Consider the following 134,339-nt stretch of genomic DNA (forward strand, 5'->3'; position numbering starts at 1 on the left):
TTCTAAACAACAAGCTTTACAACCAACATTCACTGTGTCTACTCGAGTAGCATTGGTGAGTTACCCTGTGACACCAACAGTTTATAATCTCCCTATAATTCGCTAAGTAAGTTTAAATTACGGCTGTAGATAAAGAGCCTAGTAATATATTTTATTTTGGATTAGTATTCGGCCTTATTAATATAGGGAGGGAAAATCTATACTACTTCCTTCTTTCTATACTAGATTAATTATAGCCTTAGCTTACGGAGTCTAACTAGCTAAAGGATTCTGTAAATCCTAGACCGTATCTTAGCGCAGCTAATTAGTGTTTAGAGAATAAATATCTAATAAATAAGTATAATTACTCCGAGCTAACTCTTATTTTAAACCTATATTTTTTAAAAACGGGCGTTTCTAAAAGGGCGCGACTAAAGGATCTAATTTATAGACCTCTTTTACGGGATAAGCAAGATATTTATATTAAAGATTATGTAACTTACTATTCCTATAAGGTATATAATGTTCTACCGCCAGTAAGTCTAAGATAGGGCATTTAAAGGTGGCTTAGTTACTCTTAAGATACTATATAAGCCTAATCCAATCTTAAGAATTTAGAGAGGTTACTTTTTACTTACTAAGGCTTGCAGTACACAGTAAGACTAACCCCCAACCGTAGTAATAAAGGATATCGCCAAGGAACGTTTAATAGATATTTAACTTATAAGTTATCTATTTTGTCTTTAGAATCCCAGCAGCCGTAATAGTAAGTTTAGCCGCTCTACTATCCAGCTATCCTAAGATCCTAAGATTCGCGACACTCTTTTAGAGTTTCTTACTGCACTTAATAACGCTAAGCAACTAGGGCTTCGCCACGATCTAGCGCTTATCTAGCTTGGCTTTAAGCAAAATAACTATTTCTTAGCTCTACTTAAGAAGAGTCTTAAGCTCTAAGTTAGTTACTCTATTATAGCTATCTTGGTAAAAAAAGGAATCCTTTTCTTTCGCCTGCAGCACGATATAAGGCAACTCCATATCTTAAGATTAGCGAAAAGGTAAAGTTGGCGCGCTAAAATGGATAGATCAAGAGGCGGCTAGATATTATAGCAGTTAAATAATAAGTTAATAGAAAGTTTATAACAGTTATAGGGCAGTTAGTGGGTATTTAAGGAGTAGTTAATAGCAGTTAGGGGGAAGTTAGGGGGAAGTTAGGAGGCAACTAGGGGGTAACTAGGGGTAAGATTACTAAACTTGGTTAGCCAATTACCTTAAGTTCGTTTTGCGGGTTATAATATCTTAACCCACTAATATACCGCACTTCCGTCCCCTAATCGGGACTTATTCCGACGCAAGCTATACTAATATTTATATAGTTAATATAAGATTAATTCTTTATTAGTCCGAAGCCTCCGCTAAACGGATATCGCCCCTTAGAGAAATAGTAGGCACACTATTATAGATCTACGATGTCTACCTAGCTCGTAGGAATTATTTGCGCAAACCTTCGCGATACCCCCTATAGCTATACAAATTATAGGCTCATTCTATAACAAGAGCTAGTATATACCCTATAGCTTAACTTAGTTAAACTCTCTAACATGTCGGAACGCTATTAAAGATATATGGTTTAGTGCTATTTAAGGTTAATTAGGGCAAGTAAGCGGTATAGTAAATATTCGCGGCATAGTAGTAACTTAGGTCCTATTAACGGGTATAAAAAAAGGCGGATTCTCTAAAGAAACGATACTATCTACACTTAGCTCCTTACTCTAACCTTATACTTTAGATTAGTATTATGTTATTAAAGCTTTATAGAGTAATAATACTAGTCGCATTTAAGCCCGTTACGCTAGCGCCTTTACTGCCTTATAATAGCATAAACACCCCCCTTAGTAGCCTAAGCCAAACGCATCTGCATTATAGGCAGTCAGCGCAGTATCTTATAGTTAAAATGCTTATAGCCGTGTTAAAGATAGTCTAAGCGGCCTAACCTCCTCTACTTCCTCTATCTTTTTTACCTCCCCCTATAAGTTTAGGGGTTAAAGAGATACCCAAAGTAAGAGGTTCTAAGGTTAAAGTTAAGGTGTTAAATGAGATATATGCTCGCGAAATCCCTAAAATATACTTAGAAATACGCTAATATAGCGTCTACTACAGCTAGGATAAATAAAACTGCTAGTATAAGACTATAGAGACTTTACCGGATACGTTAAGTAAGCGTAATATATATAATTAGTATATTTATGTCCTTTAGAAGAAATTTAGTCTATCTCTTAGGTGCCTTTAAATATATTAACTTAGATACTAACTTTAAGCCAGAAAAGGATAAGAAAGACTATAGTACGTACCTAGGCATAAATTTAGGAGAAGTAAGAGACGCCTTATAGGTGGTGCTAAGCGGTATACAAGCCATCTCCCTTTAGGAAGACAAGCCTATAGTAAGTAAACCTTTTTATAGATATAGCTTATTCTAATTTAACTTCTAGATCCTTATAAACCTTATATTTAATTTCCTACCCCAGTTAAAAATATACTAGGAGAGTCTTTCTCCCGACTTAATTAGCGCTAGGCACCTTTAGGGGTTACTAAGATTCCTTAAAGACCATTTCGCGCCTATAACTAATAGCCTCCTACCACTTCTAGACCATGGCAAAATTAATTTTAATCTCCTTTGGGCCTTATTTAAACCAAATATATATATCCTTACGATTTATAAAGGCTTAGATTAACCAAGATACCTTATATATAATTTAGGCAACTTTAAAACCTTACTTTTTAGCGAAAAGAGCTTCGAACTTGACTGTTACTATTTTGGCTATAATAGGAAGGCGTTTAGCGAGGTAAAAACTACCCTCTCTATTCTGGAATTCCGTTTAACTATAAAAATTACGTCTCTTAAGGTATTTCCGCTAAAGCGTTATAAGAGACAAGCCGAGATAAAGTAGGATCTTATTAGCAATGGCTGGAAGTTTATATCTTTAAGAGGCATTAACCACTATAAATATAAAGGGATCGCGTTTTTCTGGACCAAAGATAGCCCGTTAAGATTTTATATAAGCGGCCGTATTATAGTGGACGCGATAGTATTTTATTATTAGAATCCTAACTATAGTAAGCAGCTAATCGCTATAGATATGTACGGAATAAGCGTAATTAATTAAGGGACTAATCGGTAAGGCGATGTAAAGAATTAGGGTTTAGTTCCTAAGGAGATAGGAGATAATAAGTACCTAATCTATCTACTAACAGCTCTAGCCTTTAGTTTAGCAGACAAAAAATAGGGTTAGGCTTTTTACTTTTTTTCTAGAGCTAGCGAATTATATATACTAATATAAGCACTAATAGGTGAATTTGCTGTCGCCAATATTAAGGACATTAAATGGAATGCCTTGGCATTTAAGTCACTCGCAATTAAGGAGGATAAGAAAATAGTGCTTTAAGGACTTATAAAGAGCTACTAGTCTAGGTTTAGGAAATTAAAGTTTAATAATATAATTAAAGGGAAGGGGAAAGGCCTAGTTTTCTTACTATAGTAAGTTTTCTAGTAAGGTATTAGCTGTTTTAAAGGCTGACTATTTTAGTGGCCTACCTGGGGTGGGAAAGACATTAATAGCTAAAGCACTTGCCAAATCTTAGAGGAGACCCCTCTATATAGTTTGTTCCCCTTTATAAGTGTATTTATATACTAGTCTAACTATAAGAAGGCTTATATGGGAGACCTTAATATAGATCTAGCCTATTTAGAACAAAACCTAGCTCTAATAGTTAAAAACGTTCACTGCTAGAGCGCTATCCTTCTTTTAGATAAGGCCGATGTCTTTCTTATAGAAAGAACTTTAAATAATATCCGACGTAATAGCCTAGTATTCGTCTTCTTGCGACAGATAAAGTATTTCTAAGGTATTATATTTCTTACAATAAATAGAATTACTGTATTTAATATAGCTATATAGAGTAGAATATATCTTATACTTAGATATAACGAGCTAAAGAGGCCGGTAAGAGAGTAGGTGTGGAAGACCTTCTTAAAGTAAGCTAATACTACTACTAATATCTCTAAAAAGGATATAGAGCGGCTTTTAGACCATTAATTAAACGGAAGATAGGCAAGGTAATATTTAAGAGAGAGTTTTAAGGCTAGTACTAATATACTATATTAGATTAAGAATACTATATAGATTAGTTATAGCTTGGCTAAAAATAAGGGGGAGAAACTTATATATAAGCATTTAGGTAAGGCTTTTATCAGGAAATTTTTTTTCGGGCTCGTTGTTGCAGTTTACGGCAATTTGCGGCAAACTGTACGGTCGCGGCAGTCGTATATAGTCTTATACGGTTTACGCATTTTACGGCAAACTACACAGAGCCTACGTATTTTGTAGCAACTTACAGCAAACTGCACAGAGCCTACGCATTTTATAGTAACTCGCAGCAAACGCGCAGAGCCTATATATTTTACACGTTTTGTATATTTTATATATTTTACACATTTTATACATTTTATACATTTTATATTTTGCATATTTTATATTTCTATATAACTATATAAAATATAAAGCTATTTATTAAGCAATTAAGATAAGGGGAATACCCTTTACAAAGGCTCTAAATTATTAATTAGTGGTATTCCTAACGATCTGCTAGCTATATACCGATTTCCTAACTAGGCCTAGTGCCTACCTACCTACCTGCCTACCTACCTATCTGTCTATCTGTCTGTCTATACCTACCTATACCTACCTACCTATGCCTACTATCTATGCCTACTATCTATACCTACCTGTCTATGCCTACTGTCTATACCTACCTGTCTATACCTACCTATCTATACTACCTATCTATGCCTACCTGTCTATACCTACCGTCTATGCCTACCGTCTATACCTCCTATCTATGCTACTGTCTATACCTACCTATCTGTAATTTAGGGGAAAGGTCGGCCCGATTAAAGGCTCCGCCTAATTTAATTAATTGATTAATCGTATTAATTCGAATCGTTCTCTACGGCCGTTCGCTAGCTATATATTCGAACGGTAGTCATCTAGCTCTGGCGACGGTTAACGGTCGTCTAGTTCTGGCGACGGTCCTCAGCTAGCTGCCGTTCTGGTGCCTCCCTAGGTAGGGAGGATATAAGGAAAAAAAGGTAAAAAATAAGGTGGCTACCTAGGTATATAGATAAGGGGTACACTTGGCAGAGACACGTGTAGAGGCTATCGGGAATATAGCGGGGACCCAATGCAGAGCTTCGTGTAGAGCCTCCGTATGTCGCGCAAAGCCTCGTGCAGAGCCTCTGTACGTAGAGCTTCGTGTAGAGCTTCGTGCAGAGCTTCGTGTAGAGCCTCCGTATNTAGAGCTTCGCGCAAAGCCTCGTGCAGAGCCTCTGTACGTAGAGCTTCGTGTAGAGCCTTGTATAGAGCTTCGTGCAGAGCTTCGTGTAGAGCCTTATGCAGAGCCTTGTGCAAAGCTTCGTGTAGAGCTTCGTGTAGAGCCTCACGCAAAGCTTCGTGCAGAGCTTTATGTAGAGCTTCGTGTAGAGCTTCGTGCAGAGCTTCGTGTAGAGCTTCGTGCAGAGCCTCGTGTAGAGCTTCGTGCAGAGCCTCGTACAGAGCCTCTGTACGCAGAGCTTCGTATAGAGCCTCGTGTAGAGCCTCGTGCAAAGCTTTGTGCAGAGCTTCGTGTGAAGCTTCGTGCAGAGCTTCGTGCAGAGCTTCGTGTAGAGCTTCGTGTAGAGCTTCGTGTAGAGCTTCGTGTAGAGCTTCGTGCAGAGCTCGTGTAGAGCTTCGTGCAGAGCCTCGTACAGAGGCTCTATATACGCAGAGCTTCGTATAGAGCCTCCGTGCAGAGCTTCCGTGCAGAGCTTCGTGTAGAGCCTCATGCAGAGCCTTGTGCAAAGCTTCGTGTAGAGCTTCGTGTAGAGCCCGCGCAAAGCTTCGTGCAGAGCTTTGTGTAGAGCTTCGTGTAGAGCTTCGTGTAGAGCTTTATGCAAAGCTTCGTGCAGAGCCTTCGTGTAGAGCTTCGTGCAGAGCCTCGTGTAGAGCTTCTGTAGAGCTTTTAATCAGAGCTTCATGTAGAGCTTCGTGTAGAGCTTCGTGTAGAGCTTCGTGTAGAGCCTCGTGTAGAGCTTCGTGCAAAGCTTCGTGTAGAGCTTCGTGCAAAGCTTCGTGTAGAGCTTCGTGCAGAGCCTCGTGTAGAGCTTCGTGCAAAGCTTCGTGTAGAGCTTCGTGCAGAGCCTCGTGTAGAGCTTCGTGCAGAGCCTCGTACAGAGCCTCTATACGCAGAGCTTCGTATAGAGCTTCGTGCAGAGCTTCGTGCAGAGCTTCGTGTAGAGCTTTGTGCAGAGCCTCGTGCAAAGCTTCGTGCAGAGCTTCGTACAGAGCTTCGTGTAGAGCTTTGTGCAGAGCCTCATACAGAGCTTCGTGCAGAGCTTCGTGTAGAGCTTTGTGTAGAGCTTCGTGCAGAGCTTTATGTAGAGCTTCATATAGAGCTTTATAGTATTTTTATTGCGTTTTTATTGCAGCCGAAAATTAGGGTCTACTTAAGTCGCAATTTGTGGCGATTTATATAGGTAGCCTATGTATTTGTAGCAAATCGCCGCAAGTTGCCGCAAATCGCTAAAATCGCGACTTACTATGGTGGGCCATACGCACCAAACCGCCAACGCCCGAAATCCGAAATTTTCAAAACGTCAAATTCTTAGTCTTGATCTTGCAAAAGCTCCACCCAAAGCTTCTATACAAAGCTCTACTTAAAGCTTTATACGGAGCTCTAAAGCTCTTTTAATATACAGTATTAATATACTAGGAAGTCTCTGAGAACGCTCGCACGAACGCCTGCACGAACGCCCGTACGAACGCCTCTACGAACGCCTTTGCGGTTGTCTCTACGAACACCTTAATAAACAGACGCCTGCACAAAGCTCTATAAAAGGGGGGTGGGGTTAAGGGAGGCTCTGCCTACGGAGGCTCTACACGACGCTCTGCATCAAAGACTTTGCGTATGGAGGCTCTGCATATGGAGGCTCTGCGTACGAAGGCTCTGCGTACAAAGGCTCTGTATATAGAGGCTCTGCATAACGCTCTGTATTAAAGACTCTGTGTACGAAAAGACTCTGCGTACAAAGGCTTTGCGTATGGAGGCTCTACGTACGGAGGCTCTGCACGACGCTCTGCACGACGCTCTGCACAACGCTCTACACGATGCTCTGCATCGAAGACTCTGCATCGAAGACTCTGCATCAAAGACTCTGCGTACGAAGGCTCTGCGTATGGATGCTCTACGTACGGAAGCTCTGTACGACGCTCTGCACGATACTCTGCATCGAAGACTCTGTATCAAAGACTCTGCGTGCGAAGGCTCTGCGTATGGAGGCTCTACCTACGGAGACTCTGCACGACGCTCTGTACGACACTCTACATATAAAGACTCTGCATACAGAAGCTCCGCGTACGTAGCTTCGTGCAGAGCCTCTATATGCAGAGCCTCCGTATGCCGAGCCTCCGTACGCAGAGTCTCTATACGCAGAGCCTTTGTATGCAGAGCCTTTGTGTGCAGAGCCTCTATACGCAGAGCCTCCATACGCAGAGCCTCTATACGCAGAGCCTCCATACGCAGAGCCTCTATACGCAGAGCCTCATACATAGAGTCTCTAAACGCAGAGCCTCCGTACGCAGAGCCTTTAATACAGAGCGTTATGCAAAGCGTTGTGCAGAGTGCCGTATAGAGCTTCCGTACGTAGAACCTCTATATATAGAGCCTTTATACTTAGAGTCTTTAATGCAGAGTCTTTAACGTAGAGCGTCGTGCGGAGCGTCGTGCAGAGCATTATACAGAGCCTCCGTATATAGAGCCTCCATACGTAAAGTCTTCGTCCGTAGAATCTTTTTGTATATAAAGTCTTTAATATAAAGCGTTATATAGAGCCTATATATAGAGCCTCTATATATAAAGCCTCCGTATATAAAGTCTCCATATATAAAGTCCCTTATATAGAGCTCCGCGTAGAGCCTTATATAGAGCCTTATACAAAGCACCTATACGTAAAGCCTTTATATATAGAGCCTCCGTATAAAGCTTTACGCGAAACTCTATAAATATAGAGTTATATAGTTTAATGCACAATAACCTTTTTATCTATAATTATATTTTAATAATAATATATTTTAAAAGTATATAGATTAAATGCGTAGTTAAAAGGTTATTAAGATATAAAAGTTAGCTATAGTATAGTCGCTTTAGAAAAGGACAATTAAATATTAGAAATTATAATTAATAATAGCAATTTACTAAATCTTTACCTATTTAAACTATTTTTCTATACTTATATATAGTACTACTTATTCTCTATACTCTATTACTATTATCTATTTTTTTTATTTTTTTAGTTAGCGCTATAATATATAAGAGGGGAGCTAAAGTACTTAAAAATACTATTAAAAACACTTTTAAAGCGCCCAAAGAAGTAGATATACTACTTGTATAAACATAGTTTACAATTATTGAATAACTTAAAGGTTTTTAAATATTTATTCTAAATATAACTATATATACTAATACTATAAAGATATTTATTAATATTCTAGTTGTCCTATTTAAAGTCTTTAAATACTATTATAGGACTTAGTTAATTAAGGTATAAGCGCCGTAAAGAACATATGCAAGCCTATATAATTAGTAGTCTATTAACTTAGATATTAAGCTAAGGAGCAGAAGGTAGAAAAGGACACGTCTATATATATATACTAAGGCTTAAGCAAGCCCCCTAACTAGATCCGTTACGGTGCCGTAATAAATACTAAAAGTTTATTATCTAAAATATATATTAAGCTAATTAATATTACAGCCTTTATTTATTTTAGCTTAATTAATTAACTACTATTATTATATTATAAAGTTTAAAGAATCTTAAAATACCTAAAGAAGTAAATAATATAGATAAATAGTATAAAGTAGAGGGAATAATAGAGGTATGGTTAAAATATTTAGAAAAGACTTAGAGGGTTAATCTTATAATTAAATATAGGGCTACTACTAAAATATAAAAAGAGATTACTAAATAGCGTAACTATATACACCATTTAAAAGCTATTACTACCTTTAATAATACTATAAGAATAAAAAGTATAATATTATATACTCTCTTAAATTTAAATTAAAGTACTACCTAATATAACCCTACTATTTAGCGCGTTAATTGGAAGTAATAGAATAGAAAAAAGCTACACTTAATATATTAGGTCTATCTTTACTATTAAAGGTTAAGTATAGTAAATACCTATAGAATAAGGAGGATAAATATATAAATATATCTCTAGGTAGCTGTAAGTACTATTAAAGTAACTCTTATAGTATAAATTAATCAATAAGCTCTCCTTTCTAATAATAATAGTAATAAGAGACTTATATTATAGTTGTATAATTATTAACTAATTACATCTAATAGTAAAAACTATTAGTATTAGTAGCATAGTAGCTTTTAATAAACTAGATATAGTAGTAAAACTAGTAATAGAACTAGTAAATATTATAATAAGTATATAATACTATATAAGTAGTAGTGGCTTTTTTTATATTACTAATTATTACCACTAGTTATTTTATAGTAGATCCTATACTAAATATAAAATCTTCTTTAATGCCTTCTTTATAGGGTACTCTATTAAATTTTATTCTATTCTCTAAAGCGCCTATTAATCTCTACTATTTAATTTTAAATATATTTTCTACTAGCCTACTACCTAGTAGCCCTACCAATAGTATTATTAAATAATTAAATAGTAAGCTTAGCGTCTCTATTATCTAGCTTTTACCTATATCTCTACTAAAGTAGGATTAATTTTAGTGAATAAGTATTATACCTTTAAGATATTTAAGTATATATTGGCCTATTAATTATATAGTAGATAACTTAAAGGACTTTAGAACAAATTAATAACGTTATAGTACTATAGTAAAGACCTTATTTAATATATTAATTAATAGGCACTTTATATAATCTTATTCTTCCCTTTATCTAAATATATTATATATACTACTACTTAATTCCTACTTATAAGAAATACTATTTTTACCACTTTATTAAATCTTTGGACTTTTTAGGTTTAAGTAAGTAGTATTATTAGTACGGAAGGTGTACCCAACTATATTGCAGGATGCAGCTACGACGCCCCCGTAGGATTACGTCAGTAGGCGCGAAGATAGGAGTTACGACCCCTGGAAACGGCAGCTTATGCCCGCGCCGGCGGAAACAATAAAGAAAGGCGTAAAACTAGAGGCTATAGAAGGCTCCCAAGCCGTACGAAAGCGTACCAACTCTAGGAGGAAACTCTTATACAGACTGCTGGGGGGCAGACTGGTACTCGGGTAATACCGTTATAAGATATCCAAAAGAACTGGTAAAACTCCCCATAATTGGTGGTAGCAGCCAACTGCTTATAGATTGGGACCAAAGCACTAGAAAACTAGAGTAGAGGCCTAAATAAGTAGGCATGTTAAACTCTACTATATTACTAGTTAATATATAACTACCTGTCCAAATAAGGCCCTAAAAACCTGTGGGCCACTTATAGCACCTTGGCTTACAAATATAGCCAGAGCATGCTTTACTATAGGCTACCACCCGCGACTTGGAAGATCTATAACGACGGTTATCTTACAAAAAGAAGGCAAAGCAGATTACTTAATCCCAGGAAGCTACCGCCCTATTACCTTAGAAAACACCCTTAGTAAGATCTTAGAAAGGGTAATAGCGGAACACATAGCAGATATAGTAGAGTAACACGCCCTACTACCACAAAGCTAAATAGGGGCAAGAAAGAACCGCTTAACACTATTAGCACTTACGCTACTCGCTACCACCATTAAATCTGCATAGGCGATGCAAAAGGACTTCGTAGTATTAATGCTTAGCCTAGATATTAGTGGTACCTACAATAATATACCCCACAAGCGTCTCCTGTATATCCTTAGGGCAAAGGGCTTTCTAGAATAGATTATATAATTTGTCTAAGGGTTTATAGGCCAGAAAGAAACATTACTAGTCTTTAGCGGATACTAGAGCCCCCCTATTACAGTTGCAACAGGAATACTACAAAGATTACCCCTCTCGCCTATACTCTTCCTTTTCTTTATAAGCAACCTACTTAACTCCTTTAAAAAAGGGGCGACCTAGGGGATAGGCTTTATTAACGACACAAACCTAATTATATACGGGCTAATAGCCGCAGAGAATTGCAGAACACTAGAGAAAGCCTATAACACTTATATAGAATGGGTAAGATATTATAGAGTCTAATTCTTACCAAAGAAATACCAGCTAATCTATTTTATAAGAAAACGTAACTAATCTATAGATCTCTAGCATATAATTCGCATCTAAGGCTTTAGGGGTTAACTAGTTTAGGGCCTAAGGGTACTAGGAGTATAGGTAGACAGTAAGCTCTGGTAGAGCGTATATGCGGCATAAGCGGCCTATAAAGGCCAAGTATAGTTTATCGCTTTATCTAGGATTATTAATTCTATATAGGGTCTATACTTCTAGAGGTCACGCCTACTATATATAGCAGTCGTCTAGCTAACCATAATATATAGATCCAGTATTTGGGCTATTAGAGAAACTAAAAAGGGCCCCCCAAAATTACTCCTTAAACCACTTTAAAAGGTCTAAATAGCCTGCCTTTAGAGTATTACAGGCAGGTACAAGCGAACGGCTACAGTACTGCTTAAGAAGGAATCCAATATTCCCCCCCTATAGTTATATATTAAAGCCGCTGCAATATAAAGGACGTAAAATAAATATAACTTTAATATTATAAAGTATATTAAGACACGCCTAAGTAAACTATAGAGGGACCCTAGGGTGCCCTATAGGAGAATAAACTAACAACCCTAAAGTAGGGAAGAGATATTAGAGAAATAGGTAAAGAAAGTAAAAGAAGAATAGTGTCGCTTTAGGGCCCAGGCCTATATAGAGGAGGAAGGGAAACGCGTAAGAGGTTAGTAAAGATAATAGTAAGATAGAGAAAGGAGCTAAAGTAGAATATATAAGAACGCTAGGAAACCATCTACCGCAATGCAATACTAATTAGACTAACGCTAGAGAGGTAAATAGGAGTCGAAGGTATAAAGGCTAACTTAGGTAAGACAAACCTAAGCTATAGCATAGTTAACGCCATAGGGGGTAAATACCTAAGGGCTCCAAGAAGGCCTAATAAAGGTAGAAAATATAATAGCAATACTCTTAAGAACAGGAATAATAGAACTAAAAGATTGGCTTTACTAGGTGGGTGTCCTAGTAGGTAGCCTAAGATGCGAATATAGCTGGCTAAGACAGACACTAAAACATATAATACTGCTATGCCCCTTACACACTAATTAAGAAATAATGCTCTTAGTAGCTAGCATAGAGAACTATAATATACTGCTCTTAATATAAAAAGGCCTTAAGGTGGTTACCTAGTGGCTTATTAGTTAAAATATGCTAAATTAGTTCTAGGTTATAAGGGAAATAGTAATAGAAGGCAAGGGGGCAAGCAGCAGGTGCCCCCTAGTAACTCTATAGTAGTAGAGTAAAAGTTTATAATACTAGCGCGTCTGTAGGCTTATTACAGCAGCAGTAGTTCCTAAGGAGGTTAAATAGTAAGGTAGTAGAGCACTATAGGCGACTCGTAGGCGCTAAGTAGGCGAGTCCTAAAAGGCGGGGAAATAGATTACGGGGTTTTCTTATTTTTCTTAAATAGAGTTTTCTCCCTATATATAAATAAGGAGTAGTTCGCGTAGGCCTAATAGGGATCTAAATCAGACGTTAAGCAATAAATTATTATTATTAGTACGTCTATCCTTTAATATATACCTTATTATAATAGATTAATAGATTATCTATTACTAAAACTAAATAAGGCTATATAGAAGTAAAAACCTTATTATTTATCTATTAATAGCGCCCTAGTATATTAACTAACTAAATATATTACCTTATTAGGTATATGTTAGTAATAAGCTCTATCTTTTAAAACCTTTTAATTTTAATATTTCTTTAATAGGCTTCTTAATAGGTACCTACCTATACTTCCTACCTATTATCTTCTTATTATAAGCCAATTTATTAATAAAAATAAACTAATTGTGCCTATAGCTATAGATTTAAATATTTTAGTTATCTTTTAGACCTAGGCTATATTATTATATTATTATCCCTATAACCTTTCTACTTTATCTCCTTTACTTTAATCTAGCAAATAGTATACTTTATACTACTACTATATAATAATTATTATACAAAACCAAAGTATCTCTTTATAATAGGTGTTTAGGTTATATAAGAGGTATTTAAAAAGGCTTTAATCAAGATATATATTAATATTAATATTATTAATAGTACTACCTAAATATTAGATATTTAGAGCTTTATTTATAAGCGGCCTACTATTTACCTTAATTAGTATATTATCCTAGATATTTTTTTTTAAATATACCCTTTAGTATTATAAAGTAGGCTAAATAATACTAGTCTTAACTTCTATATAGAAGTTATTTTTACTAAAATTAATTAAAACTTATATAATTAGCTTCTATTTAAGTAATTATATAGGTTTACCTATAGCATTAGATATAAAATAATAATAAAATAATGAATAGTATTATATATAAGTATAAAAAATTAGTTTAAATAGGTAAGGATTTAGTAAGTTTTTATTATTAATAATAGATTTTAGAATTTAAGCACTTAGTAGTTTATATAGTAGGCTATATATACTAAACTACTAACTACCTAAAATCTAAAAGCTTTAAACTTTAAATTCTTAGTCTTAATCTTATAAATGCTCTACCTAAAGCTTTATATAGTACTTTAAAGCCTTTTTAATATATTATATTAGTGTATTAGGGGGTCTCTAAGAAGGCTTATATAAATATTTCTATAACGTCTTTATAAACGCCTTTATTATTACCTCTATAAATATATCTATAATTGTCTTAATAAACACCTCTATAAATATTTTAATAAATAGACGCCTATACAACGCTCTTTACTAAAGACTCTCTATATAAAGGCTTTATATAACACTCTATATAATACTCTATAACACTTTATATTAAAGACTCTCTATATAAAGGCTTTACGTATAAAGGCTCTGCGTACGGAGGCTCTATATACGGAGGCTCTATATATAAAGGTTCTGTATATAGATGTTCTGCGTATAACGGCTCTGCGTATAGAGGCTTTACGTAGGGGGGCTCTACACAACGCTCTACACGACGCTCTACACAACGCTCTATAGCGAAGACTCTATATACGGAGGCTCTATGTACGTAGCTTCGTGCAGAGCCTCTATAAGCAGAGCCCCGTACGCAAAGCCTCCGTATATAGAGCCTTCGTACGCAGAGCCTCTATACGCAGAGCCTCTGTACGCAGAGTCTTCGATACAGAGCGTTGTGTAGAGCGTTGTATAGAGCCTCCATATGTAGAGCCTTTATACGCAGAGCCTCCGTATGCAGAGCGTTGTGTAGAGTGTCGTGTAGAGCCTTCGTACGCAGAGCCTCCGTACGCAGTCTTTAATGTAGAGCGTTGTGCAGAGCGTCGTNTAGAACCTCCGTACGTAGAGCTCTATACGTAGAGCCTCTATACGCAGAGTATCCGTATATAGAGCCTCTGTACGTGAAGTCCCTAATGCAGAGCCCCGCGCAGAGCCTCGTGTAGAGCACCCATACGCAGAGCCTTTGTATATAGAGCCTCCGTATAAAGCTCTGCACGAAGCTCTACGATGTATAAAGTCAAAAGGCCCCAAATCAAAGCATTAAATCAAGAGAAACTTCAAATCAAAGCTTCAAGTCGTGGTTCAAATCGTGGTTCAAATGGGGCGATATTTTGATGAGGCGAATTTTGACGTTGGCGGTTTGGTGCGTATGGCCCACCATACTTACGCAGGTTTTGCAGACCCCGATTTTCGCTTGCGACAACGTGCCCAAAAAAAATTTCCTGATGCTTATATTAAACCAAGATTTTAAGAGTGACTTTAAAGGCACTAGACTAGTTAAGAATTTAAACTTATATATATAGATTCGCTTATATATATAGAGCATTAAATATATCTTATAGATCTTATAGCTGGTGACATTATTACTTATTACTTTCTTAAAATTACTTTCTTACTCTTATAGTAATAAGACCTATATAGTAGGCAGTAGCGCGGGCGAATTACTTATAAATCCAGGAATAGGAGAATAAAAGCTATAGGGCATTAGTTCCTATAGGGGAGTAAAAGATATAAGCGTTAGTTCCTGTAAGAAATTAAAAGCTATAAGGCGACGGAGAAAGTAGGTATTAACCCCCGTAGAGAACCGCAAGCTATAGGAGATTAGTTTCCGTAGGGGGAGTAAAAGAAATCGCTATTAGTTCTTATAGGGGAGTAAAAGCTGTATGGGAGTAGGAGCTATAGGGTATAGTTCTTATAGGGCAGTAGAAGATATAGTTACTGTATATAGGAATGGAATTTATAGGGGATTTATTCTATAGGGGAGTAGAAGATATAGCTAATAGTATTTATAGATCTAGGAATAGAGAACGGAAGCCGTAGGGTATTAGTTCCTATACGGGAGAGGAAAACATAGCTATTGGCCCCTATAGGGGAGCAAAAGCCGTACAGGAATATAAGCCGTAGGGGATTGGTTTCTATAGGGCGGTAAAATACGTAGGTATTGGCACCTATAGGGGATTCGTTAGCGCAGGGGATTTGTTACTATAGGGGATTTATTACCGCAGGGGAGTAGATCCCATAGGGGAGTAGATCCCGTAGGGGATTTATTACCGTAGGGGAGTAGATCCTGTAGGGGAGTAGATCTTATAGGGGATTTATTAGAGTAGGGGATCGGATCCTATAGGGGATTATTAGGAGTAAGGGATTGGTTTCTATAGGGCGGTAAAATATATAGGCATTAGCTCCCGTAGGGGATTTGTTTAAGTAGGGGACTTATTTAAGTAGGGGATTAGCTAGAGTAAGGGATTAATTCTCTAACGGCCTCTATTTAGATAGTATAAGGCGGCTTCTAATAGGCTAGAGAGTAGGTTGCGTATTTTATAGAAATTTAAAGCCTATATAGGATAGTAGGGTATAGGGGCCTGGTAGAAGATTAGGTTATCCGCTTTTTTAGGTTTATTTAGCCTAGGCAACTTGCCCTACGCTATTTTATATACGTTTTAACTAAGGCTACTACCTAGCCTTAGCCGCCCGAATCTCCGTAAAACTTCACTTATATAGTAGAAGAGTAATAAAATATTATTCTATTTACTTTACTAGCACCTTTAAATTCTTCCTTGCTTCCTAAAGTACCTCCTTTATTTAAGAAGGAAGTTTTTTATTATTTCCCTTTTACCTCCTACTACCTAGAAATACTACCTTCCGCAATCTATTAACCTAAGGGATTAGTGGCTAATAGTATAGCGAAAAGTTATTACCTATACCCTTAAGAAAATCCCCTTCGTTATCTACTTCTTTTTTCTTTATCTTAGCTAGCTCTTCCATATCTATAGAATTCCACTTATTAAACCTATTAATAACATTGCCTTTTCTATTAGGTCTATTATAGTAAATATATATCCAGAATAGCACCTAAAAGAACGACTTAAAATTATACTAAGCTAAATATATCTCGCCTAGGAGCACTTTAATCGCTATAAATGCTTTTATACCGGTCTTACCCCGCGCTCCTAAAGGCCCTTCTTACTACTCCTTAATCGCAAGATTAAAATTAATTAAGAATGCTAGCTAAGAAGGATTGTTATCTTTTTTATTTATTATAAGGTTACCTATTAAAATGTTATATTAGATAATGCCGGCCCGCGTATATAAAGACTTATATCCTTTAATGCCACCCTTTAGTATAGTAAGCATTGCAGCCTAAGAGCTTGCCTTATAAAGAGGCTTTTTATAGTCCCTAGTAATAATACGTTAATATACTTAATTTAGGGTTATAAGGCGCCTTCCGCCTTTAGGCGGAGAGCCTAAATATATACGCTTGCTGAGCGGTAATAGGGCGTTAGTATAGCTAGACGACCTCTTTCTGCTAGAACTTTGGCCTTACCTTATACTAATTTTCGCTCTAGCTAGTTTTAGAGGCATTATTAAGTCTTCTAGTTTATAGTTTGTCGCTCTTGTAATATCTAGCCCCTTACGGATGTTATTATAAATGTTATCTTCTTTACCGCCTATATAAACTGTCTCGTAGTAATAGTACCTAGCTACGTTAACCACTTCTTTCTCTATTACCTTACGTAGTAGTTTACCTTCTTTCTCGCGCTATAGGTACTACTACAAGTCTTTAATAACGAGGGGTATCTTAAAGGTGTCCCCCTTACGGTATACTTTCTAGCAAGTAGTCGCTTAACTAGCGATATAGCGTGCCCACTTTATAAGTTTGTTAAGAATAAAATACTTAATTTAATTATTGCGCACGACCTTAATATATCGCTTGCCGTCCGATATTAGAATAGTAGGGTTAAACTTAAGCTGCTCCTTATTTATTTAGAGAAATCCTAATATTGTTAAGGTAAATTATAGTCCGTCTTTATTAATATTAAATAGTAATAATATAATGCCTCCTACCTAGTTATACTCCTATAGCCGTATAATAGATCTATAGAGGGTAAAGCCTAGAATAAAGTAATAAGTGTCCTAAGCGGCGAAGACTTCTCTTATATATTTTCCTAAATTAAACTATGCCTGCGAAGCTATATTGGTATTTAGATTACTCTTTAGCTTTTCTAGCACAAGTATATACAACTAATAGTATTAAAAGCTTTCGCTAGCTATTGGATTATCTATAAAACTAATATCTAGCTTTTGCTTTACTATAGACCCTTATAAAGGCTACTTGGTATATATAATAAGCGTTTATTATATCTTTAGGGCGGACCTATACTCCTCTATAAAGCCTAAAAATAATTTAATTAGGTTATTAAACCACTTTAGGATATTAACCTGCTCTGCGCTTTTAGGCCAGTCACGCCAGCCGCCCTCGGCGTATAGTGGATTGTCCCCTTCCTTATATTTCTTAAAAACGGCGGCGCTTGCCTCTTTAAGACCTTTTACTTCCCTAAAGAATGCTTTATATAAGCTAGGAATCCCTACGTAAAAAGAGCCTAGCTCCTCCTTTAGAACATAATCTACGTATTTTCTATATTTGGACGAGTTAGTAAAGCTGCTTATATTACGCAGATATAGGGTTTATTAAATATAGAGTGGTAGCGGTTAGGGGGGAGGCGTGGACTCTATTATAGTGGTAATAGTATTACTCTAAACGTCCTCATCCGATTCGCGATTAATAACTATTTTTAAGAGAGGGGTAAACCGTTTAATATTAAAGTTGTTAGAATTAACTAAAGGGAGGAGTTAAAGAAGGTCACTATAAAGAGTGCCGCGGCTAGCGCTAGACGGGAGAAGTTAAGCAGTAAAAAGGTTCTGTAATACTAGAATAAGGTTAACTATAAGATTTTTAAGCCCTATATATGTTAGAGAGAACCTATAACGGATAAATTAATAATTACCTTTATAGCCTATCTAGCGTAACAAGTCTAGAGAGCTAGGGATATCTAGATTCTAATAAGTTAAGTTAAATAAATTGCGAAAGCTATTTAGTCCTTCCCTAATAGGATTTGTTTTAATTATCTCTAATCTAAAGAGATTCACTATTGCGAGCGAACGCGCTAAGAGCTATATTAGGAGGGCTAGCGTAGTAGGCGGGTAGGCAGGCGAGGGGGGATTAAAGAGACTAGTATATAAGGATAGTATAATGGCAAAGAAGTAAATAAGTATAGGGAGGTTAAATATATGTTAGGCGCGTCTTAAAATAAGGGAATAGTAAAAGAGGAAAGTATAAGGGAGAAAGTAAGGTATGAGCGGAATACTAGAAGGATTTAAAGGTTAGGCATGGAAAAGTTAAGCTAATCTAACGTGGCTTAGACTAAGGCTTTACGGGGCTTAGTTAAATACTAAGCTATAATAACCTAAAGTGCAGGAATATCGTTTATAGTCCTAGTTATATAGGTTAAAAATGTAGTGCGTATATAGGGTTCTGGTATTATTAGAAAGTTACAGGTAGTATTTATTAGTAATTATAGTTATTAGCTTTTAATTTATTCTGTAACGCGTAAGGCTTAAATAGAGTAAGGCTCTAATATAGCGATACTAAAAGGCGCTAGGTAAGGTATAGCTGGCGACAGTAGGTTAATTATTAGGTTGGTTATATAAGCACCTATAATTAATTATATGGCTAGTCCTAAAATAAGCTAAACCTAATATACTAAATATAGATATAGCCAACCCTATTTTATAGCGCTTAATTAACCTATTTCCCGTAACTGGGATCTAGTTCTTAGAACTAGATCCTTTTTTAGGATTGCGCCCTTTTTATAGCAGTTAATTGGTCTACTTTATAAACCTAAATTAGAATCTTAGTTTTAGAATTAGATTCCGTTCCTAGAATTATAACTTAAGCTATAACTAAAAATAGCTCCTTTCTTTTAAGACCGTTAAACCGCTTAGCTTAACGCTATACCCTTTTAGCCATGTTTGGTATATTTGGCTTAAAATTGGGATAGGATAGAGTTTTTAAAATTAGATCTAGTTCTTAGAACAAGATCCTATTTTTAGAGTTATAACTTAGGCCAATATTAAGAGAGATATCCTATATTTATTCTTAACATTCCCACCTTATTAATATAAAATTTAGAGTTAACCCGCACCCTAGTTACCTATAAAAACGCTAAAGACTTTAATACCTTAACTTTAATTCTTTATGGAGGACTAAGCAAGTTATAGGGTGGCTAACTTATCGCTGCTAAGTATATAAAGGTAAAGGACTTTACTATAAGCGAGTTCTTAACTTTAATTTAATATACATATAAATAATAATAAGATACTCTTAATATGGAAGCAACTAGATAGAAAAATAATACCGAGCTAAAGAAATCCTAATTAGCGCCTTAATTCTTAACGCTAGAAAATAAGAACGTAATTACGAAAATCTTTTCTTATAAGAAATTTCTTATTTCTTTAGCTTCTTAGAGGCTCCATCTATGGTATAATTTACCTTTTTTTTTATATGTCCCTCTCCTTAATAGATTTAAATAATTATCTAGCGCCTCTTTTAGTTGGTCTCTTTGCTTATATAGTTTACCCTTCTAAGCTATCTCTATTATAACATCTTTAAGCAGTTTATATATTCTAGCATAACGACAAAGGTAATACGGGTTCTTAGTATAGTATAATATAAGTTTCTTATACGGTATACCTATAGGTAAAACCTAGGTAAGATACTAGTATATTACTGCGATAGAACTATATATAGATATAACTGATCTATATCTAGGGTTTTGGGGACGCTTTAAGTCCTCTATTATATAGCAAGTTAGCAACTACAATAAGAGATACTTTAGTTGTCCGTCTAAAATTATAGCATTAGAAATTGTTAATACTATAGTTAGGGGAGATATATCTCTAAGGAAGTTTATATAATTAGCTAAACTATTCTCTACTTAACTATTAGTATTGCTAAAAAATATATAGGTGTTTTATAAATATACCTAGAGGTACTAGCAAACCTTTAATATAGCCCTCTTTTAGTTAAGGTAAGTCTGTTTTAGCCTCGCCATAGCTCTCTATTAGCTTAGGTAAGACTATTTTAGTTTTACTGCGGCCTTTTAGGCTCTTAAGGTAATTAGTATATATTTCCGTATCCTCTTATATATTACCCTCCGTATTATTATTAATTTTATAAAAGTTAACCTTATTAGGTGTTTAAGTAGGCGTATAAGGCATCTGTTTCTATATAGGGTCGGAAAGCTACAATTATTTCTTCTCCCTACTGGCAGATGCTATGTCTTTATTATTAATGCAATTTTAGGATAATTTAAGGTTTCTAGCAAGTTAATAAATAGGTATATTATCTTTAAGGCGATAGCATATTATAATGTTTTTATAAGTACTAATTAAGGACCTATAGGTTATATTAGCAACGTATCTAAGCTTAGTTAAGATAATATATATAATATTTAGTATTCTTATAGGGATGTTAAGGGATATATAGTTAAGAGGTTAAATTTAAAGGTAAGTTAAATTAATGGTATATAAAAACTAGGAGTATAATATTTATATTCTATTTCTCTCTTAGGGCGGAGTTAGGATAGAAGGCAGAAGGAAAAGGCGGAGTATACTAGCCGCCCTTTTCTACTTTATATGGTGTCTGTGGTACAATATTTAGTAACTATAATTACTCTTAGCTTACGTATTATCTGCGCCCGAGACTATAGGTACCTAGAGTGATCTATAAGTAAGGCATTATTAGGGGTAGCTATTAGCTAAGCTACTACTAAACTTAAATAGCTGACGATCCCTAACGGACGCTATATGCCTTAGTAGGGTTTAGAAGCGTTTATATAAAGTTATAAACTAGAATTAGAAGTTAATAATAACCCCTAATAACGCCTCTCTTAATAGGAATAGCATTATATAATCTACTTCCGATGCCTATCCTTCTCGGGGCAAGATACTACCTAAGTAGTAAACTTATCCTAGCCAGTTAATCTTATATATTAACCCCCTATCTATAGCAAAGGAGCTATTAGTGCCTTTAGGGTAGTTTAATTACTATTCTAGCTAAGCCCTTTATAAGCGCTCCGCCTTATACAGGTAGTAACTAACTCCTATTAATCTACCTTGCGTTAGGGGAGATCTTTTACTTAAAGTGCTAAGTAGCTAGTACTTAGAGGTCTATAAATATATTCTATATCCTAATAATATTAACTACAATTTCTCCTTAAGTGGTATCTATAACCCTAAGTACCTATAAGCGCAGCGTCCTTAAATTGTTAGCTAGTAAGTAGGCGTTTATAGATAGAGAAACTAACTTTAGGGATAACGGCAACATAGAGGCGTTAGCTAGTTAGGAAAATAACTTTAGTAATAAGGATTAAGAATAGGACGCAGAGATATTATATAACGGAGAAAATGGTTTTAGTACTAAAGATTAAGAAATAGGGGTAGATAGTAGTAAAGAGATATTAAGCGATAAGGCTATATAGGCAACAGTTAAATACAGTAGCCTTGGCTTTATAGTCTTAAATCTATAAGTATAGGATATAAATATAGGGAAGATTTCTAATAAAAGCTGGTAAAAGGGTTAAAACTTTAGCTACTTTTTATTTAGCCTATCGCGAAATAAAATAATATTTTACTATTCTTACTAGAGTCTTTACCCGCTTAACTTATAGCGAGCTATAAAGTATTCGCGATAATCTATACTTTTACTTAAATGAATTTATTTACTACCTTAAAAGCAATAATAGAAGAAAATTTTATGCTAATAACCTAGGATTTTTTGAATTTCTTATAGACCTAGGACGTATACCACCTTAGTAACTATTAGTCGTGTTTAAGACTACGGTACTTATAAATTTATATCTTAAGGATATAAACATATTTTTTTATAGTGTTTTCTTTTTATTTAAATTATTTCTCTACTTATAGTATATAGCGGTTGTTTATTTATTCCAGTATAGTAGGGAGGGGTAGTTAGGTTACGTAAGAGGGCTTAGACTTATAGCTACGCTTATAAGGCTGTTTATATAGGAACTTCTTTAAGTATATATAAGGGGTCTTTATATAGGAACTTCTTTAATATTTCTAAATCTGGGACTTATATATTTCTTTTTTTTATAGTTCTAGTATTTTCCTAATATTTACTTCCTATTTATATACTAGGCGTTAATAGAGGGCGCTAGGTTAGATTACCCTACTTATATAATCACTTTACTTATACAATCACTCTACTTACACGATCGCCTAGCTTGCACGATTACCTAGTTCGCACGATTACCTAGCTCGCACGATTACTCTGCTTGCATGATCACTCTACTTACACGATCGCCTAGCTCGCACGATCACCTAGCTCGCAGGATTGCCCAGCTCCCACAAGCACCATGCTCGCACGGTCACCTAGCTCGCACGATTACCTAGCTCGTGGGATCGCCTAGCTCCCACGAGCATCTAGCTCGCACGATCACCCAGTTCGCACGATCGCCTAGCTCGCACGATCACCTAGCTCACAGGATTGCCCAGCTCCCACGAGCACCATGCTCGCACAATCACCTAGCTTGTAGGATCGGCCAGCTCCCACGAGCATCCAGCTCGCACGATTGCCTAGCTCGCAGGATTAAAGCCACAAAAGTTATTAAACCTATTAATACCCTATTTACACGCTAGGCATTAATTAGAGGGCGCTAGGTTAGACTACTATACTTATATAATTACCTACCTTATAGGATCCCTAAGCTCCTATAAGCCCCTAGCTCCTATAACCTCCTAGCTTATAGAACTAAAGCTATAGCCGCTAAATCCGTTAAGATCCTAGCTGTATATTTAGAGGGCACTACGCCTAATTACCTAGCTCGCTCTTTTTATAAAATTCCTTAATTAATTAATAGTGCCTTAAAGGAAATCGTTATAGAGGAAGTAAGGAATAATAGTTAAAGTAGTAGAATATGGACATAGGAGCATTCGTAAGCGCGCATTAAATTTATCCTCCGACAGCTAGTACTATTTAATTTTAATTTAATAAACTGCGCTAAATATATAGTGCTCTTTAACTCTAAGACTAAAGATAAACTATAACTAGATCCTTATTACTACTACCCCTCTTATTTACGGCTCCCGGTATTAGTATTATAGCTACCTTCCCTAATAAAACTTATATTCGCACCTAGAATAATAGGGGTGCGTATATTTATAAACTTTAATAGGTCCTTTAACAGGTCCGTGTCTAGCTTAACATTAACACTCTCTTACTATTAGCAGTGCTATATAAATATAAGTAGGTATACTTATATAGTACTAAGTTTTTATATCTAATATATCTAACTCTTTATACGATATACCTATAACGCACTAAGTTATTATATCCAACTCTATATTTAGCTCTTTTTCCGTTTCCACCGGACAGTCCGTATAGGCTTTATATTTATATACATATATTATTCTACATTTTAGCGGACCATCTCTATAGTAATACTAGCAGCAATTATAATAAGCTTAATAATTAAAAAGGCTAGACTTATATAATACTAGACTAGATAGCTAGATATAGAAAACTAAGAGTAGCTAGCCTCTATAACTTCCGTTATAGGAAATCTATATAGCCTATATTAGCACCACTAAAATAGCAATAATAATCGAGGCTTATATAGGTTTACACTATGCGCATATTAAATGCCTATAATTAGGGCACCTTTTCCTAAGTCTAACTCCGTTATAACAGTGCTGTACCTTTTATTAGACCATTTAATATTATTATAGAAGGATATATACGCAAGTCCAACGTTTCTATAGTGGCTGAAATTGTTATTATAGAGCCTATAGAATTACTTAATAACAAAACTTATAATGCGTGGTTTATAACTCTTAGGTTTAATAAGCGTGTTTTCTTCCTAGTTAGATCTGGTACTAAGATTAAGCTTTTTAAGTTGTTCTAATAGTTGCGTATAATTTTCTATACTAGATATTCTTTGCTAGGATTAAGAACAGAAAGGCTAAAAGTTTAGAACTTATAGGTGGATATACGGGGCAGCCTAAAAGGCAGAAGTCTCGGCATATTATATAAACTTTCATATTCGGCGGGCCGTATATTATTTATAGCTACCGACGCAGAAATCTACAAGGCGTATTATGCTCGCTATAAGGCGTACTAGCTATCTGTAAGGCGTATATACTATCTATAAGGCGTATATACTAGCTTCTAACCCCCTCCGTTTCGTCCATATCATCTATTACTATTTATATTTTATAGTATAATCCACGTTAGTTAAGCAACTTAGTATAACTTCCCCTTTCTTTTATCTCTCCGTTTTCTAAGAAAATAATTTCATTAGCACCCTTAACTATACTAAGATAATAAGCAATAGTTAAAATTATTTAACCTTTCCCCCGACTTTTAAGTGATTCGCGAATTAATTTCTCTGTTATATTATCTATAGCAGACGTAGCTTTATTAAGAAGCAAAATCTTTAAATTTTTAAGAAAGGCCCTCGCGATAGCAATGTATTAATGCTCGCTACCTAAGAGTCTAATACCTCCTTCCCTAACTACTATGTTATATCCAGTATTATAATATATAATCCGTTTATATATAAAAGCGGCTTTATAGCTTTCTATAATTTTAGCATTATTAGCGTAGAGCCCATATAATATAATTTCCCTAATTAACTTGTTTAGTACTTTAAGATTTTAGGGTATAACTGCTATATTTTCTCGTAGACTTCTTAGTATAACATTACTAATATTTTAGCTATTAATTTTAATGCTTCCTTTACTAGGGTTAATAAACCGCTTTAGGAGATTAAGAAGTATAGATTTACTACTCCTAGTTAATCTAATAAGCGTAATAGTCTTTCCGCCCTTAACTATAAAACTAATCTTCTTTACCGTTGGCTCCTTGTCGGCGTAAGAAAATAAGATATTATTAAATTTAACGCGACCGGCGGTAACCTTAAGGTATATTACTCCTTCTTTATTAACAATAGATGGCTTAGTTTAAAGAAGTTTGGAAAAGCGTTCTTCTGCACTAAAGCAACCTATTAGTATATTATACGTTTATATAAGATAGCCTATAAACGTAAATATGTTTAGCTAGAAACCAATTAAAATTAATAAGCTGCCTATACTTACGATATCCTATATAAGGCGAAGAAGTAAAACTAATACTAAGATTGCTAGGCTAATTGCTTTTAATCCCTCTCCTAATAGACTAGTAAAAAGTTATAGACACTTTATCCATAATCCTAGTTTATTACTATCTACTAATATAAAGGAATATCCGCGCCACTTCTAATCTTAATAATTAGCTGTTTTTACCAGATTCTAGTATATAACTATATTGTACTTAATCTAGCTTTCCTTACACCTATTCGTACTATAGTCTTAATATATTTAAAAAAGCTTAGGATTCTTAATAAGCTTAGTCTAGATATAAATAACGATTATATTAATTATAATAAGTCCTATATATGCATTAATAAAGTGCAAGAAATAAACTATAAAGGTAATAATGTCGATTACGGAAGGTATTAAATTAAGGATTAGACTGTCCGTAAGATAGATATACTATTCTCCTAAGACTATAACCTCTAAGACTTCCCTAGAGCTATTATTACTATAGAAGTCCATTAAGAGTATTATAACGTGTCTTAAGGCGTGCTCTTTTAGGTTACGTATTAAACATTCTATAATGTACCCCTTTATATATAAGTTAAACCGGTTTAGAATAAAGGTAAGTAGCGTTATTACCTATAAGACAAATTCTTAAATAGGAATGGAAGCTTTAGCGGTTAGTTAATGCTACTTAGAAAGGATAAGAATACAGATTAGGTCTATCTATAGTAGCATTTACAAGTATACCCGTTTATATTAATAGTAATATCGCTAGTAGCCTAGCTAAGACTTGCAGGATACTTACTAGGCAAAGCAATGACCATATTTTTAAGTCCTTTGGCCGCAGGTATGGTATAACTACTAAGAGATCCTCCATACAATCCCGCTAGCTTTTAATGTCACTAGCTTAAGGCTACTTAAGTAGCAGTTTTACTTCGCTTACTAGGTAAGGTGTTTTATATAGGATAGAGAGCCTAACTAATAGAAATATCCTTAGAATTGGTATTATAAGGCGCATAACTTAGTAGACGTTAATTAATTAGCTAATAGCGAGGATGATAAAATGGGCGACTTTAAGGGTATAGGTAATTAGGCAAGAGCTAAAATAAAAATACCTTAGGTAAATTAATTTAAGTTAAAAAAGGATCTAAACAGTACTCTATATAAGTATTAAACTTTTTATAAAGACCTAAACATCTAGTTAGTATAGAACAACAATTTTATATAGGGACGTTATATATATACGTGTAGAGTAATTTGCTAGTATACGGCCTAGAGAATACCTTCTGTACCCTGGCCATTATTAGATAAGCTTATAGTTGTAGAATTTAGACACTTATATAGCTGGCTACAATTCCTACCACTATCTACAATACCTAAGTTAGCCGCTTCCTATATACAACTAGTAACGACTGCAATCTTATAGATTGCATAGTATAATAAAGGAAAGAAACAACCAAAAGGACGGAATAAATGTAGTTAATAGTCTTAAATAGCTGCATAATTTGTGGTTTTATGGAATAAGATACATTCACTATTATAATTTTTTAAGCAAAATAGCCTGCCAGACCTTTTGCACCCAGTCTCCCCTAAATAGTTAAAGAACTAAAAATAAGATAAAATTATTACTAAAACCTGATATTGGATCGGGGCCTAAATACTAAATAAGAACGTATATAGAGCGAAATTATCCAACGGATAGGGACTAGGATAGTGGCAACTCTTAGTTAGTATCTAGTAGAGCGTGGGTGTATATAGTAGATTTTATATACGTTAGGGGAGTTAGAATAAGGTGGATAGAGGAGGGCTATATGGCAAACTAGTATCGGGTGGTATTAATTTAACGCTTTGGGACAGAATCCCCCTTCCACTAAATACCCGCTTTATGTTGGTTCTTTACCTACCTTATATATCCTTACCCCGGCCATTTATTACTTATTCCCGCTCTTTATAGGATCCTAAGGTAGCTTATACGGTGTTTTAGGTTTAATACTTAATTAGTTTATAGGATCCTAAGGCTTATCTAGCGTCTTAGATTAACTATTTAATTAGCTTACCTCTTATTGTACTAAAACTTAAATAAGTATTTATATTAACCATTTATAACTAAAACTAACCGGATAGAATTATGCCCTAGGATTGTGCCCTAGGGAAATTGCTCTTAATAGCCTGTAATATACGCTACCGAAAAACCTTAGTATGTATTGGGGATATCTTCGCTTCCCGTAGCTCGTCCGCTATGCGGTTTTAAACCTCCCCCTAGATAAGTGGAGGAACCCATAACTAAGAGTTATAGGTTTTAATAAGATCCTTAGCTTTGTTATATAATAAGAGCTGCCTAGTGTTAACTAAGACTTACAGTGCGCACAATATATAGCTTACTAGGAAGTATCTCCATTCTTTCTCTGTATATCCTGCAGCGGTATATATATCTAGGCTAGACCTATAAGATATAGTGGCGTTAAAACGGAAGATTAGGACGATGTAATGTGACTTAAGTAGGGTTATAAGACGAAGACCTAACTGTTCTGACTAATTATATCGCTCTAATTAATCTAATTATTTTAACTATCCTAACTATTCTAACTATTCTAACCGTTCTAACTGGCATAACCTACTTACCGTCCCCGGACGCCACCAATAAAGCCTTAAGTTAGTGTGAAAATCCTGCCCCTAGTAACTTTTGCCTTAATACGCCTTCCTATATCCCCGATGCTTATAGATAAGGGATAACCAAGCTGCAGAGGTTAAGATGCCGATTATGGCCCTATAACAATATAAGCGTTAAATTCAGCTTAATTAATTGGCTAGTTCTTATCGATAACCGTTAAACGCGAATTAACGGGTTAAGGGATAAGTGCGGTTTTAATATAAAATGCTCTTAACTAATCGCCATAAACGCTATAAACGCTATAATAGATACCACCCTAGCCTAAGTACTAGCGTAAAGAAGCGGATACTTAAACGGCTTTAGATATTAGAGTTTCCATCTTTAATCCTGTTACTTTCCTGCAATTTATAATTCTAAAAACCTATATATTCCGATAAAGATATTACCGTAAACGTTATAACGCATACCTACTACCTTATATTAGAGGATTTCTTTAAAGGTTAGATAATTTACTTACTAAGAAGTAATAATCCGTCTAAGACAAGATAAGGAGAATTAAACTTACTATAGCTGGAAAAAAGCTAATAGTTGCACTAAGTATAATTATCCGCGATGCTTTATTTAACTAGATTTGTTTTACTATAACCTAAGAAGATATATTACAGTCTAGACGCGTACGCCACTTCTACTCTATAATGAGTTAGGCTGCAGTAAATAGAACTTATACTAAGACGCTTCCTAAAGTTGTTAAGACGCGTACTAAAAGTCGGCTTAATGTTAAGAATAATAGCACTATACTAGAAGGCTAGAGTAGGGAAGGGAATAAAATAGCAATAATAAGCACCTAGCGTGCTAGGTGGGGGCTTTAGCGGTATTACTTATAGGAGTTCTATAAACTTATAACCTAGTTCCCTATTAGTAGATTCCTTTAATATAGTGGCTTTATAAACCTAAATAATTAATATAAGTAATAATAGAGACTCTAGCAACTAAGTTATTGGCTATAATAAGTCTTGGGGTAGGTAGACTTTTTAGAGCTTCTTATACTGCTAAATAAGAAGCCTAATAGCGAGTTTAGGAAAAATAAAAAGGAGGAGCACCTAAAGTAAAAGATGCTCCTAGAAGTAGCTTAGCTAGTAGTACTAATAAAGTATAATATAGAATAGTATAAAGTAATAAAAGAACTATATATAGAAATACGTAGCGTAGGCAAACTAATAATTGTGTATTTTTATAACCAAAACAACTAAGAGCGGTAAAGAGAAAAGGCAACTATATCCTCGCCCTGGTTAACCTACCGCCCTTATATCTATGCTAGCAATACTAGAACTTATAGGGAAGTGGCCTTAAATATCCTATCGCGACTTATGGAAGAACTAATGCAATATTAGAAATGCTTTTCTAGGGGGTTATATACTATCTCTTAAGGTAAACGAAGTTAGTATAAAACTGTAGATATATTAGGGCAGGTAGAATAGGCTGACTTTAGGGGGCTAGGGGAGGCGTTTTGCGCGGTAACTACTAAATCCTAGATGTAGCGTACCGCGACTACTAAATTATAGACGCCTCCGCACCGTAACTACTAAATTATAGACGCCTTCGCACCGTAACTACTAAATTATAGAATATGCTAAAAATTAGAGCCGCCACTTATAGCCGACGTGGCAATTACCGCCTCTTTTAGCTAAGCATATTTAAATCTAAATCTATAGCTTTAATATAGTTATTATCCCTTAATTAAAGATCGAATAAGCCAGTAATTATAAATAAGGATTAAAATCTATAAGCAAATATTAAAGTAATACTAAGTTATAACTAAATCCGGCGCCTAGGATAAAACTCTATAACGTTTAAAAAACACTAATTAATACCAGTTAGAGATATGGTTAAATAGCTACTATTAAATGGGAAAGGTTATATAAAAATAAGCCGCCGCCTTACTTCTAAGCAGTTAAATTGGTATATAACGAGTCCTGCTTAACCTTTAATCCTTCTTATAAGTTGGGCGTAAGGCTTAGAGGCTAAGTTCTATTAATGGTTGCCTTATATATATAAGAGCTATCCACCTCTTTAGGTGCATTATTAGGCTAACTTACGTTTTAAGTATATATATATGGAGTAGACGCAATAATAGATTTAGTGCTTTTTAGTTATTAAGCCTCCGTTATACTAATACCCTAAATTAACTAGATATACTATAGAACTAAAATAAGGTCAGTAATATATATATAGCTAGATAATTACGGAATACTAAGCTAATTACTAGAAAATGCGATTCTAAATAGTAATAAATAACTCCGCTGTAAGTGTTTTCTAGTAGTTAGATATAATGCGCTAGGTAGTTATATACCTAGTATATAGTAATAAGAACTAAGAGTATATTACTAAATGTGTGGCATATAGGGAGTGCCTTATTATTAGATAAATAAAAGCTTTATTAGGGTATAGGTTATTTCTTAATTAAATTTTGCTCTCGTTTACGTGTTTAGTTTTCTAGTTTTTTTAATATTAGTAAGGTAACTGGCCCTAAATTTAAATCGCGTTATATAAAGGTTAAGATTTTTTCTAAGTTAAAGATATAAGTTCTTTTGCCCTTAAAGTCCATAAACACTAAGAGGAGTAGTCGCTAGACCTATCCGATAAGAACTCTGCCTATTTTGTCTTATAGCTTCTATAAGATTAAGGTATTATAGTCCTTAAAGGCGCAACTAATACCATTCTAAAGTGGCCGTAAATTAACGATAATAAGGTTATGCCAGTTTTCTTTTCTTTAAGGAAAAAAAGCTCTGCTTACTAATACCTTTAAAGTTTATAAATGCCCTTATTAGTTCTACTAGGGATAGTAGTTTCTAAGTCTTATACGTTAAAGAATACGATTTCCCTTAATATGCCCCACTCTTAATTAGACGATCACTGGATTAGAAGCAGCTAGCTAATAATAACAATATTATTACTATCGGTTGCTATTACCTTAGAGGAGATATTAATTAGAGATAGATTATATAGTATAACCTAGCCCTTTAAAAGGAAGAGACTAATAATATATCTATTATTAAAGCATGCAAAGGGGATATGTAAGTAATCGCGCCTACTAATTAAGCCAGCTCTTATTAAAATCAGTATTATTTAGAATGGGTAGCTAAGATAATTAAGTCTAACTCCTACTGTTAGAGAAGGGAAAGTAATAGTAGTTTATTATATGTGGAATGGAAATAAGCCTACTTAATAAGTAGCAAGACGTAACTTATTTACGTTATTTAAGATATATTTTATCTAATCTCTTTATTAAGAGTCCTAAAGCTATAACTATTAACCCTAGCCCGCTCTAAATATAAGATTATTAAAGGGAACGTTAGCGGCATAAGGTTCCATCCTAAATTTAAAAATCCCCTTACTATAACCCCCTAGTTTACCTACCGGAAACTCTATATATAGAGCTATATATCCAAAATCCCCTTTAGCACTATTTCCACTAAACCTAACTATAGCGGCACTCGGTAACCCTAACCTAAAGTCCCTTCTAGCTTTAGGTTTAATAGAAAAATTAGTCTATAGATCTATAGTAAATCCAAAACCCTCTTTAGTAGCGCTCGGTGCTATAGAGAACTTAAATACCCTTCTACCCCCTTATACTTTAGGTTTAATCGCACATAGCGCAGTACTTAGTGCTATAGTGAATTTAAAGTTTCCTTCCGTAAAAGACGTTGGGATGGGCATTTAAGTGCTGTCTTCGGCTTTTAAAGTTAAGGGGCCTATTTTAGCGCTTGGAGGAATAGATTCTCCTTAGCTACCGCTATTAAAGCTAGGTTTTGGCGAGTCTGTATAAGGTATATAAACGGTAAAGTCTTCCATTTATTTTATTTAATTACTAGCCTCCGCTAATTACGAGTCTATATCTTATAAGCATTTCTAAAATAATATAATCTTATGACGTACTCTTCTTAATATACGTTATAAATGGTATAAATATTTAAGTCCGCGATAAAGCTTCCATACCATAAGCTTTCCGCTTATATTAAAGAAGACTAGCAGAAGAGTTAAATTAGTGGCCGTACGGCAGGTATATATCCTGGTTAAGATAACGCTTTAGAATCTTATACCTAAACCCCTTTACAGTTTTAATATACTTATAATATAAATCTAGACGCTAGTAAATTCTATTATAATCTTTAATAGGATAATCCTACCCTCCTTTTAATTTTAAGGGTCGAAAATGTCTAGCTCCTATATAATGCTTAAGGGCGAGAATATAACTGGTAACGGCCTCGGTAAAGGCGGCTTCGTCCACTTATATTATAGGCGATAGCCTAAATATCTCCTCTAAAACACTAACTCGCGTAGCGAGATCTTTATATAATATAAATAAACGGTATTATAGGTCGGCATCTTTTCTCTTTAATGGATATCGACGTTTAGTATATCGGGGGTAAGGTAGAGGTGTTTTAACAGATGCATTTATTATATATATTAGTTTCTTTATAAATATTAGTATATATACCGTCTATAGCGTACAAAGAACTACTTACTATTATCTCTATTTAAAAGCTATCGGATATATTTAATAGGTAGGCGGTTAGTAGAACGTTATAAGTGTATATACTAAGGTTTACCCAGCCTACGTCTAAGGTCTCACCGTCTAGGGGCTAAGGCTTAGTGCGTTAAGTTATAGGCGGAATTTAGCAGCGCTGACCGCCTAATTCTGGCTATAACTAAGCCTTAAGCCGGATATACACAATAACTATTACTTATCGCTAGGTTTGGAACACATTAAATACTTTATTAAAGATAGTTTGGTTTCTCTACCCTAAATACTTATTTACAATGCATTTACGAAAAAGAGAGTTATATACGCCCTTTGCTAGCAATACGCAGCCCCCTTTACGTTTATTAAATTATTTCCTTCTTTGCCTTCTTATGTATATTTAAGTAAGCCTCTTAGTCTATTATTCACACGCTTGCAGAGAAGAGGATTAATTAATCTAATTAGTGGGTACGGGCTTAAAGGCATTAATTAAGAATGGGTATATTCGCAAGGCCATTTACAGGGGATTGCCCTGCCTTAACTAAACGTAATACCCATAGACCCGTGCGTAAGCATATTGCTACAGTATCTATTTATAAAGCCCAAAATATATAACTAAAGAAAAAGGTATAGGTGGGAGGGAAAGCAAGCAAGTAAGGCTTAATTTTATAAATGTTAATAATATTAGTGTTACTAAGATGTAGGGGTGCTGCTATAGTACTCGCTTAGCCACATAGATATATCTATCTATTATTTATACGCTTGCGGAGAAGAGGATTAATTAATCTAATTAGTAGGTACGGGCTTAAAGGCATTAATTAAGAATGGGTATATTCACAAGGCCATTTATAGGGGATTGCCCTGCCTTAACTAAATATAATACCTATAGACCTAGAAGCGCAACGCCTATACCATATAAGGTAGAGTAGGGGGGAAAAAAAATAAAAAATAAAAAAGAGGGGGAAAGGAGAGATTTAAGTTAATGTATTAGAGTGCTAAAATAGGCACTTCTGCACGCCGTTATACCTAAATACCTTTGCCTATTATATCTAGGGCAAGTAACAATAAGAACGGTATTGGCGTTCTATATTAGAAGTTTACACTTAGCCAGAATAGGTCTTTTAGGGATAATAAATAGTAAAGCTAGAACGCTTATAAGGACCACCGGCTCAGTTACTATATTTAGCTGTCCATAAAACCGTTGTCTTAAGTATATTAAGCAGCACCTTTCTAAAACAAGTGTCCGTTATAGAGCTTAGAGTAGAGGCTAAGAGCGGCGATTTTATACTTTAGCTTATTCCTAACCGCGTAGCTTATAAAGGCCAATCTCTTAAAGCAAAAAAAGGGGCGTTTCTAAGTTAGGGGTTATTTTTAAATAGGTGTTTTATAGCTTAAACTGCGTATTTAGGTTGCCCTAAAGCGGCAATTATAATTAAGACTCCTTAGTAATTAACATTTATTTTACTACGCTTTAGACGTAATATTATATAGTCCTCTACTAGCGTTATATCGTTTCTAGTATATTTTATAGTAGAGAAGGCATAGCTATCTTTCTAAGCCTTAGTATAGGTAATCTCGCCTAGATAAAGGAATCCCGTAAAGACCGTAGTAACGGCGGCGTTAAAGTTAAGATCCTTAATAGATTAAGCATTTGGGGTAACCAATTAGGTAAAGATATCTTTAATAATTAGCAATCTTTTAGCTGTAGTAAAGGGATTTATAGATATTGCACTATTTAGGATTCTCTTAATAATAGAATTATTAAAGACGAAGGTGTTATAATTAGCGTTAATATAGTGGGATCGAATTGCGAAGATATAGGCTCTAACTATAGTAGGCTTAATATAGCTTATTTCTGGACTAGCATTACTAAAGATCTGTTAGGTAATCCATTCTCCTAAGTAGTAGAGGGGCGCTAGGTACTTCACCACTCTGTAAAAGTCGTAGTAGCCCTCCCAACTCTTAATTATGGGATGGTATAAATCTCTTATTCTATTAGAGAGGCCGTGCTATAATAGTTAGCCGAAGTATTTTAAGGGGGCTTTTACCTTAATCCAGAAATTAGGTAGAAGGTCTTTAAGAGGAACTAGGTCTCCTATTTTAGCGTTAGATTAAATATAATAAAGAAGCGTATAGTAATGGTAAATTAGAAGTATCCTAATACAGGTATAATAATAATACCCTATCGCAATTAAAACAAGATAGAGCATTAGCTAGCCTATTTTCTATAGAGGAAACCTACTCCGTATAGAGCGTAATATTATAGGCTGCGGCTAGTTAAAGGATCTTATAGAGCGGGTAATTACCTAATCCTTTACCACTATATTCTAAAATCCTAAAAGTACTACTATATTATCTATATAGATATAGACTAAGCTATACTCCTACTATATTGCCTAGAGCTAAAATAAGGTTATAATTGCTTAGACCTTCCGCTTATTAATTAGGGTAAGGTAGTATTCTGCATTAGAGTAGCAGCTTAAAAAATTATCTTAGGGTAGAGATACTAAATAGGGCGGCCATATTATCCCTTAAGAATCCTTAAGGAAGAAGAAGGCCCTATAACTAAGAATCCCGGATACATCTAAAAAGAGATAAAATTATTTTTAATCCGTATTATTAAAGAAGAGGATACTATTTAAAAGGGTAAGAGCATCCCTCTACTATAATAAGTCTTAGCGAAGTTTAGCTGTTAGCCGTTGGTAAGGATAACTACTTACCTTTATAAAAGTAGAGATAAACTCCTAGATAGAGCGGTTATATAAATGCCTAAGCCTAATTACCTAGGCGCTCTAAGCGAGTCTATTAGCTAGTTTTTAACTCTAAACCAGCGTTAGGGATCTACCACTTAACGCTTTATTAATCTCCTTAATTATAGTAGCCTATTTTAAAAAAGAAAGACATAGCTTAGACTTTAGAGTATCTATAATATAACCTAGGACTCTAGCTATAGTACCTTTAATATTCTTTAATTTATTTTATAGGATGCCTAATTTATTACTTAATTAGTTATATATATTAAGCAATTAAGGGAGGATAGAAGCGTTAGAGAGTATAAAAATAAAGTTATCTAGATAGTACTCTAAGGCGGCGTTTGGGATATATTAAATAAGTATTTAATAAAATCCCTCTATAAAAAGATTAAATAAAAAGGGTACAGTTTAAAGGCCAAATAAGAGGTAACGTTTAAAATACACTATACCCTTCTAGGAGAACCCTATAAGGAGTTAAGCTTTAATAAAAAGTAAAATATTCCGAAAGGCGTCCTTAATATCCCTCTTAATAATTATATAACTACGGCCTATATATATAACGTATTAAAGAACCTAATTAACTATTAAATATTATAGTGTGGCGAATGCTATAGGGATTAAGTTATTAACAGATCGGCTAGATAGTAAGGATAAGTTATAAATACGGCGCTATCCCCTATCCGCTTTAGGTACTAAACTTAGCGGTAAGAATATAATAGGAGACGTTACTATTGCAATCCTACCTATATCTAGATTAGCGCTAATCTTCTTTAAGATTAGGACTATATTTACGGCTATTAAGGCTTAATTCTTCTAAAAGAGGAGCTTAATTTTTAGGTCTACCCCAATCTAGTATTAAAACTTTAAGATACTAATAATATTGCATTAGAGGTTGCTAGGGTATAGGGATAGATAACACCCCTACGCTTAAATAATTAAGGGGGAAAAAGAGTCCTGTAGAGGAGAGGAGGGCAGAAAGACTAGAAATAATAGTATAGTATTTAGCCTACCCGTACTATAAGGGTAGAGTATAGTTTTAGCAAAGTATAGGTATAGCTTAATAAAATTCTCTTCCTCCTCTTCCTTTTTCTTATTAACACTTTCCTTTAGTAATTACTACTTATAATTCCTTACAGTATATAGGCTACTGCACTTACTATAGGTATATAGGAACTTGTAATTCTTACCTAGGTTATACTTCCCTCTATTAAAGCTATAATAGGTCCTTAAGATATTAGTACTTATTTATGCGCGTTTTAAGATAGATGCGGATTTATAAGTATTAGGATTATAATAGATATTTAGGAAGTTACTAGAGATCTTCTAGTTAGCTAGCTCTAACTAGTTCTTTTAAATAACTATAGAGTGGTGCTCTAAGGCTATAGTTATTAAGGAAGCAATTTGGTAGGTAGTAGATAGCCAGATAACTTAATTATAGAAGGTAAGTATTTAGGGAATAAGATCTACTAAAAGATTCTTATATATAATGATTAAAATTATTATATAGTTAAGGAAGCCCTCTACCTATACTTTAACGGATAGGTAGTCCTTTATTATCCCTTCTTTTGGTCTTATAAAAAGGACGCTATTAACGATAAGGATATTATTCTAAGGCTTAGACCAGAGCTAGTATATCCAAAGGTAAGAGAGGTTATTAGGCAAGAAAGTACCCCAAAATACCTTAAGTATCTCTTTATTTAGGACGCTAGGGAGAAAGATATTTAGGATATTAGCTATAGATGGGAGCAATTTACCCGGTTTATTAATTGGGGTTAAAAATAATACTGCTATAGCTAATCTCACTATTACCGTAGCAAGGCTTAATATATGGAGTTTAGTCGCCTAATCTTCCTATTTATTTTAGATACGTAGTATTTTAGTATAGTCCTCCTATTTTTAAAGGAGTCTTATTTTCCGGTTGGTTGCCTAGTCCTTAACCTCCTTTACCTAAGCTCTTTTAATCCTTAGGTCCTCCTCGTGTAGTTATTAAAGCCGTTCTTTAGCTTTTTTAGCGGCTAAAGTCTTGCATTAAGCCGCGGAGAGAGGCGCCATTATAGAGGATAGAAACTGTAACGCCGGCGTATCGCCTAAAGGTATAGGGGAAGGTAAGGGAGACTAGTAGGTAACCTTTAAGGAGTTTAGCTCGTCAAGTGTGTCGTTATTAGTTAAGTTTTTAAGGTTTTTATAGATAATTCGCAAAGGTTTAGACGAGCGTATAGGTTATTAAGTCATTAACAGCAACAATTAATTATTAGAAATTAAGTAAATAAGGTATTAGCTCTTAAATAAGACTAATATGGAAAGCAAGCAAGCAAGGCTCAATTTTGTGAATGTTGATAATGTTAATGTTGCTAAGATGCAGGGGTGCTGCTGCAGTGCTCGCTTAGCCACATAGACATATCCATTTAATGTGTCTTTACAGTTGCCTAGAAGAAATTCTTATATAAGCTTTTTAGGCCTCTATATAGAGACCAGCTAAGGCGCACCGTAGTTTTTATTAAGCCTATATTTACTATAATAGAAAATTAGTTATATATTAATAGCTTAGGTATTTACTCTTATATTATAATAACGTTTATCGGATATCTTTTCTACGTCTCCTAGTATTTTATATACTAAGCTCTTATAGTATAGCGGAGATAAGTATACTTATAGTAAACCTATATATAATTATACATTGCTAGTAGTAAACAGAAGGGAATAGATATTAAAGGATATTAAATAACAGCAATTAAATTAAGCTTTTATTCTTAAATAAAAAGGATTACTAATTAAAGAGCGTATATCGCTTTAAGTATTAGAAAAGCAGGGTACCTAAGATCCCCATTGCCACTAAAGAGTGTTAGGAATTAATAAAGTATTTATATAAGAGCTCGTATCACGCAATATTATATAGGGCCCTCTAGACAAACACTAGATAAGTAATAAGTATATTCCCTCCACTATCTTAAGCTACTGGGATTTATTACTAATACTGTTAAATCTAGTATATATATTATAATTGGATTAGATCTTAATGTAGAGCTCCTTATACTAGTGCTTACGGTATAGAGCGTCTATAATTTAATAGTCCTAGTGCAAAAGTATCTATAATTTAGTGGTTGCGGTGTAAAGGCGTCTAGAATTTAATAGGTACTGTAAGCTACTAAACCATTTAGGGTTCTGCTATAATTTAGATAAGAGCTAATTAAGAAGCTAATACTACTTTCTTTTATCCCGGACATAATCTAAGCTAAATCGCGGGAGATCCTCAAGCTTAGATAACCTAAGCCTCATTCTGCGACTCCCTATATTCTATAAGCCTTAAATATAATCATTTAATAGGCTTAGTAGGAGCCAATTAGATTCATCCCTAAAGCTTATCACCTATTTAAGAAGATAAGCCGTCTTTAGGAGCATGTATACTCTAAATAATAGCAATAAGCACGGCGCATGTTCCCTATAAGTATCATAGGTAATTAATATACCCCTTTTTCCTCACTCGCTCCTTCTACCTACGCAACGTTTCCTAGATATAGGACTCTCTAAAACTTCTAAAGGTTTAGCTTAGCAGTCCGCTCCCTAACAGTCTATCTTTTTAACTTTTTATATTCTACTCTTCTACTATCTTCTATATATAATATTAGTGTTAGCGCCACGTTAATATATAGAAACTTTATATCCCGCCTCCTCTTAGTGGTCTACATCTTTAATTTTATATATTTCTACATTTTAAGTATATAACCCATGCTCCCTCCCCCGGGGATATTAGAAGGAAAACACTTATACACTACTGCCGTTTCTCTCTCTTCCGCAAGAATCTTTAATATAGCCCCTTCTAATATCCGGCTGCTATATTACTATGCTAGAGACGGCCGAGGTAAATATCTATTTAGTTAATTAATATAATCCAATGCTGAGTTTTACCTACAGAAATTATGGGAACGTAAGCGTATAAACTAAGCCTATTTTCGCCAACGCTAGAGAAAATTAATTAAAGACCTTAAAAGAAAAGTTAAGCGCCTATTAAAAGAGAATAAGAAGCTTTAAAGCTTGCTAAAAAAGAAAGGAGCCTTTAAAGACGAGATAAAGAAATATAGTTTATAAAATTCTTAAAATCCAGATTAATAACTTTTGGTGCTGCTAGACAAGGGCCTAAAGTAGTTACTAAAACCAATGCAGAATGCGGTACATTCTACGGATGTATAGTATTTTACGGACGGCGGGTTTACTAACTCTTCCACTAAATCTTCTCTTTCTTAGCAGTGTCCTTTAACTCCTAAAGAAACTTCTATTAACGGCTCTTAACCTAACGCGGAGCCTGTTGCTTTAAACGTAAGGTAATATACTAGCCGGAAATAAACTGCCTGCCTTACTTACTAGAGATCTAAAGCACGTTATAACGGAGCTTATCTATATAGTACGTATAAAGAGAGGAATAAGGATTATAAGTACGAAGGTTAAGACTTTAGAAATAGCAATAAAGAAGAAGAAGTTAATAAGGAAAGCATTTTAATTAAATATTTAGGGGGACTTAACGAATTATCCTCTGCGGAGGAGCCGGGTAACTACAGCCAGGCTACGCCAGATATTATATTCCCAATATATTTATACCCGCACGCTATATAGGCCAATCCCTTTACTAACCCCTTTACTATTCCTTTAGTTCCATTAGCTTATCCTAGTAAGTATATACCTACCTTAATAGGGAATAAGATGTACTTAATTACCTTAGCGGAAGAGTTCCCTTAAATAGAGATAGAGAGAGGCAAATTATTTCTAGAAAGATATTTAGGAGATTAGTAAAGTAGTCCAACCCTACCTAAGGCTAAGGATGTATATATATTGACTAGAATTGGATTTGTCTTAGTTACCTACTACCTTATTCTAGTTACCTGCCCCTTTTATTCTACCTGTTTTAGTTACTACCCCCCTAGGTTTCTATACCTTCCTTATATATATATATAGAGGCCCTAGAGCCACATTTAATAGAGAGAGTCCTTATCCTTCTTTTCTAACCTAAGATTTCAGGCCGATAATATAACTATTACGCTTAGACTAAGTTAAAAAATTTAACACTATAACTAATATAAGAGCGTAATTATAAGATATGTTAGTTTTAAATCTGTCTGAGAACTTTTATACTTACTAACAGGATTAGATAAAACGAAGGGTAAGGGTTAAAAATCAGTGGCCTATATAAACTGAAACATCGCCGTATAGGTGCGGCCATGTAAGGGATGAGTACTATAGCAATACGGAGCATAGTTAGGCTCCTTTAGGTTTTATGCCTCCACTATAGATATATAACGATACTGCGTTACGTACCTCTTCCGTTGCTTCTTAGTATTGTTCTTTAGTGCCCTTAGCTGATTTTAGTACGTATAAGCCCTCTATAATATACGTAAAATGTTAAATAAATATCTAACGTACTAGGAGAGTTCCCTCCACTAATAATAGAGGAAGGTAAATCATTTCCTAAAAGACATTTTGTTAATGCTAATAATAGTAAAGTTGTGTAATTCTAAGGTATTTTAAATATGCTAAAGCATTATATAATTACTCTTTATACTAAATCCTATTAATTTAGGAAATATATTTTTATCTACCAAGCTTTATATAGTAGTGTGTTCGCGAGGTTAGTTTTATTAATCTGCTTACTTAGTTAGTAAGTTATTAGTAGGAAATATACTATCTCTAAGACTTATAAAGTAATTAACTAAGAATTAAGTTAGTGCCCCTTATCTAAAAAGTATACTTCGACTAGCTAATAATAAGAAGGTCGGCCGAGAAACCGCTCTTAGAGGCGTAGGAATAGTGTAATTAGTAGGCTAGTACGCAGGAACATAATACTATTTAACTTTACTTAATATAGCTTAGAGAAGTGCAGAGCCTTAACCTAAGCTATAGGAACACGTCCTCTAACTAAACCTTTATTATATAACCTAACTGCTTTTAGGCGCTGCGGCTATATACCCAGCCACTTACCCTTCCTAGAACTTTAGAAGTCATACCAGTCCTTAGTTAAGCGACTGACGTTTAAAGCTCTAACTAACTAGCTAAATCTGTCGCAGATTAGACGAAGCTAATAACGACTTCTTAATATATATATAGAGGCTCTAGAGCCACGTTTAATAAAGTAGAGTTCTTATTCTTAATTGTCCTATTTAACACCAAATCACTCCCTTAAACATTACTTGAGGTGTAGTTAAAACTAGAGAAACATGCCATCTAAGAGTGTTCCGTTTAGCTTAGCGTAGCTTATAAACAGTAAGAAATATAGCGACTTAAAACTTATATACTAGGGGCTAAAGTTTAAAGTCTATAAAGCGATTATATGCACCTAATCTCCTATACTTATAGCTGCCTGTAATAGAGGCTTTTAGGTAAAAGCTAACTAAATATTTAGTGGAATTGACCCTAACTAACTAACTAATGGGTAGGAGGCGGCAACTAATATTATAAATATTAACGAGTTCGATTCCGGCACCGTTAAGAGGATAATCCAATTTATATATAAGAGGGACTATAAGAATGGCAAGGAGGAGCAAGGATCTAATATTGACGACGCTAATGCCTTATCGCTATCTAAACTAGATAATAGCGGTGGCGATAATAAAGACATAATAATACGGCCGACGACGGCCTATATCACACTTCGTCACGTCTATATTAATGCAATTACCGATTACTACAATATACTATAGCTAAAAGAGCTTGTAAATATAAAAATTTAATATATTTTAGGAACTAGCTAGTCTATAAATGGGTTTCCTAATATTATTAAGGATGTCTTTAGCCTAATAGGCAACTTAGCATTATATAATATAATTACCTTAATAGCGGCTAAGTATATTGAAGAGCTTGTTAAACTTAGGGACTTTATAGAGCTAGACGTTATAAGCGATTACCGCATCTAAGGACATAGAGGAAATTTTTATACTAAAACTTTAAGCTATCTAATCTTAGCTACAACAAACAGAATCACTGCTTTAATCCGCTAAGGCGAGGTATATTGCGGCTAAGCTTAAAAGCAAAAACATTAATAACTGTCTTAATACCCTCTATATAACCAGGACCTGTTATAATATTAGTTATAAAGCTAAGTTTACATATTATATTAAGGATAGTAGTTATCTATCTAACCCTAATTACCCTTATATACTTCGTTATAAAAGGTGCGAGCGTTATATATAAGTAAAGATATATAGCTTAGGAGATCGGCTTAGGTAGGAAGTTATTATATTATTTAGATTAATCTAAGAAATTCGAATATATATCTCGTTTATAGTCGATCCATTAGATATTATATAACAACTATATTATCTATCTCCTATTAGCCTCCCCTTACCTTATCCCTTACCCCTTACCCTACCCTTTATCTCATCCTTTACCTTACCCTCACCTTTACCCTTACCTATTACCCCTTGCCCCCCTAGACGAATTACAAAATCCTAGTCATTATATCTATTCTACTAAATACTAGAATAGGATTAGATGATAATAGACTAAAATAAAATAAAAAGTGGTAAAGAATAATAAGATAAGCGAGAAATAACTAGGAAAAGGTCCTATATATAAGAAACGCATAGTTCTAAATTTACCAGTTATATACCTTTCTATTAGTACTAGAGGGTCAGCATAGGATTCTCGTATAAGTAAGGCGACTTACCTAGCGGTGCCTTTTAATTGGATGCTATATACTATACATAAGGGCTACATAATTTTTAAAATGCTTAAGTCCTTTAATCTATTCTAAATAATAAGGATGCTTATAGCGGAACCTCTACCTAAACACTCCTTCTATAACGTAATTATTGAGATACTTCTATAGTGTATCCTTCTTCGCAAATAGGCGGGTCTGCCTTAGCGTTAAGAGTTAGTTATTACCAATACAGATAAGGTAAATAAGATTAGTAAACGTTATAGGATGCGGCAGCTGTATTATCTTAACACCCTCTTCCTTAATTGGGACCGCGCTCTACATCTTATCTAGGTTTTCTTAGAAAGGCGAGTCTAAGCTAATATATTCTTTCTGCTGCTTTGCCTATTAATAGGTACTAGTATTAGTGTTACTTGCACCTCTTTTTACGCCTACTATACTTTAGTCTACTTTAGACCTAAGTCGAAGTCTAATAGCCTTGCTTAGGATCTTATTCTACTAGCTCTTTTATTAATTATAATACTTAATAAGATTACGGATAAACTTTATACGGAGTTTTATAGCATGCCCTTCTTTAAGCTTATTTAGCGGCTGAGATAGCAGTTTAGCAATGGTAGTATATTTATGAAATTTATACTATATAGCTAAACGGGTGGGAATGTCCGTCCTAACGCTACCACTAAGCTATCTTTTAATATCGTAATCGTTAATAGCGTCGTAAAAATCGAGAATAACCTAGTTCTCTTTTTATTTGCGTAGGACGTTTATAACACTATAAAGTTTACGTCTAGCTTTATTATAACGGTTATATAGTTTCGTTCCCTTCGCGGCGTTAATAGGGTGATATCCTTAGCTCCTAATCTTTTGCTTATATTGCTCTCATTTCTTATAAAGCTATAAAATATTAGGGTGTTAATTAAGTTCTAACTAGAATTTAAGCTTTTACTTATTAGTTAGACCTATAGGGGCCCGCTTATCCCTTAAAATCCCTATCCATGCGGTATATTAGATAAGGTTATCCTATAATAGAGTCCCAAAGTAAATTAACTAGAAATTATACTTAATTAAATTAAGTAAATAAAACTGTTAGTAGGTATTACTGTAATAACCTATTATCTAATTTCGCTCTTCTAGAGTAAGGGTAGCTAGAAAGGTTAGTTAATAAATACACTTATATTAAATTAGATACTTACTATTTAATTTCCTTCTAGATAGTTATTATAGCTAGTAAAGTTTAAGCGATTGTTTAAACCTAGCTACTCGGCCTAACTATATATAGTAATCGCGGTATTTCTGGTAAGGGAATACTTTAGTATCTAACACTCCCCTATAACTAGCCATTATCTTAATATCTTAAAAGATAGGTCGTTCCTCTATCTACTTCTTAAACTTCACTTTAAAACTCTCTTTATTTACTAGGATTTTAAGTTTAAAAATCTCTTTTAGTGAAGTATAATAGTATTAAAATATATTATCCGTGATGGTAAGGCTTATAAAATAGGATAGAATATAAAAAGCTGGGATGCTTTTAAGACGGAAAATGAACCTCTTACTATAGGTCTATTAGCGCCATTCGCGCCATCTTTAATCGGCGTTGCTATATACCGTCTACCTATACCTCTAGAATTCTTAATATACATAAGACTTATAAGGGCGATAGTTATAGTTTAATTAAAGTTTTTTATATTATGAACTTTTAGGATTATAATATGTTTATACAAAAGCGCTTTATTAGAGCCTCTTATGCTTAAACTTTTAATAAGAGCTTAGGGTCTTATTGCCGTGGCACTAAAGAGGAGGAGGATTGCTCCTATTTATATTTAAAAACGACTATAGCGAGGCTTCGCGTCCATTATCTAATAGGCATTAATAATTATATATAAGTCTTGCATATATATTATATGCTTTTCTTTCTTTAATATATCTAGCTTATATATTGGCGTTAAGTAGGTTAGAATCCACTATAATAAATTAGCCAAGTTTTTTTTTTTTAAAGGTTAAAGATCGCCCTATATCTTATATATTAAGTTCTACGCCATTATTTATACTATAGCCTGTTATATCTATAAATTTATATAGAATTCGTCTCTAGTACGCCTTAATTACGCTTTCCTTTTTAATTTAAGAATTCTTTACGCGCTATTTAAGGTATATTTTAAACGTGTTGGCTACACACTAATAAAGGGCCTTAGTTAGGTTAGACTTAATTTTTAGGTAAAACCTAAATACAAATTATTAGTATTATAAGGTAAATCTTAGTCTAAATATAAACGAACTTTTCCTAATTCCGGAACTTATACTTAATAAGAGAAGTAGACTAGGGCTTCCGTTTTAACTTTGCTCTTCCTTAACCCTTATAATACGCAATCCTCTACTGCAAATATTCCCCCTTAGACTTAGCGTCTTCCCTAGCTCTAGAGTTAGAGCTTAAATCTAAGTCTAAAGCTGGCTTAGAATAAGATAGCTTACCTAGTTTAAGGTCTAAGCTAAAGGCTAAATTTATATTTTGCTATTTCTTACTTTAAGAGGGCATGGTAGTTAAACGCGTAGTATTTTAGTACTTTAGCAGCTGCCAGTTGCCTACACGCAGAAGCTAGCTTAAGAGTAACTGCTATTAATAGGAACGCTAAAAAAGGCTTTACGGGAGATAGGCGTTCTTAAGAGCGGGATAAGGCCAAAAAACCCTATAAGTAGAAACCTAGAAATTAAGTATTAGAAGTAAATGATATAATAGCAAAGGAAAATATATATATAGCTACTGTAGGAAAAGGGTTAAAGGAGCGTAGTGCAAAAGGGAGGTTTCGTCGGGTAAGGGTAGTGCTTTTAGCGGAGGATAAGGACGAAGGTAAAAACTAGATTAGGTAGGCGGCGGATGTCCATGGCTTCTTAAATAGCCATTAAGGGACGTTTGGGGAGCTTCGAGAGGTATATTGTAGGGCTACACGCACACTTCTAGGTTTGGTAGGTAAGGGAGACCCTGCCGCCCTTGGCACGCTTAGTACGTTGCAAAAGCGGCAATAGATATGGGTCTAAGCGAGGAGAAACAGCCTCCTAAAACGGGGGGTAGGAACCTCCAAATCCGGCTGCGTCTTCCCCAATAATAAGATTCTAGTAGTTATAAAAGGCCTAAAAGTACCAATTAAAGCCTTTTACATTTATTAATAAAATAAGCTACAATACTAAGTAGGAATATTCTATTTATAGATATCTAGATATTATAGATAAGATTAATTTTACTAAGTATAGTAAGAAGGAGGTCTTTATTATTAATACATTGCTATTTAAATATAGTTTTAATCTAATTGCTTAGTAATATAGGCACCTTTATAATATAATCCTAGGTCTAAAGACGGTTAAATATTAGTAGAGCGCGTGTAAAAGGACTTATAGCTTAACGGAAGGTAATATCTTATAGAATTATTTAATTAATATAGACCTAAATACAGCTAGCTGTCTAAAACAGCTAGCGTTTATAACTACTATAACTTTTAGGGTTAATAATAAGGTTATACTTTAATTTTATATAGCTATTAATATAATTATTACTACTAATTATAAGTAAAGCGCGTAGCCTTTAAGCTAGAGCCTCTTTTACCTAAAAGACCGTATTAAAAAAAGGATTACTTTATACTTTTATATTAGTAATATAGGAGCTTTACCTAATAGTAACCGCTTATTAATAACTTAGTATTTATATTTACTAGTAAGCTTAACTAGATCTTAGCTAAAGGTCTAAATATCCTTAACTTCTAATAAAAGCTTTAACTTACTACCAAATCTTACCGCCAAGACAGCGAGCTGCCAGCTGGCTGCAGTTTTATAGCTGACTGACTGTTATAACTCTATAAGCTCGCTGACTGCTTACGTTATCAGCCTCTTGGCAGCGAAGCTAACAGCGTAGCTGACTCTTGGACACACTGTACAGACCTTATATTAGTAGTAGTATAACTACTAAAAAAAGATATAAATAGGTTAGTTAAAATAGTATAAAAGGTATTAGAACTAATTAAGCTATAAAATAAGGGGTAGCTAAGTTATATAACTAGTTAGGTTATAAGTTTAGAATATAGAAATAATTTCTAAACGGCAGACAAAGATCAGGCCCAATATTTGCTGAGTCTTGCAATAGCGTCTGAATTAGAGCAGAATTACGTCAGTGGTAATTTGCAATGGCCATTACTTTCTTATCGAACAGATTATGTTCAGACTAATTTCATCTTCCCAGGAAATTTCATAGTAGTAGGGTTGACTTTCGCTTGACAGGCTAATAGAAGCGCTGTTGACATGTTATGCTCGGGGTTTACACTAATAATCAACATGGGCTTTATTCCTGGGAATGATCAGGAATCATTAAAGTTACCTACACTTGGTGCATAACTAGGATTGCATATCAATAATGGGGGTGATCATCATGATCACCGCGAATCAAAGCTCACCTCAAGTAGCTGTGACTAACTGCACGCCTTTGCTCGCTATCATATCTTAAGAGTCTTAGATCGTGAAATGGTTAGTAACGTTGTGTTTAACGATAGTCCATTGAATCCTCCAGAGCGTGTACTGCCGAAGCCATTCGGAGTTCGATGCGCAACGATATATCTGAACCACACTGCACGGCAGCAGTTTCATATTTCAGCTTGTCAGACTAAGCTGGCACTTACTATACATATAATGAATGAACTCAATCATCCCAATACAACCCTTTGCACATACTTGAATGCTAGCTTTCCCCGTTAGTACCAAATATGCATCGAACACCTTACTCGACAAAATCATGGCAAACTCTTTGCTAGCGCCCAGAAGCTCTCCATCTTAGCTCTGGTCAGCGCCTCCTTAGCCTCCGTATCATTTTCGCAAACCCTGGATCCCCATTTCCGGAATGCTCGTCCTCTCTCTTCACCCTCCCATATAAGCGTGCACTTATTGAATGACATATCCTTCAACTGCCCGTCCTCATCCACAGACTGTAGCCATGCTGCTTCAGCTTCCTTGTTCCCCTCGCGTACACTGTTCGGCATCGCGTTCTCGGTCCACTTGATACGGTTTAACACCAGCTTTTTGTAATTTTTGATGCTGTGTTCGCCACCCTCTACGATAACCAAGTTCATCTTCGGGTGCAGTATGGTGATACCGGTAAGCACATTCTGCTTCGCGTTGACATCAACCTGATAGCGGTGTTTCCCGTATGCGAGACTGTCGATCTTGAAAACGCACATATGAATGCCCTTAGCTGCGTCGGCCCGCTGCTGAGTGGCAAGCTTCTCGTGCCGTTGTTCTTTCGTGAGCATACGCTCATTGTTGGCCTGTTCGTGCGCCGCAGCACGTTCAGCAATCTGGCGATTGACCAGAGCTTCGACAGCCGTAGGATCTTTCACCGCCTGTTCACCCAATACACGCATCAGATTGCTCTTCTTCACCTTAGGAGGCGGCGGCGGTTCAAGTCCCAGACGAATCTTAGCTTGAACCTCCTTGTGATCAGCAGCTCTTCGCTGGCGGCGGAGCTTCGCCATCTCAGTCTTCGTCAAGTACATCGGTTTTGGAGTTGGGACGAGTTTCTCTTGAGGTGGCTGAATCAGAACCGGATGCTGAATGTACATAGTTACTATCGAATCTTCAGTATCGATTTTGACCTTGTCAGGAGACGACAAAACGCTGTAGTCTTTCCCATCAATCAGCATTTCATCCCACCATTCTACATCTGGAGGTTGTTCTACGATAAACGCTTTCTCGTTGTCTTCGTCAAGGTTGGCCTTCCGGGCCTTCTCCGCGAGCTCCCTTTTCATCCGCTCTAGCGCTGCAACCTTGCGTAGCGCAGCTGCTTGTGCGATGTATTTGCCTTTCTCATTCATCACGAGTTTGCGAGAGATTCTGTTGCGACCGGTAGCGGTCTGTCCACCTAGACTGGCATCGAAATAGGGGTTCTTCTTGATTTCTTCAATATTAGGTCCGGAGAGATCTAACTCTTTCTTTTCCCTCCCTCCTCTATGCACCGGAGACTCCGTTCGTCTATTCGCCATGGTCGTTGCAAACTTCGGCGCCATAGCTTGTTTGCCCTTTGATCGCGCATCTTGCCCTACATCTCCCATCAAAGCCGGGTGTAGTCCTATGCCTAAACCACCTCGAGCCCGTGATAATCCATCATCCAGCTCCGGCGGCTGATACGTGGGCGCCGGCGCAGGCGCTCGCTGCTGTGATGGTACACCTGCCTTGGCAGTCGCGGCTGCTACTCTCGCCTTCATCGCTTCGATTCTTGCGCGCGCCGCTTCAGCTGGAGACTGGGTCGGAGCCTGGCTTGGAGCCATCAGTCGGGCCTTAGCTGCTTCCGCTCGCGCGCGAGCCTCCGCGATGACCTTTGCCATGTCGGGCTTGTTCGTTGCTGAGCCATTCGTAGCTGCAGCGGGCGAGGCGTTGTTGGATCTTGGGCGCTTGCTGCCATTCTGGAAGCCATTGTCATCATCGGGGTAGGGCCGTTTCTCAACCATCATGTCAAAGAGCTAAGGCGTCCTGGGGGAAACAAGACGCGGTCGTTGCGCAAGTGGTGCTGGAAATTAGTGACAGCAACGATGAAGGCTGTCACGCTAAGAACCTTAGCAGGCGGTGAGTGTTGGCAGTACGTTTCATCATCAAAATTTCCCGTCCCGCCATCGAAAAGTGCTGCTCACAAACAAATCCCAGGAAAAGAGCTCCTTTGAGCTTTGCCGGGCCCAGTTACATAGACTAATGGAACTGCGCTGGCCATTATGAATATCTCACAACCCATATCCTCCGCCATCTCAGGCGTCGAGTTTGGCTTTCTCTCCTCCGACGAGATCAAAGCTCTCTCTGTGAAGCGAATAACGAACCCGACGACTTTTGATTCCTTACTTCATCCGGTTCCTGGTGGTCTACATGACTCTGCTTTAGGAGCATTTCTCGACAATCCGTAAGTACGGCAATTTTGTCTATTATTGCAACACCTTTTATTTTGTGGTAAATAACATCTAACGTGGAGCTTTTGCAACTAGATGTTCGACATGCAACCTGGGGAAATTCGGGTGCCCCGGCCACTGTGGCCATATAGAGTTACCTGCGCCCGTCTACCATCTCACTTTCATGGACCAATGCCTCCGTCTGCTCCGAGCCAAATGCTGCTACTGCCATCGCCTGAAGATGGCTCGCGTTGAGGTCAACCGCTTTTCCTGCAAGCTCCGTTTGATTCGATATGGCCTTCTCCAAGAGGCTGAAGACATCGACAACTTGGATTTATATAAGGCAAAGGATAAGACAGCATCAGGTGCAGGAGATGACTCAGAAACATCTGAAGAGGAGGATGGTGACCATGTCGTTGCACAAAGGAGCACATATGTTAAGAAAATGATCAAGCAAGCTGGAGTAAAGAGAAAGGCCGAAAACTCCATGGAAAAGACGGAAGCTATCGGTGAAGCCCGCCGAGCCGTTATCAAAGAATTTCTTCTCGAGATCACAAAGGGCAGGAAGTGTCACAGTTGCCAAGGGTGAGCTCATGTTCGAAAGTGAAATATCTCATGCTAAAAATTCCTAGTTTGAACCCAGGCTTCCGAAAAGATCGGTACGTAAAAATATTTCGGAAATCTCTTAACACAAAAGACAGAGCTGCGATGGTTCAGGCCGGTAGAAAAATGGAAAATCCCATCGATATCCTGGAAAAGAGGCGCAAGCTAGCTGAGAAAAGGCATGGTATCCATTCGGACGAAGGTGTTGCTGATCTTGCGTCTTCAAATGAGGATGAAGACATAGAAATGCTTGACGCAGAGGATGCGGCAGATGGGACCCTCATTGCTACAGATGTGGCCACAGCATCAACCGCAAATGCCGGAAAATCTACCAAAGACCAGGATTCGCAAGAATATATGACTCCGGGAGAAGTTCTTGCATCTTTAGCACTCCTCTTTGAACAAGAAGAAGAGATACTGCGCCTAGTATATAGTCCTCACTCACGCGCAAAAAGGCGCGCGCCAATTAGTGCTGATATGTTTTTCATCAAGAGCGTCGTTGTCCCTCCAAACAGATACCGAAATGAAGACAAAACTGGTGATTCCATATCGGAGTCACCGAAAAATTCCTTGTACAAAAATGTCCTCACAGCGTGCGATCTTATGCGCCAGATATACAACGAAATCAATGGCCAACAAAACGAAGCAGGGTATCGTCAACGCGACTTCCACGACTTACAAAGTGCCTGGGTGAACCTCCAGGGGGCTGTTAACTCTGTTATTGATAGAGACAGCAATCCTATTCAAGGCAATGCAGGGAAATCGAACGCGGATGGGATCAAGCAAAACCTTGAGAAAAAAGAAGGACTTTTCCGAAAAAATATGATGGGGAAACGAGTTAATTTCGCGGCTCGCAGTGTCATCTCACCAGATCCCAATATCGAGACGAACGAGATTGGTGTACCTCCAGTCTTCGCAATCAAATTGACTTATCCAGAGCCTGTTACTAACCACAACTTTTATGATTTGAAAGAGGCTGTGCTCAATGGACCGGACAAGTGGCCCGGCGCTGTTGCAATTGAAAACGAAAATGGTCAAGTAATCAATCTTAAAAGGAAAAATTTCGAGGAACGACAGGCACTTGCCAATCAACTACTTGCTCCTTCAAACACAAATGTCAATGGCGCCCGGAACAAAAAGGTGCACCGGCATCTCAATAACGGTGATATAGTGATCATGAACCGGCAACCCACTTTACATAAACCTTCTATGATGGCACATCGTGCAAGGGTGTTACCGGGGGAGAAAACGATTCGAATGCACTACGCTAACTGCAACACATATAATGCGGATTTTGATGGAGACGAAATGAATATGCATTTCCCGCAAAATGAAATTGCAAGAGCTGAAGCTGCGACAATTGCAGATACTGATCACCAATATCTTTCGGCAACTGCTGGAAAGCCCCTCCGAGGATTGATCCAGGATCACATTTCCATGGGAGTATGGATCACAAATCGGGATACCTTCTTCAATCGTGAGGACTATCAGCAACTTCTTTATGCTTCTCTTCGACCAGAAGATAGTCATACGACATCTGGAACACTACTCACAGTAACCCCCGCAATCCTCAAACCACGAGCTATGTGGACTGGAAAGCAAGTAATTACCACTATACTAAAGAACATTCAACCCCCAACTCACCCAGGTCTTACACTAACCTCGAAATCTCAAACAAATGCAAAATTATGGGGACCAAAGTCGGAGGAGCAGACTGTGGTTTTCCAAGAAGGCGACCTTCTCTGCGGCATTCTAGATAAGAGTCAGATTGGACCTAGTGCTGGAGGGTTTGTCAATGCAATTTATGAGACATATGGTCATACTGTGGCTGGCAGGCTACTCAGTGTTCTCGGTCGACTCCTTACTAAATTATTGCACATGCGTGCCTTCTCATGTGGTGTAGAGGACCTGGTACTAACTGCTGATGGAGATCACACTCGGCGAGAAATGCTGAAGGGTGCAGACACAATTGGACTGAAGGTTGCCGCCAAGTACGTTTCATTGGACGAAGAGAGTACAGATCCGAATGATTCAGAATTGCGGAGAAGGCTGGAACAAGTGCTGAGAGATGATTCAAAGCAGTCAGGTCTTGATGTATTAACCAACGGCCAAACCAAGGATTTGTCATCTACTATCACGGAAGCTTGCTTACCTACAGGTCTTATCAAGCCATTTCCAAAAAATCAAATGCAGGCCATGACAGGCTCCGGTGCAAAAGGCAGTCAGGTCAACGCAAATCTCATTTCCTGCAATCTTGGGCAACAAGTCCTGGAAGGTCGACGTGTGCCGGTCATGGCCAGTGGGAAGACATTACCATGCTTCAAGCCCTTCGAACCCAGCGTGCGAGCTGGCGGTTACATCACGGACCGCTTTTTGACCGGTATAAGACCCCAGGAATACTACTTCCACGCTATGGCCGGACGAGAGGGTCTTATTGATACCGCTGTCAAAACTTCACGCTCTGGCTACCTCCAAAGGTGTCTTATCAAAGGGATGGAGGGTCTTAAAGTTGAATATGATACATCTGTTCGTGATGCCGATGGTAGCATGATCCAATTCTTATATGGAGAGGATGGCTTGGACACGACGAAGCAGAAGTGTCTCAACGACTTTAAATTTTTGGCGGAGAATTTCTTCTCTTTGTTCCAATCTTTGAACATGAGTGAGGACTTCGCAAAGATTCAAAGTCCTGAAGCTGCAGAATGGACAAAGGCGGCCTTCAAGAAAACCAGGAAAACTGGAGACGTTGCGGCAATGGATCCAGCACTTTCAGTTTACTCGCCAAGCCGATTCAGTGGCAGCACTTCCGAAAAATTTTATGCTGCTAGAAAAGAAGTTCGTTCAACTCTGTTAGTGCTTATGGTGCCTTGCTAATATAGCTTTCTTATAGTACTGCGACGTGAATCCCGACAAGCTCCTCAAGAAGAAGAAAAAGGACCCTGAAGGTGTTGTCGTTCGGAAAAACTTTGAAGCAGCACTTGATGTCAAGTACCTGAAGTCTATCATTGAGGCAGGTGAAGCCGTCGGGGTGGTTGCTGGCCAATCCGTCGGAGAGCCCTCCACTCAGATGACACTCAACACCTTCCACTTGGCAGGACACTCGGCAAAGAACGTCACGCTCGGTATCCCTCGTCTTCGTGAAATCGTCATGACTGCTAGTGCCAATATCTCCACGCCAACAATGACTCTACATCTCCATCCCGAGATATCGAAAGAAGACGGCGAAACTTTCGCGAAGAGTATTAGCCGATTACCTCTGTCTGCTGTCGTTGATAAGGCTACTGTCGTTGAAAAAATTGGTAAGGGTACAGCATACGACCAGGCGAAAGTCTACAAAATTCGCTTGGACTTCTATCCATCCGAAGAGTATTGCAAGGAATACGCCATCAAAGTGGAAGATATCACAATGTCCCTTGAAAAGAAATTCATCCCTCGTCTCCAAAAGATAATTCGAACAGAATTAAAGAAGAAAGGTCAAGAAAAATCATTGAAGATAGCCGCAAAGTCTGACGCCTTGCCTACCATCGGAGCATCCGCAGGGGTTGTGGAGCAAGAGGCATCACACCCAGAGGCGGAGAGAGAGGGCGGTGATAATGGTGAAGATAGTGACGGCGGCGAAAATGATGGCGATGCTACAAACGCGAAGCAACGGGGCAACCGAGAAGACAGTGTTGAGTTCGACGCCCCAGATGATGACGAAGAAGCCATTGCTACCCAAGGCCGCAGAGACGCGTCTCCAGACACTGAGGTGGAGGATGAAGCTTATGGCGGCAGCCCGCGTGAAGGGAACACTCCTACCGCCTCTGACGCTGAGTCTGAATCAGACAGCGAGTCCGAAACTGAAACCCAAGTTGTCGCCGAAGATCCAGCTGCGCGGGAAGACCGAATCAAGACTTTTTATCCTGATGTTAGCAAGTTTAAATTCGACAATAAAGCCGGAGAGTGGTGCGAAATTACCTTCGAGTATGACGCTTCAACAGCCAAACTCCTCATGCTACATCTCGTGGAAGAAGCTTGCCACTTCGCTACTATCCAGGTCATTCCCGGCATTTCTAGCTGTGTTGTGTCCACCCGTGATCTTGTGACGAACAAGGACACTGGCATACCAATCGTCATGACTGAAGGTGCAAATCTGGTGGCCATGCGTGACTACCAACACATCATAGACCCCCACCGTATCTCCACTAATGACATCGCGGCTATGCTACATCTCTACGGCGTCGAAGCATGTCGTGCTTCTATTATCCGCGAAATGCATGCCGTGTTTAGCGGTCACGGTATCTCGGTCGACCATCGGCATCTCAATCTCATTGCGGATACTATGACAAGAGGTGGTGGATACACGCCTTTCAACCGTATGGGACTGAAGAGCAACGTGAGTCCGTTTATGAAGATGAGTTTTGAAACTACGGTTGGTTTCTTGCGCGATGCGGTGTTAGAGGAGGATTGGGATGACTTGACGAATCCCAGCGCGCGGATTGTGGTGGGGAAAATGAGCAAGGTTGGAACAGGGGCGTTTGACGTTTTGATGCCTGTTGCTTAAGTGTACCTGTTAGAGGCTTCCCCAACGGAGGTTGGCGCACACGGTTGCTGGTACGGACTGGGGTTTTCCCCGGAAGATTTTGCTGCATTTCACTATTGGTAGTAAGTTCTTACATATATAGGATGACCTAGCGTAGAAAATTTAGCGATGGCGTACAATGTAGCGCGTTCCAAGTACAGTCAAACCCCCTTATTACAAAATAGGGTATATAACGATATTTCCTATATTACGATCTACACCCTTGATCTATCCTTTTTCGGTATAACATTACAATATTGATATCGCTGAAGTGTTTCACCAAAATCGTTATAAGCAGATTTTAATTCGTTAGATTTAACGCTTACTCACCATATATTCAGCCATTAGTACCCATCATATATCGATTTAAATATATTAAAATAACCCTTAGATCTTACTCTCTATATTTAATTCTACATTATTTATTATAGCAAGACATTAAAATCCTAATCGATAACGCCGTTACAGATTTTCTAGCTTTAAACGCTAAAAAATACGCGCTTACTACCCTAAATTACCCCACTTATTATAAAACTAGCTTGCCTGATAGGCTACCAACTTACATACAAATACGGAATACAACGATATCCTTAGTTTTACGATACGGTCGGCCAAATAACTCGTATCGTTATAAGGGGCTTTGACTGTAACTCCATCACCTCACACCTTTCTCTTAACATGCATGTAACAGTTTTGGTTTTTAATTAAAAAAAAAACATAACGAACTATTCCCCCTTATATTTGCGCATATCTTCTCACACATTCGTGATACTCGATTTCGTAAAGCCATCCAAGAATTCGTAAAATAACCACACAGCCTTCCAGGCGCACTCCTGCTTTTTACACCCAGCTGTACACAACGCTTCTAACAGCGGCCAGAACCAAGTTACATAACCGAAGAGCATTCCATAATACACGCGAAAGACTTACAATTCGCAAGCTACGCTAAAGCCTTCCCCTCTCCAAACCAATAGGAGCTAATATAAACCAACGAATCACGTCAATCTGTTCACCGGAGACTAACCGAACTCTACCGACGCCTATACAGTAGCCGGACTAGTCCGGCTATTTTCGATCCAGTCTGGTCGGGGAATCGGTCCTCCATTATTCTGATTGGCAAGTGCTATGCCTGTATTCTTAGCTGCATTTAGCTGTTTTTTAACTAAATAAACGATGAGCCAAATGATGAATAAAAGGGCAGCAAAGCCGACAATGACAGGTGCTGCTATCCAGGCTTTGCTCTTTGCATGGGGTGAGACTGTCGCTGTAGGACTGGCACCAGACGCCGTGACGCTTGAGACGGTTAGTGTCGCTGTTGTTGTGACTAGGACAGTCACCTGTGATATGGTGGAGGATGGAGTTGGTGGTGAGTTTAGAGAAGAGGCGGAGACAGACTGCGCGGTGATTCCGTTAGGTGATTCCGTTTTGATTTGGGAGTACACATACTAGCTGGAGCTCTGTAATTGTCTGTGTAGCGTTCCAGTTTCCACCAGTCCAAGATGGCCAGCACTGGAAATTGCTAATGGGAGAAGAATCACCCGGGGTATGGTACACCGTGCCAGTTATACATGAGGTTTGATAGCCAGTGCCGTTACTGAGTAGGACATCCCAGTTAGTATCATAACGTGCTTCACGGAACAAAGGGTGCAGTAGCAATATAGCATACCATGTTATTTGATACTGATCATTCATCATTATAGAGCCACTGAGACATGCTGTTGGCATGAAACAGTCGACATTACTTGCGATGCAGCATCTGCCGTAAGTCCCGTAGACGAGGAATATCGAGCTCGAGGGACAGTGAAAAGGTGAGTCTATGATTAACGGTCCAATTAGATCAAGACATTTGTGTATAATCCATATATAACTTACAAGTGCCAAAGGTAGATGTATATCCAATAATTGCCGGGTCAAGACTACGTTTTATAAGACTTGGTGCTTGCGTGATTGTTGCCGTCGGGCTTGCGGTTGCGGCAAGTACTGTACAAGATGCTGTGATAAGCAACACGATCTTCTTCAAAGTAAAATAATCCATGTCCGAAATAACAAATAGTCACACAGTAGGATCCCTTGGTGAAGTTATTGGAAATTTCGGTGAAGTCGCAACGAGTACCTGACTAAAAATAAAATGAAGAGTTGAAAGACGCTTAACGACTTGAAAGCTAACAGGCCGAAGATTTGTCTAAACGGATGCCTAGCTTAGGCTCTCAGATGAGAGGATACTATTAGATTCGGCTCCTTCGGAAGACCTGGTTTGATTCTTTGTATTATATGGTAACAGGAAGACGAAGTTTTGGTGTTCGGAGTCAAAAAAAGGTTCACGACGGGTTGGATGAGAATAAAACGAAACATCTCTAAGACCTCCAAGCCTGAGGTGGCTTTTGCTGTCCTGCAAGAGCATTCTGACAGTGTGCTTCGCTATCTTTCGAATCCGAATAAGCCTGTGGACGTTAAAGGAGGGCCGTCTGGTTCCCAGGCTGCAACAACCAAAGAGGAATAAAATAGCGATCTCAATCAGCCGCGCCTCCTGTGGCACATAGAGGAGATGCTCTTTGGCTACTGGGGTGGGGTGGCGTTTGTGAACACTGCATCTCTATGCTAGGCACTGCTTGTGGTTGAGGGTGTGGACCAAAAGCTGGGGGCTTTGAGGCTTTAACCGCTCAGAAAGTTAAGCGCTGCGCCACCCAATGAACCTCCTGGTTATGGGCCCAGATCGCGCCCTGAGGGGCCTCATAGGCTTCTCCGAAGTATTGGACGTATAAGGCCAATCAAATTAATACTTACACTCCTTTCTCCTAAGCAAAACACTTTTGGGGGAGTAGAAATTTCTTCTCTATCTTCACTTTCAAAGTACTTCAAACTCTCGTCCAAAATCCTTATGAAATGACAAGAACAAAACGATCAGTCACTTGCGTTTACACATCTATCAGCGGCGCACAGGAGTATGACGTGGAATCAATCCTGGAGAACTGGTGACGTTGTTTGCCTAATAACTGGGCTCGTGCATTTATTTGTGGCGGTTACATTGCCTCTATCTCTTCGACCCTCTGCCACCTCTGCTGCTTTTCCCTTTACCCTTAGTTGCACTACTTCCACCACCGCCACCACCACCGCCCCCACCCGCCATCATGACCCTTACTTTCCCTACTGGCACAATACCATAGATCTCTGCTTCCTTCCAACCCCTAACTAATTCGATCTCCCTTGGCCATATCCTCTCGCTATCCTCACTTTTCTTGTCGACGGCTCTAGGATCCTTCCCTGCAGCATCCCATCGGCTCAGAATCTCCTTAACCGCCTTGCCTTTCTTTGTAATACCAGGCTGCAACTTAACTTTATACTTATATGTAGCCAACGCAGACCAAGGCGCGCAGACAGGGACAGCAGCCAAGAGCTCATCGCCTGGCAATGGACGACCGGTGAAAGAGTCGAGTCCCACGAGCTCTAGCCTCGCGGCCTCTTCGTCAACGACGTCCTCAGCGTCGGCAGCTTCGCCTCCGAGTGCTGCCCGTCGCGCTTCCTCCGTTGCTTGCCCTAGTGCCTGGGCCCGGAGGTGCTGCTCCCGCCTACGCTGTTTCTGGGCCATCGCTTCCTTTTCCTTGGATTTCTTTGCCTGTGCCTGCGCTTCTGGAGCTTCGTGACCGGCCTTCGAGCCAAGAAGACGGAGTGCTAAGGCGCGGTCTTCGTCGTCTTGATCGGCATATTTCGTTGCAAGCTTCTTGGCTTTGTTTCGTTTACCCCGTGGGAGGGGACCTTTGTTTGCTCTACTTGGAGGGTTTGAGGATGACGGCGCGGGCGTTTCACGTGTGCTAGCGGTAAGAGATGCGGTATCATCAACCTCTGAGGGCGTTTCTTCGTCGTCCGTTGCCGGCCCACGGGTCGAAGGAGGGCCGGAGGCAATTGGCGTAAGACTGGGCGTCTGGCCTTTACGGAGAAGACGGCGTTCTCGAGCAGAGAGGTGGCGGGGGCCGGATTTGCTCTGTGTTTGCGCGGAGGAAGCTACCGATGGAGCCTCTTGTTCTTCCTCATCGCTGGATAATTCTGCCTTGCTTATCCCGGGCTCGGTATGTTGAGGTCCACCAGTTGTTGTGTCAGCTACGTCCTCAACTTCATCTTCAGAATCCGGGTCTTGTTCGTTTTGCGCCGATTGAATCCCGCCTGTTGATTGCAATGGGTTGCTGTGGTCTCCTGGTTCTGATTCTGTGTCACTGTTGTCTGAAGCAGACTCCAGTTTCGCGTCAGGGAAGTCTTCATCGCTATCGCTCTCTGATGCCTCTTCTGGTGCTTGCTCTTTTTGATCATCCTTAGCCTGCTGTAGCGTCGTACTTTCTGCTGTACTATTCCCAGAAGCTGCTTGATCTACTAACCTATATTTTACATGTCTTGCCTTGCTTTCTTCACTAATTTGAAACATAACAGCAAAGCCTAGAATTAGTTGCGCTGGCGGTAGGAAGTTCTTCTTTCCCCGTATCATAAACCCCCCAGTGGTCAAATATTCACCAGTTGGTGCTGTCTTGGACACTTGGTCGGAGTTCACCCACCAAGCAGACATGACAGCTTTTGATTCCCATGCTTCCGAGGTCGCAACTGGAAGGTTGCCAGCTTGGGAAAGAGTTGAGGGAGGAATTGGGGCATCTGGAGTAGAAGGATTATTCTTGATAATGACGGATGCCGCTCCATGCAAATCAGCATGGACATAAACGTCTCCTTTCTTGAGATACCTGCTGTATAGTATCTCATTTTGTTGAGCATCTTTACCACTAATGTGTGTCAGCTTTTGGCAAATGCATTCATTTGGAATACTAGAGATACATACCCAAGGACTAGATACCCGTCTGACGAGATGAAGTAAATGAATTTCTCGAACCAAAATTGCTTCCGCACTGGCCGAAGTACATCTTTCTCCTGCTTCAGTCCTTTCTTGAGGTCCGCAGTAACCTTTTTCTCGGTGCTCTTGAGCGCTTTTGACGATGCTAGCACTGTTTTCTCTTCCTTCACAGCAGCGCTTTTCTTCTGATCATAATATTGGCTAGCATTGGCCCACGGAGACAGACCTAGGTCAATATCAATAGCTAACCGGTTGTCAACAGGTTTTGGAGGTGCCTTTTTCTTTTTCTGAGGTCGATCTTCCTCGTTATCTGAGTCCCCGCTAACTGAGCTCGTCTCATATCCTTCATCTTCTGCTTCGAGATTCGGCTCGTCAAGCAAAAGTGTGATAGTATTTTCGTAAAGCTTCAACGGTAGCGTGATCATTTGAGCGACGGGATTGCGTTGGCCTTGCTCCCTCTCTATCAGCCTTGCAATTTCAACCCAATCCATGCCTTGTCCGATGAGGCCGTTGATTGCAATGGTCGCTTCTTGGGCTCGATCAATGTTTGCCTGGATGGCTTCTGCTTTCCTAATATTCAGCTCTTGCACTTGTTGGAGTCCACCTATTCGCTTAGCATGCTCTTGACGTGCTTGTTCTAGCTTCTTCTTTGCATTCATTTCGCGCTCATGCAATCGTGACTCTAGCTTCTGCCCCTCGATTGACGAGAAAAACTCGTCAACCGTCTTATTAAATCCGTCAAACTCCAGGAATGTGTATTCAGAATCCTCGAACTGGCGGGGTCGGAACGGATGGAAGTCATCATAAAGTAAACCAGGCGCCTTTTCAGAACCAAGAGCCTCCGAAGACTCCTCCTTGGACTGGTTAGCGGCCGGGTTTGGCTTCGCCAGAATATAGCCTGTAGTAGTATCTCCACTCGTGATGTCTTCCGCCACTTTCTTCGCTTCTTCTAACGCAGCCAGCAGCTTGTCTAGGAGGGACTCGTCTTCCAGCACCTGTTCCGGTTTTATGCGAGCATCAAAATTAGCGATATTTAGAGCATGATCAATAAGAAGAGGTGGAAATTCCGTTATCGAAACGGCTAATGCCTTCCTAAGAAGGTCCTTAGATTGTTTCTTGGCCTTCTTCTCAGCCAACTCTGCATCCTGTTGCTTTTGTATTGCTTTCCGGAGCCCTTCCTGAACCCTTTCCTTAGTCACAGGCGGAGTTCCTCCATAATTCTGCCGTAAGGACAGGTTATATTGTAGACCGATGCGAAGCTTCTCATGCTCAGCCCCCTCGTCGACATTCCGCAGCAGTGCTAGTATATTCAAATCCCCGTCAGTAAGAACGATATTGCCACCCGCATAAAACTCTAAGTAGAGTCTATACAGCCCATCCGAGAATTGAAATTCTATTATCCGGTCTGTGCCAACTTGGGATATTGATGTGACTCTTCTGGTCTTAAGGAATTTCCGCAGGCGTGCTACGAAGGGTGAGGGAGCTGCCGCTGTGGAACGCGCATAGCTTGTGAGATGGCATCGGAATCCAGAGTCGATGATCAACTGCTCTCGATGGTCGGGTTTATGAAACTTGAAAAGAAATATGCGCTGAAATAACCATCAGTATCCGAGCTTTGCCATTGGGGGCCGGAAGCCTTACTGAGGACAGATCATAAATATTTGTAACTCGGAGTGGACAAAGACTCTTAGACAGCTCATGAGTAATAACCTAGGGCAGATCAGCATTACATACTTCACAGGACGGGAGAGGATGTTCTCCACCTTGACGTCTAGGGAGGAAAATCTTTGCNTCATGACTTCGTGCTCAGGGTATTGTCGCAAGGCTAACCAAGAGAATGACGATCTCAAGTTTGAAGTTTGCCAAAGCCGAAATGTGGCGGGAGGGGCGTAGGGCTAAATAACGTACAGGCAAAACTCCTTAATACGATACCAGGTATATAACGATACCTTTGGTATTACGATCTACACGCCCTAATCAAGACTTTTTTGGTGTAATTAACGATTATCTGATTTTCGACGATATCGTTAAACTCTACCACCAATATCGGTATAACTAATTGCGTATATCTGGCCCGTAAGGAGGATAATCTATACCCTTTAGGATTTAAGATCCACTTTTTATTAAGTTTTTACTGCTTATTCACCCTACACGTGACTCTTGATATATTGGTATTATGATACATTTGGCGCCAAAACCCATACCGTACAAGGAGTTTTGCCTGTAGCCATAAGCATAGCACGTGGACAATATCCCATTGATGTTCAGTGCCCCCTTCTGGCACCTGGGTCCAGCAAAGCCTGAGAGCTGATTAATTCCAATAGTGCTTTTTGACGATCCTTGCGGACCATGCAAAGTCGCGGCTTCCGTCTGTTGAATAACAGACTCTTCCAATAAAATGAAATCATCCAGTTTTTGGACGGCGTGCAAAGTCGTTTTTGGTATTGTCCGGGTCACCTCGAAGATTTTTCCTGTTGCCTGGGTGGTAGGCAGCAGGCGGCGCAGTGCGTTGCCTCTTTGGGTTAAGAAGGGAGCCTTTAGGCCTGGTTCTTAGGGCCTAGTTCTTAGGGCAACCCTTGGTTAAGCTGAAATTGGTAAACTCTATCCCGGCGCGCCCCGTTTGGGTTTATCTTTGTCAATCCAACCACTTTCACCTCCAACAAAGCTTTTCTCATCTCCCCTCCCCCATCTTGAAATCCTGACCCTAATATCATCTACTGCTTGGCTATTGCGCCTTCTCTTTCCACTCGTTTGCCCTCTGCCACCACTCCTGCCGCTGCTGGTGCTTGCTCCTACTTCACTTGTTACGCCTACGTCCCGCCGTCCTATCAGCCGCCATGGACAGCTCAGTACGTAATCCCACAATCGAGGAGATGAAAGAGTGGGATGAGGACGAGCTGCTCAAGTGGATCCAACAAAAGCGATCGAAACTGCTTGAAGGTGATCAACTTGAGAAATTCAAAGCGGCACACATATCAGGGGAGGCTTTCTTAATGCAAGCTGGTGACGAGGAATTCTTTAGAAAAAAATGCAATCTAGCCTTTGGGGTGAGCTGGACGCTCACGAAGATATCGGCGGAGATTGTCGGGATAGAGACCGCCGGTATAAAGAGTAAGTTACTGTCTTTTATACCATATATACCACGTAGATAGTATGCTAACAACGCTATAGGAAATAGACAATATCGCGAAGATGCGGGGATGTCCGATCCCGCCTCTAAAAAGCCGCGTTGGGAGAGCGAAACCGATACTGAACTGCAGATGCTCGCCGCAAGTGCTCGTCAGCAAAGGGAACGTATCCGGTTGGAAATTGAAAAGCTCGATCAGTTACCCGTTTCGTGTCCCAAAGACGTCGTTTCGTGTCCCAATTCTGTCCTCCAACTTTCTAATCCCACCTTCGACACCAAATTGCCCTTCCCTTTCGTTGGTTACGCAGTGCCGGAGAGATTCCAAGTTAATAGCGAAGATTACGAAAGTTATTGGTATTATACGGGGCGGGAGAACTTTGTGGAACTTAGAGAGGAGTTCGAGCGTATCCGTCACAGTTGTCAACGTTCTGCTCTCACTATCTATGGAACTAGGGGCTATGGAAAGTCTCATCTTTTAGCTGCCCTTGTCTGTTGTTTAGCAGCTAGGGAGGAAAAAATTGTATACATCCCTGATTGTCGGGAATTTATGAAACAGCCAGTCCCGTATATAAGAGCGGCAGCTTTATTTGCCTGGGCGGACGATGAGAGCAAGCAACAGAGGATTATGGCGCTGGATACCCAGGAAAAGATTGATCGGTTCTTTCAAGGCCAAAGCGATGTTGTTTTTGTTATCGATCAACTCAACGCTCTAGAGGAGGAGGAGGGGGACGACAAACCTACCATCAACAAGAAGGCAGAATTGCGTTACTGGTTGCAAGGCATAGAGGTGACGGGAAAAGCAATCCATGCCTCATCGGCAAATAACTACTCGATTCTCAACAAGCCGCTAAAGCAGTCTAGTAACGAAATAATGTATGTCTATGGAGGCTTAACTGAGGTAGGTCTTAGGAGCAATAATTCGTTTATAAAAAGTGGACGCTTCTAACTATAATTTAGAAGGAAATGGAGCATTGGTGGGCGCAGAGGCAAGAGGTTCAACTAGGAGACTACACGAAGGATGAAGTCGAAGACTTCACCGGCCGCATCCCATGGTTCTTGGAGAAATGTGTCGTGAACGGCACGATCGACCTGGCCGCTAAGTTCTTTACTGAAATTTACGAACAGGCCTGGGCGTTCGAGCAGGAAATTCAAACACGATATTATAAAGAACCAGGAGAATTGCAGAGGTATGCTATATTCGTACTACCTAAGTAACTTCGCTAACGTCTTTAGACACTACCAATATATGAGGGCTTGTCTTTTTGGCCGGTTTATTTGGGTATCATCGAAGTTTATACCAAATCTCGTCGACCACCGGTATTTTTACGACGACAAATATGACTCTGAACGTGGGGAGTTTGAGGCGCACTATACATGTGGCATATGCCGCAATGCCGTAGCTTCGATGGTACTTGAGAATAAAGCGCGTTTCGACAAAGGGATCTGGCAGTCGCTGCCCGAGTACACTACCAACCCATGTGTTACTGGATTTGTGATGGAGCAAGCTATCTTGGCGTGGATTTTACTACAAGGTCTAAATATTACGCCGAAACTTAATCATCCAATGGGTGTAACTCTTTTCCAGGATGACGTTCCATCTTTCGACACCACTAAGAATGATCCCGTTCTTTATATACCCAAAGTGTTCAATTTTCGAAATATCGATGGGATAATAGTCTATACCGGACCTAGACCGAGAGGAAGAAGCGCAAAGAACGCAAAGCAGAAATTGTTTATGTTCCCTTTACAGATCACGCTAGCGCCAGATAAACACTCGAAATCTCGGGAAAAATTCTTCAGCGAGTGGAAAACATGGACTGAAGGTCTTCAAAACTTTGATGTGGTACCAGAGTTCGTATGGATAACCCCAAATGCAGCTACAACCACGACGTATGAAAAAAAAGGTCAATGCCCTGCTCATGCTGAGCGTAACGTCCCAATCGAGCATATCAGCAAGGAGATCTGGAATTGGTACGACGAAGGGAAACGAGACAAGCGGATCGCATCCGAGTAAGAAAGCTGATATGGTTACTCGCCTTCTAAAAGACGACAAGAATAAGGAAGCTAGATGAACAAAGCGATACCGAGGAGGCAATATAATCTTGTTATATATCCTAATTACTGAGTAGAGTGAACACTCTCAGGAATAACATTACCAATTGCATCCCCGTAATAAGCCTAACCTTAGCCATAATCTTAGGGGCGCAAGTGCCTCCAAAAGCAGCAGCAGAATCCGCTAAAAACGGGGGTAGATGTCCCAAAACACCTTTCTCAAATCCATAATCTATAACGTAGGGGTTTTAGTAATATCCCAAACCTACGCCCTTACTTGCCCTCCAGATACCCTACCACCTCACCTGCCCTCTCCAGCCTCGCCCTCGTCTCCGGCAATCCGCCTTTCAGTGCGCTCAACCCCTCTGCTCCCCTCTCCCACGTTCTCTGCACCTCGTCCCACCGCCTCAGCTCACCTAAATCTAAGACGCTCTCAGGCGCCTGCAGTGCCTTCGCTTCTCGCGTTCTATGCTCCTGCTCCCACTGTTCGGATTCCTGGAGAAAGGCGGCCCGGTACGCCTGAGCGGCAAGTGCGGGCGCGGTACGTCGCAAGTCGGCGACTCTCTCAACGAGGGAGTTTTTCTGCGCAGTCAGGGCTTCGAGGCGGTCTTTGAGACGAGAGTCAAAGGGCTCGAATTCTGTACCAAAAAATAAATAAAAAAACTCGTGTCAATAGCGGCCATTAGCGTTTCGCAGGCGGTGGGGGGCCGTCGCGAGAGAATTGGGGTTTATGGGACGGTAGGTGTTGATGGCTTACCTTCTCCAACCTCGTGCCTCTCCACCTCCTCCGTGTCCATGCCATTGATGCTGATGTTTTGCTTTGCGGCCGCGAATGTGTTCCGGATGTACTATCGGCGCATCAGCTCCCCTTGTCTGATGCTCTCTCAACCCAGCCATTGTACTTGCTCAACCAGTTCCTCAACCTTCTTCCTCAGCTCATCCTCACCAGCTGGTGCTGCGGTTGGCGGGAGGTGCAGGTCGATTTTCTGGCGCGCAGCTCGTTTAACATTGCCCTCTAGAAAGGTGAAATCAGCCGGGGATTGGAGTTCGACGCGGCGGTGGTGAACAGATTCCATGCTTCGTAAAACGGGCGGGAAGGATAGGAGTAGAATTAAAAAGAAGCAAGGCAGGTTCTGTGATGTTAGCGAGCCTAGAAGCGCGGCGAAGGAGATTGTTTTGGTGTTTTGGTGTTTTGGTGCGATCGGAGCTAGCAATGACAGGGATACCGCTTTAGGGAGGGCGAACCGAGCGGGGAGGTGGGGTGCAGTTGCAGGGCTCACAAGGCTCGAGGGGCCGGTGTCGGCGTCTAGTTTTGAAGAGTTGATAGTCTGAAGCATTGAACAGCAAATTTTTCGAGACATATTTATATCAAAATTGCTATTGCCAAAACCACTGCTGAACGGAGCCATCACCCTTGTGATATACGCTCAACCGCTATCTAATATTGAAATGCCGCAGAAATAATACCTAAAAGATGAACGCTATTGTATCAAACACTGCCAGTCCAACCGTCGCCATCCTTTCATAAACGCCCACCTAGCCCCCCTAAAAATTCACAGAAACTCAGCCGGGGAAAGAGCTCGATATGCCCTAGACAAACTCCGTCAAGCCTGCCACACTTTATCTAATCCAATCCCAGCCCTAGAATGCGCCAATGCACCAATATGCCAGCTATGCAGTCGTTCACTGAGGGAACATGGAGGCTATCTCCTCGTCGGTAAGGATGATATCTTCGACAGGGTCTTGTTTACGCTCCAAGTCGCCAGAGTCATGGTCGGTGTAGGAAGGGAGGAAGATATCTGCTCGAAGTAACCATTAGTATGCTTCTAAACGACCATAAAGTGGCACTGGCAGAGCGTCAGGGTGTCACTGTAGTGCCAATCATATTAATAGATGAATGGGACCTTATGATACGTACCCTGGTTCCAGTCGAAGCCTTGGGATGCCTTGACGCACGTTATCTGCAATTATCCGATGTCAACACTCCACTGCTTCCGTTGAGATTGGCAATGCGTGCACATACCAGCCTAGGCGAATCGGAGTTGCCGACATTAATAACAATATGTTCGGTCTTCGAAATGGAAGAACCTGGGCTCCATTAGCTGTGTTCTTTCTTTCTGTTCATCCGCATGCAAATCGATGATTAGCCGCCACAGGCCCGCCATCCACCCCTCCAGCCACGATACCACTTAAAGCAACTTTGAGGCAAAGAAGCATAAGCCCTATTGTTTCTTTCAAAGCCTCTTGAGGGTCTCGTGCGTGGACGGCAGTCGCAAGGCGAAGCTCAGGAGCCGGAAAGTGAACTGAAATAGACAGTGACCTACTCAACAGCGAAGGCCGTCTATCATGGTAATAGCGAGCGGACGGTGTGAGGACAGATGAGGAAGCTTGGGGAGTCCGAGAAGTGTCCACAAAGCTTCCGTAAGAGGACGAGGACGAGCTCGCGGAGCTAGCAACATGACTATCGCTGAGCATCTTCTTCTTCCGCTGGGGAATAGCAATGGAGGAAGACATGATGAGCTCAAGGTCGCTCAGGAGCTGTATGAGATGGTGGAGTAAAGAGTGGTTATGCGAAACAAAAGAGAAGGCGTGGTGTCGTGGTGTGGGCTCAAGAGACTTGCCCGATGACTATAACTACGCTTCACTGCGTGATTCGACTCGAGCCTTGGAGCGGTGACATATTGGCACGTGACCTGCTATTTTCAGAGTCACAATATTACCAAGTAGTCTTTATACTTGGGAACTCTTGGGCAGCAGAATTTTGCGTCAACGAACGGAGAGCCCTTGAGCTCGATTATACTGATTATCGTACATGGATATCGTCCAGACAAAGAACACCCTCCCAAGCCCGCCTAGCCTCCAATTAGACACCATCGGTCCAGCCGAAAGGCCCCAGCTGCAAATCCCATCAGTAAAGGAGCAAAAAAAAAGGCAGACTAAAGAAAAATAAAGAAAGGCAAAAATTCCCCCTCGGCGGTGGGGGATGTATTACAAGGATCGATGGGAATGGAACAAAAAACTCCAGGCAAATAGACAAACTCGATCAGCAAACCCATTCAAACAAAGGTGCGTCACCGGTATCTGCACTAATTTGGTTCTCTAGTCCTTTCCGTACTCTCTCCATCACACAACTATCCCGCCACACTCCTCTCCAGGGTATCCCAAAAATTCCAAAACGTCAAGAACCCCGAGCAACACCAGAACCCCCCGTTTGTACCGAAAACATACTTTCCGACGAAAATGCATCATACGCCAGATAAGACATCACACATGGAGACAAAAAAAAGAGAATTAGCCAGTTAGTGGAGTGGTTATTTAATAATCACCAGCCCTTCTTTCTCGCAAATCTCTTATTGAGCAGTACTAACACTTTTGTCACATTGAACTGGACGTATTCCAGGTCAAGATCTTCTTGATTGTCTTTCTGCATTTCAAGAAGATCGTCCAGCTTAAGATCAAGCTCGAGTAGGCCTCGGTTTCTCCCTATAAATTGTCAGATTGTGTTTATTCTCCTCAAAGTGAGCGTTATGAATGGCCTACCCTTGTAGTGCAGCGATATCACGAAAGTGCCTGGTAAAGGACTGGTAAAGTTGAAATATATGTTCGCTCGTCGATTTTCCGGGACATTGCTCTTCTGAATTACGCCCTCCTTCTCCAGCTGTTGATGCGTGAATTTATACGGTCCAAGGACCTGCTGCTTCTGTTGTTTTCTCGTCTTGCCTTCTGATTGGCCCCGAACGTTGTGTAGGTATGACTTGTACGTTTCGAGCTGGCCAACAAGGTACGCATTATGGTCACGGATTGTTCGGAAAACCTCCTCGAGCTTCCTGGTCTCCTCGACCACCTTATCTTTCATTGAGCCTAGATGCACCAGCTCTTGCTCTACCTCATCCCGCAGCAAGGCAAACCCGTCTTCTTTATCGATCACCCCAAGTTCCTGCAACTGGCTCAGAAGCTCCATGCTTCTAATTCCCTTCTTCACCATAACAGAGTCGTTCTTCGTAGTTGCAGCCGCTTCTGCTACCCTGTCAAGTCTGAGTGGCCTCCGAGTGACTGATGTATTGGGAGGTAACGAGCGCAGAATCATTACAAAGGTGGACTTTGCCTCCATAAAGAAAATCTCTTCCTGGGTAATATCCAAAGCTGCTGTAAGGTCGTCTAAAGGCGTTTCCCATTTGCTGAATAAAGGTAGATTGATCGCTCTGTTTTCCTTCCGTGGCAGTTGGGCGGGTGCTGGCCCCAGTTCCTGCAACAGGACGCTCAGGTGGGAGCTTTCATCCTTTGCCTGCCCATAGTCAAATCGAAAGTCGGTATCGACTTCTTTTCGCACACTTACCAGCTCAGTAGCATGTCTATCCAAGAGCGCATGCGTAGCATACACCTCGTTGAGTGTAATGGAGAGTTCCAGGTCTCTCTTCGAAAGCGCAACGTAATTGTCCATCTCTAGGCTTTCATAGAAATCCTGTACTTCGCACAGATCCAACATGAACTTGTTGATGCGTTCCTTGTTCTGATGAATGAAAGGCTGTAGCTTGACCATGTAAGGCTCCTTTGCGTACGATGGCTTATTTGCCAGGTTTTGCAGCATCTTGGCAATATAAGTTAAAGTGCGCTTGGGATTCTCCGCCGGGGTTGCATCGATAAGCATGTAGGATCTCGGTGTTACTATGGCAGGGTTGATGAACCTTAGGAAGAAGAAGCCTCCGATGAGAGTACAGATGGTCTGATCCTGCGCATCAGGATATTTCCGTTTCGAAAGACTTCGGATTTGCTTGCAGATCCACCGAATACCATAAGGCGTCTCCTCTAAACCTTCAATGATTGTTGTCAGAAAAGAATTGGCAATTTCCATCAACATGGTAAGCCGTGGTGCGATAATCTGCTGAACCGTTTCATTCTCCGCGGCCTGCTCTGCCGTAACACCTTTGGGAAGGGTTGGTGGCAGACTTCCTTGACTCTCTTCAATTTCAGCAACTATCTTCTCGTAGACTTTAAGGGGATTAATTTCGAGATCCAGATCCTTGAGCTCAATTAGTGAGTTGATCCGCTCAGCTAAGACAACCTTAAGGTAACTCTGTCCCGGTCCTCGCCGGGTATATGTGGTCATCATTCGAGATACTGGAGTGTTCGCGCGCAGCAGGGAGGAATAATCAGGGGTGTTGTCGAACTGATAGGTGAGAACGGACTGTTTCCTATATTAGCATTTGCTATTATAATATGCTCATACCGGGACTTACTTGAAACATGGTCAACAACAGGTGTTCTTCTCGGCTCTCATACTGGTTTCCATAGATTGTGAACATGACGGTTTGGAGGAGCGAATCGATCTCCGCCATTGTAACTAGGCGGCATAGGTGGGCAATGTGCCTCGGCTCAGACTGGAGAAGGAATAGCAAGTTTCCGTATTTTTGTGTCTTCTCGTCATTTGGAAAGAAACCTTCTTGTAGCTCAGCGGCTTCGTCCAAATGGTTCGCGACTTCATTTTGCTGCGGGGGGTTGTTAGCCTTAGCCAGTACAACACATAAGCTGGGAAAGGTACCTCCTCTAGAGCCATGCGATTCTGGATCAACAAGGCTATCCTCGAATCTAGATATCTCACATCCTTCTCAAGCACGAAGTTTTTCTTGGATTGCGAGGAAATTTTCGCCTTCAGTTCCCTCAGTATCTTTTGAGCTATACAACCATTAGTATCCACAAGGAATTATACGTTTCTGTCCGCATATATACCCTTTGCCAAATCATCCTCAATTTCCAAATCTTTCTCCTTCGCAGACATGGATAAATAAAGGGCGGTGACCGAGTATCGCTTCGATTGTCGCACAGAACGTGACCCATCGTGGGAGGACATTGTGTTTTGCCGTGAAACGGGTATGAAGGATGACGAGGACGAGGTCGAAGCTCGCGACGGAGCGTGGAGCATGGAGACAGCCATGAGCTAATAGTTCGGTTATCCAGTCGCACAATGCGTGATGGTTGGGGACTTGGAGTTCCGTTGCGGGATGCAATTCCTCGAGGAATCTTGGAGGTGGTGGTGGTGATATTAGTGAGTACAAAAAGTCTAAGGAGTAGAAGCGGTTGTGCAACGGTAACGAATATGCGCCCACGCACTCGGAGGCTTTGTTGTCAATCGGAATTTCTTTGAGCGCTTTTGTGTGCGCAGAGCTTGGTGCCCAAGCTGCTGTCACCTCAGCTTGATTGAGCTAAGATGTCCCGTCTAGCGAGGTGTCAGAGTATTAGACCAGGTGCGGCAGATTGCGCAATATGGTGGGCTCGATTGATGCGATCAATAGGAATGCCAGCACGCGCGAAGCCTTGTCGAATATGAAGTGAGACGTTCTGTTGGGTCCGGCTCTAGACGATGAGTGGTTGTGCGGCAGTGCGCGCAGACGAGATTACTGCGAAAATGGGAGCGGGCGACACGACGACATTCCAGAAAGCTGATCGAAGGATAGTTGGGTGGACGGAATATGGGATCGGAGGTGGGAGGGCGCAGCAAACGGGAGACAGGGAGCGGAGGGGAGCGTAGTATGTATGGAGCTGATGCTGCAGGCCTGCGGGTGTTGGGGGGGTGGGTGCGGTGGATGATGGTGGGTGGTGGTGGAGGGCAGTGGTGATTGTCGGGATAGGAGAGGAGCAAACGTTTCAGGTTGGCTCAGAAGTCAGGCTTGGAGAAGGAGAAGGTCGGATCGGGATGACGAGTGCAGCAGGCAGCGAGGAACGAGGAATGAGGAAATGAGGAACGTGGAGGGCAATGAAAGTGGAATGAGCCCGAATGAATAATGAATTCGATGAGCTTGAGCTGGAGCAGAGAAGCATGGCGAGCGTCTATGCAGCAGAGAGGCACAACCAAGAGAGGCACACCAAGAGAGGCATCAGCGGAGAGCGGGAGTTCGCGTGGCCAAGAAAGGGAAAGTTCAGGGCGAGAGACAAACTCTGAAACTGTTTATTTTCTGGGGCAAGCAGACGCCCTGGACTCCTCGGCAGCCAAGCACAGCGCGGCCAGGGGAGCGAGCCCATCAGCGGCGGGTAGGCGGGGGGCACTAGGCCATCTGATCACCCAAGCTCCCCCAAATTCCATCAGGACGGGCTCATGCACCACAGTATGCAAGTAGGGATTTCGACAGATAGCAGCACCAAGCGGAGGCACGGACAAGGACCGGCCCCCCCCAATGATAGCGCCCCTCTCTTCGTGTAACCATCTCGTCTGTAGGGCATTAAGTTGCTTCTACCACCACCTGCATGCTCCCGGACCTCTTCATGTCTCGGCCATTTAAACATGCAAAGGCAGAGTCTGCGCGTACTGGCACTACTGCATCTCTGGTCTGCGCAGAACGCTGCGCCAAGTAGAAAGACAGCCCTCAGCCGTGATTCGTTTAACCGCTGCCGCTCCGGACGAGCTGATGAAGTTCTTCGCCACCAACTTGTACAGCTCTCCTGGTGAGGTCTTTGCCTACTTACGGCTATATTGTAACCCTCCTCATCCCCCGCTGAACAGCTCGGAGGCCTTCACGAGTGTATGAATAGGAAGCGGGGAAATCTAGCTCCCCATCGTTAAACTACCCAGGCGTCACCCAAGATAGGACAGGAACAGGATAGGACCAAGGTCATGTCAGACTGGCCATTACTCAGACAACAATGCAGATACGAGTAGGCAATGTTACCGCGATCCCAGTACAGTCTAGTCAGGCAGATTATTGACTGCTTTATGAGTACCACAACTAAGTACCATCACTATCATCACTATCATTACTATCATCATATCATCACATCATCAGTGCCATTACCAGTCTCAAGCCTCAGCCAAAGCCAAAAGCTAAAAGCCAGAGCCAGACCCAAAGCCAAAAACAGCCATGCAGCCACCTATGCGTGCCTGTTCGCTAAGCTGCAACCCGAGCCCGTAACGTCACACACCGAACCGTCTGGCCGCTGATCCCAAGAAAACTACCCAGGCCAATCCACCATCCTTAAAAACACCACTCTGTTTAACGAAAATAAATAGTGCCTGTATCATTAAGCTTCAGACGAATACCGGCGAGCATTCAGGCAACTATCAACGGTCTTTTTTTTTTGGCGTTCCTCACCCCGTAAACCCCACATCAACCCCAGTCGCGTCCATGCTTGACATCTTATTCCCCGCCGAGCCCGCGAGTCATTGAACAACGCCTGCGAGAATTGCCATAATAGCAAAATACCTATGCGTCGAGTTAGTCTTATTCTTCTATCCGTCACTGTACGCCATATTTCGTCATAATGAATAAACGAAATTGCTGGCATGTTGCCGACTGCGCTAACGTTCTCGAGTTTTCAGCAAAGGCAACCTCCAGCACTACCCAGCACGCTGAAAATCTCTAAAACCCAGTTGACCATATTGTTGAGCTCTGGGAAACCTGGATCACTCGTACGTGTATCAATTATCCTCACTGCTGAAAGTAGCTCCTCGGTCGAGTTTCGCAAACGTAAAATGAATACTCACATAGAGGCACAAGTAACCCATTCTTTGACTGTCATTAGGGATACAAGCTCGGTAGATGCAACCACTGCCACTTCTGCGGATCCAATAAGAATAATGATAAACAGTCTTCCCAAGAGCCCAGGAATAATAGCGAAGGCTAGGAGAGGCAGTACGAGGATCAGAGGCAGCCCAAGCGCGGCGGACTGGACCGATCCAACGCCACTAGCATTACTAGCTGGTTTGGTGCAAGCGACAGAAAACAGGTCGTTTTTGTGGTCCAAGAATCGTGATTCAAACTTTTCCACCGGGGCGTGTTTCTCCATCCAGGTACGATATACTTGAAGATCCTCGTTATTGGCTGGATCCAGATTCTTTATCATGGTGCTGTAGGAGGACAATGCCTGATCTAGGATGGAAAAAAGGTCAATATTACATGTATCACGGTACTATAAGAAAGCTCTGTGCTCACTGTACTGGCCTAATTTCAAGTATATCCTGCCCAACAGGTTCGTTCTTCGCCAATGTAACTCCCCCCCATGACGGCTCTCTATACGGCGGGAGGCCGGTTGCGAATGCCCCTCCTTGCCTACCGGAGACATTTGCGCAATGCATTCGTCCAAGTACCGCAGCTCTTCTTCAAGCTCGGATATTTCATCTTGAAGATGTAAAAGAATTCGGTGGTTGAGCTGCTCGAACTTCCGATACATAGGGATTAAATTATCCTCTCCAGTTACATTTCCCGTCGGAAGTTCGGAAAGTTTATTCGCTAAGAGCTCATATCCTATGACAGTGGTCTTGGAGAGATCGGGCCCGGCGGGGCGTGCTAAATAGTGTGGTGGTTGCACTTGAGGATACTGAAAGGGCGGTGGGGGGGCCAAAGTATTGGGGGGACCGGGAATGCTTCCAGCTGTCACTGCGTAAATATTGTCAGCAGTGGTGTGTAGTGGTATGTGGGGGACTTGTGGAGGCGAGTAGAAGTCGCCTGGTGGAGGCGCTGGCGCAGTAGGACGCCACCCAGGAACTGGGGGTGTTTGAGGATAGAGATTGGCTGAAGCGCCATATTGGGAATGCGGGTCGAGAAATGGAATTGCTGGCTGTGGTGTAGGAGATGGGCCACCAAAGAAGTGAAAGTCACGCTGAGGTTGCGGACTCTGAAGGACATGCTCACGTAATTCCTTCTCCTGGTCCCTAAGTCGTTGATAATGGCGGTCGTGCTCTACATCTTTCTTACGGTGGGATGTTGAATCAGAAGGTAATACAGGAGGTGCAGCCTTCTCCGATGAATAGTTACGGGACGCGTCCTGGTCTTCATCTTCACCGTCGTCATCGTCTTCACTATCTCCCCCCTCTCCGTCATCTTTCTCTTCTTCCGCTTCTTCTTCTTCCTCTTCCTCTCCTTCCTCTTTCTCTTCCTCCTCTTCCTCTTCCTCTTCCTCTTCCTCTTCTGAATCGTGCACGGATGGCTGATTCCCCGAATGAGTATGTCCGTTAGGTTTGGGGCTACTTCCCCGAGCAGAGATACCCAAGTCATAGTTAAGCCTCTCATGAGGCTCTGAAGGTTTATCAAGTGACCTGCTTGTCGGAGGCGGTGTTGTCATCGGCGATTCCATAATAGGCTCATCATCATGTGAAGATGATGTTTCATCCCGCTCTGCACCACTAGATAATGACGTTGATGATGACGAGGAGCCTGGCCGACCATCGCTCCCGCTATGAGATTGAGCAGGAGTCAAGCCCTCATGCATATATTGGAAAACACCAGAGGTATCTGGTGGAGCATCCATGACGTTACTCTTTGCGGAAGTGCGCTTCATCTCAATGCGCCGACGTCCTTTCGCCTGCTTTTTCTTCGCCATGATGGACCTCTCATACGACTTTTGAGTCACCGTAGAATTGCTGCCACTAGACGTGTTGGATGAATTTGTGAAACCGGACTGGACTGAGAGCAAAGAAGGGTTAGAGAAATTCGCGAGGCTTACTGCTCGCTGTTGTGATGAGCTGTGCCTCTGACGGGCTGTGCGGCGAGGAACTACGCTGGCATCTTCGGCAACACGATTACGGTAAGGAGGTGTCTGAATCTCCCTCAAGCTAGCTGGGGAGCTCTCCCGACACCGCTGCTGGTTGTGCTCCTTCCCTTCCAATATCTTGCCTAGCTTGGGAAGGAACCCGGCAGTATCCTTTTCGACTGTATCCAATTCTAATGCAGCTGTGGGTGGTGACGTAGATGTACGCGGTGAAGTGATTCCAGAGGATTTGTTTAAGGTGTTTCGTCCCGAACGTCTCCGACTCTCTCCTCTCTCTACGTCGGCTGATGTGGGGGAGGCTGATTGCGCCCAGGCATCCGGACGAGACTTAGTCCTTGACGAGTATCTCCGAGCAGTAGGATTAGTTAAAACAGAAGCAAAGCTACCTGTGAGGCTATCGGACGGGCTTTGCGAGGCCTCTCTAGGCGAAGATTGACGTGGAATGTGGCCGAGGGGGCCTTCAAAAGGTCTACGATCGGTCTTAGATGGCCAGCGTACGAGGGTTAGCAACGGTCTGCATGTAGGACAAGGAGGGTGTGCATGGACAACCCTTTTGCATACCATAGTAAGGATAAGGCTGACAGATACCACGCTTTGCTGTCAATGAATGTGATATTAGCGTCGCTAGCCAGCATAGAGAGCATTACAATTAGCCGTGAGGGGTGTAAAAGGTTCCAGGGATGGATGTGGAGGCGGGGAGGCAAACTACGATTGCTTGCATGTCTGGAAGGAGCGTGAACGGCTGCGGCATGCGGCTTGTGTTACAGCCAAAAGGGCTCAAAAGGAGGCAGCTAACGGAAGGGAATCCCTGGAAGGCAGAATACGTGTTCGCGCATAAACCGGCGACAATGATACGGCATGCAAATCAGACATGGCAGCTTCAGATTTGAAGGACAAAAGGGACGGACATCTGGCCATACGAGACTGGAAGAATGGAAAAAGGCAAAGACGTGGAACGTCTGATCCTGGAGTCTGGTGCAGCTTGTCAGGCGAATCAACATTGCAATGTGCAGTGCTCAGCGACGACCTACCACACCACCCTGGCCTAGTGGACAACACACGACATCCAAACAGGCGGGAAAGACGAAGGTTAAGTCGTCATATTTATTTTATTTATCTTTTTAGCTCTAACGCTGCATCACTGCAGGACTATACATGTATTTTGGTAGCACCCTGCAGCTATCTCTTGTTGGTGGGACTGCTTGCGAGACTACTGCAATTACTCAACCCTTCACAAGATCCTTCCGGACAAGTGCAAATATCCCAGGAATCGTCTTTCGGAAAGGAACATCCGAAGTCACTCTTACAATTACTATATCAATGCTCCCAACAAGGACACATGACCGTTGTGGAGAAGCTACTGCCTGTTTCAAAAACTACGTGGAACGCGTACGACTCAAGGTTTCATGCTCATTGCAAGTGTCAATCTCGCTGTCAACCCAAGGCATATCCATCACGTGCAGGAGTCAAATTCCAGGGCCGGATATAGCGTAAAGCTGTTTCGTTTCAGCTGACCTCAACCTAAACCCGAGAGATGTCTCGCCCAAATGCCCAGTTGATGAACCTGCATGCCTTCATCAGTACGCGAGGAGTCTGTTGCGAATCCGCCGAGCGTCTCCTACATCTTTTAGGAGCAGTGCATGTTCCTTAACCCCAGGTGTCTGAAAGGTTTGGCTGTAGCAGTCGACGGTAATGACCAGTTTGTCGAAGGTTAAGTCGAACAACCGCCCCACCCTTGGAAGAAAGTAGCATTCGCCCACCTACTCCGAATGGGCTCGAGAGCTGTTCGGAATTCAAGAGTGCCAACCGAGGTAGAAGCTAAGAGAGGTGTGAAAACTAAATATGAGCGAGGCGATACGACAGCTTGGTACCTTTTTGCATGATCTAAGTATGATGACATATTCTCTATCTATCCCAATCCCTTAACATGTTTGGGCACCAAGGAGAAGGCCCGTGCGCGAACACCAGAACGAGAACAGCGCGTATATCTAGGCGTAAGCGTCCTGCAAGGACTCATTTTAGGTGCAGTGTCTACAAAATACCGTTCTGCAGGAAGGACGACTACAAGAGACCTCATATTGGACGGCTCAACACCAAAGAATAGGTCTATATATCAATTTGCTATGAAACCAAAAGCTTTGTTTTCCTGAGCACAGGCACTGAATTTTATTGATCTGATTGGTAGGCTCTTATCGATAACACGGGTGGTGTTAGGGGATAGAGCTAGTTTAGTTTCAACCCCATCCTACCCGACAGCCTGGACTTACCCGCGGTATTTCTACATCTAGCTGGGGATGTGCATAGGGGCCCTAGGTTGGGGCCCCAGGACAAGACACCTAGTTCTATTTCAGTTCAAATTCGTCCCGCTGATCCTCTGGGGTGGAAACCATGCTGCAAGCAGGAGGATCGCAGGCGTATACGCACACATTAGGGCATTCCAATGGGAGCAAGGGCAGGATATCATCAATTTCACGGTATTCTCAAGTCAAATGGAAGCATGGTACGAGCGGCAGACAGGGCAAGATAGGCAATCAGGATACTCCCTTACAGGAGTCTCCGAGCAGTGACCTAGCGGTATTTTTCCTCCCGTTGACGTAGTATAGGTGTACCTAGAGGGGTGCATGCTGTACTACCTCTCACGTCTCCCTTGGAGGTTTTTTGTACCTAACTTATCGGTATTCGTCTGCATGGACCAAGAATTGGGACCGCATTAGACATTAATCAAGAACAAAATAGTTTAGTTTCAATACTGCAGTTGGGAAGAAAATCCATTACCATCTCTACCATGGTTAAGTTGCTGGATTGTAATGCTGCGTCTTTGAGAGCTGAAGCAAAGACCTCGAAGTCACCCGGTATGGACACCGAGTCAAAACATCGACAAGTTCTTTCGACAATTGGCTTAATTGAGCCCTATTTCTATGGTGCAGCATCTCACTTCCCCTTCCCTTATGTCTATATCGTATATGTTTGGAAGGTATGGTACAATAAATAGGACTCAGTGATCGTCACCGGTACGGAGGACATTGGGTTCGTCAACATGACGTGCGAAACTTCGTCGGAAAAGATAATCAATCAGACGCCACGAGCCATCCTAAAGAAGCAATATTACCCCAGGCGGGATGAAATTCCACAAGTTCATCACATGTGCAAGTAAGAGCTTGGCGCAGCTGACTGAAACCGCCACGCAGACAAGTTAGTAATGGAGATTGAATTTGACATGGCGAACTTCGCCGCCAATGTAAGCCTAATCATTCTGGATATTTATCTAGCTAGCTCTGTATTTTGTTTTCATGTGCCCGTAGAGTGCCCATTGTTGGCTGTAATCCATTGTCCCTTCATGCCGGTGCTGTACTACAATGTACGTGTTATCCAGTTGTTATATATGATTCTAATTTACCTTCGCCACTATTCAAATGCCAAATGCCGGAGAGGCTCGGATCACAGCAGAGTATCGCCCAACGCACAGCGCACGATAGAGCACCCAGCCCGAACTGTGTCGCTTGCGCCCTGAACATCGAGACTTGGGTTGACCTCGACCAAGTCCAAGGCTATTAGAGAGCCCGTTTCGGCAACACACTCCGCGATGAAGTCTCCTTCCCGGAGAGTTAAACCGCCTCGAACTGGTGTGCCGGTGCTCGGAGCCCACATTGGATCTAAGGCGTCCACGTCGAAGGAGAGATGGATCGGAGTATCACTACCTATCCACCCTAGCGCCATATCCATAACCCTACCGATGCCATGTCTTTGAATGCATCAGGTTAGCAAATTGGGCCAAACATGTGCTGCAAGCTGCTCCTTACCGGTCAATATCATGCATCGAAAACGCCTTGATACCATGTTCCCTCAATATCTTCTTCTCCCCGCGATCAATATCTCGGAGTCCAATGTAAACTAGTTTTTTCGTGCTAATTCGTTGATCTTCCTGTATCCAGCCAAAGGTCTCTTCGTTCTTCTCCGTTGCTAGACCCGTCAAAAAGGCTACAGGCATACCGTGAATGTTTCCACTTTCAGATGTCTCTGGCGTGTTGATATCCGCATGTGCATCCACCCATATGACCGCCAGCTCCCGTCCCAATCTTTCCTTGATCGCCCTAGCGGTTCCAGAAATAGTGCCAATCGCAATAGAGTGGTCACCTCCTAATGTCAAGACAAACTTACCCTTTGAGGCGTGTTCATACACTTGTTCGCTAACTGCTCTGGTAACGGCGCTGACGGACTTTGGGCGTCTCATGTTGCGATACTCAGGGTCTTCTTCGGGCATGATATCTGCGTAGGAGTGAACTTGGCCATCGTAGGTAACCTTGAATTCGAGGTCTTCTTCCAGCTGTTGGATGAGACCGGACTCGATAAGAGCCATGGGCGCCGCGTCTACGCCAGCTTTTGTCTACGTCGACCGTTAACTCTGACGCTGGTTGGTAGAGAAATGAAATATCTCACCTGGCCACCAGAGAACCCAACTGCCACAACGCTCAAATCATGGCGGTTTGGTAGAAACTTCGGTTGGAGCGTTGGAGCAGATGTCATGGTTTGAGACTGCATTGTCACATGTATCAGAGCGGTTGATGGGCTAAATTGAGGTCTTCTTTCAACGAACCTACGGGAGAGGAGTCTGTTTGAGTGGGTTTAGCAGAGTTTTGTGGTGTCTTGAGCGATGCGGACCTGTGGGATGATAGAGGGGTGAAGGCGTTTGGGCAGCAGCTTATCAACTAGCTTTGAGAGCGTTATAGTATTGGCGAAGACGGGTATTTGTAGTATCGCACAGCTGACTGCGTATCTGCCATCTTTACGTAAACTGGGTCAATTGATGTATCTCTGCTCCGTGTCGTCTTGCTTTTAGAGGAATTCAAGGGAGCCGAGAGAAGGTGAGGTTCTTCTAATGGCAGTAATAGTCGGTCTCCGCTGTTTTATCAGGTTTGCTAGGCCCCCCGACTCGCCGAGTTTCGGAGCCTTGCTCGCTTGCCATCGGCCTTTGACCTAACCCCACCTACCACGCTCATCCCAGTGGCGTGGGTGCGCGCGTGGGGCACAGAACAGTCAACCTTCAACCCGATACAATGCTCGCACCTGCCATCCGCTTTACTGCAGCCAAGAGCCCCAAGCAACCACGGGGTTTCATTCGGCTTCTCTGTTATGTCCAGCCAGGAGTCGCTACCGAGCGGGAAGGCGTCATAGCTGTTGCACCTGAAATAATTAGTGTCCGTGTGGCTGCCCAGGCCAGAGACGGCGAGGCCAACAAGGCAGTTCGGGAGCTGATTGCAAAGGTTAGTTTGTGTACTATTGCATGCATGTGCAAACTCCAATTTAACTTATCGAAGGTGCTAGGTGTGCCTAGAAGTGATGTGGAGATCGCAAAAGGGGCTGCGTCAAGAACGAAGACGGTTTTAGTGCGTAATATCATTTTCAAAGGCAGTCCAGAGGATGAAGCGGAAAGGATTAAGATTATTCTAAAAAACACCATGGCTACTTGAAAGAAATTATCACCCGCTCAGTTCTATTACAACTCCCTGGCCGGGCCCATCTTTTTTTTAAAAATATAACAAAGCTTCCAGTTGAAGCCCTCGTGTTTTCGCAAAGCATCTAAATATATTCCCAAGCGCCAACGCCAGTTGTGTTCCAGGTCAACATATCGAATCCCAGGCAATCCGGCGATAGGGCAACACCTTCAAGCTGCCCAAAAATTTGACAGCTCTCACATGCTACCGGACATGCGACCAATCCATATCCCCAGCTGAGGAAACCAAAGCTAGGGCCTTCAGAATGCGTCCACCCTGTTACAATAGAGCCCGTCGGGATATTTGCTGAGTGAGCCTAGGTGAAGCTCATAGATCCGTCGGGAGCTATATAGACTGGCATTGATCGTCCACATTAACTCCAGGTTTTAGAAATTGGCTATATCATCTACTCACCCAGCTGCCATCTAGGAACTTCAACATCTAAGGGCAATGTGTCATCTCCCCCCATAAAGACGGTTGGCGTTCCAGTCGGACAATCCGTGAACTCAGCCTCCGGACAGTACGAATCTGTTGCTTTACCGGCAACCCAGAATTTTTGACTCGCAGCATCGATGGATTAGAGGTGAATAGGAGATGCTGAGCGAGCGGCAATTGCACCAAAAGGATTGGCACTTTGAGCAAACGCTGCAGGAAGGAGAGCAATGAGAGCCGAAATAGCGATTGAAGTCTTCATGATTGATTTAATAGGAGCGAGTGAATCCTAAATTTTGAAATGAATAGTTTAATGGGAAAAGTATAATGAATATAGTAAATGGTTTGAACGACAGGCCTTTGAGGCTGGCTTCAAGTCTTGTATGTATTTTGGTCTCACCACCAACAGCAAAAGTCAAAGTAGCATAAAGCCTTTTAGAAGCTTTGGAAGGCTCCAGGAAGCAATCGGAGGAGCAAAAGCACAGGCTTCACCTCAGATATCGCCCATTCGATGCTTGTACTGGAGATTTTGTGGGTTGTCTCTCGTATTCTCCCTTCCACCGTGCAGACGGCTGGGCCGGCAGAGCGCGGTTGCATCTAGAACAACCAACATGCCTTATTTGCAGATTACAGATTACGAAGCCGTGGGAACAGACGGGGGATCTGTAAGACGCTGAGCGGCAGGTCATGGGATGCAAAGAAACTTCAAGGTGGGCAAGATGCCAGCGTCGATGCTCTGGGGCGCATTGTATTCTACGCGGTCGACTAATCCTGAGTGCTTTTTCGTATCATGGCGCAGGAGTTGCCGATGTGAGACAGGTCCGAACTAATCCGGACATAATTGGACCAATTCAGGCTCGAAGAAAGCAAGAAAGAAGCTTTTCGGAGGCGATAGAGTTGCCCGTCTGACGAGTGCTATGCCGGTTGTGGCACCAAGGACCTTAGCACAAAGGGATTATTAGCGGCTCGGCGGATTTGTAGGGAGAAAGTGAACATTCTCATACATACTATGCCAAGGCGCTACTAATCCGCATATATGCCTCCTGTAGCATCATAGCAAGCTCCCTAAGCAGAAGTTGTTAAACAAAGGTGGAGACATGCCTCAATAGGGGAACATATATTGCCATCACCAAATCTCAATACCGATACTGAGTCAAGTGATGCCAGCACCCATTTCCCGTGTTGAGTTTGCTTCGTGACTTTGTAGTGGCGCGAGCTTGTCTCGAGAGCAATTACTCCCTCTCAGCGTATCAGTGATCTTTCGAGAACTCAACATGACAGCTAAAATGCTGACCAACAGCACAAACTCACTACAACTCGTGAATTGCTAAACGCACGACCCTACATTCTACGCAGCCGCGACGTTCCACACGTGTAGCCACAGGAATTTCAATAATCCATAGATGACCCAACCAACCAATAGTCCCGGCGGACTGTAACCAAGCATCATTATGGATTGGGATAGAATAGGCGTCTCATAATTATCCAAAATCTTTACAACATCGCATCGAAGACCAGAACTAGCTGACCTCAGCAACCTATCTTGGTTAACGTGCTCAGCACCTTCGCCAGAGCAATTTCCAATGTGCTCCCCCTCACCGAAACCAAAATTTCCGTGTAATGCCGGACCTGCCGACAGGGCGTTTGCCTCTTTGTTCAATTCTGGCAATATGCGTCTTGATTACATCCATACACACAGCTTCCCACTCGCCGTTCCACCTACCACCCAGTCTTGCGTTGGATGGAACTTCGCTACGGCTGGAACGGCCGTGATGCCTTCGCCTCCTAATTGCGCAAGTTGCTGACCTTTACTTGTATAAATATCGACAAAGCGATTCATATTGCCAATGCAAAATCGCTGGACACCATCCTGTGGGTGTAACTGCCACTGAGCGCGCAAGCTATTCATGAAACCGTCAGCACAGCCCATCGCATGACGTTTGCATATGATGTGGTGGCATGTTTTGACTGATATAAGGAGTCAAAAGAAGCCTAGTAAGTGATTTGCTGGAGATATTCCATGTACACTTGTTAAAAATCCTGCGGGGCACTACAGGAGCTAAGAAATACCATACTCACATGGTAACCCATCTCCCTGTCTGATTGTTATGCGGTATAATGGTTGCAGGTTTCATCTGAGCGTCACTCAGCGATGTCCCAATCTCCCATTCGGCAGAGCTGCTGAAATCGTGTATTTTTATAGTGTCATCGTAAGATGCAGTAGCGACTTGACCAGCTGAGTTCCATGCTGCATGGGAGACAGAGAGCTTGCTTTCATGTTCGCCAACCAATGCTGGTAATCGCAATTCACTCTTGCCGTTAATCTTTCGAAGGTCCCATATCTTGAGCGTTCGGTCCAGAGATGCCGTCGCCACCAGATGGGACTGTAGAGGATGTAATGTGAAACCTCCAATTTTCTTTTCTGACAACTGGAACAACTCCAGTCCGGCTGCCTTCTTTGCTGGTATACGCATGTCGTGTATACCGAATTTTCCGTCCAGGGTAGAGAAATATATCATGTTTGGGTCATTCCGGGCAACTTCAACTCCAGATAATGGCTGATCTTCGTTCTTATTTGCCGGTGCATAAATTTCCACGGCAACCCCTTTCACTAAGTCCATTTTACGAATTGATGAATCATACGAAGCCGAAAACAGGGCATTAGAATCGAAAGCGCTAAATTGGAATGTGCATATTGTCCGAGTGTGAAGCTTGAATGTGGATATCGCAGGCCCTTGTTTTTCAGTATCTTCCCCATCGTCATCTTCTTTCACGTCCGGAGCGCTTTGAGAGCAGTCGCATATCCCTAGGTTACCCATTTTATCACCAGCAAATACCAGCGGTTTGTCTGCTGTCGGATGGAACCCAAGGGAATACTAAAGATTTTTTAGTGCCAATCCATAACAAATGCTTTATCTTAGGCCTCAGTCTGTAACTTACTATGCGTTCTGGAGTTATTTTGATTTCATTAGGTTCATAATCTTCCCACAGTTGAAGTCCACTCATTTTCTCCCGCAACGCCTTCAAGCCCTTGTCGCTTGTCTCCTTTACATCTTCAACCGTGAACGTCCGTTCGTACGGCTTGGTTGGCGCAACGTTGGTTAAAAAGTTCCCGCTCTGGTTCCACGCTTGGCCCGCAACCACGATATCATTAAGATTCAGGTCATCACTAACACGTTGTCTCTTCGCTCTTTCCGCATCTTTGAATGCCTCATGTTCCTCTTCTGCCCTCCGCTTAGCAACTTCGCTATCCGCGACAATACCCCTCAGACGAGAAGATGTTCGGCGTGGAACCGTCTCTTCTTGTTTGACTCTTTTTGGGGGGAGTTTCTTTGCTTTCGTCTTCCCAGACACTGAGGACTTTGAGGGAGCTAGGCCGGCTGAAGCAGCTTCCAATTCTAAGGTCCGGAGAAGAGCTTGTGTTTTAGCGATATTTTCCTGCCTCTTCTGCTCATACTCGCTGAGCTCGACTTTTGGGCGGCGTGCCATCGTGATGCAAATTGTTATGAAGTTCGTGGATGATTTTGATTAAATATATATCAAGGCGCTCGGGTGGTTTGAGCACGCTCCCACAATTGACGATAGGTCGAGAAATTTCGCGAAGTGATCGAGATAGACAGACGCGTGAAAGGACTTTGAGGTTTGCGACGCGCTTCGCAGTCACGTGAGTTTTAGTTGCTAATTTGAGATGCCGGCCTTGGAGGTCCGTAAAATGCACTGCAATTTTAGCGCACACCAGAGGATGAATGGCGGTCTGTGCATAGTCATGTGATTTCTTTTCAAATCTATATATTCACTACTTCTTCTAAAATCTCCGCTATAAATCATTTAGAACTATATCAATACGCCAATCCTCAAGTTTGCTAAAATCCATATTGGACCGTGAATATGCTAATCATACTCACGCCCTTCGAGACGGCATTGCATTTTCGGTGGAGCCATTCTAGCATCTTTTCGTTGTTTCTCAGCATTTTGTCTTATTTCCTAACTCAACAAGAAAACGGATCGGGGTATATTGTGAAAATGAATCAAAGGCAAAAACCCCTTATTTATATATGCCGGTCGACGCTCCTGAATCATCCTCGCATCCAGTCTAGTTCGATGACAATGCAAATAATACCATCAGCCCGTTTTTTGTTAATAGCCAGTTCTATCAACTCCCAATAATCATCTATGAACACTACAGTTGAATAAAGAGTCATGCAATGTTCAGTCCAACTTTGGTGCTTTGCCATGCTGCAACGCAGCTAAGCTTTCACTAGTCCTTGCCCTTTTGAGACTTCTAGTCCTCGAGACTACGCCACTCCCGCCTGCAGTGCTTGGCCCCTTCTGACCCTCCACGTCATCACCTACAGAAACTGAATCCGGGCTATTGAAGCCACTGCCACCACCTGCTGTAGCCGCAGAACTTCCCGCGGGAATTTCTTCCGTGAGGCGACCCGCCATTTTCGAATCGTGCCCGCGCTCACTGGCACGAATAGTCACAGGGTCGAGGGTGCGAGCAGTAGCAAGTAGGTCCGAACTACTATCGGATTGATCCTCGTCCTTTTCGAAATCAACTGACCCACCGGAGGCGACAGGAGAGTAAGCATTCGCGCCTGTGCCAATAGGGGAGATGTTAAGAAGCTGCAGTGCGGTAGCAGGTGCTAGGTTAGATGAACTAGAAAACCTCGATGGGGAAGACGATACGTCCGATTCAAGATCCGAGTCAGCGTCTCCAGATGAAGAGTCGAAGGGGAGAAATGATGCAGGAGGTAATGTAGAATTGGGAAGATCTTTGTGAGAGATTGAAATAATCTCTTGAGAAATGACAGGAGATGATGCACTTCCGGCGTGCTCAGATGATGTCTGATTTTGTCGATTGTTGAGGATGTCAAGGATCTTACGTGAGTACAGTTTTGGCTTCGTCACTGTTCGACGGATGGCAACAACACCTGGCTGCTCATTTAGGCGCGTCTGTCGGAGTCTCACATTGATTGCAAAATTATCCTGAGGTTGGACTCCTCCGATTCCCGAAGCTTCAAGTTCAATGGCTTCGGGGCTCTCTTCTAGGCTCTTGTCTTCTCGCGGGAGCTCAAGTGGAAAGCCAAGTTCTGTGTTGCTAGACCCTGGATACTCATCAATCTCCATCTGATCTTGAAAAGTCGAGGGGTCGTCCAGCGGACCTTTCTGTTCCTCAGACTCTAAAATTTTATTTATTTCTGAAACTGTGCCTGATTTCACTCCAACAGGACGAGAAGTGAAGCTATTATACGATGCATGAGTCTTAGCGGAAAATCCTCGGCGGTCACCGCTTAGATCAGTACAAAATCTGGCTTTGTTATAGAATATGATCGGCCCACCATCACGCCGCTGATGTGAAGACGAACTCTTCATAGCGGGACTGCCTAGTCTTGAAGAGTCTCCAGCCAGGTGCGCTGGCACCGAGGAAGGCGTCGATATTTGATCTATCGTATAGAAGTCTTCGTCCTCATCTGAATCAACCTTATGAAAGAAAAGAGGAGTATATGCAAGTTTGTTCTTATCCTTCTCTTTCTGCAGTCGAGCAATCCGTCGGGCCTGTCGTACAGGATCTGATTCGCCGCTAGTGCTGTGGCTCATTTTGGCCCGTTTGTTGTTAGATTTTCCGAATTCCACATTTTCGTCAGGTGAGGCGCTGCTGGGTTGTTCGGATGAGCCGTCGCCGCTTGTGCGGGTAACGTCGTAGCCACCTTTCCAGCGGATCTTACGGCCGTCATGAGATAATTCAAATTTCGAACTGTATTCTGTAACGGCGTTTTTGACAAAATCAGGAGTTACATTTATGGTGTGCAGTTGTGCCATGTTAATGAGAAGATTAAGATAAATCCAGCCATGACCATCTTCTGGTGCCTGTCCAGAAATCATATCTGGAGGTGTAAACCCCAAATGGCGAATATACTCCATATTTTCCGAGGGAACTTGAGCTCTGTACGGGTCCAAATCCAAAGGTCTGGTAGGGCGTTGATCTGGTGAGCCGGAACTAGTAAGGTCCTGCCCGCTAATTGCAATTGGAGGTCGAATCCGTTGCAAAAACTCTGGTGGATCCCGGTCCTCCACAGCGATATCCTCATCGTTAGCCTGAAGAGGCATGATACGTGCTTCACGTACTCCTTCTTGCGTGGTACGCTGGCCGCTGGCTTTTTTCGCTTGTCTGTCAGCCCTTGCAGCTAACTGAGCAACCTCCTGCTGTTGCAAGGGTTGTGGGTGGCCGCCGGTAGTGGGCCGTTTCCCAGCAAATATCTGCTCTAGCCGACGCACAACCAATTTCTTCTTAGATTTCTCTGTCATAGCCACAGCATGCTTTGGTAGGAGGCCTGAAGGAATATCGTGTAGGTATGATTGCACGTTTTCTCGCCGTCTATTAAATGCAGACTTGGAAAGCTTTCGATAATTGCTATCATGCCCTAACGGAGCCGATGTCGAGTTTTGGCCAGACGCTGAGAGGGACGCGTAGCCGGACTCTGCAAACCGAGTGGATGTGTGAGAGGAGGTTGTTTTCCGTTCTAGCGGCGGCGCATATCCAGCTGGAGGGGACTCGCTCGACGGGCTCTCATCCAGCCCGACGGCAAATTTCCGAAGAGTTTCCTCTAATTCCTTCTTCTTATGATCCGGCAACCCGTGGAACCTAACTTCAAAAAGCTTTTCTTCCTGTAGATGAGCGTCATAGAGTTTTTCATATTTCCTCAATTTTTGCTTCAATTTCTTATTCACAATGGTTAGATCGTCAATGACACTCTTGAAGTCCTCAGTACTACTTTCCTCCGTACCAAGGTGCATTAGTCCAGGTCTGTAGGCTATGGCTGCCGACTGCGGCTGTAAACGTGTCATCCACTGCTCTGGTGCTTCCGGAGGAGTTTCCGATGATGAATTTCGAAGGAAGAAGGGTGGGTCGTCTGTAGACATGAGCAATTGCTTCTAAACTCGGCATGATACCACTCACTATCAACAAAAGAGGTATTGCTCTGCATAACATTATTGTTTGAGTTCTCAAACCACTTTCCAGCATCACTGCTCTCTCCTGAGCTCTGCCTATGATTCGGGGGCTTTGGGGAAGCGCCTGAAGGCGGATTAGCCTGATCGCTGCCAGGAATTGTACATGGTGTTTGAGAAGGTGCTCTTTGGTAATAATTGCTTATGTTTGAGTGGCTATTTGGAGGCGTATGCCGCAATGATACCGACTTGTGTGCTGGCGGTCGTTGCGGATGAGAAGCGGCACCTTGTCCCAGGCCAGGTGCCATACTTCGGCTTTCTCCTACTCTTGGGGGTTGTAATTCTTGCAACTTCATGGCTGGGGACTAGCCCGGCCTTGCCATGGGCATTGTATTGTTTCGATCTGAGGCTGACGCACCGATCGGAAAGTAAAGTTGGACTGAATGTGCTGTGGAGGCGCAATCGGCGCAATCGTCGAGCGTGGGCTTGTGGATGCAAAGATCGAGCAGTCACGAGAGGTTATTTGAGATATCAGCGACTCGAGGCAAGCATCGTAGAACGCTCACACACGTAGGCAGGAGTTGGAGAAGCAGATGTGGTCGATGAAGATGCGGCTGGACACAATCTGGCGGTGACAGGAGCGTCTCCACTGTGGACGGTAGGTGTGGAGTGCACAGTGGTAAGGAGCGTGCGCGAGAAAGGCCAGCGCTGGCGGGTTATGAGGGGGAGGTTGGGATTTGCCATGGTTTGGAGGGCTATTTTGCAGCATCTGCGTTCGCGGTGCAAATTCACGATCGCGAAGCCGCCAAGCAAAGTTCTGGAGATCGAACGTCAGCGGAGCGGCATGGTTCCGGGCGCTAAACCACACATGGCTGGCCGAATGTGGGACCTGGTGGCCCAGGCCCGGCTTCGCTGCAGCCGGTCTGCCCTGCGCCTCTCCTGGTCGAGGCTCATCGTCGATTTGACAGGGCGGAACGAGCCCTTCCTAAATCAATCACTGATCCCATTACGGCTTCGCGATCGCGAGAGGCAGCATGCCACACCTCGCGTAGTCAGATACGGGCCGCCTGACGGAAACAACTCCACGAAGGGTTTTATCAATCTATGCACCACGGTCCCTGCAAAACATCAATTCTACACATCTAGCCTGGGCCCAGACTCGGCTCTCCAGTTCCCAACCCGGCCATTTCTGCTGAGCACGGCGCGAATCGCAACAACACGGGGGTGATCCTGCTGGCGCTACTTGGCGATCCAATCCATCGTCGCTCGCGAAAGAATTGGCCAATCGCTCACCTTGCTAGGAAAGCCGGAGATAGTTCCTCGCACTCTTTCTTAGTACTCACTTTGTGACTTGGAGCTCGAGGTCACATGTAAACAGCGGAGTAGGCTCCTTCCTTTATCACGGCCTCTCATACGAACGAAACAGGCCTTGGAAACGGGCTCGACTTCTTTACTCTGGCGTCGCAAAGCTGCAAGGCCACCAGCCTCGCTCCCCGGTTAAACTGACGCATCGAAATTTGGGCACGAATCTACGTGTGAGAGACAGGGGACCCTGATCTTGGAGAATATTCTGGAATTCAATCGCGATGACTTGCATGGCCGACTCTTAACCTCGCCAAGCCTACTCCATACGGACGCCAGGGACTTGCACGCAGAGACAAGACCTTGGCCTTTGCTTGGTGATGTAGTTTCCACCTCCCAGGGTTCGAAGTGCAGTTTGGAAAAGGCTAAAATGTATAACCAAATGCGGGTATAGCATGTCGCCTTGGGGTCATCAAAGCAAAAGAGGAATACCTACCTTCCTACAGGTACCGAGAATGCTAGAATATGAATAACTAAAAGTGGATGGAAGTTTCACATGTAGCTTGTTTTGGTTGCAATATACGAACCTGATGAATGTAGCTTATTATGCAAAGTTTGCAATGGGACATTCATTCAACTAAATCTTCAAGTACAACTAAGATGTTCTACATAATACTCATCCCGTCCCTAGTGCAGTTCGCTCACACTGCCAGAATTATATCCTCACCCCTTTGCTCCTCAGAACGTTCACAAAGGAATGCCCCGTATAGTCCGCCCATTCCCCCAACCCCGCCAAGAAAGACCCAATGTTCAAGCTATCCTCTAGCCTTGCATCCAAAAACTTCTCTGTATCAGCGAAGCCTAAAGATCGGTCCTGTGTCATAAAGATTTCTGTTGCTGAGTATATTGCCGACAGACTGGCACGTTTCGTGTACCAACTTGTATCAACGCTGGTGTCACCGGCTAGGAACCAGATCTCATCCACAAGACGTGCGAGCTCTGCAACAGAGGTGAAGGTATAGCTTGGCTGGGCCATTATCGCTAGCGCCTGTTTAATTTGAAATGGTTAGTGAATGCAAATATTGTATACGCGGTGAGAGATGGATATCATTGAACAAAAGCGAATGGACTTGCCTCCTGCCATCGATGTATGATCAACCCATTCGCTCTTAAGCGTGTCAGCGCCAGTGTCCTCACCTTCGCGCCAACCCCAAGCGTTTTCCCAGGCCCCAGCTCTCCATCTGCAGGAAATTGTACAGTATCTTTCAATGCTAGTCGCTGCGTGACCAGGTGGTAGTTTACAAGGTCAAACACTCCATGCGGAAATAAATTTGTTGAGACATCTAAATAGCCAGCGTCACGGGCACCAAGCTTAAGTGCTGTTGAAGTAAAACCGTATTGCGGGACGTGCGTGATCGCGGAAGAGAGAATGGCAGACTCAGAGGCGGAGAACGGCGCGGGCTGGCTATACTCATAAGAGTGATAAAAGCATGTCTGGCGGGAGAGTGGGCGGGAGAGAGCTCCCCGCAGCTTAGGTATCGCGGCGTGCTTGAGACTCATTGTGGAGTTCATGGTGTTTTGTACGTCGAAGCAAGATTGTCAGTTGCGGCTAAGTGATTCAACCCGAATTGGAACCTCCAAGACGTCACAAATCTAGCGCGTATATCTGCATGTCGATAATATTCAGGAAAGAAAGCGAACGGGCAATTACGAAATTTCATCACAAAATCATATGCAGCAAATTTTATGTGCAGGAGGTATTACGAGGGCCTTTTCGAGCCCGTCATACAAGCGTAGTATGCATATTATCTTAGACATTTACACAGCTCCTATACAGTGGGTGGAACTCTTGGCTCCGTATAGTGGTTTGCAGGTTGTATTTCGCGTGCGTTGGCTTTGCGGATGGCCTCAGCTTGCATTCGATCCTTGATAATGTCGCGCCAGCGTTCCAGCTTCCTCCAGCCGTCAGTGAACCTATCCATCTCCCAAACCGCTGCGACAGTTGCGCCGAATCGTCCCATGCACGCTTTACGTGCCTCATCATGAATAGATTCAAGTAGTTCAAGAGTGTTTCCATCGAAATCTACACCACTATTATCCATATCTTGTAGAAGTTCTTCAATGCACTCGAAGTCTGCATACGTGAGCCACGCAAGGGATATCAGCTCATTGTAGAGCACAGTGCTTGCTCCAAGTACGTAAGACCCACGCCCAAGGTCTTTAACGGCTGGAAGAATGGTAAGAGAAAGCGATGAGGATGGAAATTCCTGACGTAGTTGGCGCACCGCAATAACCAAGAAAGAGGGATAGTTTGGCCCAATGATAGCGAGGCGAGAAGCGTGATCAATTTCCTCGCATATATTTTCGATAGTGGGCTTCAGTATTGGAGTTGCGGTATTCGCCGCTGCGCCATCTAAGTCCAGCTCACGAATGATGGAAAACACTTCTGTTTCAAGAACATTCCAAAGCTCTACGTCCGTTTTTGCAGCGCGTAGCAGACCTTCAACTCGGTTGTATTGTTGTTTTTGCAATGCTTCCAAAGAGTCGTTGTTTCCTGCGACATCTCTAATTGTCTTTTGATCATGATTGGATTTCCGGCTGGTTAATACTTCAGCTACTGATCGAATCGAAGGTATCTTCAAGCTCGGGCTAGCCCAATCGCTACTCGCTCGGTGTTTTATAAGGACATCTTCTAAAACGGAGTCTAAGGAAGACTCCTCGGCAGCGTCTAGAGGCAATGGCTGCCGCTCGGGTTGAGAAACAAGATTGCCGAAGAGTCGCTGAAAAGCCTTGCGCTCACTGTCTGTGATCGTGGACTTTCGCTGTCGGTGATATGTAGCTCGGTCATTTGGCATTTGAGATAGGGAATTCGAGTTTTCAAATGTTGAGGTTTCGCCATCAAGCAAAGGGACATCGTCCAGTCGGAGTAGGTCATTATAATTCGATCTGGAAGTGTCCTGCCCAGATTCCATGGGATGGCCTGGAAGAGGCTTTCCAGAGAAGGACCGATATTGTCGGATTGTTGCTGTGTGATAAAGAAATGGCAGCAGGGTGGAACGTTTCGCTATTAGCATTCTGTTAAGATATTGTGGTAAGAATACCCGAGCTGCATTGGCAGTTATCGACATTTAAAAATCTATAAGTGCAACACCCAAGTAAGTAAAGTCGAGCGTGGAGTGCGAGAAAATTGCGATGTTCATGAAAATCGGCATCGAGGCCATTCGTGACAGGAGAGAGTTAACGACCTCATTCTCACGTGCTTATTGCATTACATAAGCTTGGATCGCAAAACGAAAAGGGGCAAGCGCGGATTTGGGTGTATTCTTCATACAAAGACGAGCCTCGTATTATAAAATCACCCATCAATTAACCACCAACCAACGTCTATATGAGCAAACGGCCAAACTGAAGCTTGAGAACTGGATAATCCGAATCCAACGCTGCAAAAATTATTTAAATTGGCTTAGTGGTTGTTAAAGCATTTGGGTTTGAATATCGCGGTTAAAGCAGCAATTTTCAAGCTAAAGCCATTAACTATTACCTCCTCCTGTTTAGTCCCCCCGTTAATACTTATAGTAGATGAACTTTTAAATATAGTCGCTCACGAATAGATAAGTTGGCGTATGCGTTATAAGTATTATTTAATATAGGCCTGTTAGTTATTCTAGCTATTAGGAATGGCTTAAAATGTTATGAGTATTAATGTATTTGGATTTAAAGTAGGTGTATTAGTTGATTTACCACGCTTGCATCGATCTAAAATTCAAAGCGTTTCCTGCATTTACATACCGCTACAATATTTAGACTATCCATTCTACAAATGACACTTGCATTTTACATATTTGACATACGAAGTTCTTAAACACATTTCTACTTTCGGCGCCACGCTAAGGACGATGTTGTATTATATTTCTTCCAATTGAGTTCTATGGGAGATATTCTTTGAGAAATCGTTTCCACTTTCAGCCTTACTTCGTGATAATCGTAAGCAGCACAGCTTATTCTAATGCGTTGCCCTCGAACTAGTATTGGAAAACCATTTATAGCCCACTGGACTCTGCTGCCCCTTTACTGAGACAAAAGCCTGAGCAACGATGGGACTAAAATATAGTATAATTTCAGCTCGTACTAGGATGAGATTTGCGAAGTCACCATCAATCGAACCATGGAAATACAACGTCACACTATGGGCCTTACGGCTAAGGTTTCATGTGGAAGGGGCATTATGCTAAACATCTCTACGTCTAAAACTGGATGCATACTAAATAATCATCCCTTATAGACAAGACACCGGATGTGGAACGACCCGCCGAGTCATCTACCAGTAGCTTAGGCGTTACAGCAGTTGGAATAACCGCTCCATCACGAAATTCTGCAATCTTCCTTTAAAGAAGTAGTATGCCCAACAGTCAGAAATAGGGTGACGCTCTTTATTTCATCAAGGATACTCTCAAAGTGCCCCCAGTCTTTTGAAAACAATCCCAACCCTAGCTCTAAAGAAATGACACCGCCTAGTCAAATGTTTCCAATACGTGTACATTCAATCAGGACGCTGCCCTTTGCTATCACGCTAGATGATGCATGAAAACTTTCCTGTATTCAGGGTATCACCCAGAGCCGCAGCTCAACCCTAAACGATATCTCACCTCAATCTTTCTATCTCCTCCTCCTTTCTCCATTTCCAGGCCTTGAACCTCGTGGCGTGACAGCAAAGCTATAAACCCCTAAGGAATATAACACTTGCCTCAATGTCGCCAGGGTGCCCTACGCTCTTTGAGTAGAATAGAGGGTATTTAATTTGGGCTTTCTGTCTGCCTCAGAGGAAAGACCTGAATTGGGTGGGTTGTGGCATATCCAATCCGTATAACCGTTATAGTCATTCAACCTCCCCCTCCTCTTCCTCTTCCTCCAGTTCCTGCCGCTGTTCGTCTTCCTCCTCCACTTGTACAAATCCTTCAATATCAACCGGTGGATATGGATCGACTTTATGTGCCTCCGCCCATGCCCTCACTTTCGCCTTATTTATGACTGCGTCTGCGCCTCCTCGCTTTTTCTGGTCTAGAACTTGCATCGCCTGCAGCGTTGTAATGATATCATCCTGCACAATGTAGGTATCGTCTCGTATATCGCGGACTGTAAGAGTCTTCTTTGGGGGCGCGGAGAGAAGGGAACGCGCAATAGTGTGTGACCAGTAAGATTGGTAGCCTCGTTTACCGAGTTCGGAGAGCGCTAATTTATATATTAGTAGCGCACTACTTCTTATGTATTTGAAGCACGGAGAAATTGGGAGACGAGAATCGATGGGAGGGATAGCATACGTTTCTCAGGTCCACCTAGCCTACCCTCCCGTTTACTAAGTTCATAGCTTGCGCCCATGAGAATCTGGCCTAGGCCTTGCTGCTGCCAGGGCGGAAATACGAGGATGCATGCGAGATTATTGTTGTCCCAGCTCATTTTCTCTTTGCTAAAGAAACCTACCACCTGCGGTTGCTGCTGTGCACCTTGTCCTGGTACTGTTGAGGCAATGGCAGGAGATGGCTCGTGAGCGACGAGAAGATAGTAAAGGAAGGTGGTTACATCGTAGAAGACGGATTTTGTGTCGAGGAAGAGTTTAGCGAAAAGCGAGAGATTTTGACAGTACAGCTAGATTAACGAGCCTAAGCCCTGAGTGCGGAAGGTCGAGGATTTAGGAGAGGGTACCTTGTGCTCTTCACCATCGATTTCGTGGATTGAATAGCCATCTTTGGTGTATATAGCCGTCCCAGGTGGTGGGGCGTCTTTGAGAGGGCAGGCTTTCTTGCTCGAACTGATCAGCATGAGATTGAACAGCTGTTCGAGCGAGATTGGCGTACCACATGCCCAAGAAAAGGCATCAACTCTTTTGAGTACTTGAAGCACCATTGGCATACGTAGAGTCTGTCTGCTGTCCTGCCCACAAGCTCTTCCGGGTAGAACGACGGGTACCACGGCTTCACCAGGAGGGTACCAAGCACGATATTGAGAACGTTAGGTTCCATGGTGGACCTCTTGGGTATGTGATCTGAAGGAAGTCCATTGGCGACGGCGCGATGATGAAGAGGCGTTTCGGGGCTCATTGCTATTGCAATCTGAAATCAAACATTATGAGTGGAGGGAGGAGGTACACAGAAACGTGCCTTCGTCGTTTGGTTTCGGCTTCTGCCCGTCAACTGGCTGGAGCTAACCTCAAACGATATGTGAAGGTGATTATGTACTTCCTTCCATAATCAACTTAACGGTCAAAAGAGCTTAACTGGAGGAATACTAAAAGGTTGCTAGGTAATATCCAGTCTTTGCAGCATTTAGTTAAACCTTAACAGAGAGTGATAGTACCAAAACCCCTCCACACACATAAGACATTATTTCATCCAAATACCATTCCGTGCATGAACAATGCAGACTACTAGCAACAAATATCACTCTCCGGGTATGTAATCCTATTCAGGCTGGTTATGTAAAACTAGCGCTGCCCCCAATAGCAGTAGCTAAGTGTTTGAATAGCGCGTCATGCATCTAGCACCCCACCACAGCCCGGCCATTTTTTGTGTTCCCTAACCGTCTTGCAGAACGAAGGGCATAGTATGGAAAGATGAGACAGCTCACGCTAGGGGATAGCGAATGTAAATGGAGCGATGTCATTTTTAATTGAGTAATATGTATACATAACCTCGTCACATCGAAACCTTCCTCACTTCCCGTTCATCCCGAGGCAAGTTCTCGACTAATATTCTTCGGCCGTATAAGACCCATACTCTCCAGATACACAGCAAACTTGACGGAACAAGCGATATGTATGCCATTTGTAAGCCTTTCTGAAATGAACTGCACCGGCGATAGTAGGCTAACAGCAAACTAGCAACGAAACAATGGCGATATCCGCGGGACGCACGTGTTTCTGCTGCAGCTTCACCAACAAGCATGCAGCCAATTTCGCCAGGTAGTGAGGATTTGTGGATAATCCCTCCTACTCATCAAGGTCGTCGAATACAGAATCATCGCCTAGGGATGGTCAGTGTCATCGATTGATCGGACAATTTCATAGTGACACAGACCATGAAGGTGTTGGACCTAGAGTTCATCCTCATGCTCTAATTCCTCCATCGGCTCCGTGGGTGTTTCTTTCTTATTCTTCTGATCTCTTAACGTTGGCTCCAGCGCTTTTCCCACGCCCCCTTCCGTGCCTTCACCGATGAGCAGAATCTGGGCGTTGGCATAATTCAGATGTTCTGGCAGAATCTCAACCTATGGTGGTCCACGGAACCCTCTACTATCCTTCGAACTTGTAAACGAGTAAATCATATCATTACATGGACATAGCACTCACTCTTTAGGAAACTCTGGTTTTTGTGGCAGTCTCGCGCTTGCAGGGCCTGGTCTCTCGGGGTTCCTGACGTTTACCATGAAACTACCCTGAGAACGTAGTCCAAGTTCTTCTTGGACCTCACCAAGTTCCGAAGGGATCGTAAGCATGTGCACGAGGTGAGTCGATCCATTGGTGCGAGTAATGGCATATACACCTTCACCAACAGGCATCACAGGTTGATTATGGCGGGTGCCTGCTGTCTGGGCAGTATAGTCTGGTCCTTGGAAGACGCTTTCTTTGAGATCCTGAACCGTCGTATTGGCTTTCTCAACAAAAGCCATGAAACGGTCACGATGACTCTTGGGGAACGTATTTTTGGAAGAGCTAAAAGTCGATTGTTTTAAAGATCCTCAATGGCTCCATCACCCAACCTAGCACCCTTTGGAAGTGGACGGAGGACAAAGTATGTCCGTTGAAGGTCTGATACGCTCTCTGCATCATTAACACCAACACGATTTCGAATGAAGAAATAGATGATCCCGTTCTCCAAAATGCTCGATGGCATGGTCTTCTCCCGTTGGGAAGACTTCTCTACTACCCCGTTCGAGCTTTCTCCAGGTCTAGTTCGCTTTATGATATATGGTAATTCGTTCTGGTCTCTCGCAGTCTCTGAAGCACTTCTAGATTTCTCACCTCCTCCAGCCTTTTTAATAGTCTCATCTTTATGCCGCTCTTGAGGAGGGTCTTGTGGTTCAGTAGGAATATCCTCGGTCATATGAGCTTCCTTCTCCAGAGCTTGACCCTCGGCTGTGTATTCTTTTGTCTCGATATCTCCCGGAATAGCACTATTCTCTGCAATAGGCATAGTCTCCTTGAGGGTCTTTTGTGATTTCTTCGTCGTAGCGTTCCTCCCACGCTTAGATTGTGAGGAGCCATTGCTTTCGGCCCTGCGCTTTGTGCCGGTCTGAGCCTTCTCTTGCTGCGATTTGGGACTCGAGTCGGCGTTGGCAGTGACGCGAGCAGATGATCTTGTATCAGCCATTTTCTACCAGCTCTCCACTTTTACTCAGCTTTGTAAGGCAGACAAACAATTGGCTTACCTGAGCAAAAGTGGACGTTAATCGCACCTGAGATTATGTGGTTGAGCAATACCCGATGGTTACGATGCTCGAATGCAGAGTTAAGATACATTAGTGGTTGAGATAGCATGACGCTTAAGTTCATCTACTAAGGTTCTACCGTCATCAGCATCCTTAGAAATTTATAAAGCTCAGCGCCAGTGACACTCATCAATGCCTCATGCCCAAGCAGTAGGATTGGCCGAAAGTAGCAAGTTTGAGTCTTGGCCGTTCTAGAATGGCGTGAGATCATCTCTTCGTCATCGCAAACCACGCTTATATTCCAGGTTATTTGAGCTTAAAAGACAAATTAGGTGAACGCGGTACTTTTTCATAGCTTCCTACACAATCCGAGCAATGCTTCATTTTAAATTGATACGACTGGCAAGTTGCTCCCAAGGCCATCTGTCTCCATAAAAGACTTTATAGCAGCACCTATGCCTTCCGGGCTTGGCTTGGTTGCGTATACGTCCGGCACGAAGCCGAATTCACTTCTCAGATAATCTCGTGTTGTTGGACCAATGGTGGCAATACTAGTTCCTTTCGCTTTCGATTCGCAGCGGTCAGCATGGAGTTTGGATTTCCCAGTTTCAGTGTCTAGAAGATCCAAACTGTCAAGCAATGCTTTGCACCCAGTTGGAGAAAAGATAACAACCCATTGTCTCTCTAGCTGCCGTTTACGATTTTCCTCCCAAATCAAGGAGAAGTGCGACTTGAACGACGGCATTTCCCCCGTCTCGTAGATCACAAGCTCATCCACTTTTAACCGCCGTTCCGGTGGAAGTTCCGCTGATTCTAGAGTCTTGGGTATTATGTCTCGTCTCTTCTCGCCAACAAGAAACAGGAGTGGTGGCTTTGCAAAACCGTTGGGGTACGACCCGTTATAAAGGCCGTTATAGTGCTCCAAGATGAAGGCCGCGAGTGCGTCGCCATTGCCGGATTCCTCGCCTAGTATCGGACTTTGAAGATTTAACGCCCTCAGACCACGAGCGGTAGCTGGGCCAACAACGTAGAGTGGCGTGGTAGCGGGGAGCAACTCCTCCAATCCCAGTTGAAATTGCATGNGGATATCCTCAACAACCTTCGCAAATGCTTCCACAGCGCGCTGTGACGTGAAGATGATGGCTCCATGTTTCTTTAGGCCAGCATTTGACTTAACGGTGAACTCACCGCTTATTATACGTGCTCGGACTTGCGTAAGTGAATCCTCTTTGAATCTGTGTTCGAGCACGGGCACGAATACCGGTTCGTATCTTCCATTATCGAACGTAGAAAAGTATTCCTCATATCCATCAGTCGGCGCAGATTGGGTCTTTAGCAGCAAAAGGGGAATTTTCTGCTCATCCGTATGATAGGTCATGGTGAAGACGTCGGATATTGAAAGACGTCAGATATGGAGCCTTAGTGGTCACCTGGGTATCCTCGGCAGGGTGGTTTCTCGGGAAAAGTTGCGACTTAGTAAATTTCTAGAAAAGACAACGTCGCACCAACAACCTTAAGCCACCCCCGTCCAATCGCCAATACCAAAGTCTCACATCTACTTCTGGTCGACCTATACTCTCTCTTGGGAGGCTCTACACAAACAATACGCCATCATGGCTGACGTCGCAACCCCCTCAGCCGCAACCATGGCCACCACCGATACCACTGCTTCCACTGCTTCCACTGCGTCTGCCAGCAAGACAAAGCAACAATTTGTCAAGCCCGAGAAGCCCGATGAGGAGCAGTACAAGACAGAACTTGCAGGGGCTGAGAAGGAGCATGCCGCTTCTCAGGAACGATTGGTGCGTCCCACGTTCCTCCCAATCACCTGTCTTTCCACTCCTTGAACGCTTGGTCATGCAATCAATCATACTTTACATGCTACTCCTCACGATTGCTAACCAAAGCTCGCTATTCAGAATGCTATCAAGGCAAAGTTTGATCTCGCCAGACCTAATAACAAGGACTCGCCAAATGCCAGGCGCCAGCAGGAGCTCAAATCCGAACTGAGCGCAATTCGGCAACAGCAGCAGGGTAATAAATCTTCGCGAAATGCCGTGCATGAAAAGATCAAGAAGACAGACGAGCAGGTTAAGTCGCGGATGAATGAGCTCAAGATTGCGCGAGGTCGTGTGAATTTCAAGTCCGTGGAGGATGTTGATCGGGAAATTGAGCGTCTGCAGAAGCAAGTGGACGCAGGTACAATGAAGTTAGTAGATGAGAAAAGAGCACTCTCCGAGATCACTAGCCTACATAAGCAAAGGAAGCACTTTCCTGAGTTTGATGTGCAGCTGAAGGCAATCGACGATCTCAAAGCGCAGATTGCGGAGCAAAAGAAAGCACTGGATGATCCGGAACAGAAGGCCCTCAGTGAAAAGTATACTCTCCTTCAGAAGGAGTTGGACGAGCTCAAAGCGGAGCAAGACGAAGCTTTCAAAAACATGAAGGCGCTGCGGGACCAAATGGACAAGGCACGAACAGAGCAGCAGGAAAAATACACAGTTATAAAGCAGATCAAGGACACTTACTACCAAGCTAAACGTGCATACGGAGAATACGAACGCCAGGCATACAAAGCGCGTCAAGAGCGAAAGCGGCAAGAACGGGTAGAATACGAGGCTGGGAAGCGGAAGCAAATCGCCAACCAGAAACTAGAAGAAGCCAGTACACCTGCGTATCAGGATGAAATCCTTACGGCGGAAGGCCTCATTAGGTATTTTGACCCTTCTGCCATCGCAGCCAAGGAGACAACAGAACCCAGCAAATTCGCCGCTACCACTCAAAGGACCGTCAATTCATCTGGCATCAAGGGCACACGACTGATGAAAAAGGACGAAGCTGAAGAAAATTATTTTATGGGTACAGGCGGTAAGAAGGGGAAGAAGGGTCGAAAAGGAGGAGCTTCATCGCCAGCGCCTACGCCAGCTGAGGGCAAATTCAATCTCAGCATTGGTGTAATTGAAGAATTTTCCAAGGTTGGCGTCGACTCGCCGATGAGTCAGGCTGATGTCCCTGCCGCGGTAGAGAGACTGAAGGAGAAATTGGAATCCTGGAAGAAGGACCAAGATCGGAAGACTAAAGAGGTATATTGGCTCATATTCACAAAATTATTTCAACATTACATCAAACATTAACCATTTTTAGAACATCGCCAAGGCGCAGAAAGAAATCGATCGCCTGGAAGCTGAAGGCACCGACCACGGCAGCAAGGACTTAGCTCGCAAGCAAGGAGTCAATGGCGACTCCGTCTCAGCCACAGCCGAACTCGCCCAAGAAGAAGATACCGAAGAAGATGTTGCTGAAGAGATGAAGAAGGCTAGCCTAGAAGAGGAGAAAGAACATGACGCCGAAACGTAGAGGGCAAAACGGGGAGAGTATATGGGATAAGTTGTTGAATACATTAAATTCGAAAGGACCGGATGGCGATCTTCAAAACATTCAAAAGCCCTACTTTGGATGCATGAATGGATGATAGTAAACCGATTTTATTTACTCAAATCTCAATTGAGCGAGCGGGAAACTCAACATCATTTTTGCTATTTTCCCCTTCCCGCTCGCTGTACTTTACTATTCGTATTTATGTTGGTGTGGTGTGGATACCTCAATGCGAGAGCTTTCAAACTTTATTCTCTTTCGGGAAATATTCACCTCAATGTTGCTGCTGAAACAGCGATAATTTTGAGGACACAAAGCTCATACCGTAGTCCAAGCCCGAATTCTAGCTCACTTGCCAAGTAAACGCTCTTCAATGAGTACCTGCTCCGAGCTCTAAAGCAAGTACGACTTTCGCTAACCACCCAAGTAGCGCAATTAGCACTCAATAGCCACATAAGTCCACTGCATTTTGCCGTCATCATTTATTTTCGGTGATGGCGAATTCTCTTGACGTTAGAGATATTCTTTCACTCTCCATAATGTGAATGAGCGCAAACGCCGTGTGTTCGCTCAGACTTTACACACCACGAAATTCCTCCGGCCGTTTTCTTCAGGTATGTGAGATTTTGGACATTGATCCCTTAATCTTGGTTCTTATTCCTCGTCTCTTCACTAAAGTCCCTAATTCAACTACATACGTACATCAATCACCAACTATAACTTCTCTCCAATATATTCTCGCTCCCTTGGCCGATTAAATACGCGTTTACAGAAAATTAATTGCTCACTCTCCAGCAGTCTCGGAATTTTCAATATCCTCAATCTCGGGTTCCATGAGCAACCCATAGGCTACTCAATCCACACCACCCAACGACGATCTCACGTGTCAATAACCCACCCAACAAAACTTCCCCTGGCATCCTCTAGCTTTAATAGCTAGCATGCCTTCAACCTCAACATGTCTTACAGTAATGCCGATACTAGAAGCAAGCCGGCCGACCCTTACAAGGAGAAAATTCTCAAGAAACCGTCTTTGAGGAATAAAGTTGAAGATCTAGTTGCATTTACCGATAAGTGCAAGTTCTGCACGATGACAACACGGATGGGCAGAAGTAGACTGTTTATCTCGCGCTGCATAGCCCTTACTGCGAAGGTGCGTGCTACCATCCATCCAAGAATCTCAATCCATCCCGCTCGAACCGCCAAGAGATATCCATCTGTTTGGGATATTGTTTAAATAACTGTATATTAACTTCCAGTGAAACTATAGGAAGGCAATGGCATCGACTTGCTCTTCCACGCGAATTCCGAGTCCGGCAAAACTGATGACCTTACCTCAGATCCCGACACCAACCTCTCGTTTCTTACTCCCTCTGATGTATGGGCCTCTATCAGGGGCAAAACATCGGTCGAAACTGACCGTAATATTGTAAAAAATTTCTACTCGCCAGCCTTAAAAGCTTGGATTGGTGATTTGGGCGACGGAAAGCACGATGGAGGTCAAGACGACCCACGAATCTGCGTGATTAGGGTAAAGGCAATTACCGCACAATACGCGATTAGTGAGATCTGTAGTTGGGGCGTTTGTGGAATTGGCAAAGGGGGTTACTACCGGGGAGGCACCGAATGTTAACCGTTTGAGGCAACTGAGCGAAAAAGAGTTAGCACAGTGTGAGTAATTTGCTTTTTTCCTGCCCATACTTCTCGAGGGATAAAAACTCTTTTTTGATGTGATAGGGCGTTCGACTGCGAGGAGTAAGCTTTAAGCTTTGCACCAAGGTGAACCGAAGAGCTGGCAGGAAGGGCTAAATGGACTCTAGTCATAGCTGATATCTTAGACATCAATAAACTACAATATACTGTTTGTGGAGTGGCTCTACACGCTGAAAATATAATAATTATCATTTCCGCCTTTTCCCTAAAGGTTTGCACAGAGACTATCAAGGTCACTTTACAGCGTTACTGTGTGAGCCTTAATAGGCATTACAGGTATAGAGACTAGATTCGTGCCATTCATAACTAGGCACTATATAACAGTCTTCTAAAACTAGCGCTCGATCATGTTCGATTATATTCCTACACTGTCAATCAATTGGCAGGTATTTTTTCAGTTTAATTTATATGACCATGTCGATCTCGCTGTGGATACATAAGCTCATATGAAAAGACTACTCCTTCAAATAAATGGGAGCACACTATGCGTTAGGGATTTGACTGCGAGCAAGTTTTCTGAAACGACTAACGATCAAAGATCTCTGCGCCAGCGCCTGATAAGGTCTAGTTCATTCCAGCCTCACAGGTCCCCCTCCAACTCTCCACCTCAGTCAGTCATCGAATATACTCTCCACTTCACTCTCAAACAACACCGATAACCTGGTACTCCTGCCATTTTACTATACCCCGCTCTCTGGTTTACAGGTGAAACCCGAGTTTATGTCAACTATCGAAAACCTCAAGTCTTTCGGTATGTAAGCCCCGTTCAACCCCTCCGTGGCTAATCAACGGTGATGATGGGGTTTTCGACGCTTAACACTTTTCACCACACACTTTTAGCTTACGTTATTGTTGAACTGCCTCTCCTATCTCTACCGTTCGTAGCTAACAGCACCCATCAGACCCCTTCGCCGAGGCCGAATCCGAACCAGGCGAGACAAAGCAGTCCCAGAACTACATACACATACGTATCCAGCGTATGCCCCAAAATCAGTCTGGTATATAAGGGTATGGCTAATCCAAGGAACGCAGAGCGAAATGGACGAAAGACGTTGACCACGGTCCAAGGACTCCCCAAGAAATTTGACCAGAAAAAAATTCTTAAAGTTATCAAGAAGAAGTTTGCCTGCAATGGCACTATCGTCAATGATAACGAGATGGGTGAGGTGATTCAACTCCAGGGTGATCAGCGCAAGGATGTCCAAGAGTTCCTCATCGACAAAAAGGAAGGGTTGGAGCTTGATGCTAAGACCATCAAGGTGAGCACGTTTTCCAAACCTTCTGTGAGAATCTTTTAAAGATAGTTACGCTCACCTGTCTTTGTAGGTCCACGGTTTCTAGATTGCCCGTTCCACCGCACCTTGCCCGAGATAACCTCCCTTATCCTCGGTTACCCGTGAGACGTGCGACAAGAATCTTTTGGTGTGAGGGAATAACTTTGAAACTCAAACATAAGACATGGCTACATTATTTCAAAGTAAATGAGGGCAGGGAGTCGTGCTGGTGGACACGGGTTTCGAGATGGCTCTTGGTTTCCAAGACTACCCTCTCATACTTAGAACCAATAACGAGATCACGGTGTGCCTTTCTATTTAATATGAATGCATTGCTTATTCTTTTTATACCCCCAGCTTACCATCTTAACGGTGTTTCCTCCTACCTAGATCACTTTAGTTGAATTTGCGATAGTACTGGATTGAAAGCCCGCAATTTGTGTAAAGAACTGAGTGCCATCAAGCGTCGCAGTTTTTGGTTGGATCACACCGAACGATCACCATTATCTTATGAACAATCCTCTGAAGGGCCCGAGACTGCATTTAAGCCTCAGCTACCCAATGGAGCTGGGCAGCAGAAGCATCCTCGCTGCAACATACAGGGACGCTTATTCTGGTTGTTTCATTAACTTATATCATGTTAAAGAGGATGGATGGGTCAAGCATGGCTTCAATGATACTAACCCCATATTCTGGAAGATGAAGCTAGAGAGGGAGAGTTCTCAAATGTTACCGTGGATCTGGAATGATCCTTAGGTGCAGGGAATCAAAGGAACTTTTTGGAGCAGTTTATTACTGTGACCTGTGTAGTTTCTAACTCATTGTGATCATAGATTTGATGGTGGATGGAATATTAGACTACGCATCCAAATCACCGCCTTTGCCAGGTCCCCATCAGCTACATACTGTATCGGAGACTAAATGTCTCAACTATGTAAATAACCTGAAGCACTTTGAGCACCTTTGATTCAACGCCACCTAGCTATATTAAATTTAAGATCCAAGGCACATCATCAGCCCCCACTCTCTTTGTTCTTCTCCATCACTTTCAACACGTCAGCTGCGCTGTTCTTATCTCCCTTTCCTTTTTTTGGACCTCGTTTCCTTTTCTTACTTCCTCCGTGCCGATCTTCCCTACCTGCACCAGTGCCATTCCACTCTGACAACTTAATCTGCTTGCCGCTCTCCATCTCCTCTGCATCGTCAAAACGGCTAGAACCAAAACCTAGATCCATGGTGGCTCGCTTTTTAAGGCGATCTTCGTCCCCTGCGGTGGTGAAGACGGAGGAAGTGGAATCAAGATTTTGGACCCTTTTGAGAGCGGCAATTATATTAGGGTCGACGAGCGGGTTACTGGGAAGACTTGTTGATAGCGCAGTTGACTTGTCAAAATAATTTCGACGGGGAATCACATTCCCAGACGACTTTTGCGATAGTGCTTCTTCTGAATTTGCGGATCTGATAGACTGCTCGGTTGTATTGAAGGGCTTAGCCTCACCATCTTCATCCTCAGAGGCCGCGGAAGATTCGGCTTCTCCTAACTCAGCCAGCGGGTTATAATCTGTGCCAACGCCTTCGAATATATCATCATCCTCTTCGTCCTCAATCAAAGAACAAGGTTGCTTTGCTTGTGGCAGATCGGGTACTTTCACTCCCCAATCCAATGGTTTAGCGGCTTTGTCCAGGCCGGTTGGTCCTGCATTCTCGTCTTGCTTCATTTTTCGAACCTTCCGTTTAGCATTCCCATCCTCGTCGGTTATTATAAGGATATCTCTACCCTTGTCATCCTTCTCAAGCTTGGTAGTCTCCCTCTTTTCTCCGACCTTTCGGAACCCTGGACCCAGTTCTGGATATTTAATTGCTTTTTCCGCTGCGGCTGCTTCCGCGGCAGCCTTCCTGGACGCTTTCAGCTCTGCTAGTATAGTATTGCGACTTCGTTTAATGCCCGAGATCGGAGGTGGTGGTGCCATCTCGCCCTTCTTTTGAGCCTTTTCTCGTACTACCGGAGCTACTGTTTTCTCCACTAGTTTCTCAAACTCTTCATCGAGGTCCTCCTGAGCCTCCTCCTCGTTAGAAGTTTCACTGAGAACATCCTCGCCTCTTCTAACCCTCTCCAGCAGTTTTCTATCCAGACCCTTGACCAAATGTGTCGCCTCAATATCCCCGCCTGTTATATTCTCCACCAGTCTCTCAAATGTCTCCCGATCGATCTGTCCCAGTTTCATGGACTCCTCTAGAGCCTTTATTCTCTGAGCCTTTTCATCCCCTTCATTGTCCGCTCGATTTCTTGTGCGGTCTTGGTATCCAGTAGCGAGCTTCGTGCCTTTTGGAGCAGCGGAAGAACGGAATTTCTTTGGCGGTTGGGATTCCGACTTACGCTCGGCGAGCTGGCGAGCAAAATCGATGTTTGTGGAGCCTCTCACTGTGCGCCTACGACGTGTCTTTGTTTAGTACGTATGCATTTATTCTACGTGGAGGAACCTACGGCGTCATGGGAATATTAGAATGCGTACGCGAGCCCAGCGAGGCGGAGAAAGAGCCGCCAGTTTTGGGAGGGCTCTTACTATCATTCTGGGCTCTTGCAGGAGTGTCTAGTACCAGCCGGCGGAATTGTTGGTTGTTCATGTTGCGTTAGATGTTTGATGCCAAGCAATGGTGGCAGCGATGAAGCTTCTACAGTAACCGAATGAGGTTAGCTCCTTTATATTCCCTCTCAAAGTGAATACATTCGAGCCTCAACGTAAGTGAATATGATTGCGCACTTTACAAATACAAAGTACGCTATCCTCGATGCGAATAGAAATAGTGTTTAAAATGACCTGGGCATGACGTCGAGTATTAACAAGATATCGATAATTTCTGTCTGTTTCATTAATTTTCTAGCAAAATTGCTCCGCAATTAAGCTATCCTAGAAGGATGGCGCTTTGGTAGAACAGTCTCCGAAGTAGACGCAGAGTAGGCTATCACGTAAGGATTATCGGGAATTAGGAAAGTTGGATGTTGAGGAACCTTTCGATGAATTTTTTTCTCTTACCGACTTATCTGTCCATCCTCTTCTACAGTCCTTCAATATGATTATAGGGTCGCTGACTGCATTTGGTCTCCTCCCCATGGGCTTGGCAAGCTGCTAGTCCACTAATAATCGTACTAATAGCACTGATGCTGGAACGTACAAAAACCCCATCCTCATCAGTTTTTAGATGGGTGACTGAGTACGATGGATATTATTATGGCGTACACAGCCAATGACAACATCACAATACTCCGGGATCAATTTCACATTTAAGTGGTCGAATGAAACTTATAAACAATGCTCTAAGCCTATTATTAGGAACTGGAATAATGCAGAATCCAAGCTTCTCTTTCAGTCCTCAAAGGATATGAAATACTCAACTGACCTTTGGGCTCCTGAATTTCATGGTATTGACAATAGCTGGTATGTCATATTTACAGCCGATCCGAATGGAGATTCTCTTCCGCCTGATGTTAACATGTACTGCGATTGGTCTTGTCCGCTGTGCATCATCGGATGTATGTACTGGAGGGCTCTGATTCAGATTCTTGGGAAGCAACATTCACACTGAAGGCTCAATTAAATACATACGACTAATTTGCCATTGACGGGACGTAATTTCAACACTCTACTAGACTGCACTACGTATGCAGTTTCTGATATCGTCAATATGACGGCTGGCCAGCGAATCTCTGCATCTCCAAGAGTAGGTTTGATGGTAATCTTCACTTTTCCCATATTTTTTAATTTTGAATACAATGTCGAACCCATGGACCGTAAGCTCTAATTTCTCCGAACAACAAATCATAAGCGTACCCTCCAACCCACGTGAAATGAACCCATATGGTCGCCCTTTTAATGTCCGTCTTTCGTCCAATGAAGGTCCAGAACAACTCACTGGTCCTAATGGTCAAAGTTTTCATCATCTACTCCGCTGCACGCTCCGATAACCGCAACTATTGTCTTGGCCAGCTCGAGCTTGTTGGCGATGACCCAATGAATGTGCAAGGCCGGCGAAAGAACAATGAAGGGTGTGTTCTACCAGGATGCACTCTAGAACGCGTACGGCGTGGGTCACGCTAGCTTCACCAAGAGTCTTGACGGAAGTGAAAGACTGGATTATTTACCATGGTATGAGGGACCCTACAAATGGATGGGCGGCCAGGACGATCAGGGTACAGAAGTTCACGTGGAATGCAGATGGAACACCCAAGTTTCCCATACGTTGTTCCGTCGGGGCAGTACTGGGGGCTACCTCATGATAACTCTCAGGCCAAATCCTCAGTGATCTTGTTGGACTGGATTACTAACCTTTATAACCGTTAGTCCTATTTAGGTTTAGCGTTCATGGAGCTCCAGGAGCTTTAGAGTGGATTTGGGGGTCAATCCAACAAGATCACTGCAAATCCTGACCTAACCAACTTCTCGTTTTCAAAATACCAATACAAGGAGCCTAGGTTGAGAGCGCTAGCAGCGTCTGTACAACCATCATGTTTAATCTTATTTGTTTATTGAAGCCGTTGTTGGGGGAGGCAGTGCGTCATGACTGCTATATGTACCCATCTGTTCAATCATCCTCTCGATCGAAAAATGGGCCTTTTGGGCTTGTTGGTGGTAGCGGCCGTGGCAGCATTAATAAGTTCACGGGATAGTAGGTTCTATTTGGTTGTAATACACTACCTAACAAACCTTTAACTCTGAGTAGGTCCAATTAGTCGGTAAACTACAACTAGTATGACTGAAAATGCAAAGAAAGACGTACCTGCGGTATGCGTAGGTCTATAGATTGTATAGTGTAGCCAAATCGGGGTTTAGAGGTTTAAGTTTCGCCACAGGCACCAATTCTGTTTAGAAAACCGCGTAGATGCTAGCGCGTATTTAGAAGCCATGGTGAGAATACTTCTCAATAGTTCCTCACTATGGCAATTTCGTATTTGTCATACTGCCGATCTAGCTCCAGCGGTAGCCCTCAGTCTGTGCTTCATTATTGCTTCTTCGGCTTTCTCCTTCCGCCATGTACACTCCTCTGAAAACTCGCACATTCGACACTTAAAGGCTTCTTCTATGTCAACCCCTCTTGCCTGGCGCTCGCCTTTCCACCAACTCATCTCATCCATAAGATATTCTCGTAACTTCTCGGGATCATACGCAAAGATCTTATTACCAAATATTTCTCCTGTTTTTGAAAAACGGAACTCTGCCCTGAGTATGTCACCAAGTGCAGAAGAACCTGAAATTGCTCGAGTAGATTCATCTATCATGACATTCCATAGAGCAGATAAATTGTTGTGGGATTTGAGCTCGTGGATGGAAGTCTGAGTGCTATTGGACGAAGCACTACAAGACGAGGGTGTATCGTCTTGGAAATTGAAGTCGAGTGCGGCGATTTCGGCAATGAAAGTGGAGCTGAATGGCTTTAGTGGCTTAAGATCATAGCGGGCGAAGATGACATCTGATGGCACGGCATTCGTGACTAGAGACTCGAGGAGAAGACGGTATAGCATCAATTGCATCAATGTGCCCCGGAGAGATGTGCCTTGTGGAAGATGCATCCTACTGCGGGTTTTGACATCCGTTATGTATACTTTGCGTTGTGGATTCGGATTATCAAGCGGAGCACCCGGGTCAGGCTCGATAGAGACATCATCTTCTAAAAAGTGTGTGATGGATGCCTGGTCTATTGGAAGTGTTGATATGGTTTTCTCGGCTGCCTCTCCCTTGCTAATTTCTAGGGCTTCCTCAAGTGCAGGGTCCGGGCAAGTATATGATATTTCATCAATGATACCATTGATAACTTGCCCGTCAATTACACCCCAAATCTCCAGTTCCCTCGTCGTGCCTGTAGCCCTCAGCGCTCTCAGCCCCTGTATCACGTTCCAAATTTTCAAGCCCCACATGTCTTCCTTGGTCTTGACTTGCACTTTTACCATATCATGATCCTGCTCCTCTAGAATCCTATGGACCTCAGACCCCTGCTTCATAGCTGGCGTGGCTTTTTTTCGCCCGAATTTCGTAAGAGTGTACCAGTACTGTAGTTCGCACCAGGCCGGAGAGACCAAGTCAGTGACGGACAAGGGTTTTTTGGGCTTCGTTCGAAATCGTTGAAGTGGTGAACGGGCATCTTCAAAATCGTGGTTCGGTATAGACGAAATGGATTCGGAGCGCCTTTTCTTGGATTCATCTTCACGTGCCACTAGATGCTGTCAGTGTGCCAGTCTGATAATCGGCGGTTAAGTGCAGATATGTCTAGAAATATGGACCTGTAATTACCGCTCCATGACGTCCGAGAGCGTTCGTCGTACTCGACCTCGACAGACGGACTACGGAGTGCACGCTGTCGTAAGTAAACCTCCAATTCGTCCTCCTGTACTTTGAATGAAGACCGAGTCTTTGGTACATGGAGAGTACCTGTGGGCGCAGTGCCTGTAACATCCTCTATGCTCTCAAGGACGAGTGACTTTGTGGCGCTAGCTTCGAATTCGGCGAGTAGGTTGTTGATGAGTGTCTCGCTGTCAGTGTCGAAGTCAGACTCATAGTCGCTGTGTGAGTCTCTTCTTAGCTTTGGTTTGGATGAGGTTGCCATGCCATTCTTTTTATAGTAACAGAAGCTGGGGGTTGGTGTTAGAACGTAGGCGTCACTATGACTTTGGAAACTTCGCGGCCTGTGTATATCCGAGGCCGGCTCACAATCCAGCAGTAGACAAACCAAATCCCTGCTGTTTCTACCCCAATAGAGTAAATTTGAACAATCTAACAGTGAAAGCTTTTATAATACATCTTAGTATTATTAGCTTGATTTCTTTTGTAGAAAGATGTTCATCTATTAACTTTTAAATAGATTTGACTAAAACACAATAAACTAGCGTTCTTTTAGTACTCCTACCTACTAGACATTTATATAAGAGTTATAGGTATATATTAACTCTCTTATTCTACTAGCTACTTAACTAAAATTCTACTTCTAACGAAGGGTTTCTTAAAACGGTTTAGCATAATAGTAAAACCTCGGCAGAAGGTCTGGCTTGAGACAAAGCCAAGTTTGAAGGCATTCGAAACAGTGTCTATAAAGTCCTCTTTATACTTAAATAAGGTACCTTTCCGTTTTTTTCTTATATTTGCTTTTCTCCCTATTACACTTGAAGGTTTTGGACTCAACAGAAGGGCCTCGGCCTCCGAACCGGTCCGCAAATTGGTGTGATCCATCCGATCTCATCCGACACGAAAGGCAAGCATCACCATTCAACAACGCTTCTACCTCTCTCTATCTTTTGATAGTAGCGCCTACTATGGCTATAAATAACGCCGCCTGCGCGCGCATCACCCTCAAGCGCAGCGTACCCCGCATACCCCACCCGCATATCCCCAAACGACCCAAATCTACCTCCACCGACCCCATTCCTTCCTCCGCGCCTACACCCAAAACGATACCTGGGCCCTCATGGCTGTGGCTGGAACCTTTCAGTACCCCTTTCCGGGCCTACGGTCGAGCGCAGCAGCGAAGGCCGTATGTTACCCAGCTCCTCAGTACCTTGATGATATACTTCCTGGGGGACCTCTCTGCGCAGCGTATCTCACCATCCCCTACCATTACAAATATTAGTAGCAAATGCGACCATGCAATGGAAGATTCAGTGGAACATGAAGACAGGCAGCGCCACGACCCATCGAGAACGGTGCGGGCGTTACTCATTGGTGGGATAAGCTCTATCCCAAGCTACCGATGGTTCCTCTGGCTAGGGGAGTCTTTTAACTATAGTTCAAAGCTGTTATCTCTGACTACTAAGGTGCTCGTCAACCAAATCGTCTTCACGCCCATCTTTAATAGCTACTTTTTCGGAATGCAGAGCGCGCTGACCGGCGCGAGTTTCACGGAGGTGATAGAGCGGATACGACACACCGTCCCTGTGAGCTGGGTGAACAGTTGTAAGATCTGGCCAGCAGTGACGGCATTTAGTTTCACCTTTGTACCAGTACAGTTTAGGAGTACATTTGCAGGTGAGTGCTATCCAGTCTCCTTGCATAGGAAGCATGTATACATTTCCGAAGTCGAGGTGACCGAACTGTTCTAAAATTTTGATGAAAGTCCGAAGAATGAATTGCCGCCTACCACTTTTCGATTCTATTCCTAAAGAAGAAAGGCACTGACTTTGGCTGCTATTCTAGGTGTCATTGCTATTGGATGGCAAACTTACCTTTCTTTACTTAATCAACGCGCCGCGAGGGAAGAAGAGGCAGGACAAGGGGAGACCAGGCGGATACCTATGACTCATACGAGTGACACACGTGCTACAGTGTAGCTAGTTAATACTGAGGGCTTTGTTGACCGTGTTGGTGACAATTCTAGAGGAAATTTTGGAGTTTGGATGCATATATAAAGATTATAGATCCTCATCGATCAATTCTGTGTTTATTTAAGAGGGGGTTCGTAGATAACGCCTATTATTTAGACACCAACATATCATTTTACACGCTATAGACACCACATACTCTTCACGAAATGAAGCATCAAGTAGATCATGAGCTAAAAATAAAATTTTCGACCACAACACACCCTTGAGTGAACATCTCACGTACCCAAATCACTCGGAAAGACACATGTCCTTAAGCGGAATGACTCTCGTCAATTCATCCAGTGATCTCACTGATTATTGGGTAATGTACAACGCAAGAGGCACTATTCCAGTGTACCATGAAAGACCCAGTACCCCCATGAGCCGTCATCAATAAAGAGCAAAATCAATCCCAAAACTCCAGAACCACTCCCTAACAGCTCCCATCACCAAGAGATTTCTGCCCATGCCTTATTGAGCCGACAAGTTACCAAGCAGAGATTCAACCGTGAATGGTCGCAAAATCAATCACTATCTAACCGCGCTCACCGCGAAGGCGACGGGCAAGCTGAATGTCCTTGGACTCTAAGAGGATGTTAGCAAAATCCAAGCGATGCTGACCCAATTTTACGTACGGATAGTGACACGCTTTGCGTGGATCGCACACAAGTTGGTGTCTTCAAAGAGGGAGACTAGATATGCCTCCACGGATTCTTGAAGGGCACCGATGGCAGACGATTGGAAGCGAAGATCCGACTTGAAGTCCTGGGCAATTTCACGGACCAAGCGCTGGAAAGGAAGCTTGCGGATCAGGAGCTCGGTGGACTTCTGATAGCGACGGATCTCACGAAGAGCGACAGTACCTAAGAAAGTCAGAAGACGTTGATCAGATTACCGAATGACTCATCACTTACCAGGCTTATACCTGTGAGGCTTCTTGACACCACCGGTGGATGGTGCGGATTTGCGAGCGGCCTTTGAGGCAAGCTGCTTACGAGGGGCCTTGCCACCAGTGGACTTGCCTATCGAGGTGGATTAGTATGTTGAGCCGCGTGGAGATATGTTGGGGTTGACAGTGGCGCGACCGACATCACGACCGACTATGCAGAGCGATGCGACAGGTGCAATAGTATTTAGATAAGTACTTACGAGCTGTCTGTTTGGTACGAGCCATTTCGACGACGAGATGGAGTTGTTTTGATGATATAAAGTTTTTTGCTGATGGAAGTAGTTGGTGTTGATGTGGTTGGAAGAAGTGGCTGGTTGTGGATGATGAAAGAGAGATGAAGCGAGGTGGGCGAGCGAAGTACTTATGGGCCGGGCGGGGGTGCTGCCTGCCGCTGGATCAACTTGTTGTGAAATTTAGCGCGTTTCTGGAGCGAGCAAGACAAGCTGGAATCGAGCGCAGGAACACCAAAAAATCGAAAGGCAAATGTTGCGTGTGCACGGCCGCCCCTTCAAACTCGATACGCGAGTGTTTGCCCAAACCGGACGTGATCCGAAGTTGATCCGGCTCGTCCTCGCTTCTGTTAAAGTACCCGTTCGCAATGCAAGTCCAAAGAAGCCACAACGAGCAACTTTAACAACAACGCGCCTACTTTCATACCGACTAAACTTCAAGTCTCCAAGACAATCTCACCACTACATATACATTTATCACCATGACTGGACGTGAGTTATTTTTCTTATTCGAACTTCTAGTTGCATCTTCATCTAAACAATGACTAACACCTATCCACAGGCGGCAAAGGTGGCAAAGGCCTTGGAAAGGGTGGTGCGAAGCGTCACCGAAAGATTCTTCGTGACAACATCCAGGGTATCACTAAGCCCGCCATCCGTCGTCTCGCGCGTCGTGGTGGTGTCAAGCGTATCTCAGCTAGTGAGTACTTTGCAATGTCCTAAATTTGTGGGCGTCATTAATACTTTCTTTAGTGATTTACGAAGAGACGCGTGGTGTTTTGAAGACTTTCCTAGAGGGTGTCATCCGCGATGCTGTCACGTATACCGAGCACGCGAAACGCAAGACTGTGACGTCTCTCGATGTTGTGTATGCACTGAAGCGACAGGGCCGTAAGTTGTTTTGCATGTGCCTTTCTAATTGCTTCTTTTAACTTGGATATAGGTACTCTCTACGGTTTTGGTGGTTAGGCGCGTTATTTTCTGCATGTTTCACGTCATGACTTTCTTCACTGGCCTGTTTGGGCTCCAAGGTGAAATCTGTGGTGCTGGATGGTTTGGGTTCAAGGGGTTTTGTTTGCCTGTTGTATCATAGGCCTCGGAGTTTCCGGTTAGGGATCATGGAATGATACCAGAATAATCCACTATCCTTTCATGACATCGGTTCTTTGTGACTCTTAGTATGATTCAGACACGTTGTCCAACAATCGCATGTATTCCTGCCACAATGGTTGAGCTGCTTTTCTCAACGGTCCCTAACTTAATGCGTGTCTGTTTATATAATAACTCGTAAATAATTGATTTCTTCACGCTCTTGCGCAGTTGTCTTGATAACTTTGCAAATAATTGGAAAGCTCTCGGCCTGTCTCTTACAGGAGGTGCTCCCAATGTCATTGCGTCGATTCGAACGAAGGCAGCCGCTGGCTACACCTAATTACAATGGTTCGTCCGAATCTTTTCTTACTATCAACAGCATGCTACTTTCTTCAATCCTACCCGAACTTTGCTGCAGGGATTTTTCGACCCCTCTTTCCCGCAGCGTTGAATCTCAGGATTCGACGGATAACTTGCCATGTATGTCTTCAAACACGAAAACCTCAAATCACCAACACCTCTCCCAAGCCTCTATGAAGTCGCAACGAACGTCAATATGGTACTCTCAACTCTTCAACAGCCTCTCTAGCTACATCTTCACATATGAGGGCTTCTTCTATGACTTTAGATGACTGGGGCAATCTTACTCAAGAATGGCGGGATATACAAGCAATTCACAAAATCGCCTGCTAAAAATTCGGGCCTGCCATGGAAGACGGTCGATGAACATTATCTAGACTCTCTCAAGCAGTTTATAGTTGTCTGGCGGCTCGAAGGGCTATGGACTAGTGAGGAGATTTAAGCTCTAAGTTTAATATGGCACAGGCTTAATCCCTGGTCAGATTATTCGATGGGCATCGAGGAATTGAACATACTATTCTGGACAGTCACTCTGAGTAATGGGAATCTCAGTCTGCCGAATGACCTCCGCGTATACGCCAAGATAGATTTCGCCCACGTTTTCAATGCGGAGCTTTGGGGTCATACAAACCGTCTCCCAAAGTCTATCTCGGCGCGGCGGAGAAGCTAGGCTTGAAGCCCCCGAATGTGCCATGGTTGCAGGCCACCTCTCAGACTTGAAGGCGGGCAAGTCAAACGGCCTACGGGCTATTTATGTGGAGATGCCGTCAGAAGAGGACTGGAGTGACGAACTCGTCAAGAACGCGCGCACTGAGGGTTGGGTTGATTTATGGATTCCTGCAGGCCAAGAGGGATTCGTTACTATGGTTGAAAGGCTTGGGGTTGAGGTCTATCAAAGAATGAGACGTAACTAGTCAGAATAAACATTCATATAACTCTCGCAGAACATACCATTTTCAATTCGGAAGAGAATAAGGATAATATCTAGTCTGAATCCCCTTCTATGGTTCTTTTTCAACATAGGGGGCATAGTGTACTTACGAGCAGAACTTGATATATAGTAGTTTCTAAATGCCTGTAGGTATCAATGAGCAAGCGTCTTTCGCATCCATTCGATATTGCTAGGCGGAATTTGAGGCTATATATCATCCTAGTTGGCGCTGCCAATAGGAGCGGTCTTTCTGGTGCCAATTAGCGTTCGACAGATATATTCTGAAACAGAAGCGTTGGTGTACCTAAGTTTTCTTCTCTTGCTGTACGGCTTGGCAGTCAGAGTATTCATAATTCGGTCCTCTACTGTTAAACAGAGGCGCAGCCCGTTTAGTTGTTGCTACGACAGACTGGTTTGGGGCGAGCTACTAAAGCACTTCGTAACCGACTATGTAGAGCAGCTTTCACGGCCCTTTTCGTGAGATGTTTACCTGCCCAAAGCTTTAATATAATTTCCTATAACTTCTATTCCATTCGAAGTTATTTATCACTATTTATCGAGGAGAAGTAGGGAGGCTTTCATGGCCTGGGCCTCGACCTAAAAATAAATCTAATATACTCTCAATCAGTCATGAGCGCTACTAAGTTAAGACTATATGAAGTGAGTCAGCAATCTTATATCCCTCCTTCTTAATTTCTATGAAACAAGATGATTTTCGTGATGATAGATAGTATTTTAGTAAAATATTTTAAGAGCGCAGCAATCGAACAGTATGCTCTTGTCAGCCAAGATCGGCTTTGCTTACCCTGTTTCAGTTGCCTACCACCTATGACTCACCCACCATGTATATATAGTCTCTTTTCTTCATAGATCAATCTACACACGAGTTCTACCGTTTAACAGCTCTAAATATGTCGACCGAGTGGCGATTACGAACTGTTATCGTTATCCTTTTCGCCACCTACCTCAGGTATATATAGAGGCCCTAGAGCCACATTTAATAGACCGAGTTCTCATTCCCGATCGTCCGTTCAACAGTAGGTAACTGAGACAGTAGTAAGGCGGTGGTAAGAAAGTCCGATTCAGTTCGACAAGTCTCTTTATTCTTCATAGATTAATTGACACACAAGTTCAGTGCTCTTATCAATATCAAATATTGATTACTGATATTAAATATTAAATATTAAACGTTTAATATTAATATTAATATGATATGGTCAATACTGAAAGATATTGAATATTGAAGATTTTTAGAGTTAAGGTGGTAAAAATAAGGCAGATGTATCGGTAAATAACTCTTGGGCCTCCTTACAATACGTACGCATTTTAAATTTGTTAGGTAAACCTATAGAAAGTAAAAATTACTGAATATTAAATTAGATTTTGCAAGTTATTATGTATAATATTATCGTTTTTAACACCCCCTAAAGCTCCACCCCCCGGTACACTCTACCTTTGATTAACGCTATGCCTCCCTTATCTACTAACGTAATTGAGGACGATAATATATCCTCCTCTGCTATTTCTGAGCTTAATTTAGATTAATTTACCTACTCTGGCGGCGACGATAACGCGTTAAGCGACTCTACACCAACTACCTTAAAGTCGCCTTATAAAAGGCGCCGGTTAGCTACTTCTATATAGCGGCTTACCCGCAATCCTCTCCCTTATGAAGCTATTCGCGACGGTAAGAATTGAAAATAGTACTGTTTAATGTGCGAATAGAACTCTGCCTCGTTAATATCTATTTACGCCTACCTAGCTAAAAAGCACGGTATAGAGATTTAAGGTGGAGAGATTTGAGTAAAGCAATTATAAGAGGAGCGCCTCTTAAATATACTAAACGGCTTATAAGCCTTAAGATAGGTTAATCGCGAAGCTTAAGAAGAGCGAACTTTTTAAGCTGCTATTAATCGCGACGCCTTTAATAAAGCTCTTGTATAGCTTATTACTCTACAAAATTTACTATATAATGTAGCTACCTAGCTAAAGCTATACGCGTTGCTTATAATAGTTAATTATACTACTAAGGAAGTTATAATTAATGCGATGGTAACTATACTAAAGCTAATTAAGTAATTGCATATAGTATATCGCGAGATTCTAAAAGTAAAGCTTAAAAGCTCTTTCTTAAAAATCTACTTCTTAATTAATATATAGATATTACCGAACTACCGTTCCTTTTAAGTAATTATTGCCCATTTTATTAAAGCGGAAATAAGGTAGTTGTGGAAGGCTCTACTTACTCTACTAGAGCTCCCCTTATATGGTGGTAAGGACCAAGCCGTGTCACGGGACGGGGCAGTGGCTACAAGACGTATATATTCAAGGAGTCTACAAGACGTTACGCGATCGATCGTAAGGGTCGAGGGCGTAAGGAGGTGATATACCTACGCGTAGCTGACATAAGCTGTACGCGAGGTGTACGCGAGAGCACGGGGCTCTCCTATGGAGGCCCCTGCGGTGGGGTTTCGTAACACTACCCCCCCTTCTATAGAGGCGGAGCTCTGGCGACGCTGTGGTTACTATATATATATAGAAGGGACACTTAGGGTATAGAAAAGAAGAAAGGGGGGTATTATTAAAGGCTTAAAATAATATTATATAATAAGGCTTGGCATCTAAGAATCTAACTAATTAGATAACTTTAACCGCCGGTTAAAGTTCCTAGATATTTTAACAATATTCCGGTTATATAATCGCACTTTACCGCAATCTAACGGCAATCTAACGGTAATTTGCCCCTACGTGGTAATATATAACGGTTTAACTCTATAAGGGCTCCTATAAAGGATTAGGTATAAAATCTTTACTTAGGCCCGGTTTCTATAGGTTCGCGTAGTAAAAGTTGCTAATTAGATCCTTTACATTTTTAAAGTCTTTTTATAGTTGCTATTCTGGCTAATCTATGTCGAATCCTGTATATATAGCTCTATAGTAGAGCCGTCGTCCTCTACCTTTACTAAAGTATTTAGAGTTAATAATTCGTTTAATAGTCTACTCCTCGTAGTTCTTATCTTCGTTCTTGTCTTAGATTAATACTAGTAGGGGTTTAGGCTATATCTGCCCTGGTAAGGGGTTAGGCTAATAAAGGTATAGTAGCTATAAGTAAAATATAGGCTATATCCCGCGGGTGGTTAGGGTAAGTAAGAGCTCTAGCTTATATATAGCTCCCCTATTAATAACTTATTTAATTAGGTAGGGGCTAAGGTTCTTATAATTAAGTAACTTTATAGGCCTCTGTATAGAGATATTATATATATTTAGCTATACCTAGTCGCCAATATATATCTCCGGTGGTGGCGTTCTATAATAGTTGGCGAAGTAGGCCTACTTTACTTAAGCCTAGGCCATTTCTCCCTTATAGTAGTTAAGTAGATTTTTTTATACGGTCTGTATACTAGTCGGCAAGTAGCATCTTAAGGCGTTTTTTATATGGCAGTTTCTTATTAATAGGTTTTAGTGGTTTTATGCCGGATTAGGGGTAATATCCCTTATTCGCGAAGAATGGGGTAAGTCCTATAGTAGTTAAGACGTAGTTATTTGCTGCGAATTTACCTAGTAGGAGGTAATCTACCTAGTTATCTTAACTATAGGTAACTACCTATTATAGGTACGCTTTTATGCTAGTATTAGCGTTTTCTAGTTGCCTAGTAGTTTTATAGTAGAAGGATATAGATATCTTAATAAAGATGCTAAGGCGTTGGTAGATTCGTCTCTATATATTAGAGCCGAACTATATACCTTAGTTAGATGTAATTAAGTTAGGTAACCTATGTAATTAGTAGATTTTGCGGAGAAAGGTATTAGTAACGTCGCTAACAGCTACGCCTTTAGTTGGGACGTAGTGGCGCTCTTTTATAAGTCGGCATATTATTATAAGGATGTTCTTATAGGTACGGCCATATTGCTTATAGGGTAGTAGGTTAATAACGAAATCTATAGCGATATCTGCCTATTATTATATAGGTACTAGTAGAGGGTATAGTAGTCCTTAGTACTTTATATTAAAGGCCTTAGCGCGCTTATAACTATAGCAGGCGCCTATAAAGTGTTTAACTAAGTCTATTATTTTAGGCTAGAAGTAGTATCGGCTAAGAAGCTTATAAGTTCCTTCTCTGCCTAAGTGGCCGCTTAATTAGAGGTCGTGGGCTATTTAGATTAGTTGCTATTATAGATTTTCTAAGTTAGGGATAAATAGACGGCCTCTATAATAGAGCCTATTCTCTTTTACTTTTAAGGCTGCTATATTAATTTAGCCTAAGCTTTAGAGTTTAGTTGGTAGCATACGGGCGCTAGCAGTCTTTGCGGTAATAAGTTAATATAGTAATAGGTTAACAGAGGTGTTATATACTGTAGTAATAAGCTTATTAATTTCAGGAGGTAATTTTAGTTCTATAGTGTGGAGCTAAGGTATAATTAGCTCTATCGTAGGTAGTATACCTAGGGCTAAATTCTATACTTTTAGGATTGTTTGTTATTGGAACTGGTTATAGGGGTTATCTTTAGACTAAGGAAGGTCTTATAAGCGGCGTATTAGGCTATTAGGCTTAGTACCTTATACTCCTAACCTATATGCGATTTTAAAGTTAAAACTAGAGAGAAACTTGTTCTAGTGTACTTAGCGTTAGTTTAGCTATTTTATAGTTATAAAGTACTTAAGGTTATAATAATCCGTAAGGACTTTAGTTGGCTAGTTAGGTTCTACTAAAAAGAGTTCTGGTTAAAATTTCTTAAATACTTATATAATTGTAAGAAGTTCCTTATTATAGATCTTGTAGTTATATTCTTATAGTATAAGCTTAGACAAATAGAATGCGACTAGGTAGAGGAGACCGTTATTACCTATTTAGGAAAAAACGCCTGCGTTAACGTGGTCTAAGGAGTTAGTCTTAAGATAGAGTTATTATCCTAGTATAAAGTAAGCTAAAATAGGTGCTTTAATAAAAGCATCTTTAAGGTCTTAGAACGCCTTCTTATATTTAGGCGTCCAGATAAAACGTAAATATATTTTTCTTCCTTTTATAAAAAGGCCCTTCGTTCGCATTATTGCTATAAATAGTGCTATAATACCTAAGAAGTTGTATATAAATTTTTAATAGAAGTTAGTAAAACTAAGGAAAGCTTGTACGTCTTTAATATAGTTAGAGGTTTACTATTTAGTAATTATACGTACCTTCTTAGGGTCTATATAGATACCCTTAGTAGTAATAATTAGTTTAAGGTATTTTACTTTTATAACTAAGAATTTGTACTTTTTTAAATTAATATAAAGTCCTATGTCCCTAAGGCGCTATAAGACCTTTTAAACGTGCTTAGTATACTTAGAAGGGTTATTGCTATAAATAAGTATATTATCCAGGTACGCAGAGTAGAAGTCGTTAAGGTAGTTCTATAAGGCGTTATTAATATAGCTTTAGAAGCTGCCTGGGCCATTATATACACTAAAGGGTATAATAGTATATTTAAATTGGCTAAAGCGCAATACAAATGCGGTTTTCTATTTGTTACCTTCTCGTATTTAAAGGCGGTTAAAGGTGGCAATAATATTAAGCTTAGTATAGATTTTGGCTTAGCTAAGCCGCTTAAGAGTCTTATATATAAGCGGTACGGGGTATTGGTTTTTAATCATAATAGCGTTAAGTCCTCTATAGTTAACGTAGAATTAAATACCTCCTTTTAGCTTCTTAGTAAGGAGAATAGAGGCAGCTGCTAGGGATATACTAGGGCGAATAAACCCTTTATTAAGGTGTTTGTTGATATACTTTTTAATAACTAAAAGTTTATCTTTTAATATTGGGTAGGGTCTTTTATAGGGTGGCGTTTTTCCTTATTTAATATTAATGGTATAGTTATTAGGTTAATATAGGGGGAGTATATCTGCGCTCTTTTGTAAGCATATATTAATAAAGTTATAGTACCTCTTAGGGAGGAGCTTGCGGAGTTCCTTGTTGGTAAGTCCTTTTTTAAGCTTTATAAACTTCTTAAAGTCTAAAGGTAAAAGTCCGTAGAGTTCTATAGGGGCATCGTTTTCTAAAAGGTTAACTATATCTATCCTATTACTATAAAGAACGTAGTTTTATTTTTTATTAAGCTTATATAGTTATAATCGGGAGGCTGCGGTAATAGTCTAGCCTTTCCTATATACTATACGGTAGAAGGCCATAGCACTTATATAGTGGTAGTTAGTCATAGGTAGGGTAATAAGGGGTTTCTTAGGTTAGTATCCTAGGGAGTAAATAGAGGCGGCTAGGCTATATCCTAGGCAGGTCTCTCTACAGTATTTAGAGTTAAAGGTTACTTCTCTCTTTTTCCAGTTAATGGTGGGGTTGTGTTATTTAAGCTAGTTTATTTTAAGAATAATAGGGTAGTTAGTAAGTAGTATAATATAGGCCTAGAGTTCTTCCTAGTGCCTATTTATATCTAGGTGGAGTTATACTATATAGGTAATCTTCTGTATAGTATAACTACCGTTAATAAGTTATAGGGCGCGGGCTTTAGTAAGGGGTAAGGTAGGTAGGTTATAAGTATATATAAATTAGGTATCTATAAATTTATTAATAGCTCCGCAATTAATTATAAAATGGCTTTTATATTGTTTTTTGGCAGTAGTTTTTATTATAGGTAAAACTATCTATTTCCGTTTATTTATCTTTACTAAGTTATCTATTAAGTAGGCTGTTGGGAATAAAGGTAAATGGTCACCATATAAGGCATATTGCCGTCACGTATGGCAAGTTGCTATTACGTGCCGCCGCGGCACTAGCGTGGTGAGGAACCTTAGGTTCCTTACCCCTTTCTTTAAGAAGAATATAGAACAATCATTATACTATCTACAAACCGTAGCTACGTGATATCCCCTTGTGAGTCCAACACTAATTAGTGGTTAACTTTACTATTATACTATAAAACAGCTAGGTTTTTACNAAAAAGAGACAAGCCACTATACTAGTGCTACTTATGCTAGAGGAAGCTGTTTTTTTAAGGTTAGAACTGGTCCTAAATCTTAAATAGAACTCTTTTATAAATTTAAGGATTTAAAGGCCAGAACTGGTTCTAAGCCTTTCTAAGATTATAGATTCTTGTGTTTATTATACAGAATAATACGCTTTATAAGTCTTCGCAATTTAAAGCTAGAACTAGTCCTAAGCCCTATAACCGCAAATATATATTATAAACGCGTATTAAATAATAAATATATATCACGAACGCGTACTAAATAATAATCTCTATACTAATAACACTTCCCTCCCTCTAAAAACATGGCTACGCCTACCTTAAATAACTGGAAAGACTTCTTATTACTAGGGGTAGCTAAGCATATAAAACTTATCAATAAAGATTGGGACGAATTCGCCTTTAATATAATAACTTATACTGCAAAATAAGTTAACGGCTTTCTCTTATACTATATTATATTCTACTAAAATAGATACTATACTGACTTATAACTATAGGAGTATTTTAGGGAGGATTTTATGGGATAGACTGCTGATACCTAGGCACTTAGTAACGTTAATATTATTTGGGACTTTTGAGACTTTCTTTATAGGAATAGGGTATATGTTACTAAGAACAGTAACCTAATTACTAGTAATATTTAGGCCGTTATTACTAGTGTAGAAGAACCAATATAGACGGAAGCTAAGATTATATGTTAACTACGGAAACCTAAAAATAACCTATATTCTTTAGAAGGCAACTTTAATTTATATTAAAACCCCTAGAACGCTAACCCCCTACTTAAAGCTGCTCTCCCACCTAGAGGTACTCTCTTACTTAGAGTTACTCCGCCTCTACCTCCTCTACTTTAACTAATTAGTAAGCCTTTACTATGGGAAGTTATAAATCTAATAAAGGTATATTTAGACAAAGAGAAGAAGTTTAGAAGAGAACTATATAATATACTTAGAGTAAAACTATAGGTCTTTTATAACTGTTATAATAAGGTTAGAATTTAACGCCACTAATACCATCACGCTTTCTCTGTTATGTTAAAGGGACGGGCGGCAATATTCTATTATAACTATATTACGGGTAAAAACTATAACTTTAATATAATGCTTTAGCTTACTAGAGCCTACTTTAAGACTAATAAAAATCGCCAACTTTATATATCTAAATGGCGGGAGACTATATTTTAGAGAGTTATTACTTCCAACCCAATAAAGACTTATTTAGAGTGCCTTTAACTACTCTTTAATAAACTCTAGAAAATCTAATGTGGCCTTACTAAAACTTACCAAAATAAGAACAGCCTAAGGGACTAGGTTATCTTAGTATGCCATAGCGTTTTTAAGTGCAACTTAGCGCTATATAAACCTGCGGATACGTTTAAAGGAGTATATACTAAGCTACGCTCCGCCGTAGGTACTATAATGCGAATATAAGAATCTTAATAGTTCTATACCGAAAACCCTACCTAATTAAGTATTCCTGACTAATATAATTATAACTAGACTAATTAAATATATAGTAGCCGCGGTAGGGAATACGGAAGAGGGTATAATTAATGTTAACTATAAGGTAATTATAGAGGTCCTTATAGAGGTTTATTTTAAAGTAATTGCTAAAAGAAGTGCTATATTTATAAGAAGCCAAATTGCTAGTTAACTAGACACTCCCTTAATAAGCAAAAAGAGGTATATAATAAGTTCCGTTAGAGTATAAGAAACATTAGAAATCGCGAGGTTATTACGGCCTACTTCCAAAGCTTCCTAGTTTAATACGAAGGCATAGAAGACCTTAAGGGTGAGGTTAATGAGACCAAACAGCTCCTTATAAATATAGAAATTAAGGACTACTTACCTAACTAATACTTTACTAAGTATGGTGAGGTAAATGGTATATAAATTATCGCTATTCTTAATAACTAATCTACGCTCCATTCTATTATAAAGTTAGATATCTTTAATAAGCTAAAGGAGAGCTTTGCGTTTTCCTTTAATAATAGATACTCGGCGAACGTCTTCTATAGTATTATACTGGATACTAGAGCCGCAGGAGTATCTATAGCAGAAAAACCTTAAGTTTAAGCCCTTTAGCAGCTTAATAGCTCTATTTAAATTAACTATTTAACAGCAGGCTAGCATACGATTCATTTTGGCAAAGGTACTATAATCTCTCTCGGCATAATTAGGGTTTAAACCCCCTTAGGGTATATTAGTTTTCACGTTGTTCCCATAAATACCCTATTTCTATTTTATATTAGAGATATAAATAAATTAGGCGTTAAGCTTAATAACCTTAAGAATATACTTATCTAAGGAGATAATTGGGTGCCCGTTATACGCAAGTAGGGTTACCCCTAGTTACTCCTTTATTAACTAGAAAAGAGTATTACTTAAAGCCACTTAACTAAGTTAGAGTTACGCTAACTATACCATCATTTTAGCCACCCATCCGTTTATTAATTGCTTAGGGTTCTTTAATAAGTAGGCCATAAAGTTAAGGTTAAGGCAATTAAGTATTTTATAAAGTATTACTATTATTGCTAAATAAACCAGAAGTCCCCTAGCTAATTTAAGTTCACCCTTAAGAATAACTATAACTTTAACTTCTGTATTATTATTAACGTTATATATCTTAGCGGCAAGCCAGTGCTCTAAGTTATTAACTTCTTAACTTCCTTCTAAGCCGCGCGTTTCTTAAAAGATATATCAGCCAGAAACGCATGGGAGACCCTTTGGTTGTGCTAGATTAATATCTATTTAGGACCCCTTAATTAAATCGTCTATAACGTAGGAAAGAACTTCTTATCTATAGAGTTTTGATAACAGATAAAGGTAATGGCAATTAAGGTTAAGGAAGTCCCTATTAAGGCATATAATAGTATTAAAAAAGTGGAATAATATTACGCGTTATTACGCCGTGTATATAAGATTATCTCTTTAGAACTAAAGGACGCTAGCGAAGAACTTACCTTATAAATAGCTGTTAAAGCTATTAACAATTCCGCTAGCCTAGATGGACTCATACCTATATTGCTAGTCTTTAGCGCCTACCCTTAAATAACTAACGATTCTCTACTATTTCCCTCTATTATATAATAAGCTAAGGCTATCCGCAAGGCAATAAAGGAGGTATAACGTCTCTACGCTATATACTAGGTTAACGATGCACTAGGAATAAGAAATGGCCCAAATACCTTAACTATACTTAACCTACCACTTTAGTCTAAGGTACGCGTATAGCGTAAAAAGGGAGGATAGTTAGGCCCACACTAACTTATTATAATTAATAGTTAAACTTATATTATTTAGATGCCTTACGGACCTACTTAATTCTATTTAACTATTATTAAGCCTTACTATAAAGATAACAATTCTAAGCCTTTATAGGATACCTTAGAAGATGCCCTAGAAGAGAACTACGATTAATATGCTCTAGAAGGCGACTACAATCCCAATATAATTATAGTAGATGCACCACAACTATAACGCGGCAGAGGTCGCCCGAAGGGATTACGAAATCGCCAATATCTTATTAATTTTAAAGAACAATTTATTGCCGCTATTAAGAATAGAGTTAAGTTATTAATAGCCTTTTTAATAGCTAAGGAGAAGGCTGACTTTAAACTCGCAAAATAGCTCTAAAAGGAAGGTCATATTATAACTCCAGGAGCTCCTTTTTAAGCATCCAATAAGCAGGAGATCAATAGTCTTATTGTAAGAGGAGTCTTTAAATTTGAGAAATATAACCCTACTAAGTTCGATAGAGTTCGCATCTTTAAGTTAAGAATGGTCAACGAGATTAAGGGTAAAGCTACTAATGCCCTATTTAAGAAATTAAGGCTTATTATCTAAGGTTACAACNATAATNGTAANGAGNTAATTCTTATANAATNTCNTATAATTTAACNAGCTAGTTANNNAGTNATTNTTNCNNTAGCTCCCTCCTTAATAAAGAATAGAATGGCAGTTTATTTATAAGATATTACTTAAGCCTACACCTAATTAGAGACGCACCTTTAGTGCTTAATATTGGCATACCTTCCGGAGTAAATTCGCTACCAGTATCCTAAAGACATAATTATGGTTATGCTTAAGCCATTATATAAAATTGCAGAGGTAGGAACTTATTAGTAGGCTACCTACAGCAAGCACTATAAAGAGAAGCTTTTAATAACTACTTCTATATTTAATCCCTGCTTCCTTATTATAACTATAGGAACCCTATTCGGAATCGTTAGTATATAAACTAATAATATAATTATCTTAGGAGACGACCAATTCTTAGCTCTTAAAGAGGATAAGCTAGTAAAGGCAAATCTTATAGCAAAGCTAAAGGAAAAGCTTAACTTAATAATACTATTACTCTTTAATAGATGCATCCTCTCCCTAAATAAGGATTCTATTGCTTTACGCTAGAAGGGTTAAGGTAAGAAGATTAACGTTATTAATATTAATTCCCTAAAGTAAGGATATATAGAGTAACGCGCTCGCGAAGCTTATATTACTTCTATCTATTAACCTAAGGCTTTATTTAATCTCTCCGTTATTACCTAACACTAGGAACTAATTAAGGACGACGTTCTTGCCCTAAATAAACGTCTTTTTTAGTAAATAAACCATCTTAATTAGGGACTACTCTACGTGCCTATTAATCTTCCTACCACTAAGCTCTTTATATTTATTAATAGATTATTTATAAATAATAAAGATTTTAGCTTCTAGTTAGGATATAAGATTATTATCGCAAACAAATTTACTAAAGAGAATAACTTTATAATTTATGGTAATCTTATCTATTAGAGCTTAACTAAGAGCAAGCGCGTTACCTAAAGTGTTTTAGCGTTAGAGATATATAAAATAGTTAGTAGAGTTAATATAGCAATTATAATTAGAACTACCCTAAAGATAATTATAAATTAACTTAAACTTCCCGTTATTTCTATAATTATATATACTAACTTATATTCCCTCTACGAGTGTTTAGTTAAGCTTAGTACTATAAAGGAGAAGCGCCTTATAATCAATATTATAGCACTTTAGCAATCCTACGAGCGTTAAGAACTCTTTAAGATTTAATGGATTAATGGCTAAGATAACCTAGTAGATGCGATAATAAAGGTAAACCTAAATAAGGCACTAGAGACGTTTGTTAATACAAATACTCTATATATATAAGTTAAAGGTTAGGTTAAAAGGGAGTCCCTAGAAATTTCTTAGTTACGTAAGGTCTTAAAATGTCCAGGAACTTTAACCGGCGGTTAAAGTTGTCTAATTAGTCAGATTCTGCAAACCCTAACTTAAACCAGCCAATTAGGATTTTTTATCCCCAGGATAGAAAATCGCTATTGGCTTGCTTACCGCTAGCGCCTTGGCGGCCCTACTAACAAAATACCTACCCATAACTTATAAGCAAGAAAGCACCATATACTAAGAGGCAAATTTTGGGATAGCGAGACTTATATTACAATGGCAATAGTAAGTAAGGAGAATTAATTTTTATTCCGCTAGTTAAGCGGTATATATATATAGATAGCAACCACAAAAAAAGAGTTGCTAGTATTAGGAATAAAGGCAAATAGTCACTATATAAGGCATATTGCCGTCACGTATAGCAAGTTGCCATTACGTGCTGCCGCGGCACTAGCGTAGTGAGGAACCTTAGGTTCCTTACCCCTTTCTTTAAAAAGAACACAGAACAATCATTATACTATCTACAAACCGTAGCTACGTAATATCCCCTTATAAGTCCAACATAGGCTAATATATAAATCCCCTTATCGTTAGGGCGTCCTAACCTGCGACTTAGGGCTAGGACTTAGCGTTTTCTATTTCCGTATCTAACTCTACCGCTATTACTGCGTCTTTATCTTATATAGTAGTGGCATATAGTAATATATTTAGTATTTAAGGTACTAGGTTAGGTATTAGGCGGCAGCTGCTAAACTTAACTATTAGGTAGTTTAGGCTATAGCTATAATAGCCTTCTTAATAATATCTATAGCAACACTTTAGCTTTTAGAGTAGCTCGCGTTTTCTATCTAGTAGCTTTTACGGGAAGGTTAGTATAGAAAGGTTAATATTAGGACTAGTAGTATTACTTAGGGTAGTAGGTATTAGTAGTTTAGTAAGTCCGGAGGGCTTCTATAGGGAGGTCTTTAGGTAAAGGTTTATAGTAGCGATCTAATTTAGTTGTCATTTAATCTTCTATATAGCTGCTACTATATTATAAACATTATTATAGTTATAGCTAGCGGCTGCGTAACTAAGGTAATAAGTGACTTTTTTAAGGAGATCTTTCTAGTCTTTAGTATTATCTTAGGTGAGGGCTCTAGTATATTCCTAGAATTTAATATAAAACTCGTTAAATAATTTAGTAGGGCTTATCTTTAGGGTATATAGTTTAGCTTAGTTAGTGGCTAGTAGGTTATAGTCGCGGTATATTAGGTTAAGATTATTAAGAACTTCTTAGTAGGACTACTACTTCCGGGGGCTATTAGTCTCCTATTAGGCGAAGAGTCTATTAAATAGTATACCCTTTATTCGCCTAATAATATAGCCAATCTTAGTATCTTCTGTAGGAAAAAGGTAGGCGCTTTAAGTTAGTTTTTTATAGATTTATATCTTCTAGTAGCTATATTCTTTACAATCTCCTTAAAAAACTAGGGGATTAAGGTAATATATATTAGACCCTATAGTAGCAGCTTAGGTTTAGTTATTATAGCTTTTATTATCGCTTTAGTAGGGGTTTCTATTAGGTAAGGCTGCTTAGCGCTAACCCTCCGTTAAGCGTTAAGTAGGTAAAGTTGCTAGGGGCGTAGAGACTTAAGTGGCGTTATATATAGTAGAGAGGTATCTAGCGTTATTATAAATATGCTTATTAAGCTAAGATTATAGGTATTTAATTATGTCTTTTCTTTTAGTAACCGTAATAATAAGTGCAATCTTAGCCTTCTTTAACTATTAGACGTCGCGTTTAGACATATAAAGGTTATCTTTAGTTTCTTAACGTGTGTTATTAGCGAGCGCCTTATAAGCTTATAGGTCTTAAATAATATTACAATCTTAGGCAGTACGCATCTCGGCTTATATAAGCTTTAGGTAGTAGTTCTATAAAAGGCGGTAGTATTTATTAGGTTCTCGTGCTACTATTTTTATAAACGTCTTAGCGTCTTATATTTTGATTTTAATAGGTAATAGCTCTTCTGCTTACTTGTCCGTAATTATATAGTTAATAAAAAATAAGATATTATTGGTATCTATCTCCTTAGGGGTTAAGGCTAGGGCTAATAAATTAAATTCTTCTAGGATTAATTGGNGTTNTAGGTTAAGTATANGTATTANATTNTTCTTTAGGTTTAATATAGTAGNTAGTAANGNATATTGTCTTACTATTATAGGTTCCTTAGAAGTATAAAGTAAGGTAACTTATAGGCACGCTACTTCTAGCAGCGCCTATAGTATTGCAGAGATGTAGAATTGGTTGTAGGCTAGGTGTTAGTGGTAAAAAGGCGCAACATAATATCATAGGACGGGGCAGTGGCTACAAGACGTATGTATTCGAGGAGTCTACAAGACGTTGCGCAATCGATCGTAAGGGTTAAGGGCGTAAGGAGGTGATATACCTACGCGTAGCTAACATAAGCTGTACGCGAGGTATACGCGAGAGCACGGGGCTCTCCTATGGAGGCCCCTGCGGTGGGGTTCCGTAACAGCCATCACCTTTCTTTGGACTGCTAAGAGCTACGGGATTTTAGACAATATTAGCTATATATATGGCGATAATCACGGCTTAAACAATAAGATGTGTCGCTTAATTTCTATAGCCCTTTAGGAAAAAGGGCTCCCTAAGTAGGACCTAGTTTACCACTAAATTTAATATAGTGGCCATATTATTAATCTTACCCTCTAGGCCTTTCTCTACCTTAAAGATAGAGACGCGATTAACGAAGCCCTTTAGTAAGTTTAGCTTAATAAGAACTTAATAATTAATAAGAAGCTTATATAGAAGATAAAGGAAGTATAAGCTATGGGTTAGAGAGAGATTAGTATACTTAGCAAAGTTTATAACCTTATTATATATATTCGCGTATTAGAGGCTTACTAAAATAAGTTTAAAACCTTAGCTAGGCGATTAATTCCTTTAGATAATAATACTTAATAAAACTTGTGGTATACTATACTTAAAGCTATTAAGAGTAAGAAAGTTTAAACGGCAATTAATGTGTACTATTACGTCAGGAAAACGGGGAGTGGCGCAGGAAATTTGGTTTCGCTAAAAGTACTTTTGGGGCCTAGGGCTAGCTTTCCGCCATATTAGCCAAACCCTGGGGCTATACGCTGGCTTTTCGCCATATTAGCTAAACCCTAGGGCTATACGCCAGCTTCTGGCTATAAAATAAATATTATTACATTTATTGCTATTAGGGTATTAAAATTCTAAAGGCCTCCTATAGGCTCCTAGCAGGCTTTTTAGCAGGCTCTTAGCAGGACTTTGATTTTCCTAATTATTTAAATCGTCCTACATAATAGTACCATCGGGTCCCCATTCTATTCCCAATAGCCTCTATACGTGCCTTTGTATACCCCTTGTACACCTAAATACCACCTTATTTTTTAACCTTTCTTCACCCTCCCTACCTAGGGAGGCACTAGAACGGCAGCCAGCAGAGGACTGTGACCAGAACTAGACGACGGTCGTCAGAACTAGACGACGGTCGTTAGAACCAGACGACGGTCGTCAGAACCAGACGACGGTCGTCAGAACTAGACGACGGTAGAACCAGACGACGACTATTCGAACGACCAGCCAGCGAACACCACGATCGATTCGATCGATCGATCGAATCGAACTAGAGCCTCGATATTAACCCGTTACCAAATCGAATCGAATCAAGGCCTCCTAAGGAGGCACCCCAGATAACCACCGTTCGNATGTACAGCCGGCGAACGCCTGTAGAGAACGATTCGAATTAATTAGAGCCTTCAATCGGGCCGATCCCTTCCCTAAATTAAATCAGGTACTGACATGGCAGGCAGGCAGGCAGGCAGGCAGGCAGGCAGGCAGGCAGGCAGGTAGGTAGGTAGGTAGGTAGGTAAGCAGACAGGTAGGTAGGCAGGTAGGACCGTCGCCAGAACCATGACCGTCGCCGGAGCCAGACGATAATCGTTTGAACGACCAGCTAGTGAACACCACGATTAATTTAATCGGTCGATCGAATTGAACTAGAGCCTTAATATTACCCTATTACTAAATTAAATCGAATCAAATCGAGGCCTCTTAGGGAGGCACCCCAGACGACTACCGTTCAAACGTATAGCCAGCGAACGCCCATAGAGAACGATTCGAATTAATACAATTAATCGTAATCAAATCAAGCAGAACCTTCGATCGGGCCGACCTCTATCCCGAATTACAGATACAGACAGGTAGGTATAGATAAGTAGGCACGACAGGCAGGCACAGACAGGTAGGCACGAACAAGTAGGACAGTCAGACAGGCAGGACAGGCAGGACAGGCAGGACAGGCAGGACAGGCAGGGCAGGTAGGGCAGGCAGGGCAGGCAGGGCAGGCAGGGCAGGCACGCAGGCACGCAGGCACTAGGCCTAGTTAGGAAATCAGTACATAGCCGGCGGATCATCGGGAACGCCGCCAATTGACGATTTGGAGTCTGCGAGAGATATCCCTTATAGCTACCATTAATTTTAAATTTTAAATTTTATTATTTATTTTATAATTATAAATATTGCAGCTATAGGAAATATTATATAAAATGTATAAAATGTATAAAATATATAAAATGTATAAAACGTATAAAACGTATAAAACGTATAAAACATGCTAATGTTACTAATATTGCTAATATGGCCCCAGGCTAGCCCCGGGCTAGCGTAAATAAGTGTATATAAGCAGATTAGCGGATCCAGCTGAAATGACCCCGGGCCAGCCCCGGGCTAGCCCCTAGCTAGCCCCTACTACCCTCCCGTTTTCCTAACGTATAATTAGTTTAAAGAAGTAAAAGATAACTATCTTTTACTAGAGGATTGGAATATAATTAACGAGATATATGCCTTTTTAAAGCCGTTTTATAAGGTAACAATAATAAATTAAGGCGACTTCTTATTAATTAACTAAACGCTATATATAATAGATATACTTATTAAACACTATAAGCGTTTAAAGGTAAGCTTTTTAGTTATAATTAAGGCTCTGCTAATTAGTAATTTTATAGGATTAATATTATCTAAATTAACGTCTCCTTATTGCTATTATTATAAGCTGGTATACCTTTAATAAATACTACAAGCTTACTAATAATACTTCCACATACGCCGCCTTAATCCTCCTTTACCCCTTACGTTAGAAAGTCTATATTAAGAGGTACTAGGATAAGAAGTGGTATAAGAAATTATTTGCGGCAGTAAGGAAGCTTTGGGAGGAGTAGTATATATATTACAAAGTTAAACTAAAAGCTACCTTTACTAATTGTTTTGCTAAGCCTTCCGAAACTAAATTCTATATACGCATGCTTGACGTTACTAGCAGCGTAGAAGATAAGTATAAAGACTTTATTAAATTAAAGCCTATTTTAATCTAGGGCACGGCGCTATAGTGGTGGCTTAATTTAACTCGCAGAGCTAATTATCCATGACTCTTTTAAATGGCTATTAATATATTGTCTATACCGTTAATATTAGCGGAGGCAGAGTAAGTCTTTTTAGGTGCACGGTAAACAATCTCATAGGACCGTATATCACTAGGGAGTACTAATATT

General features: G+C 41.4%; 33 protein-coding genes across 33 annotated transcripts; 12 read left to right on the forward strand and 21 right to left on the reverse strand.

Moving 5' to 3' along the window:
* Positions 1-47,730: 47,730 nt before the first annotated feature.
* Positions 47,731-49,674, reverse strand: K441DRAFT_611331 (U4/U6 small nuclear ribonucleoprotein; the record flags this gene model as incomplete). Its single annotated transcript, XM_067645568.1, has 1 exon — positions 47,731-49,674. One exon carries the CDS (start codon positions 49,672-49,674, stop codon positions 47,965-47,967), a length of 1,710 nt encoding a protein of 569 aa, XP_067503798.1. The 3' UTR covers positions 47,731-47,964.
* A 189-nt stretch (positions 49,675-49,863) lies between these two features.
* Positions 49,864-55,435, forward strand: K441DRAFT_636610 (DNA-directed RNA polymerase I subunit RPA1). The gene is made up of 4 exons (XM_067646482.1): positions 49,864-50,114; positions 50,197-50,685; positions 50,733-53,538; positions 53,594-55,435. Exons 1-4 carry the CDS (start codon positions 49,933-49,935, stop codon positions 55,244-55,246), a joined length of 5,130 nt encoding a protein of 1,709 aa, XP_067503799.1. The 5' UTR covers positions 49,864-49,932; the 3' UTR covers positions 55,247-55,435.
* A 506-nt stretch (positions 55,436-55,941) lies between these two features.
* Positions 55,942-57,378, reverse strand: K441DRAFT_116556 (uncharacterized protein). Its single transcript, XM_067639989.1, has 4 exons — positions 57,137-57,378; positions 56,931-57,078; positions 56,711-56,858; positions 55,942-56,658 (listed from the first exon to the last, which is right to left on the reverse strand). The coding sequence occupies exons 1-4, from the start codon at positions 57,297-57,299 to the stop codon at positions 56,305-56,307; spliced, it is 813 nt and encodes a 270-aa protein (XP_067503800.1). The 5' UTR covers positions 57,300-57,378; the 3' UTR covers positions 55,942-56,304.
* A 917-nt stretch (positions 57,379-58,295) lies between these two features.
* On the reverse strand, positions 58,296-61,954 carry K441DRAFT_696509 (uncharacterized protein; the record flags this gene model as incomplete). The annotated part of the gene is made up of 4 exons (XM_067652893.1): positions 61,856-61,954; positions 61,734-61,802; positions 60,081-61,681; positions 58,296-60,024 (listed from the first exon to the last, which is right to left on the reverse strand). Exons 1-4 carry the CDS (start codon positions 61,886-61,888, stop codon positions 58,296-58,298), a joined length of 3,432 nt encoding a protein of 1,143 aa, XP_067503801.1. The 5' UTR covers positions 61,889-61,954.
* Positions 61,955-62,739: 785 nt separating this feature from the next.
* K441DRAFT_116591 (uncharacterized protein) lies at positions 62,740-64,950 on the forward strand. The gene is made up of 5 exons (XM_067639990.1): positions 62,740-63,203; positions 63,264-64,117; positions 64,177-64,406; positions 64,453-64,751; positions 64,805-64,950. The coding sequence occupies exons 1-5, from the start codon at positions 62,930-62,932 to the stop codon at positions 64,807-64,809; spliced, it is 1,662 nt and encodes a 553-aa protein (XP_067503802.1). The 5' UTR covers positions 62,740-62,929; the 3' UTR covers positions 64,810-64,950.
* A 594-nt stretch (positions 64,951-65,544) lies between these two features.
* On the reverse strand, positions 65,545-66,332 carry K441DRAFT_429797 (uncharacterized protein; the record flags this gene model as incomplete). Its single annotated transcript, XM_067641626.1, has 3 exons — positions 65,545-65,909; positions 66,029-66,119; positions 66,174-66,332. Coding segments are annotated over 3 exons (615 nt in total), but the record flags the coding sequence as incomplete, so codon positions are not given.
* A 375-nt stretch (positions 66,333-66,707) lies between these two features.
* On the reverse strand, positions 66,708-67,893 carry K441DRAFT_660132 (uncharacterized protein). Its single transcript, XM_067648647.1, has 4 exons — positions 67,596-67,893; positions 67,295-67,359; positions 67,190-67,232; positions 66,708-67,070 (listed from the first exon to the last, which is right to left on the reverse strand). Exons 1-4 carry the CDS (start codon positions 67,783-67,785, stop codon positions 66,955-66,957), a joined length of 414 nt encoding a protein of 137 aa, XP_067503804.1. The 5' UTR covers positions 67,786-67,893; the 3' UTR covers positions 66,708-66,954.
* A 700-nt stretch (positions 67,894-68,593) lies between these two features.
* Positions 68,594-71,119, reverse strand: K441DRAFT_677525 (GTPase-activating protein-like protein; the record flags this gene model as incomplete). The annotated part of the gene is made up of 5 exons (XM_067651078.1): positions 68,594-68,754; positions 68,812-70,456; positions 70,509-70,757; positions 70,811-70,944; positions 70,999-71,119. The coding sequence occupies 5 exons, from the start codon at positions 71,117-71,119 to the stop codon at positions 68,594-68,596; spliced, it is 2,310 nt and encodes a 769-aa protein (XP_067503805.1).
* A 2,621-nt stretch (positions 71,120-73,740) lies between these two features.
* On the reverse strand, positions 73,741-76,311 carry K441DRAFT_561279 (uncharacterized protein; the record flags this gene model as incomplete). Its single annotated transcript, XM_067643530.1, has 2 exons — positions 73,741-74,129; positions 74,193-76,311. The coding sequence occupies 2 exons, from the start codon at positions 76,309-76,311 to the stop codon at positions 73,741-73,743; spliced, it is 2,508 nt and encodes an 835-aa protein (XP_067503806.1).
* Positions 76,312-76,841: 530 nt separating this feature from the next.
* K441DRAFT_660137 (uncharacterized protein) lies at positions 76,842-77,611 on the forward strand. The gene has a single exon (XM_067648648.1). The coding sequence runs from the start codon at positions 76,903-76,905 to the stop codon at positions 77,239-77,241; it is 339 nt and encodes a 112-aa protein (XP_067503807.1). The 5' UTR covers positions 76,842-76,902; the 3' UTR covers positions 77,242-77,611.
* A 413-nt stretch (positions 77,612-78,024) lies between these two features.
* Positions 78,025-78,393, forward strand: K441DRAFT_660139 (uncharacterized protein). Its single transcript, XM_067648649.1, has one exon. It carries the CDS (start codon positions 78,136-78,138, stop codon positions 78,343-78,345), a length of 210 nt encoding a protein of 69 aa, XP_067503808.1. The 5' UTR covers positions 78,025-78,135; the 3' UTR covers positions 78,346-78,393.
* Positions 78,394-78,930: 537 nt separating this feature from the next.
* K441DRAFT_660140 (arginase) lies at positions 78,931-80,282 on the reverse strand. The gene is made up of 3 exons (XM_067648650.1): positions 80,185-80,282; positions 79,548-80,131; positions 78,931-79,489 (listed from the first exon to the last, which is right to left on the reverse strand). Exons 1-3 carry the CDS (start codon positions 80,269-80,271, stop codon positions 79,186-79,188), a joined length of 975 nt encoding a protein of 324 aa, XP_067503809.1. The 5' UTR covers positions 80,272-80,282; the 3' UTR covers positions 78,931-79,185.
* Positions 80,283-80,801: 519 nt separating this feature from the next.
* Positions 80,802-81,215, forward strand: K441DRAFT_561750 (DUF167-domain-containing protein; the record flags this gene model as incomplete). The annotated part of the gene is made up of 2 exons (XM_067643542.1): positions 80,802-81,008; positions 81,063-81,215. 2 exons carry the CDS (start codon positions 80,802-80,804, stop codon positions 81,213-81,215), a joined length of 360 nt encoding a protein of 119 aa, XP_067503810.1.
* A 109-nt stretch (positions 81,216-81,324) lies between these two features.
* Positions 81,325-81,933, reverse strand: K441DRAFT_687239 (uncharacterized protein; the record flags this gene model as incomplete). Its single annotated transcript, XM_067652074.1, has 3 exons — positions 81,325-81,545; positions 81,654-81,799; positions 81,884-81,933. 3 exons carry the CDS (start codon positions 81,931-81,933, stop codon positions 81,325-81,327), a joined length of 417 nt encoding a protein of 138 aa, XP_067503811.1.
* Positions 81,934-83,352: 1,419 nt separating this feature from the next.
* On the reverse strand, positions 83,353-85,160 carry K441DRAFT_687240 (WD40 repeat-like protein; the record flags this gene model as incomplete). The annotated part of the gene is made up of 3 exons (XM_067652075.1): positions 83,353-83,572; positions 83,751-84,547; positions 84,612-85,160. 3 exons carry the CDS (start codon positions 85,158-85,160, stop codon positions 83,353-83,355), a joined length of 1,566 nt encoding a protein of 521 aa, XP_067503812.1.
* A 279-nt stretch (positions 85,161-85,439) lies between these two features.
* On the reverse strand, positions 85,440-89,041 carry K441DRAFT_636634 (uncharacterized protein). Its single transcript, XM_067646483.1, has 2 exons — positions 88,633-89,041; positions 85,440-88,585 (listed from the first exon to the last, which is right to left on the reverse strand). Exons 1-2 carry the CDS (start codon positions 88,976-88,978, stop codon positions 85,881-85,883), a joined length of 3,051 nt encoding a protein of 1,016 aa, XP_067503813.1. The 5' UTR covers positions 88,979-89,041; the 3' UTR covers positions 85,440-85,880.
* A 1,475-nt stretch (positions 89,042-90,516) lies between these two features.
* On the reverse strand, positions 90,517-91,484 carry K441DRAFT_611359 (ubiquinone biosynthesis protein COQ9; the record flags this gene model as incomplete). The annotated part of the gene is made up of 2 exons (XM_067645569.1): positions 90,517-90,972; positions 91,041-91,484. 2 exons carry the CDS (start codon positions 91,482-91,484, stop codon positions 90,640-90,642), a joined length of 777 nt encoding a protein of 258 aa, XP_067503814.1. The 3' UTR covers positions 90,517-90,639.
* A 189-nt stretch (positions 91,485-91,673) lies between these two features.
* K441DRAFT_660146 (uncharacterized protein) lies at positions 91,674-93,135 on the reverse strand. Its single transcript, XM_067648651.1, has one exon. It carries the CDS (start codon positions 93,050-93,052, stop codon positions 91,754-91,756), a length of 1,299 nt encoding a protein of 432 aa, XP_067503815.1. The 5' UTR covers positions 93,053-93,135; the 3' UTR covers positions 91,674-91,753.
* Positions 93,136-94,800: 1,665 nt separating this feature from the next.
* K441DRAFT_561760 (histone acetyltransferase, MYST family) lies at positions 94,801-95,941 on the reverse strand (the record flags this gene model as incomplete). The annotated part of the gene is made up of 4 exons (XM_067643543.1): positions 94,801-95,153; positions 95,243-95,567; positions 95,625-95,720; positions 95,777-95,941. 4 exons carry the CDS (start codon positions 95,939-95,941, stop codon positions 94,801-94,803), a joined length of 939 nt encoding a protein of 312 aa, XP_067503816.1.
* A 629-nt stretch (positions 95,942-96,570) lies between these two features.
* Positions 96,571-97,184, reverse strand: K441DRAFT_705664 (uncharacterized protein). The gene is made up of 2 exons (XM_067653613.1): positions 96,995-97,184; positions 96,571-96,941 (listed from the first exon to the last, which is right to left on the reverse strand). The coding sequence occupies exon 2, from the start codon at positions 96,860-96,862 to the stop codon at positions 96,614-96,616; it is 249 nt and encodes an 82-aa protein (XP_067503817.1). The 5' UTR covers positions 96,863-96,941; positions 96,995-97,184; the 3' UTR covers positions 96,571-96,613.
* Positions 97,148-97,421, reverse strand: K441DRAFT_660151 (uncharacterized protein). Its single transcript, XM_067648652.1, has 2 exons — positions 97,267-97,421; positions 97,148-97,214 (listed from the first exon to the last, which is right to left on the reverse strand). Exons 1-2 carry the CDS (start codon positions 97,410-97,412, stop codon positions 97,160-97,162), a joined length of 201 nt encoding a protein of 66 aa, XP_067503818.1. The 5' UTR covers positions 97,413-97,421; the 3' UTR covers positions 97,148-97,159.
* Positions 97,400-98,323, reverse strand: K441DRAFT_660152 (uncharacterized protein). The gene is made up of 2 exons (XM_067648653.1): positions 97,481-98,323; positions 97,400-97,421 (listed from the first exon to the last, which is right to left on the reverse strand). Exon 1 carries the CDS (start codon positions 98,285-98,287, stop codon positions 97,646-97,648), a length of 642 nt encoding a protein of 213 aa, XP_067503819.1. The 5' UTR covers positions 98,288-98,323; the 3' UTR covers positions 97,400-97,421; positions 97,481-97,645.
* On the reverse strand, positions 98,268-99,743 carry K441DRAFT_660153 (tetrapyrrole biosynthesis, uroporphyrinogen III synthase). Its single transcript, XM_067648654.1, has 2 exons — positions 98,346-99,743; positions 98,268-98,299 (listed from the first exon to the last, which is right to left on the reverse strand). Exon 1 carries the CDS (start codon positions 99,721-99,723, stop codon positions 98,731-98,733), a length of 993 nt encoding a protein of 330 aa, XP_067503820.1. The 5' UTR covers positions 99,724-99,743; the 3' UTR covers positions 98,268-98,299; positions 98,346-98,730.
* Positions 99,730-102,093, forward strand: K441DRAFT_660154 (uncharacterized protein). The gene is made up of 3 exons (XM_067648655.1): positions 99,730-100,147; positions 100,265-101,428; positions 101,490-102,093. The coding sequence occupies exons 1-3, from the start codon at positions 99,959-99,961 to the stop codon at positions 101,700-101,702; spliced, it is 1,566 nt and encodes a 521-aa protein (XP_067503821.1). The 5' UTR covers positions 99,730-99,958; the 3' UTR covers positions 101,703-102,093.
* Positions 102,094-102,678: 585 nt separating this feature from the next.
* K441DRAFT_705666 (bli-3 protein) lies at positions 102,679-103,560 on the forward strand (the record flags this gene model as incomplete). The annotated part of the gene is made up of 3 exons (XM_067653614.1): positions 102,679-102,873; positions 102,991-103,302; positions 103,340-103,560. The coding sequence occupies 3 exons, from the start codon at positions 102,679-102,681 to the stop codon at positions 103,397-103,399; spliced, it is 567 nt and encodes a 188-aa protein (XP_067503822.1). The 3' UTR covers positions 103,400-103,560.
* A 593-nt stretch (positions 103,561-104,153) lies between these two features.
* Positions 104,154-104,731, forward strand: K441DRAFT_687247 (putative translation initiation factor SUI1; the record flags this gene model as incomplete). Its single annotated transcript, XM_067652076.1, has 3 exons — positions 104,154-104,184; positions 104,336-104,410; positions 104,466-104,731. The coding sequence occupies 3 exons, from the start codon at positions 104,154-104,156 to the stop codon at positions 104,729-104,731; spliced, it is 372 nt and encodes a 123-aa protein (XP_067503823.1).
* A 519-nt stretch (positions 104,732-105,250) lies between these two features.
* On the forward strand, positions 105,251-105,427 carry K441DRAFT_503881 (uncharacterized protein; the record flags this gene model as incomplete). Its single annotated transcript, XM_067642037.1, has 1 exon — positions 105,251-105,427. A coding segment is annotated over one exon (177 nt), but the record flags the coding sequence as incomplete, so codon positions are not given.
* Positions 105,428-105,488: 61 nt separating this feature from the next.
* On the reverse strand, positions 105,489-107,333 carry K441DRAFT_611374 (uncharacterized protein; the record flags this gene model as incomplete). The annotated part of the gene is made up of 2 exons (XM_067645570.1): positions 105,489-107,137; positions 107,193-107,333. Coding segments are annotated over 2 exons (1,558 nt in total), but the record flags the coding sequence as incomplete, so codon positions are not given.
* A 1,955-nt stretch (positions 107,334-109,288) lies between these two features.
* Positions 109,289-111,346, reverse strand: K441DRAFT_696527 (uncharacterized protein; the record flags this gene model as incomplete). The annotated part of the gene is made up of 4 exons (XM_067652894.1): positions 110,992-111,346; positions 109,665-110,914; positions 109,484-109,500; positions 109,289-109,379 (listed from the first exon to the last, which is right to left on the reverse strand). The coding sequence occupies exons 1-4, from the start codon at positions 111,302-111,304 to the stop codon at positions 109,289-109,291; spliced, it is 1,671 nt and encodes a 556-aa protein (XP_067503826.1). The 5' UTR covers positions 111,305-111,346.
* A 343-nt stretch (positions 111,347-111,689) lies between these two features.
* On the forward strand, positions 111,690-113,513 carry K441DRAFT_660159 (uncharacterized protein). Its single transcript, XM_067648656.1, has 2 exons — positions 111,690-112,716; positions 112,885-113,513. The coding sequence occupies exons 1-2, from the start codon at positions 112,008-112,010 to the stop codon at positions 113,016-113,018; spliced, it is 843 nt and encodes a 280-aa protein (XP_067503827.1). The 5' UTR covers positions 111,690-112,007; the 3' UTR covers positions 113,019-113,513.
* K441DRAFT_660160 (histone-fold-containing protein) lies at positions 113,337-114,294 on the reverse strand. Its single transcript, XM_067648657.1, has 4 exons — positions 114,201-114,294; positions 113,966-114,073; positions 113,687-113,914; positions 113,337-113,636 (listed from the first exon to the last, which is right to left on the reverse strand). Exons 1-4 carry the CDS (start codon positions 114,223-114,225, stop codon positions 113,587-113,589), a joined length of 411 nt encoding a protein of 136 aa, XP_067503828.1. The 5' UTR covers positions 114,226-114,294; the 3' UTR covers positions 113,337-113,586.
* A 388-nt stretch (positions 114,295-114,682) lies between these two features.
* K441DRAFT_660162 (histone-fold-containing protein) lies at positions 114,683-115,299 on the forward strand. The gene is made up of 4 exons (XM_067648658.1): positions 114,683-114,722; positions 114,793-114,930; positions 114,984-115,121; positions 115,174-115,299. The coding sequence occupies exons 1-4, from the start codon at positions 114,713-114,715 to the stop codon at positions 115,197-115,199; spliced, it is 312 nt and encodes a 103-aa protein (XP_067503829.1). The 5' UTR covers positions 114,683-114,712; the 3' UTR covers positions 115,200-115,299.
* Positions 115,300-115,950: 651 nt separating this feature from the next.
* On the forward strand, positions 115,951-116,773 carry K441DRAFT_687259 (uncharacterized protein; the record flags this gene model as incomplete). The annotated part of the gene is made up of 4 exons (XM_067652078.1): positions 115,951-116,110; positions 116,165-116,302; positions 116,361-116,569; positions 116,747-116,773. The coding sequence occupies 4 exons, from the start codon at positions 115,951-115,953 to the stop codon at positions 116,771-116,773; spliced, it is 534 nt and encodes a 177-aa protein (XP_067503830.1).
* Between the last annotated feature and the right edge of the window lie 17,566 nt (positions 116,774-134,339).

The sequence above is a fragment of the Cenococcum geophilum genome, assembly GCF_001692895.1.
Source record: "Cenococcum geophilum 1.58 unplaced genomic scaffold K441scaffold_22, whole genome shotgun sequence".
Taxonomy (NCBI): Eukaryota; Fungi; Ascomycota; class Dothideomycetes; order Gloniales; family Gloniaceae; genus Cenococcum; species Cenococcum geophilum.

Coding starts and splice junctions, on each gene's coding strand:
- K441DRAFT_636610 (XM_067646482.1), top strand. CDS start 49,933: ATGAATATCTCACAACCCATATCCTCCGCCATCTCAGGCGTCGAGTTT. Junction 50,115..50,196: donor GGAGCATTTCTCGACAATCC/GTAAGTACGGCA, acceptor TTTTGCAACTAG/ATGTTCGACATGCAACCTGG. Junction 50,686..50,732: donor AAGTGTCACAGTTGCCAAGG/GTGAGCTCATGT, acceptor AAAAATTCCTAG/TTTGAACCCAGGCTTCCGAA.
- K441DRAFT_116556 (XM_067639989.1), bottom strand. CDS start 57,299: ATGGATTATTTTACTTTGAAGAAGATCGTGTTGCTTATCACAGCATCT. Junction 57,079..57,136: donor TACATCTACCTTTGGCACTT/GTAAGTTATATA, acceptor CGTTAATCATAG/ACTCACCTTTTCACTGTCCC. Junction 56,659..56,710: donor CAATTACAGAGCTCCAGCTA/GTATGTGTACTC, acceptor ATCACCGCGCAG/TCTGTCTCCGCCTCTTCTCT.
- K441DRAFT_116591 (XM_067639990.1), top strand. CDS start 62,930: ATGGACAGCTCAGTACGTAATCCCACAATCGAGGAGATGAAAGAGTGG. Junction 63,204..63,263: donor AGAGACCGCCGGTATAAAGA/GTAAGTTACTGT, acceptor ACAACGCTATAG/GAAATAGACAATATCGCGAA. Junction 64,407..64,452: donor GAACCAGGAGAATTGCAGAG/GTATGCTATATT, acceptor TAACGTCTTTAG/ACACTACCAATATATGAGGG.
- K441DRAFT_660132 (XM_067648647.1), bottom strand. CDS start 67,785: ATGTCTTCCTCCATTGCTATTCCCCAGCGGAAGAAGAAGATGCTCAGC. Junction 67,233..67,294: donor ACTCCGATTCGCCTAGGCTG/GTATGTGCACGC, acceptor GGATAATTGCAG/ATAACGTGCGTCAAGGCATC. Junction 67,071..67,189: donor AGGCTTCGACTGGAACCAGG/GTACGTATCATA, acceptor TACTTCGAGCAG/ATATCTTCCTCCCTTCCTAC.
- K441DRAFT_660137 (XM_067648648.1), top strand. CDS start 76,903: ATGTATTTTGGTAGCACCCTGCAGCTATCTCTTGTTGGTGGGACTGCT.
- K441DRAFT_660139 (XM_067648649.1), top strand. CDS start 78,136: ATGCTGCAAGCAGGAGGATCGCAGGCGTATACGCACACATTAGGGCAT.
- K441DRAFT_660140 (XM_067648650.1), bottom strand. CDS start 80,271: ATGACATCTGCTCCAACGCTCCAACCGAAGTTTCTACCAAACCGCCAT. Junction 80,132..80,184: donor TTGGGTTCTCTGGTGGCCAG/GTGAGATATTTC, acceptor CGGTCGACGTAG/ACAAAAGCTGGCGTAGACGC. Junction 79,490..79,547: donor TCGATGCATGATATTGACCG/GTAAGGAGCAGC, acceptor ATGCATTCAAAG/ACATGGCATCGGTAGGGTTA.
- K441DRAFT_636634 (XM_067646483.1), bottom strand. CDS start 88,978: ATGAAGTTGCAAGAATTACAACCCCCAAGAGTAGGAGAAAGCCGAAGT. Junction 88,586..88,632: donor CAATACCTCTTTTGTTGATA/GTGAGTGGTATC, acceptor TCATGTCTACAG/ACGACCCACCCTTCTTCCTT.
- K441DRAFT_660146 (XM_067648651.1), bottom strand. CDS start 93,052: ATGTCGATAACTGCCAATGCAGCTCGGGTATTCTTACCACAATATCTT.
- K441DRAFT_705664 (XM_067653613.1), bottom strand. CDS start 96,862: ATGCTTGTTGGTGAAGCTGCAGCAGAAACACGTGCGTCCCGCGGATAT.
- K441DRAFT_660151 (XM_067648652.1), bottom strand. CDS start 97,412: ATGCTTACGATCCCTTCGGAACTTGGTGAGGTCCAAGAAGAACTTGGA. Junction 97,215..97,266: donor AAACCAGAGTTTCCTAAAGA/GTGAGTGCTATG, acceptor ACAAGTTCGAAG/GATAGTAGAGGGTTCCGTGG.
- K441DRAFT_660152 (XM_067648653.1), bottom strand. CDS start 98,287: ATGGCTGATACAAGATCATCTGCTCGCGTCACTGCCAACGCCGACTCG.
- K441DRAFT_660154 (XM_067648655.1), top strand. CDS start 99,959: ATGGCTGACGTCGCAACCCCCTCAGCCGCAACCATGGCCACCACCGAT. Junction 100,148..100,264: donor CCGCTTCTCAGGAACGATTG/GTGCGTCCCACG, acceptor CTCGCTATTCAG/AATGCTATCAAGGCAAAGTT. Junction 101,429..101,489: donor AAGATCGGAAGACTAAAGAG/GTATATTGGCTC, acceptor AACCATTTTTAG/AACATCGCCAAGGCGCAGAA.
- K441DRAFT_660159 (XM_067648656.1), top strand. CDS start 112,008: ATGGCTATAAATAACGCCGCCTGCGCGCGCATCACCCTCAAGCGCAGC. Junction 112,717..112,884: donor GTTTAGGAGTACATTTGCAG/GTGAGTGCTATC, acceptor CTGCTATTCTAG/GTGTCATTGCTATTGGATGG.
- K441DRAFT_660160 (XM_067648657.1), bottom strand. CDS start 114,225: ATGGCTCGTACCAAACAGACAGCTC. Junction 114,074..114,200: donor TCGTACCAAACAGACAGCTC/GTAAGTACTTAT, acceptor CCACCTCGATAG/GCAAGTCCACTGGTGGCAAG. Junction 113,637..113,686: donor CGCAAAGCGTGTCACTATCC/GTACGTAAAATT, acceptor ACATCCTCTTAG/AGTCCAAGGACATTCAGCTT.
- K441DRAFT_660162 (XM_067648658.1), top strand. Junction 114,931..114,983: donor TGTCAAGCGTATCTCAGCTA/GTGAGTACTTTG, acceptor TACTTTCTTTAG/TGATTTACGAAGAGACGCGT. Junction 115,122..115,173: donor TGCACTGAAGCGACAGGGCC/GTAAGTTGTTTT, acceptor ACTTGGATATAG/GTACTCTCTACGGTTTTGGT.